Genomic DNA, 124,856 nt, shown 5'->3' with positions numbered 1-124,856 from the left:
GACTGATCTATGCCCCACACGTGGGAAGGCCAGTAGGAGTGGCTGGTCTGCATGCCCGGAAGGGGCTCCCAGGGCTGCCGCCGCTGGGGCCAAGGCAGTGTGCTGACCAGAGCCAACTACATATGCGCCTGGGAGCCGCATCCTGCCCACACAGAGCTGCCAGGCACAGGCCAGCCAGTGAGCATAGTGTGATGGAGACAGGTTGGGAAGCTTTCTGATAATGCTTCTTCCCTCTCTTGGAAGCATGGGAAGCAGTTCAAGGAAGCCTGGGATCACCTGGCCCTGAGCCAGGGCAGGAACAGACCAGCAGGTGCCCTTGTGTCTGGAACCATATGGACAGCAACCTGAAGCCCCTGTATATCACTCACTCATCCCTGGCAGTGCTCCCAGGCTCAGGCCGGCCCAGAGGTGGGAGACTCGAGTTGACCTGACCACTCCCCAGGGTTCTTGGAGCTGCCCACTACCAAGGTTGTGGCCTGTTAGCTTTGCTGGAAGCCTCTACAGCTATCTGATATCTAACTGCAACAAAGCTCAGTGGAAGGTCCACTGGCACCCAACAGTGGGCTCAAGGACCCCAGTCATGGGCCCACTGGCCACAGGCTGAGTCCAGCCTTCTGGGATAACCAAATTCTGTACACAGAGGCAGCCTCTAGAGGCCACGGGGACTCAGGGCATCTGCAGCCCAAACCTCCTGTCCCTCCAGCTGTTCCCGCAGCTTCCCTCAGTCCTGTGAGGAACAGGGTGGCCATATAGAGGCTGAGGCTACCACTGGTGGCCTTATGGGCCCCAGCCTGCTGCGCAACAGAGAGGATCAAAATGAGGCCCTCCAGTCAGGACCCACCAGTGAGGTCCGTGCCCCAGATGCCCCATGTCCTGGAATCAGACTGTTGGAGGTGGTCTGGAGTGGACCTCAGTCATCACAGGCGATGGGCTGAAGAGAGGGAGAAGTCCCTTGTCCTCTTTGCCTCCATCACCCCTCTCCAGAAGAGTAGAAGACATGCCCCTCAGCCCCTGGCCAGCTCTGAGCTGAGTAATGGTATTATTTCTTACAACTCTGATACAACTACTTCTATTGTCCTGTTTTACAGATGGTGCAACTGAGGCCCAGGCAGCTCAACCATCTCGAATCCAATGACCAACAGCAGAGCCCAAGTTTAGTCCTACCTCTCCTAGTCCACACCCCACAGAACAGCAAGGTAGGTAAGAGCTAGATTCAAATCCCAGTTCTGCTACTCACTGCACACGTCCCTCCTCTCTGGGCCTCAGTTTCCCTGAATTGTAAAACAAGAACATGTAACAGTATTACAGCCCACCAGGTTATTTTGAGGATTAAATTACTGTAGTACCCACCCCCTGATCTGTGACATCACCCCCCGCCCCCACGCCTGGCAGTCCTCCTCTCCTTGGCAGTGGCAGGTCCGTCCTCGCAAGTACTCAGGCCCCATACCTGGGAGCCACTCTTAGCTCCTCTTGGCTCTGCCTTCACGCCACACCACTTCACCAGCACGTCTTGTTGGCTCTTCCCTCAAAATACAGCCAGAATCTGATGCCCCCTTACCACCTCGCTGACACTACCTGGTTGCCTCCCAGGACCCAGCTGCGCCCCTGCCCCCCACAGCAGCCACAGGGAATCTGTTAGCACCTAAGTCAGGTCATGCTCCTCCCCTCCTTTGCATCCCTCCTTGGTTCCCATGTTCCTCAAAGGAGGCATGGCCCTCAGGGCCCTGCTTGATCCGCCCCATCTCTCTACCCTTCATCCTTCCTTTCTTACCCCCTCCACTCCAGCCTCACCAGCCTCCTCACTCCTCACATGCCAGGCACACTTACACCTTAGGGCCTTTGCACTGGCCATTCCCTTCGCCTGACCATCCTTGCCCCAGATAGCCACATAGCTCCCTCCCTCACTCCTTCCCTGATCACTGATTTAAAATTGCAGCACCCACCAACCCCCACACTCCTGCTCTCTCTCACCTGGCTCCATCTCTCTCTTCCCCCAGCACCTCAGCGCTGTTTCAGCCCTGATAGTTGGGTCTGTTTGGTTCAGCACCTAGCAGAGACTCGGCACACAGTAGGTGCCATGTGTCAGCCATTACTATTACTAGTCACCTGCCTCCATCCCTCTGCAGTCTTGAGTCCTGAGAGGTGGAAGGACAGGGCACTTTGGGGCCTACACCCACCTCCACCCCCTACCCTTGTGTCCAGGGCATTGTGATGAGAATGGTACCACATCTGAAAGGTCCTAAGGACTCTGTAAAATGATGTGTGTGAGCAGCTTGGCACCAGGGAGTCTGGCACACAGTAGGTGCTCAATTAACATCCCTCACATAAGAGTCAGGGGCTTGGGCTCTAGAGCCGGCCTGCCCAGCATCCGCGTCCCACCAAGCTGCCCTCCTCACCAGCCAGATGGGGCATGATGAGATGTGTTCCTCAGTTGGCTCAATGAGTCCTTCCTGTGAAGGGCTGGGAAACACAGGCCTGACACACATTAGGAGCTTTAAGCTTTGAGTGCTGGCTATTGTTGGCGGAGCTTCCCCTGGCTGGCCCCACCCGGGCAGCGTGGCTGCCGCCCAGCCGGGCCAGGCCTCCCCGCCCAGCCGGCGGCAGCAGGGGGCAGGATTTCCCGGTGATTCGGCCAGTCCCTCCTCTGCAGTTTGAAAAGAAACCAGCGGAGCTTAACCCTCCAGCGCCGGGCCGTCCCAGGCAGCCGACTCCTGTTCCCGTGCTCCACCAGCCTGTGCCTACTCCAGGACAGCCGGAGGTGACCGCGGACTGGCCTCTCGCCCGCCCCGGGCTTCAGCGTCAACCTTGGCCACGGCCTGCCCCTCAGAGCCTCAGTGTCTTCATCCGTAAAACGGGCTCCCCGCCCTCAGGGTTAAAAATGAGCGTTCATTGAGCATTCAGCCAGGAGCCAGATACTGAGCGGGTGTCAGTAACTAGTGGCCATCCTCCTCCTCCCTGTGGGCCGGCACAGCGGGGAGGGAAGCTCCTAGTCCCTGGGCGCCGATGGCCTCGGTTATCTGGCCTGGGGAGGTCCGCCCCGGCCGGAGATGACTTTGCAGCCCCCGGCCCCTATCGCTTCCTGAGTTCATCTTGGGAACAGGCTGTGCTGCCTGCTCGGGGAGGCCACTGCTAGGGGACAGGGTGTAATGAAAAAGGACCAGTCCTCCTCCCCCAGTAGACCAAGGACGGTGGGGGGGCCCTGGTGATTGGCCTGGGCTGGGGGCGGCGTGCCTGAGCCGGTCGGAGCTCGGGGTCGGGGCTGCAGGAACTGGAGAAGGGGTCTCCTGGGGGCCGTGGTCCAGCCCCCGCCCTGGGATGCGGACTGCTGGGTGCCCTCTGCGCAGACTACGCGCTAAGACCCGGGTTCCCGGCCCGCCCCCCGTCGAGAGATTCCAGCTCCTCCCCCAGTCCGCCCTGCCCGCCCGGGAACGGTGCGTCCCCTTTAAGAGCGCGCGGCCCCGCCCGCCCCCTCCGGGCCGGATCCGAATTCCAGGGAGGCGGGGCGGAGATCGCGGGCGTGGAGGCCGCGGGAGCGGCGCTGGCGGCCGGACCCGGATCCGCTGTGGCTCGGGCGGCGCCTCCCCGCGGCGGCCCCGGGACGAACCGGCCCCTGCCGGGGCGATGCTCCCCGGGGCCGCGGGATGAGCCAGGTGAGCGCGGAGTCCCCCAGCAGCCCACATGCTGGAGCGCACGATGGGCGACCGGCGGCTGCGGCCTCGGTTTCCCGAGGCTGTGTGACCTTGGGTGGCCCCGCACCCTCTCTGGGCCGGGGACTGGTGGGGCCGGGCGGAGGCCTCCTGGCCCTGCACGCGCCGGACAAGGGCTCTGGGAAGGCTTCTTGGAGGAGCGGGGCCTGGCCCCGGATGGACGAGCTGCGGGATCGCGCCCCGAGATCAGCAACGCGGCGCGCCGACTGCTCTACGACCTTGAGCCGGCTCTTTCCCTCTTTGCGCCTCAGTTTCCTCGTTTGTAAAATGGAGATAATATCACCTGAGCCTGAGTCGATGGTGCGGGGAGGGCTCGGGGAAGCCCCGAGTGTGCGCACTTCGCGCTCAACCCTGGCCCCCTTCATGGCTGCTACTGTTTTTGCTGTTATGTCGTTATTATAATGGCACAGTCCTTGGGGAAGGGAGGCTGAGAGAGCAGCTGGGATGGCCCCAGCCCCTTACCCCTGAGCGGTGAAGATAACTCCTCCCAGGGGCGGGTCCAGGCCCGGCGGTGGGGGTGGTGAGGTGGTGAGATTCAGGCCAGGGCTTTGACTCTCTGGGGCTCAGTTCTTCACCTGTAAAATGGGGGCAGTGACGGTGGGCATCTCCCTGCGTGGGAGGGAGGCCTCAACTAACCCCTCATCCCCCCCCAAAAGAGCCATACAGCCAGTCCTTATGGAGTGCTTGTTCTGTGCGCTTTGTGGACACTAAGTTGTTTATATGATCCCGTCGAGTTCTATGAGGCAGGTAATATTACTGTCACCATTGCACAAATTAGGAAACTGAGGCACAGAGAGTCTGAGACTCATTCAGCCTGACTGTGCACAGGTGGTCAGTGGCTTAGTATGTAGTGGGTATCACTGGGCCCTCTCAGCAATCCTGACCTGTGTCTCTGCCCACAGTGACTCGGCTGGCCCGGGCATGGCGGACCCAGTCGCAGGCATCGCCAGCTCTGCAGCCAAGAGCGTGCGGCCATTCCGCTCAAGTGAGGCCTATGTGGAGGCTATGAAGGAGGACCTGGCTGAGTGGCTCAACGCTTTATACAGCCTGGGGCTGCCTAGCGGTGGTGATGGCTTCCTGGCTGGGCTGGCCACAGGCACTGCCCTGTGCCAACATGCCAACGCTGTCACTGAGGCCGCGCGGGCCTTGGCCGCCTCCAGGCCAGCTCGCGGTGTGGCCTTCCAGGCACACAGCGTGGCGCCTGGCTCCTTCGTGGCCCGAGACAATGTGGCCACCTTCATTGGCTGGTGCCGTGCGGAGCTGGGGGTGCCTGAAGTGCTCATGTTTGAGACTGAGGACTTGGTGCTGCGTAAGAACGAAAAGAGCGTGGTGCTGTGCCTGCTGGAGGTGGCGCGGCGAGGGGCTCGCCTAGGCCTGCTTGCCCCCCGCCTGGTGCAGTTTGAGCAGGAGATCGAGCGCGAGCTGCGTGCCACACCCCCAGCTCCCAACAACCCTGCCATTGGGGAGGACCCCACTGAGGCTGCCCCTGCAACGGGGGCTTCTACCCGTGGGCCCCGCATGACGCCCAGCGACCTGCGCAACCTCGATGAACTGGTGAGTCCCCCTATGGGCGTGTGTGCTCGGCAGCACCTGCATATGCTTGCTTTTTGAACACTGTGTATCGGGCAACAGAGAGCAGAGCTGGTGCCTGCAACTGGCCCCTGAACCTCTCCAAACATGCCTGCACTGGGCCACACTGGTGTCTGCAGGACAGTCTGCCCCATGGTGTGTATGTTGAGCAACAAGTATATACTTGGCTTAAGGCGGTGGTTAGGCCCAGAGAGGAGGAGGTGCCAGGTGAGGTCACCCAGCCCAGCTGGGCCAGCACCATCACATGCTCCCACTTCCCTAAGTACTGTGCATTAGTTCACCCAGGAAGGCTGTATGATTTGAACACCTCCTGTATGCGCCCTGCACTTGGGTGCTAGACATCCACACCCTCACAGAGCTCAAGATATGGTCTGGGTGCCTGACACTTGGCTGAGATGAGGCATGAAGCCTGGGCAAGATGCCTGGCATACAGTAGGCACTCGGAGAGTACCCGGTGAGCCCCCAGGGGCTCCTACTCCCCAGGGCTCTGCACATATCTGGTAAGCCAGCCCTGAGTTGCTGCCAGTGGGAGCAGTGGTCCATTCCGGAGCCGTAGGATTAGTTCTACTCTAAGCGTAGGAGGGCCATGTCCCCTTGCTCCCAGGAGCAAGGTGTCCCCTCCACCCCCCGGTCTAGGCCAAGAGTTTCCTTATCAGGAGTCAGGGCTATGATGTGCCCGTCCTGGAGGCGGATGGCTGGATGGCAGCGGGCAGAGGCTTTGTCCCACACCCGGCCTGGGCCAGTTCAGCTGAGGCTCCACCTGCTCATTTCCTCCGGCGCCGCCGCTTTGGGTAGGGACGTGGGTGGGGCCGCCCACACAGCCAGCCTGGCAACCCCAGCCCCAGGGAGCGTTGTGCTCATCCAGACCTGTGTGTGCATGTTGGGATGTGCCTGTGCCCATGTGTCCCTGGCCTGCCAGGGGCGTGGGGCCCCCTGCACTCGTGACCTGGCTTCTGCATGTGTCTCAGCCTCCTTGTCTGGGAAGTAGGGAAAGGGAGAGTGAGGATGGGCTCCAGAGCCCCCCCACCCCGGCTCGGGTTCCTGGGGCGCTGTCCAGACAGACCTGGCCTGACTGCAGCCCCTCCTCTCCTGGGCAGCTCCCTGACCCCTGAAAGCCAGAAAGGTTTGCTGGTGAAAGGTCAAGTGCAGAGGCTGCACTCAAGTGTGGGACAACACAGAGTCCATGCCCCTCTCCCGGAGAACTCACTTCCTCTTGACCCTGGAGCAGCTGACCTCAAGTCTAGGGGGAGAGCCTTGACCCCTGACCCCCAGCCTCTGCTCTCTGGCCTCAGGTGAGGGAGATCCTGGGCCGATGCACCTGCCCAGACCAGTTCCCCATGATCAAGGTCTCGGAGGGGAAGTATCGTGTGGGGGATTCCAGCCTGCTCATCTTTGTGCGGGTAAGAGTCCAGGTGCTGGCCCTGCAGGTGGCAGCTAGGGGTGATGGGCTACCAAGCCCAGGGGATACGACTGTGACCTGCCCACACCGGGTCCCACAGGTGCTGAGGAGCCACGTGATGGTGCGTGTGGGTGGCGGCTGGGACACGCTAGAGCACTACCTGGACAAACACGACCCATGCCGCTGCTCCTCCACTGGTCAGTGCCTGGGTGGGCAGGTGGGCACCCGGGGCTGGCTCTGCACTGCTCTGTCCCTCATGGCTGTCTGTTCTCTCTCCCTGCAGCCCATCGCCCACCCCAGCCCAGGGCTCAAACTTTCACTCCCCAGAGGGTGTCACCCACCCCAAGCCCCCGAGCTGGTAGCCCGGCCCCTGGGGGTGAACGCCGGGGCTCCCGGCCTGAGGTGACCCCCACTAGCCTACGCAGCTCCAAGGAGGGGCCTGAGACCCCACTCAGGTGAGCCGCAGGAGGATGTGGGCTTGAGGGGTCTGGAGGGTGGGGGTGGGGGCATCTCGCTGGCCTTGATGACGCAGAGCCTGTCGCTCCAGAGTGACTCACGCTCTGGGAAAAGTTCCTGTGGGTGGGGGTGGGGCCCGGCTTCCCGTCTCCATGACAACCCAACCAAACGAACAACACAGCTGGGGCAGGCCCTGGTGGGCGGGCAGCCAGTCCAACCCCAGCTTCCTCCTGGCCCGCCCCAGGGAGACAGGAGGCCTGAGGCAGGGAGCTCAGGGACCCGAGGCCATGTTTCCTCTGCTGGCTTTGGGGCCTCAAGCGGCCACAGGAAGCTGCTGCTATGTGTCTTACTTCTCCCTGGAAGTCCCCAGGGCAGACAGATGCCCTTGAAAGTTCCCTGCCACCACTGCTGGCCACAGGTCCCCCATCTGGCCACACATCTGCTCACTCCTCTTCCTGTCCTTTCTGTGATGTTCCCATCTCCCTTGTTCCCCCACCCCAGGCCCCGCGATCAGCTGCCTCCCCAGCCCCGCTCTCGCCGCTACTCGGGGGACAGTGACTCCTCAGCCTCCTCAGCCCAGAGTGGCCCCCTTGGCGCCCGCAGCGACGACACAGGCACTGGCCCCCAGAGGGAGCGGCCCAGCCGACGGCTGACCACAGGCCCCCCAGCCTCCCCAAGGCGGCCCCCTACCCCACGCAGCCAGTCCCGAGACCGGCTGGACTGGGGTCGGCCCCGAGGGGCCCCAGGGGGCAGGGGGGCCCAGCTGGTGGCCCCCAGCCCTACCCGCCGGGCGAGGAGCCAGAGCCGTGAGGAGCAGGCTGTGCTCCTTGTGCGCAGGGACCGAGATGGGCAGCACTCGTGGGTGCCACGGGGCAGGGGCGGCAGGGACTCAGGCAGGAGCAGCCCCCAGACGCCCCGGGCCCGCAGCCCCTCATCACGCCGACCTGCCCGGGTTCCTAGCCCTGGTCCAGAGTTGGGCGGCACACCAGCCAGCGTCTTCCGCACGCCCTTGCAGCTGGACCCACAGCAGGAGCAGCAGCTGTTCCGATGTCTGGAAGAGGAGTTCTTGGCTAACGCCCGGGCCCTCAAGGCTGCTGGTGGGAACCCCACTGGCCCTGCCCCTGACCCAGCTCGAGCCCCGGACCCTCCAGCCCCCGACTCAGCCTACTGTTCCTCCAGCTCCTCCTCCTCCTCTCTCAGCGTCCTGGGCGGCAAGTGTGGCCCCCCCGGGGACCCTGCCCAGACAGCCAATGGGCAGTCCAGGCCCCGAGGCCCAGCCCTATCCAGCTCTTCCGATGAGGGCAGCCCCTGCCCTGGTGTTGGGGGGCCACCTGATGCACCTGGGACCCCCCTTACCGGCCCGGAGCCCTTGAGAACCTGGGCCCGAGGCCGGATGGACACACAGCCAAATCGGAAGCCCTCCCGCATCCCCACGCCGAGTGGCCCCCGCCGCCCGTCTGGACCCACAGAGCCTGGAGCCTGGCGTGCCCTGCACTCGGTCAGCACAAGTGCTGAGCCGGATTCCTGGATGTGATGGACCAGCCCAGCAGCCCCCAGGCCCAGTTCCTTCTCCCTTTCCTTTGTGGCCTTAACCCCTCTGCATCAGGGAGCTCCCTCTGCCTCTTGGGTTCCAGACCTCATGGGACCAGCCCTCTCGGGACCACATGGCACAATAGGACCTGTTGTACATTCCGGGTAGCGGGTGAGCGTTGCTATTTAATTACTAATATTATTGAATGAATGCCTTAGAGGAGGCCGGGCTGGCTTAGTGCCCTGTAGTAGGCCTGTGGCCCTGCAGAGCCTGACAGTAAAGTTTTGCTCCAGCCGCTTCTGTCTCCTTCTTAGGGGTTCTGCTTTGGGGTTCCTTGTTACATGTTGGGATTCTAGACTTGCCCAGTGGTTCTGACCTCCAGGCTCAAGCCCAGCCCCCACACTCTGCCCATCCCAGAAATGCCAGATGCACCTGAATCAGTTGCCCCTTTATTGCCATGTGATGGGTGTGACAGAACAGTTTGTCCACTGAAGCTCCAGGAGCAGCCTGGGAGCTTCCAGTTAGATTCATAGCCAAGTCCTTCCATCCCGTGGGATCGGGGCTATCCGACCCAATAAGGTCCCAGAAAAATCCAGTGAGTTTGGGGCATGGTTGGGTCCGATGAGATTGAAAGGTCTATAGCCCCAGGATGCTGGGGTGGGAATTTTCCTCATCCAAGCAGGGCGGAGACTCGTCCTGTCCAATCGGAGGGAAATGAGGCAGTCGTCCAATCTGGGCCCCGGGGTGTGCCAGGATGCAACCTTGTCCAAGTCGGTCACATGAGGCTGCAACGCGCTGGGTGCAGCGCCCCCTGCAGGCGCAGGGCCGGGTGCGCAGGGCGAGCCCGCACCAGAGCGCAGCGCAGCAGCTCGCGGAAAAGACGCAGCACGTGCCAGTTGTACTTGGCGGAGCACTCGAGGTAGCCGCAGCGCCAGCCCCTGCGCACCAGGGCGGCGAGCGCTCGCCGCGGGCCGAAGCGCAGCCGCTGCCGGTCCCGCTTGTTGCCTACCACGAGAATGGGAGCCTCGGGTGCACCTGCCGGCCTAGAGGCCGGGTGGGAGTCAGACGCAGTGCCGAGGACCCCACAGCTGGAGCAATGTCCCCAGTGGGTATACACATAGCAGGAGCATCCTCTCCTGCAGCCAGAGACCCCCGGCAAACACCAGGGCCGTGTGGGCCAAAGACTGCATATGGCCAGAGACCATTGGCAGACAAAGGCCTTGCCTGGACAACTCGAAACCCGGGCCAGGACGGCAGGAGACCCCTCCCATCCAACACGGGAAGAGATGGGGTCCGACCAGCAAAAGCCCCCTTCCCCCATCCCGCCGGCCGCACCCCACCTGGTCTCAGCGATGCGCTGCCGCAGCACCTTCACATAGTCAAAGCTGTCAGGGCTGCAGATGTCATAGACGAGCACGAAGGCGTCCGTGTCCTGCAAGCTCCAGCCCTTAGGGTCTGGCCCCTCCTGGGGACAGGATACCGGGGTTTGCAGTGACCTTCATGCTAAGCCCACAGCTTGTCCTCAGCCCGAGGCCTCCCAGATCCCTGCATCCCACATCTCTGCGGCCGCCCCCCCACCCCATACACGGCCAAGCTCTTAGGCCTAGGGCCCTCATGGTAAAAATTTCCAAACAGTGCCTGGAACCTGGCAGCCACCAGCCCTGTCCTTCCCCTCTGTCTCCTCTCTACCTCCTACTGGAGGCTGTGTTATCTGTCCACCCCCATTTTCCCCTACCTCCTTTCAGCTTTCCACAGACTCAACCTGGATCAGGCCACTGCCCCCCTCAAATGCCCTCCCTGCCTCCAAGACCAATTCCAAAGCCCTTACCTAAGCCCGTGTCCCCACTGGCCTTCCACCTACTGATGGTCATGCAGCCCTATGCATTTAGGCCTCCCCACCTAAGCATGTGATGTACTATCTGGAAGGTTCTTGCCACCTCTTTTTTTTTTTTAATTAATTTTTATTAAGCTTCAAGTGAACATTTACCATTCCAATCAGTCTGTCACATGTAGGTTTGCATACATCATACTCCCTTCTCCCACTTGCTCTCCCCCTATTGAGTCAGCCCTTTCAGTCTCTCGTTTCGTGCCAATTTTGCCATCTTCCCTCTCTCTCTATCTTCCCATCTTGCCACCTCTTTTAATCAAAATTTCACTCATCCATCCCAGCTGGACCCAAATGTCACCCTCTCCAAGAAGCCCGGCCTAATCCTGTCTCCTCTTTCTTCCTCACCTCTGAGAGGAGGAGGACTGAGCTCCAAGGACTCAAGGTTTGTTCTGGACTTGGCACAAATTACTAAACAAGTCTTTGCTCCAGGTCACAGGAATAAGAAAGCAGGGTGAGAATGACCCCTCCCCCCCACACACACACACTAGAAAGTTCATCCCTGTGTCTGGCCCCAATCCCTCCCACTGCAGCTCTGCTCAGCACCCCAAACACAACTCTCAGGGGGCACTGCCACCCATCCAGATCTACCAGTGGACCCAAGCAAACACAAAGGCACCCCCTAGAATAAGAAAAAATCACTTTGCAACATCTCCGGGACTCAGGCCTGGGCCTGAGGAGCCCCTTGACAGGTGGGGAGAATTACTTTCACTAGGAAGAAACCCCTGCACCCATCCATCCTTCGATCCCTGAACGCGGCTGGACGCCCAGGGGCGGTCCACTCGGACAGGCATGCGTGCAGGGAGTACACACACCCCCATGCTGTTACACGCCCCAGTCCTCCCCTTGAGCCGCTACCTCAGGGCCGTTTGAGCTTGGATCCGAGCCAGCGCCGTCGCCGTCGCGGATGCTCAGGTCGTAAACAGCGCCGTCGAGCAGCACCGCGGGCCGGTATAGGTGCGGCCCGTCCGTGGGCCGGTGGCGCTCGGGATAGTCGCCGAACAGGAACTGGCGGATGATGGCCGTCTTGCCCACGCCCGGGGCGCCCAGCACGGCCACCCGCAGGCTGCCCCCCATGGCCCGCCCGAGCTGCTGCGCCCGGCGCCCAGGAGCTTCATGGGCCGGCGCAACGCTGTGCGCCCACGGTCCTGAGTCCCGAGCGCCCTACCCGTGCGCCCCGGCCTCGCCGCGCTCCTTGTCGACCCCCGGAGCACCGGGATCAGGGAGAGGCCAGGCCCGAGGTCGGAGCCGGCGGCCGGAGGGCAGACAGACCGCGGAGCCGGCCGACGGCGGACGCACAAGCAGCTCCGGCGGGTGCTGAAGCCCGGGAGGGCGCAGGACGGCGCCGCGCGCAGACACCGCCTACGCCCCGCGGCGCGAAAGAAGGTGCCGCCGGCAGTGCGGGGCACCGGGGTCAGACCTCCTCGTGGCTCGGGTCCCGCAGGGGAGCGGAGCCTTAGTCCCTCTGTCCTCCCCTCGCTCCAGCGCCCCGAGTCACCGCCGCAGCCGGCGGCGCGAGCGAGCGGAGCCTCTGGGAGGCGGCGATGAGGTAACCGCTCGCCCGCCCCTCCTACCTGCTCCCCCGCCCCAGGACTTCCCTCCCGGGAAGGGTCGCGGGAAGGTGACCGGGGGCGGGCATCCCAGGGAAGACCCCCTTCCCCCTCGGTGCACCGCACTCCTCTCACCTGGTCCAAAATAGAAGTCTTTGCCCGCCCACGGCTGCTCTCCAAACACCGCTCCTCCCAGCTGGCTCCTGACAAACCCGGCCGGCAACAGTCAGGCTGCCCGCGGTCGGGTCCCATCCCAGCGGTGTGACCTTGGGCGAGTCTGCGCTGTGTCTCCGCCCTATGTCCTGAGAATCTACTACTGGCAGACCTTTACTGAGCTAATACCTACGTGATGCTAGAATCTACGCCGGCAACCTGGGGTCTCAGTTTAAGAGATGAGGAAACTGAGGCCGGAAAGAGGTATGTCCGACGCTAGAAGGGCAGTGGGTGCCCCACCCACTTTATGACCTCCTCTGAGGCCCATCCACCTTCCTCCTGCTCGGCTACCAAACAATATTCCAAATGGCTGTCATGGCAGCGAGGGGGGACAGAGAAGGCTGAGCCCGGCAGGCCCGGTCAAAGCAGCTCAGCCCCAAATCCCTGTCCCAGCAAGGCTGGAGGTGAACAAATACAGAAAAATCTGGAAATCAGCACCACCCCAGACCAAACCCAACCAAACCCAAACCCAAACCATTGCTGTTGAGTCCGACTCATAGGGACCCTATAGGACAGAGTAGAACTGCCCCAATAGTGTTTTCACTGAGCAGGTGGTGGATTGGCACTGCCGATCTTTTAGTTAGCAGCTGTAACTCTTAACCACTGCACCGCCAGGGCTTCCAGCACCACCCGGGACACTGCTGAGACCAGTGTTTTTCACACGCCTCCACCTGTAGCTTTCTCAAAGCTATGCAGCCCCCAGATCAGACTCCCAAAGCCCACACTCCCCTGTCTGGAGCCTGTTGGGAAGCTCCTTCCTATCACAGTTTGGAAAGTCTGGGTTTGCCCAGCACCCCATTCTCAGCTGGCTGTCCCCCTGACAGTGGGAGGCTCCCACATCCCTGACCTTTACATGGCGCTGCCTGGGTGCCCTGTGAAATGCACAGACATCTCCGTATGTCTGCACCAGCCAAGGGTTTCATTTATTCATCTCTTCAACAAACATTCCCAATCTTACTGCTTGCCAGGATGCTGAGATGGGTAAAAAAAAATTCTGGCCTCGGGAGGAAAGATTCTAGAACACATGGGATTCAGAAACTGTAAAGGCACAGGCAGCATGCCCACCCCAGCCTGAGGGAAGCAAAGGAGAGGGTGTGGGAGGAAGAGCTAAACCATGGGAGGGGGATGCATCCTCCAGGGAGCAGCTGACAAACCGGAAGGTGCTTCTCCTGAGTAGGGGAGTGTTTTCATTCCCCAATGCTGGGTCGGCACTTGATTGGCTTTCACTCTTCTCCTCAGGCCACTAGGGAGCTCAGAGTCAGATTGTGGCCACCTCAGGTGCTCCAGGTCTTCAGGCCCAGAGCATGGGGCCCCCTGGCTTCATCTACCTGTCCTGCCCTGATTCCCTTTCACCTGGTTTGCCCTCTCTTGTTTTAACTTAGCCTCTGGGTTCTGTGAGCTGCCTCAATTCCTTCCAGAAATGAAGTCCCTTCCCTCTTGGCATTCTGCAGGGTGTGGTGCTGAGTTGAGGGTGGTCTTCTGCAGGGCCACTTGGTGGAGCCTACTCCCGGGCCTGGAGCACCGTCTCATCCCACTGCCAGGGGAGCTCTGCTCACCCTTAGGAGTCAGCTCTGGGAGCTCTCTGTCTGGAAACGCTTACCTGCTTTGTGCTCAGGCAGAGTCAACTGGCTCCCTGTCCCTCCTCTTGGGCTATGCTTTGGATTCCCAAACAGGACTGTGTGAGAGGCATCCCTGGGCCCCAGTGTGAGCTCTTGGTGTGTGTTTGTGGTATGACGGAGGTCACGGTAGACAGAGGGTGTCCTATGGCCCCTACAAAGCCTTGCAGACTCCACAGGGTAACACATACCCTAGGAAGTCCTTGCACCACCATCATCAGCTGCTGTTCCCATTTACCGAAGACCAGGGTATGCCAAGCCCTGACCTGGAGGTGCACATTCACTGAGCCTCCAGGCCCCTCCAGTGTAGGTGCAAGGGCTGTGCCTCTTTTATGGGTGAGGCCATTGAGGCTCAGAGGGAGGCAATGATTTGCCTGATTGTCCAGCAGGAAAGCCGCAGCTAGGGAACTGGAACCCAGGACCATAGGGGCTCTTCAGCCTGACCCTTCTGAGAAGTTCAACTTTATCTGGGCCCAGAAGCCCAGGAGGGCTTCAGGAGGTGGCAAGCAGGAGCCTAAGGCCCTGTGGAAAAGGGCTTGGGGAGGACCTTGTCACCCATGGAGCTGAGCTGAGCTGTGTTCAGGACCTCAAAGCCAATCTATGGCAGGAGCGGGGATCCCTGAGGCCAGGCGTCCCAAAGACTAGTAAGCTGGGGGATTTGGGCTGCCTGTTTGCCTGGGGTGAGGATTTTGAAGTTTCTCTCACTGTTCTCCTTACTCTTTCCCCAAGGTGGGGCTGCTGGGCTGCTGTCTGCTGTACCACCCTGAACCCCAGGACCCCCTGGCCCTCCTCACCTGAAGCACTGGACAGGTGCATTCAAGTGTTTACACATCTGCTCCTTCAGCAGATGGGACAGGGGACCAAACCAGACACTGCTGCCCTCCGTGTCCCATGAGGGAGACAGACATGCAGCCAGACACAGAGACAGAAGCGCCGGGCTAGTTCAGGCCTGGGGCACTGAGGAGACTCAGGAGAGGCACTCTGTGGCCCAGAAGAGGGTGGGGGCTTAGGAGGGGAGCTCAGAAAGGGCCTGATGACACCCCTAAACAGACCCCCGAGGATTAAGTCACAGAGAGTGGGGTGGGCTGGGAGCCCTTGAGAAGGCCTGGGGCCAGTGGAGAATTCTGCTCCCCCTAGTTCACTGCACCCCTCCCCAAGCCAGCCAGCTGGGCATTCTCCCCACCATGCGGCCTTTGTCCACATGGCTTTTTCCCTACTGGTCTGACTCTAGTGTTTCCCAGGGGTCAAGTGCCCTGGACTGCATCCAGCTCCGGGGAGTCGGGGGGAGGAGGGTGTCTCGGGTTCAGGCCACCTCTGGCCCAGTGGTCTCAGGCTTTAGTAATTATAATAACTCCTCCCCTTGCTTGTGGCTGGTCAGCCTCCTGCGGACTGGGCTGGGTTTTACAATCATCAGGACACAAGGAGGCAGCACAGGGCAGGGCTTCCCTGTGGGGCAAGGCTTCTGAAGTGAGACGTCTTGGTTTGAAACCTGCTGCTGCAGCTTCCTCCCAGGGTTGTGCCATCTGTGCCACTTACTTCAACTCTCTGAGCCTTAGTTTCCTTCTCTGACCCTTACTAGGTTAGACTTCATGGAGTCGTTATGGGATAAAACGAGACGATACAAATCAAGACAATTTAGTAGGGTTGGAAGGATAAAATTGGTATCTATAAAACAATTCCCTATTTATATATATATAGTTTTTTAGCTACCAGTTACAAGATACAATGGAGGATACGTGGGTATGGAGTCTCTGGGTAGTGCAAACGGGTAAGTGTCCATCTTGGAAGAAAGGTCTGGAAGTCTTCCAAAAGGTCACAGCCATTGAAAATCCTATGAAGTGTAGCTCTGCTCTGAAACACACAGGGTTGCCATGAATCAGAATCAACTCAATGGCAACTAATTTATGTATGTATATGTGGGTCAGTATGGGGCTCTGTCCACTGAGAGGGCCTAGAAGAAATGGCACCCCAGTAGTAACAAGCACACCCAGCCCCCAGATTTTGGTTTCTAATACCACTCTCCAATCAAAGCAACCAGGGCTCCTTAGAGAAATGGCTGGTTGTAGGTTTGGGGCCAGAAAATACCAGATAAGCCTGGAGCATGTGACAGTGCCAGAAAATAATGAAGTGCTCAAAAAATAAAAGGATAGGGGTATGTCAAAGGGACACACAGCCAACCTGAAAGAGCTCCCAGTGGCAAAAGCTGGAACAATTTGAGCAACAAAATGAATAACACAGTATTGGATTAAACTCAAAGTATAAAATAAATACCCTTGAGTCCATGCTGATATAAATGACTGAATAAATAAATAGATGTGGGAGAAGAAACAAATCTTCCTTACAGAAGAGTTCCAAATAATTTATGTAAATACTTCCCCCTACCCTTTCCCTTGTGCAGGCTTTACTTGGTGACTTGCTTCTAAAGACTAGAGTATGGAAAGGTGGAAAATGTCACTTCACGGTAGAGAAGCCTGGAAACACTACCCTGGCCAGGTGATCCAGGCTAACGTCATCAGCAATAAGTCACGTTGGTAGGATGTGACCCTGGTCTGATGTGATGAGATGGGCCCATCTGTGGTCCCCTGGGGTATTCTTCCCCCACATAACTCCAGGCTAACCATGAGAAAAACATCAGACAACCCAAACTGAAGGACATTATACAAAATACCTGACCAGTACTCCTCAAAACCGTCAAGGTCATGAAAAACAAGGAAGGTCTGAGAAACTGTCACAACGAAGAGGAGGCTAAGGAGACATAACTACATGTAATGGGGTGTCCTGGAGAGACAGCAAGGCCATTAATGGGAAAACTAGTGAAACCTAATAAAGTCTGGAGTTTCGTTTTTTTAAAAATCACATATTACAATGCGTGCAAGCAACACTCAGTGGCAGATGATGGAAACTGACACAATTTGTGCTTGCTATAGCAAGAAAATCTAACCTATTCTGGAGTTCTCTACTCGGTGAGACAAGCTGTTATATAGACTTAAATAGTGTAAAAATTATATATTATATAACATTCATTTTATAAAATTTGGAGCATATGGAAAAGATACCATTTACAAAAGGAACTAAAAGATGGAAAATACCCAAGAATACATGTGGGAATAAATGTGCGTGCCAAAACTTTTAAATGAAGAAAATTTAAAATATTACAAACAGATGTAAAAAAAGGCATGAATCAGTGGGACGGCATCTACTCCCGTGCTTGGATATAAAGATCAATATTATAAATGTTTGATGTGATCCAAATAAAAATAGCATCCATTTTTTCTAAAACAAACTAGTTCTGAAGTTAAAACTGGAAGAAGAGGGGAGTAAGGGGGTACTTATAAATTATCTCCTCAAGGTAGAGTCAACCTTAATGATGTGCATAGAGCCAAGCTTTCGGGACCTTCATCTGCTGATGCAGCACGACTTAAAATCAGAACAGCTGCAAACATCCATTAATAATAGTAATGTGAAACGTAGGAAGTATGAATCTAGGGAAATTGGAAATTTTCAAAAATGAAATGGAACCCATAAACATAAACTTCGGTATCCTAGACATTAGCGGTTGAAATAGACTGGTATTGGCCATTTTGAATCAGGCAATCATATGGTCTACTATGCTGGGAATGACAAATTGAAGAGAAATGGTATCGCATTCATCATCAGAAAGAACATTTCAAGATCTGTCCAGAAGTACAACGCCGTCAGTGATGGGATAATATCCATATGCCTACAAGGAAGACCAGTTAATACAACTATTATTCAAATTTACATGCCAATCATTAAGGCCAAACACGAAGAAACTGAAGATTTTTTACCAACTTCTTCAGTCTGAAATTGATCAAACATGCAATCAAGATGCATTGATGATTTCTGGAGATTGGAATGCAAAAGTTGAAAACAAAGAAGAAGGTTAAGTGGTTGGAAAATACGGCTTTGGTGATAGAAACGACCCCAGAGATCACATGATGGAATTTTGCAAGATCAATGGCTTCTTCATTGCAAATACATTTTTTCAACAACATAAATGGCAACTATACCAAAAAAAAAAAAAAATTTTTTTTTTTTAATACACGTGTACCTCACCTGATGGAATACACAGGAATCAAATTGACTACATCTGTGGAAACAGATGATGGAAAAGCTCGATATTATCAGTCAGAACAAGGCCAGGGGCCAACTGCAGAACAGACCATCAACTGCTGATATGCAAATTCAAGTTGAAGTTGAAGAAAATTAGAGCAAGTCCACAAGACCCAAAGTATGACCTTGAGTATAAAACCAAAAAAAAAAAAAGCCCAGTGCTGTCCAGTCAATTCCAGCTCAAACAGACCCTATAGGACAGAGTAGAACTGCCTCATAGAGTTTCCAAGGAGCACCTGGTGGATTTGAACTGCCAACCCTTTGGTTAGCAGCCATAGCACTTAACCACTACACCACCAGGGTTTCTGACCTTGAGTATATCCCACCTAAATTTAGAGATCAACTCAAGAATAGATTTGATGCATTGAACACTAATGACCAAAGACCAGATGAGTTGTGGAATGACATCAAGGATATCAAACAAGAAGAAAGCAAGAGTTCATTAAAAAGGCAAGAAAGAAGAAAAGACCAAAATGAAGATCAGAAAAGACTCCGAAAGTTGCTCTTGAACATAGTGTATCTAAAGCGAATGGAAGAAATGATGAAGTAAAAGAGCTGAACAGAAGATTTCAAAGGGCAGCTCAAGAAGACAACGTAAAGTATTATAATGACATGTGCAAAGACCTGGAGAGAGAAAACCAAAAGGGAAGAACACGTTCGGCATTTCTTAAGCTGAAAGAACTGAAGAAAAAAATCCAAGCCTCAAATTGAAATGTTGAAGGATTCTACGAGGAAAATATTAAACGATGCAGGAAGCATCAAAAGAAGATGGAAGGAACACACAGACAGTCACTACCAAAAAGAATTGGTCAACGTTCAACCACTTCAGGAGGTAGTATATGATCAAGAACCGATGGTACTGAAGAGGTCCAAGCTTTGTGGAAGGCACTAGAGAAAAACAAGCCTCCAGGAATTGAAGGAATACCAATTGAGATGTTTCAAGAAGCAACACTGGAAGTGCTCACTTGTCTAGCAGGAAATTTGGAAGACGGCTCCCTGGCCAGCTGACTGGAAGAGATCCGTATTTGTCCCCATTCCAAAGAAGGTGATCCAACAGAAGGCAGAAATTATTGAACAATATCACGAATATCACACACAAGTAAAATTTTGCTGAAGATCATTCAAAAGCAGTTGTAGCAGTACACTGACAGGGAACCTTCAGAAATTCAAGCTGGTTTCAGAAAAAAAAAAAAAGGGATATCGTTGCTGATGTCAGATGGATCTTGTCTGAAATGAGAGGATACCAGAAAGGTGTCTGCCTGTGTTTTACTGACTATGCAAAGGCATTTGACTGTGTGGATTATAACAAATTATGAATAACATTGTGAAGAATAGGAATTCCAGAACACTTAATTGTGCTCATGAAGAACCTATGTATAGACCAAGAGGCAGTTGTTTAGAACAGAACAAGGGGATACTACATGGTTTAAAGTCAAGAAAGGTGTGCATCAGGGTTGTATCCTTTCACCATACTTATTTGATCTGTATGCTGAGCAAATAATCTGAGAAGCTGGACTTATATGAAGAAGAATGGGGCATCAGGATTGGAGGAAGACTCATTAACAACCTGCAATACGCAGGTGACACAACCTTGCCTGCTAAAACGTAAGAGGACTCGAAGCACTTACTGATGAAGATCAAAGACTACAGCCTTCAGTATGGATCACACTTCAACACAAAGAAAACAAAAATTCTTACATTGGACCAATAAGCAACAGCATGATAAATGGAGAAAATATTGAAGTTGTCAAGAATTTCATTTTACTTGGGTCCACAATCAATGCCCATGGAAACAACAGTTAAGTTAGCAAGTAATGCATTGCATTGGGCAAATCTGCTGCAAAAGATCTCTTTAAAATGTTAAAAACAAAGATGTCACTTTAAGGGCTAAGGTGCACCTGACCCCAAGCCAAGGTATTTTCAATCCCCTAATATGCATGTGAAAGCTGGACAATGAATAAGGAAGACAAAAGAATTGACGTCTTTAAATTATGGTGTTGGCAAAGAATATTGAATATACCATGGACTGCCAGAAGAACAAACAAATCTCTCTTGGAAGAAGTACAGCCAGAATACTCCTTAGAAACAAGAATGGAGAGACTTCATCTCACATTATCAGGAGGCACCAGTTCCTGGGGGACATCATGCTTGGTAGAGGGTCAGCAAAGAGGAAGACCCTCAATGAGATGGACTGACACAATGCGTGCAACAATGGGCTCAAGCATATCAACGATTGAGAGGATGGTGCAGGACCGGGCAGTGTTTCACTGTTGTACACAGGGTCGATATGAGTCAGAAATGACTCGACAGCACCTAACAACAACATAAACCAAAATTACCACTTAAATTACCAAAACTATAAAATATCAAAAGGTACAATACTTTAAAAAAAAAAGTTGTGGTCAATGAATAGGCAAATTCTCTCTGTACAGAACAGAGTCCAAATTTACACCTAAATATATGATTAAAGTGGCATTTCAAATTTGTGGGGGCAAAGATGAATTATTCAATAAATTGTGCTTAAGCGACTGGGTAACCATCTGGAGAAAAGAGAATGTTGGACTCCTACCTCATTCCTAACACTAAAACAAAGCCCAGATGGATCCGGATTGCAACGTAAAAAAAAAAAACAGGATACAAGTACTAGAAAGAAAAGATGAAAACAAAGCTATATACAAAACAATTGCAGCATGAAAGAGTAAAAAGCAGTAACAAAATGGGGAAGACCAATATCCAATAGAAAAATTGGCAAAGAATACGAAGACAGCTCACAGAAAATGACATGCAAACGCTCAAAAACATGAGAAGAGGAAAAGAGTTTCGTTCCTCAACAAGTTAAACACGGAATTACCATATGACTCAGCAATTCTGCTCTTAGGTATACAACCAATAGGCTTGAAGGCAGGGACTCAAACAGGTACACCAATGTTCACTGCAGGTTTATTCACAACAGGCAAAAGTTAACAACAAACCAAGGATCCACCCACAACTGAATGGATGAACAAAATTTGCTATAGCTATAAAATGGAATCTTATTCAACCATAAAGAGAAATAAAGTCCTGATGCATTCTATGAGGAAACCCTGGTGGCATAGTGGTTAAGTGCTACGAGGCTAACCAAAGGGTCGGCAGTTCAAATCCGCCAGGCTCTCCTTGGAAACTCTATGGGGCAGTTCTCCTCTGTCCTGTAGGGTCGCTATGAGTCAGAATCGACTCTATGGCACTGGGTTTGGTTTTGTTTTACATTCTATGACATAGATGAGCCTTGAAAACATTATGCTGAGTGAAATAAGTCAGACACAAAAGGACAAATACTGTATGAGCCTTTTTATATGAAATATCTAGACTAAGCAAATGCATAGAGACCAGAGTAGATCAGTGGTTACCAGGGGCTGGAGGGAGGGAGAAACGGGGATTACTGTTCAAGAAGTACTGCGTCTGTTTGGGGTGTGGGTGTTAAAAAGCTTTTAGAAATAGATAATGGTGATGGTCACACAACGTGGTGAATGTAATGTCACAGAATTTTCCACTTAAAAATGGTTAAAACGACAAAACTTTTTGGTGATATATATTTTATCACAATAAAAGAAAACATACGAAGAAACTCACATTTAAAAGCACAATATCATTCTTCACTCATTAGTTTGGCAAACATCAAGAAGTCTGATAATATGCTGAGTTTGGAAGGGTGATTCGCTGCAAGTTGGAATCGACTCCATGGCAATGGGGTTTTGGGGTAAACAAGAGTCTCATTCATTGCTTGTGAAGAGTGTAAATTGGAGGACATTTTAACAAAGGCTATCAAAACGACAAACGCACCTACCTTTGACCCAGCAGTTTAGTCTCAGGAATTTACCTATGTGTGAAAGTGATAAACAAGGACATCCTCTGCGGTAACACCTGTGCTAGTAAAACCTTAGAAGCAACCGAATGTTCATTGCTGGGGACGCATTAATGATGGTATTTCCATTAAGTGGAATACTACACAGCTGTCAAAAAAACAGCGTGAGGACGCTCTCTAGAATGGACAGATAACGAACAACACCCCGAGCTGTAAGTATGGTGCAGAACCACGCGTATTTCAAGCATCCACTTGTGTGCAAATAGGGGAGAAAACCCTATCAGATATAATTGAGTCTTTTTGCATAGTTATATTGGTTCCCTTCAGGGAGATGAAGGAGAGAAAAAGTAGATATTTTCCACTTCTACCATTTTTTGCCTTTTGGGTTTTGAACGATGTGCATGTCTTACTTTCCAAAAATTAGACATAAAATCTAAAATCTAAAATGCTTATACCCTTGGACCCAGCAATTCTGGGACTAGATCCTCCAGCTCTTTGTGCCCATAAGCAAGGACGGATACAGGACGATGCTCAGTGCAGCGTGGCTTGCATCTGCTGGTAGCAGGACCCATATGTATCGCTAGAGAAAGACTGCCAGAAATGACTGGTGGCTAAGAGAAGTAAAGTGCTAGGTGTATGCCCCAAAGAATTGAAAACAGGGCCACAGATACTTGTACACTAACGTTCATCGTAGCACTATTCACGATAGGCAGGTGGAAACAACCTAAATGTCCACCAACAGGTGAATGAAAATGGAACATTATTCAGCTGTAACGAGAACTAAAGTCCTGATACAACGCATGCTATGGTGTGGATGAATCTTGACAACGTTATGCCAAGTGAAAGATGCTGGACACAAAGGACAAATACTGTATGATCCCACTTATGTGAAAGATCTAGGATAGGCAAATGTAGAGAGACCCAAGTTTATTAACGGGAACCAGTGTAGGGAGGGAGGAGGAAAGGAGGAGTTATTGCTTTAAGAGAACTGGGGTTGTTAAGGGTGATGGAAAAATTTGGAAATGGATAGAGATGATGGTTGTACAACATGGTAAACCTAATTAGGGCCACCGAATTGCACATGTAAAAAATGTTGAAATGGCCAATGTTTCATTATATATATTTTTAACACAACTAAAAAACAAACAAACAATAAGGGTGGGGCAGCTGCCCGAGCTGCAGTGGCATCCCCGAGAGGTAGGACACCTGTGCCCATGAGGACAATGGCCTGCCTTGGGGAGGGTGGGAGGTGACACTAGTGGGCCCTCAAAGACACTGAGGGAGGGACAGGGAATCTGAAGGCACAGAAGAGGAGTTAAGATGCTGGTATGATATCCCTGAAAGCACTTCTCCTGAAGGCTTGGGCTCCAGATGGCTCCAGGAGTGTGTTTCTCACTTCAGTATGCCAAGGCATTGGGCACCACACCTGCAGTGCCCCAGGCTCGGGGAACTGGGAGTGTGAAGGCCCTCTGCCTGCCTCAGTTTTTCTGTCAGCTGGGCTTCTGCTGCGTATGCTGAATCCCACGCCAGGTGCTGTGTGGAGGCAAGGCCCCACCCACCATCTGCTGTGTGGAGGCAAGGCCCCACCTACAATCGCCTGAGGCATCAGCTTGAGTGAGGAAGAAAACCCAAGGAGGCCCCCCCAAGGATGGTCCAAGGCCCTCCTTCCTAAAGGGCCAGCCTACCTTTTCTCCCAGCTCCTTCCCCCACTCCAAGTGTTTTGTCCTGGGCCTCAATATTCCCATCATCACTCAAGTGGGGCAACTGTCCTCCACTACAACTCTCCCGCCCTTGGCAGCGGGGGGGAGGGGGTGGGGGGTGGGTGGGCACTGGTTCTGTGGGACCCCTGGGTGACTGAGCTGACAGGCTGTGGGATGGTGCCCCTGGCAGCTGCTCCCTAGGCAGTGCACTCACAAGGGGTCAGAAGCAGCGACAGGGCAGGCCAGGGTGGGTGAGTCCCTCATCCAGGGTTCAAACCCCTGCTCCTCCAGTTCTACGGCTGGCCAGGCGGGCCCTCCAACTGTGGGCAATGAGCCTTTCGAGCCTGGGGACTTTCAGGTGAGGTGAGAACCAAGGCTGTGCCCTCAAGGTTGGCTCTAGATTCGGTGGTCCCCAGGCAGCATGGTGACACCCCCTAGGTCAGCGCCCCTGCCACTGCCCAGCTTCTGTGGGAGGGCAGCAGTGTCTGGAGGGGCCCAGGACACCAAGTGCAGACAAAGCACAAGGGCATGGCTGGGGCAGAAACAGGGTATGGTGGTACCCGGGCTGCACCTTTCTCAGAAGCAGGCTGAAGGACCCTCGGACCAGAGGTCAATCCAGGTCGAAGGAGGTATTGAGCCATGAGCAGCTCTGCCACATAGCCCTATCCCAGGTCTGGCTAGCCTCTCCTGGTAACCTGGCCAGCACCAGGTCTGGGACCAGAGGGGGTGTCCTTGGTGGTGGCCGTCAGCTTAGCACCTGCAGACAGTGGCTGTTGCCAGGTGGGGAAGAGCCTGCCCTGCCAGGCCTGGCACTCAGTCACTGGGAGAAGGGCTGGCACGGCCTGTTCACTGCTCCTTCCCTTCTTCCTTACCTGTCCCTGATCACAGCGCCTCCCAGGCTCCAAGCCTCCAAAGGGCAGGGAGCTGGGGAAGCCAAAATGGGAACTTGGGTCCCCCCAGCCAACATCACAAGATAAGATGGCATCGGTTGGGGTGGGAAGAGTTGGGATTGGTGGCAGAAGAGGTGCCAAGGAGCCCAGTAGTCTCAGGAGTCAGTTTCCAAGGACAGGATGGAGGGTGTGCTCTCCTCAGAATGCTGGGGAGGAGCTGGCGCTCCAGGCCTTGATCCAGAGGAGCCTCAGGACCTGACACGCTGGCCAGGGACACATTTGTTATCATCCTTTTTATTTGCTTTCTCTTTTTGAAAATAAGAGTAAACATACAATATACAGTCTCTGTTTATATATGTTAGATCTAGTGACTGCAGCGGTCAGAAACCATCCCAACCACTCAGAGGCAATCCCACTCAGTTTTCTAATCCTGACACTGGGCGGATGGGAAAAAAGTGTCCGTGATTGCCAAAAGCAGAATCTTTATTATTAAACAGCAGTAACAGGAAAACCTAATGCTCTGTCAGACACAACTGAAACGGGAAGGCCAGGAAAAGGGGAGCAGACACTAAAGAGAAACCCCCAAAAAACCCCAAACAGGAAGCACACCTTCTTGCCCCAGTCCCTCCAGCCCTGTCTCAGCTCCACGAGCCCTGGACTCTGCTGAGGGGACAGCGAGGAATGTATGGTAGGCAGTGACCGCCCTCAGGGGCAGGGGCTGGACAGTGCAGCTACCTAGGGAGGAGAAGTCCTGGGTCAGGGGCTCTGGGAGCTTCTGCTGAGTCATGGCCACGCTGGGCCAGGATTTTGGGGGGCTGTGCCAATGGGCAGAACCGCAGGCCACCAGCCTGGGCAGAAGTGGGCAGGGTAAGGGGTGTAGCCCTGTCCCTATTGGCACCTACACCCTGGAGCCCGACCCTCGACACAGCAGCTCTCCTGGTACCAAGGGGACCCTTCACGCACACCCAAGGACAGGCTGGCAGGGCTCAGCCCACGAGGGGTGGCAGTGAGAGGGCCTCTAACACCCACCCAAGAGGGATTGAAGGGCTCCCGGGGCTGGTGCCTGAGGAGACAACCCTGTGCATGCCATCCAGGCACAAGGAAGGGCAGAGAAGGATCCTGGGGTTTCCCTGGGCTGGTCTCTGCTGCCACTCTGGCTCTGATTCTTTGGTCCCCTCCTCACCTGACCCTAAACGTCAGCAGCAATTTAAGTGGGGTCATGGAGCATGGAAGTGCACTGAGATTCAGTCCAGGAGGAGGGGTGGGCTGCCCGGCTGGCAGCAGCCGCCGGGCAGGCCTCAGTTCTTGAGGATGGTCTCGTAGGCCTGGTACACGTGCTGGGACACCTCTGGCGCTCGACACTTTAGGGATAGCTGCAATGGGGAGAAGGGGGGTCATCTCAGGGGTTCTGGCCTAGGCAATCAGGAACCAGGCAGGAAGGAACATGCAGGGAGGAAAGAGACGGCGAGAGCCAGATGGAAAAGCGTGGCGGGCGTGCACAGGGCTTGGAGGCGGTGCAGCTACGGCTATGGCAGATGTGTGGTAAAGCAGAGGGGTACCCATCGCAGCAGCTGGGTGTGGACCAAATATACTTGCAGCCCACACACCTGCTGTCAGCTTAGCCGCCAGATCCCTGCTGGCCAGAAGCGTGACTCATGAGCTGGGCTGCCAGGCGTGCCAGCCCCACCCTGCACCCACAGAGCCCACCACATCCCCAGAGCTCTGGGTCCTTGGGCCCAGAGCTGGACAGCAAATCCTGAGGAGGAAGTGGGGTAGGGGGTCTGGAAGGGACACGTCCCTGCCCAGGGTGATGACAAGTGGCTGCTGGTTGTTCCTTGGTTTCCTGCATAGGAAGCAGGTATGTTTGAGACTCGTACTCAGCTCTAATTGAGGTACGAGCCTTGAGATCACAGGCACAGAAGTACCACTCACCCTTCCACTTAAAATCACTGGTGTTGAAGGGTGCAATTAGGAAGGAGGGGGAGGGGCGAGCAGAGCTCCAGAAGTGAGCAGTGGGGGCCCTCTGGAGGGTCCCCTATGTGCTGTGAAGTGGGGGTGCTAGCTCCTCTTATCGGGGCAACTGGTGGGAAAGCATCTGGGGTCTCAGGAGATGGGACGGCCTGCCTCCCAGTCTGCAGCCAGCACACGTCTGCCCCGCCCTGGGGAGCAGCAGGGTGAGGCCAGGAGGGCTGGGGGTACCCCAGAACCAAGTCATGAGATGGGTGTGCACAATGAGGCTGGGAGGAGGGAAGAGGAGGAGAGAAAAGCAATCTGCTAACCTCCAAGTCCTGCACCGCGGGGCCCCCAGCAGGGATGGTGGGCATGCAGCGACCAAACACAGGGAGACGGAGATTACCACCACCGAAGCCACCGCCGCAGCCCCAACGCACCATAGTGTGACTGTTGCAGTGGGGCAGGGAGGTGAGCCTGCCAGGGGACACCAGGGGTATGGGGGACCCAAAGCCAGGGGCTCTCAGAGGCCTGAAAGGGCAGCACAGACCCCAGGACAACCATGCGTTCCAAGGACACTGCCTCCTGACGGGCTCAGACTCCGAGCCAGGCAGGATAGCTTGCTGGGAACCGCGTCCTTCCCCTAGGCCCACAGCAGGCAGAAGCAGGAGGAGGCCAGGGCTGACCAGAAAGACCTCAGGCCAAATGTGCCATCTCACAGGATCCAATTCCACAGAATCTTCTAGTCCAACTTCTGAGGCCTGATTTAGTGTCATGTCTTGGTAACTTGATGAGGCCGAGTTGGAAGCTTTCTAAGATCCCTTCCAGGGATAGGATTCTGATTCTTGTTCACGCCAGGCTTGAAGGACCCTTGGCACAATGTCTCCCAGCATAGCCGGGCTAGAGCGTCCCCACCCGAGCCCACCCACAGCCCAGGAGTCAGGGAGAGGCAGGAGGGGTTGTCCTGGTCAGGATGGTAGGGTCTCACCGTGAGGCTGGGGTTGCCTGGCTGGATCCGCAGCTCGGCCAGCACCCAGATGCCATTGGTCAGCTTCAGGGATTGGTACAGCATGTCCTGGCCCTCCACGTTCCTCTTGGCGATGGTGAAGACGTTGCTGCCCTGCAGCTTGCTGCTCACGGCCTCTGCAGGGTCAGATGACCAAAGGGAGGCCCTGCAGTCAGGGACGGGGGCCTGGGTCCAAAGAGCCGCGTGGACCAGGCTGGGGTGAGGGCTCAGCCTCCTCACCTGCACTGAGGGGGCAGTCTCTGATCTGGAACTGGGCTTCATTCTCATTGGGGATGTCCTTCCACGTGGCCAGGAACATCTGCCTGTCTGGAAGGTGAGGGGGTGGGGTAAGAGAGGGGCCCTGATGACCTATGGCCCCGCTCAACACCACACTGAGCAGGAAATGGGTCTGGCGTGGGGTGCCACCTTGAAGCAAAGGACAGGCAGGCCTGTCCTGACCAGCCATGCCAGCACCTCCTATAACAGCACCTCACCACATGGGCTTTCCTGCCTCTGGGCTTTGATCTCTCCTTCCCATCAACCACACAAGCCCTTCCTCCTCCCCTACCAGCTCTGGGAGCCTGGAAGGGCAGCTGGGCTGCCTGCAGGATGAGTCTCTGGATAGTGTGTAGAATGTATCTCACCCCTTCCTCCCCTACTGGACTGGAAGGCCCTTGTGGGTGAGGCGCGGGCCTCCGGAGTCTCTGTGTTGAGAGTGAGAGCTCTGAACAGCTCTGACTTGCATTGCCCTTGGCCAGTCACCTCACCTCTCTAATCTGACTGCTTCTTTGTGAAATGAGATGCATACCACCTGCAGCCCAGGGCACCTGTGGTGACTGACTGAGGGGACACAAAGAAAGTGCTCCATGTGGCGCTGGGCAGGGCTGAGCCCACAGGGGCTCCAGCCAGGGCCCTCGCTCAGAGAAGATGGGCAATGGGTGTGTGGCAGAACCTGGGCTCCCTGCCCTGGGGAGCCTGTGGACATACAGCCCCAAGGGACGCTGTCTAGAGGCTGCTGGCAAGGCTAGGGGGAGGGGCAGGGGAACGCATGAGTGATGGCACTGAGGGCACGGCTTCTGCAGGCACAGCCCACCAGCCAGACCTGAGATGACCAGCCAAGGACCTGAGGCAGCCCCCACGGACGTCTGACCCTTGCCCCAGCCTCCGTCGTGGGCTGAGGCAATCTCTTCCCTGGGAAGGCATCACCTTGGGCCACAGCCTCAGTCCGGGGCCCCAGGGCACCCTTACCACTCACCCATCTTCCCATCCTCCACAAAGAGGATGTGCAGGGGGTACAGGGTGCTGAAGTAGAAGACATCAATGTTGTTCTTCACGGCCACCTGGGGACAACAAGGGGTTCCCTGGTTGGTCCCTGGGGCTTGGTGCCCTGGTTCTTCTGCTGACAGCTCCTCTGAGGCCCCAGGAAGGGCTGGCTCCCGAGCAGGTTCTCTCGCACGCCCTCCCTGGTCACCATGCCCCTTAGCCTCTTTGATCTGGGGTCAAAAGCACAACTCGATGGATGCAGCCATTGACCAACACCGGCCGCCCCCCACCCCCGGGACTCGTGGCAGACGGGACTGGGTGCTTGGCTGTACATGGCATGCAACACACCTGGAGGTTGTTCAGAGGCTCCATCTTCATGACCGAGCCCACCGTGTTGAGAGGTAAGGAGATCTCCACACTCTGGTTGGGGCTGAGCGGTGCATGGACCTGGAGAGGGGCGGCGGGGGCCAGGCCAAAGCTAGGGAGAGAAGCCCCCGCAGGGATAGCGGGAAAGCAGATGCTGAAACGGGTGAGCGGGCTCCTCGGGCTCCTGGGAGCCTCTCCACCAAGCCAGCCTCACCCAGCTCCAGGTGGCAGGTCAGAAGGATGAGCTCCTGACTGCAGACCCCAAGCTGATCTCTGCCCTCACTCTCCCCTGGGCTAGGTACTGTGCAGGGCCTGGTGAGTGCAGCCTGGGCCTGCCCTTGAGCAGCTCTGCCTAGTACAGCCCAGACTTTACCAGGGGCCAGGACTGTGAGCAGCTTCTAACGTGGAAATTCTGTGATACCCAAGTCTCTGCTGCCAATTACCACCTCCCAGGAGGGCTCTGACCACCCCAATCGAAATGCGTGAATAGGCCAGTTGCACGATGGCCAGAGAGATTCAGGAGGCCCCATTTCACTGGGAAGTATGTCGGCCAATTAGGATGATCACCATGAGCGTGAGAGACACCCCAGCAGTAGGTTCTTGGAAGATGTGTCACGTGAGGATTACCTGGGACCACAAACCAAGCACTCATTTATGTGCAGGCTGGGCCTTTGATGGTCAGTGATTCCTGTCCTTGTAAAAACGGCAACAAGTACATACCACCCACCTTCCAGACGACACGGAGACCCAGGGAGAGGCAGGCATGTGCTGGACCCGTGGGGTAAGTGGCACTGCAGAGATGCAGAGCTTGATACCTGGGTCTCGAGTGGCTCAGGCCTCCAGGCCTTCCTGGGAGCCCCACCACGGCCTATAGGTGGCTCTGGGCAATGTGCCTGCCCTCTCTGAGCCCAGGTGTCCTCATCTACTAAAAGGGGGTAATAGCATCAATGTCACCGGGTTGTCAAATGCCTCAAGTGAGACAACATTTGTTAAGCCCTGGGTATAGGGCCTAGCACTCAGGAATTGCTAACACACAGCAGGTTTGTTATAAGCAATGATCATGGCAACCACACCTTGGAGTCTGGGGCTTTCCTGTGGCCTCCAGGCTCATCTGAGGGTAAGTGGTAGAGCTGCCTCATCCTCCCTGGACTGACCCAAAGTGGGGACCCACTGGTCCACAGGCTCTCACTGGGGAAGCAGCCCCTTCAGTCAACTTCTTAGAGGCTCAGTTTGCTCATCACTAGAGCTGCTCAGGAAGAAGGATCATCAGGAGAGGCTGCCTGGGTTCCCCGGAGAGCTGTGGCCTTGGCCCTTGGCCCAGATGGCCTGGCCCCAAAAGACCCGATGAGGCCCAGACAGGTGCCCTTCTCTGTTGACACACAGTGTAGTGGGCTCGGCGGGGTGAGGAGCCTGGTGCGGCCACCACTCTGAGGCCTGTCTGATGGCCTGCCTCAGGGCAGCGGCTGGGAGACAGGCCCAGCCCTCACCAGCCTGGAAATATCCGTTCTACTCTGAGGGTTCCAGTGTGACATGCGGGGGCGATTCAGGCCTGGGAGAGGCAGCTGTGTGCTTCCCACCACGCGGGACGGGCGCCCTCCTCTTGGTAGGTGAGGTGTTTGCCAAAGGCTGGAATTGGGTTGTGTCAGTAAAACCCTACTTTGGGCACTAGAGGAAGCCAAAAAAGAGAGATAAAGAAAACATTCCCTTCTCCATCCGGTACTTTGGAGACTACATAAAGAGGCCACTGGGGGAAAAAGTCACTGTGTTTGAGAGCTCTGACCTGCGGGCAGTGGTGAGGAACATCCACCTTCACCAGCCCTGCGCGGCCCTCCAGCCCCTGCCTGCACAGTCAGTAGTGGACTTCCCTCGGCCAAGCCCTGGGGGCAGCTGGGAGCTCACCTGTTGCGGTTGAACTGGATGGCAAAGTCAGTCATGACCTGCAGGGCCTTGTTAGTTAGCTGGAGGTCCATGGAGATGGAGCCCACCTGGCGGGTGAAAGTGCCCGAGATCTCCAGACCCTTGGCCTTCATGGCTGGGAGCCAGACCTGCAGGGAAGAGGTGGAGGGGGGAGCTGTGGTTCATGTCTTTTTCTGAACAAGGTGCAAACAGCTCTTATGAAGGTTCTTTTGCTCCCTTCCACAAGACTGCTACACCTGCTTTTACACAGGGGGATCATCAAGCGTATCTTGGGGTGCTAAGACCCAGTGTGGCCCACACAGGGTCGTGCCATGGTGTGGCTGCACATCAGAGCAGCTCAGCAGGGAGACATGCTGGGTGTGCTCAGGTGTTGACCCAAGTCTTCAAAGTCAAAGGAGACGCTTAGGAAAATAGAGCTGAGGAAGGCACCCAGACAGTGGTTCCCTGCCAGCTCCTGACAAGCCAAGAACAGAGCCAAGCGCCCAACAGCATCCTGGGCCTCCGCCAGAGCCTAAGCCTGCCCTGGCTGTCACAGCCTGTCCCTTCCTCACAGAAGGCAGGGATGGTCTATCCAAGGACAGTACCTAACAAGATCCCTCGCCCAGCAGGGCCTCTGCCACTTGGGTGCCTTGTCATTTGAGTCTCAGCTCAAGTGCCACCTCTTCCGGGAAGCCTACCCAAGGATCCTGTCCCATGTTCATACTACAGTGACAGTGCGAAGTGTGCCCATGTGGCAGGCCCTCCACCCAGCGAGCAGAGGGGAGGCTCTGGTTCTCCATCTTTGCATCCTTGGCTCAGAGCCTGGTGTGAGCTAGGCTAACAGGATGAACTAAAGCCCTGCCCATGAAAGATGTCTGGTGATGCCACCCCACTCAGACCTTTATTCTCACCAGGACGGCTCGCAGGCCCCTAGGTCAAAAGGCTCGGCCCCAACTGACAGACCCCCAAGTGCACCCCAGCAAATGCCAAAGCCAGGCTTTTCAGAGTCATCTGGGTGCCAGCCCTTGCCCACCTGACTCGCATACCACAGCACAGTCATGCAGCCAAGTCCTGTCAGCTCCACCTCCCAGACCCGCCTCAGAGCCTCTGCCCCCTGCTGAGCCCCAGCAGAGCTCAGCAGACAATGAGCCCAGCCCCCTAGTTCCTCTCACCCCATTTCATAGCAGCTGAAGTCTTTTAAAATGCAAATCTGAACCTGGCACTCTTCAAAACCCCTTTGAACCTCAATGGCTCCCACCAACCATGACCAGGACCTGGACAAGGCCCCAGCAGCCCGTTGCCCACCTGCCCCAGGCTCCATCCGTACTGCTCCCCTGGACCTCGCATGCGCCCCATCCCCACCCACCTTGGCTAACTCCCCAACTTCTCTTGCATCCCCTGGGGAGATCTGTGAGGGCAGAAACCACAGGGCTTGTGTTCCCAGCTGAGACTTGGCATGAAGAAAGCACTCAGAAGGCGGGTGACTCTCACCTCCTTCTGGGAAGCCATCCCTGGGCCCCACCCCAACCAAGCTTCCTTTCAAGTGTCCTTGCAGGAGACCCTGTACCACTGAGGTGATCAGCAATGACAAGAGTCGTCTGATTGACATTTGCTGGGGGCTGGGATCTCATCTCTCTTGGCCACTGTGGCATCATGCAGTCTAGCACAGGCCCCAGCACAGAACTCATTCTCAATATTCACCACACAACACAGAACCACCACTGCTGCTGGTCTAAGGTGCTGAGGACCTCGGGTTTCTTTTACACAGAAGTCCTCGTCCCCCTCGACTAGGGCGGGTCAAAGAGTGTATTTATCCCCACCTGAGGGTCGAAGGAAAGGCACACAAGACAAACAATTCTAGCTAGTCCTGGTGCTGTTAGGAATTTTTTCTACCTACTGCTTCTGATTTGGAGAGAGCACACACGTTTGTGAGGGCTCCTCTGTGAGGGCTGGGAGACAGAGCTGACCCTCATGCTGGAACCCTTCTGTGGCTAAGGCAGTGAAGAAAGTCCTGTGCATGCTGCAAGGACTCCTCCTCCAGGCAGCCTGCCATGGCTACTCCTGGCTTGGTGGTTCCCTTCTACCTCTCATATCCAGCACTCACTGTTGGTACATGCACCTGGCCCTCAACCTCAACAAAGCAGTGATGATGTCTATTAAAATGTCCACACAAGCAGAGGGAAACCCTTTGGAGGGCAAAGAGCAGGCTTTATATTGCTGGTAGCTCTACAGTGCCTACAAGGGCTGCCACCAAGACTTTCAGGAGTCTTTTGATACTAGTCCTACTGGATGCTTGCTCTACTGGGCTTTCAAGGTGTACGGTGCGGCCTCATGTATTAGGCAGTTAGCCAATGGCAACTTTCTACATCACACCACATATCCAGACCGCTGACTGACACTCCACACTGAGGCAGGCATACAGGAGAACATCGGGTACTCTGAGGCATGATGTGGGGTCTGGTGCCAGGCCCTGTCACTTACCAGCTATGACCTTAGGCAACAGCACTCGGATTTCTCAACCATCAAGTGGGGACCACAGCAGCATGAGGCTGCTAGGAGGAGTCAGTGGGATGAGCGACGTGGCGTGCTCGCGCGGCACCGGCACACGAGTGCTCAGCTGCTAGCACTGCATCTGCTGTGGAACTGGGCCTCTTGGGGCCCAGGTCCTGCCAAGGAGGCCTGACAGGGGTGGCTGGCACACAGCAGGTGAGGCCAGGTCAGGGAAGGGCAGGTGCTGGGCCCGTGGCTCCCCAGCCATGACGCAGATGTCACTGTATCCCTGAAGTCCAGCTGTATCCTGCTCTGGGGAGGGGACTTCAGAAGAAAGAGGCTCTGGTGGGAATGAAGTGGCAGACACAGCTGGCAGCTTCCTTGACACTGAGGACATGGCCCACACCGTGCTTTCTGTATTCTCCTCCCCTCATCCTTGCCCTCCCCTCATGTCCCCATCTCAGCAAGTGGCACCTTCCCTCGTCTGTTGCTCAAGCCAGAATGCTTCCGCTTCCTCCCCATCAGCCCCATTTCTGGCTCCCTGGGAGCTCTCAAGTTCAGCCTCACATCTCCATCCCAGGCTGTCCCCATCACTCATCTGATTCCTGCCACGGTCTCCTCCGCAGGCTCCTGGCTTTTGTTCTTACCCCTTCCAGTCTCTCCTCCATGCTGCAGTCAGAGCAACTTTTCTAAAGTACAAACCTCATCACTTTATCATTCTGCTTGAAACCTTCCGGTGGCTCCCACCGCACCGAGATTGAGTGCAAACACTCCCAGCCAGGCCCTGTCCACCTTGCCTGCCTCCTGCCACTCTAACCTAGTCCAGCCCATGGTCTCAGGGGTGGCACTGCCCTGAGGTAGCACTGTGAGCATCTGAGTGGCATCTTCTGTGGCACAATGGAGGTCACTACCTTTTGTGAGCTGGGGTCAGGGATGCTGGATGTTCTGCCATGGGGGACATCAGTCCTCACAATGAGCAACTATCCTGCATCCCTCAAATGTTTTCTGCATTGTTTCAATATACCTTGAAATTTCAACTCAGGGTTCTTTACACAGAGGAATGTTAACAACCATGAAAATCAAGGCAAGACTGTTCTTTGTTTTGTTCAGAATTTCACTGAGAGTTGGTCACCATTCCAGAAGCTAACAGCACTGCTGGCAACAGCACTCACGATACCCAAGCTACAAAGTACTTCATTGGTAGCTGTTACAGTCACGGTGACTGTATGCGTTGCTGCAAACAGCTGACAATTTCTCCCTGGCCTCTAGGGCCGGCACGCCCAGGTGTTTACAACACTGCAATACGAAATTTTAAGTCCTTCCTTTACGTGCCCTTTATATCGTTAGAGCATCTTACTGATCTCTTTTGAAATTAAATGAGTAGGCAGGTTACATAGTCCAAAAACACCATTTAAGGAGAGAAAGGGGCATTATAAAGTGTTGATTATGCATGAGGGGCACTTGGTCTGAGAGCACCGAGAACCACTGCTCTAACCAGACAGGACTCCTGCCAGTTCCCTGAGAGGTGCCAGCTCTCTCACACTGCCAGGCCTTTCCACAGGCTGTTCTCTCTGCCTGGGACCCTCTCCCTGCTTTTGCTTCGCTAATTCTCACTTCTGATTCATGGTGACCTTATAGAACAGAGAACTGCCCCATAAGGTTCCCAAGGCTGTGGGTCTCTATGAAAGCAGACTGCCACATCTTTCTCTTGCAGAGCCGCTGGTGGTTTTGAACAACTAATCTTTCGGCTAGCAGCCGAGCACTTTAACCACTGTGCCACCTATTAGTCAGAATCAACTTGATGGCAGTGGGTTTGGTTTTTGGTTTTAATTCTGAGTTGTTCCACAGGTGTGTTTTGGGAAGCCTGACGTAGGCTCCCTTCCTCGGTGCTCCCACAGCCCCTGGCAAACTGCTGCTCCTGGAGACTGTCCCTGCCGGCCTGAGCCAGGGTCCACGGAACCAGCCACTTAAGGAGCCCACACGTCAGTCTCTGAGCTTCTCTCCGCTCCCGCCATGAGAGAAGGCATGTTACTTACTGCTTTGGGGGCCACGTATGATCCTGACAGGTTGCCCACACCACTGGTCAGGTCAAAGAGGTCACTCAGGCCGCTGCCAATGGGTGCTCCTAGGCTGGCTGGTACTGCTGCTGCTGGGGGGGACGTGAAATTGGTGCCCCCGATCTGGAAAGGAAGGGAAAGGGGTCAGAGGCAGGCATCAGAGGCAGGGGCATCAGGGCCCAGGGAAAGGAATAGAGGCCCCTGGCTCTTTAGAAACAGTGGGGTGGGGACAGGAGGGGGACTGTGGGCTGCCATCCACCTCACCTTTAAGTCACAGAAAGACAGAGCGAGGTGGGTTAGAAGAGAGGTTGAGCCCTTCCCATGCCCTGGGCAAGAGCTGCGGACACCCCCAAACTAGCACTCAGCTCATGGATCAAAGGAGACCTGAGGCCCACTGCTGGAAGGGGGCTGGGCTGAGCAGGTAGGAGCTTGGCCTTGAAAGTGCAGAGGGGCTGTGGAAACTGGAGGGACCAGCGACCTCAGGAGGACAAGTATCTTGTCCTGAGGTGAGGACATAGGGGCTCTTGGCAGCTGGATGTCAGGCAGTGAAGTGGAGGTCACCAGGACACTGAGGACAGGAGGCTGGGCTCAGCAGGGAGGGGCTTCTGGGCCATCATCCGTCTCTTTCAAGCCTAGGCCAGTGCCCCCCAGGAAGAGCAGGGACAAGGCTTGGTGACATAAAAGGGCTGAACCGTACCCCTTCTGACTCATCCCCCATCTCCAAGCAGAAGCAGGCAGGGTGAAGAGAACAGGCAGCCACATGCAGAGAGAAAAGGCAGGAAAGAAACAGAGAGAGAAAGGGAAAGAGGGAGATTAGTCAGCTGCTGCTCCATCCAAGACGAACTTATTCAGGGGCTTGGAAGAGACCCAGACACTGTCCCCATGAGGGGCACCCCATGGCTGCATCCTGCCCCGTCACATCCTTTCTCCAGTGGCACTGGTCGCCAGACTCCTCCCTGTGCCGCAGTCCTGGGAACCTGAGCCAGGCATGGCTGAGAGGACAGGCGTCAGCTCGCCTCCACCTGGCTCACCAGCTGCCTGAGGAACTCCGGGGAGACACTAGGCCAGGCTCACCCACCTCCTTTCCTATACAGGGAGGGACTCTCTGTCCCTGACCTCCCGTGGCTTCTCTCAACAAACAGGCTCAAATCAGCCTGGTGCAGAGGGTGAGAGTGAAGGACCACAAGCCTGACTCTCAAAGACCAGGAAAGTCTCAGGCCTTGCAGGGTAGGATTGAGGAAAGGGCCAAGATTGGCCCTGCACTGCCTTAGGTCTCTTGGTACTCAGTGGTTGGACAAGGGGTCTGAATCCTGTCTCGGTCACTTACCATGGAGGGCAGGGCGCCTGACCTCTCTAAGCGTAGGCTTTCTCATCTCTAAGTAGGGCCCCACACATTCACCTTCACAGGTAGATAGTAAGGACTAACTTCAATGTACCTGAGGTGCTTGGCTGGTGCCTGGCACAGAAGGCGTTCATGATTAGCAACATCACCCAGACAGGGGGACCCAGGACGTACCAGGCTGTCGAGGCCTCCACCAAGAAGATCCACTGCTCCCATCTGTGCTGAGGAGGCGGCCAGGGGAGGGCCGCTTACCGGGGGGCCGAGGTCCAGGTTGAGGAGGTCTCCCAGCAGGTCACCCTGAGGGGGGATGACATCTGGCTGCTCAACAGGGGGGGCTCCAGTGGGGGCTGCCTCGGGGCTCTCTGCGCTCTCGTTCCTGCCGGGGACACGGGTGTGAGAGGATCAGTTGTGGGCGATACTCTACCAGGACAGGCACCCTCACTGTCCCAAGAGGGGGCTGTCTACACAGCTCCCTCCCTCCCTGCTCATCACATTTGATCCATCTTTTAGGTACTCCTTGAGATCCAGTTCATGGGGGTAAGTGAAGGGAGAGGGCCTGTGTCCTCACCACTTGGCCCATCCCAAAAAGAACTGGATGCTAGTCCCTGAAGAACTGTGTGACCAGGCTGCACCAGCCACTTGAAGCGGCTGAGAAGAAAGGCAATTAGACAGAGTTGGGTCTGAGCCCTAGCTCTGCCCCCGACTAGCCGTGGGATCCCAGGCCAGCCACTCAAGTTCTCTATCCCTGTTGTCCTCGTCTGTTAAGTGGGAATATTTCTCTCAGAGCTGTTGTAAGGATTGAATGAGGTCACAGTAAATGCCTAGAGTGTAGCAGCCTTCCATAAAATGTCTCCTAGACTCATAATTTTCCTCAGACTCAGGCCTTGTCAGGGGCCATCACACCAGGCCTGAGTGCTGTTGCTACGGCAGAACCAGGCTGGGTGGCTCAGCTGACGTCACTCACGAGGCAGTACGGGGTGGCAGGCTCTTGTGCACGACGCCCCGGCCGCCCTCCACAAAGGCGCTGGGTGGCTTGTGGTAGACGGAGGCCAGTGTGCCAATGTAGCAGATGAGCTCGTCCAGCAGCGTGGGCTCGATGAGGTCTGTCTCTTCAGAGATGAGCGGCTTCTCAGCCAGCACCACCTCCTTGGCAGCCACGGGGTCGGTGGATAATAAGCGCCAGTAGATGTAGCCGCGGTCCCGCAGGTCCGGGTTATCCGAGTCCTTGTGGGGTGATGAGAAGTCCATGAAACTCAACCAGAGAACCCAAGGCATGACCACCGGGCTGGTCAATGGCAGCAATGCCTGAGCACTCCCATGAGCCTGTCTCTAAACCACTTAAACGGACATGTCCCCAGCCCCTGGACTCATCCCACTGTGGTTCTTCACGCTAGTCCCCACCTCAGGCAGGCCATGCCACTCCTGTCTCCACCTGCCGGGCTCTCCTCTATGGTCTGTCCTCCCTGGCCGCCATCCAAACCCTCTGTATTCTCTGCAGACCTGCCCCTCCCCATGCATCCCTCCTTGACTGCTGGACCTCACTCTCCTCTCTCGTTTACATTGTTGCAACTTCACCACTTGACCCACTCCATTGTGATTTGTCTGTCAGTTCCCAGCTAGACTCTGAGCTCTGTGAACTGGATTACTCTGGAGCCAAACTCCCAGAGGTGCCAGTCTTGGGCGGCACACTGAGGTCTGATTCCTCAGACCAAAGCTCCCCCTGCTGGAGGCTGGGCACCCACCTGAGTGGCCAGACTGAGGACTTGCTGCACCAGCTCCTGGGTCTCCGTAGGCTTCTTCAGAAAGAGTTTCACAATGGCTGTCAGCAGCTGCAGCTGGACCTTAGAGGAGACAGAGGGCAAGAGGAGGAAGAAGTGTGGGCTTTATGTGGGGACAGAAGGAAACCAAATGAGGGTCTTGAGGAGGAAAAGGGGCCTGCAAAGTTCTTGAAGCAAAGAGCAGCTTTCCTAGGTATCGGGGTTGGCCAGGGGCACAGGCTAATCCAGCAGGGGCTGTTGGCAGAGCTGAGCAGCCCAGACCTCTGCCTTACCTGCAAAGGGAGAAGCTTAGACTGCCCAGCCCTGGGGTCCCACAAACCTGTCAAGGGGGCTGCTCAGAACTCTGGGCCCCACAGCGTCTTAAGAAGCTCACAGTTTGGTATACCTCTTAAAGGGGCTATCCACCAAAGCAGGGGGATGGAGCCAGAGAGGCGCCAGAGGGTTGGGACCATTCCTACACGGCCCTCTCTCAGCCTTGCCGCTCACCCAGCTGCTGCCTCCACCTGAACATTCCTTCTGCTGCCCTCAGCCAGGTCCACATTTTGTCTCCCAGGGGATCTCACAACGACCCCAGCTCTACCATGCGTCTCCTATCTCTTCGCCCCTTCCATTCCCTTTTTCCCCTTCCATGGGAGCAGCCCCCTTGTACTGGGAAAGCTTCCTAGCCCTGGGTTTTCCCGTGGCGATGAGCTCCTTAAGGGCAGGAATGGTGTCTGTCTTGCTCACGGCTGTACCCCTAGTTTTTCCTCAGTCTCGTGCCTGGTGCATAGGAGTGCCTAAATAAATACCTGCTGGCTAAAAACACATCTATGGAATAAGAATTCTCTGCATATAGTCCTTAGCCACAGTCTTACTTTTGCCAGCCCTGCGGCAAGACGGCAGCCTGAGAGTCCTGACCAGGACAGTGCCATGAAGCCCTGGGCTGCGACAGGGACAGGCGGGTCGGCGGCAGGAAGGCAGGAGGTGGTGTGGGATGCTCAGCAGCAACAGTGCCAGTGGCATCTCCTTGGGCCTGTCCAGCAGAAGGGCACTTACTGAAATCAACGGCTTAATTACCCTGGTATGCAGGTAGGCTAAGGGCAGGAGGCAGAATGGAGGTGTGGTCTGCTTCTGGGATTAAGTGGTCCAGCATCCTTGGGCCAATAGCAGAGGAACAGTGGGCTAACTGTTTGCAGCCCAGGAGCTGCGTGTAGACCTGGCTCCAGCCCCTGACTGGGGGCCTATGAGCAGCTGTTTACCCTTGTCTGGAGGGAGAGGTGTGGCCTACTTCAAGGGGTTCTTGTGAGCTTTGAGAATGGCAATTCACAGCAGCTTACATGGAGCTAGAGTCAGCTCACACTTCAATTTAACTCTGGTTCGGCCACTTCTGAGCCGAGTGGCCCTGGGTAAGTCATTTAATTTCTCTGAGTCTCAGTTTCCTCATCTGTAAAATGGTATTACAACAGTACCTCACAGCGTTTATGGGAAGTGTCAATGAGGCAACAAATATAAAGAACCTAGGGGGTATTTTGTTCAATACACAGCAGCTCTCATCACCGCTGTACTCATCATCACCACTGCTGCCACCATCACACAGGCACTCTTTACCAAGTTCTCCTCAGCCCAGGTTTGCTGGCTGCCTGGGATCATTCAAATTGTCAAGGCTGCTGTGCCTTGTGGCCTGTCACACGCAAGTCTCTGCTGCCAGAGGGTGCTCTGGTCATGAGCCCAGGGCCTGGCCTGGCTCCCCATTCAGATTTCCCCACCTGACATGCCACTGCCCCATAAGCCTGCATGCTCAGGGGCAGCCCTCCTGCAATGATGCACTGTCCTCGCCATCCAGACAGGATGGGACAGTAGGACAGCGAGGAAAGGCAAGCTGGGCTGATGCACCACCTGGCCAAGCCCTTGGGAGTCCTCCGTCTACTGCTAAAGAGGTTGAGAAGCCTAGGAGGAGGAGTTCCAAAGAGAGAATCTATAGTAAATCCCCAAACTTGAAGTACTAGCCAAGCATTCTTAAAAGAGGTCTGAGATGTTCTGTGAACCGCAGAGTCAAAGGAAACAAGCCACTTAACTGAAACAACACCCCCTAACATCATCCAGTAATCTTGGCAATAACCCTGGTGGCGTAGTGGTCAAGTGCTACAGCTGCTAACCAAGAGGTCGGCAGTTCAAATCCACCAGTCGCTCCTTGGAAACTCTATGGTGCAGTTGTGCTCTGTCCTATGGGGTCACTGTGAGTCAGAATCAACTCGATGGCACTGGGTTTAGAAGACGGGGAAATAGCTTGGTGAGTTTAGGTAATATGTTCCAGGCCACCCAACCAGAGGAAGAGCCTGGATTCAAAACTGCAGAAGCCCTGTTTCTTTCACTACACCAGCTTCCTTCTCAGCTTCCCTTACCTATCTTCTCTAACCCTGGCTCGTTAGCAGGCTTAGCTGAGGGGAAAGGCCGCAGAAGATTCACTCTCATGTAGGCAGAAATACCCGCCTCCTGACCATCCTCTGCGTAACCCCAGGCAGGACCCAACCAGGGGCAGAGGCCATCGTGGGCCAGGCTCTGCTTCTCAGAGACAAGAGAGGAGGCTGCTGATGACAGTGCAGTCAGCACGGAGGCAGGCTCGCAGCTGGACCTGGCAGGTGGCAGTGGGAGGGAGTGCTAGTGGAACTGAATACTATTATTTTTAATGGGCATCTTTTGTTTTTGCCCAGCTAGCATCTATTCTGTCTTCTGGGAACAGAAATGCTGGCCTTCCTTCAGCAGCTCGCCCTTTTCTCTGACCCTTCAATCCATGGAGATGGGAATCTGAGCCATAGTGGTTGGCTTGGGGGTCATGTGGACAGGCCCTGGAATGTCTGCTGGAACTGACTGAGAGAAAAGCTCTTTCCACAGGAGTTTCTAAGTTGTGAGGACACAGTCTGGAACTGCTGTCTCCCCATGGCACTCACTTCTGGGAGTCTGCCTGAGACAGAAGCGACCCCAGGGATACAGAGACAGACCTGAAGCCACCACTCATGTACCCTCACTCAGGAGTGCTGAAAGGCAGGTGCTCCCTGGTGTTACCACTTACAGGAACCAGTTAGTCCTCTTCTGGGTCTGCATCAGTTTGCTTTAGAACCAGTTATGGCCAACACCAGTATTACCATTAATGAGCGCTCTTTGTGGGCTGGGCAAGTGCTAAGGACAGTACAGAAAGCACCCCATTTAACTTTCACAACAACAGGATGAGGGTCTGTTCCACCTTGTTTTACATAAGAGGAAACTGAGGCTAAGAGAGGTACAGAGATTAGCTTAAAGCCACATAGCCAGGAAGTGGCAGAAGAGGGGTTTGAACTCTGGGACCTCAGATTCCAAGGCCCATGTTCTGACCCACTAGGTTACGCTGCCCCTGTTGGCAGCTAAGAAACTGTCTTTACAAACAGACTTTTTAAAGGCCCACGTTCTCCAACAGATAGTTCCCAGTTCAAAGAAAAGCAAATACAAATGAAAAGATGCTCAACTTCACTCATAACAGAAATGAAACTACAAAAATAAAAAGCTCTTTGATGTACTAGAATGGTGAGCAATAAGGACACGGGTGATCGCACACACCTGGGATGGACAGGGACTGGTACAACTTGCTGCTGTTGTTGCCAATGAGTCGATGCTGACTTACGGTGACCCCATACGTGCAGAGTAGAACTGTTCCAAAAGGTTTTCAAGGCTGTGACCTTTCCAAAGCAGATCGTTAGGCCCGTCTTCTGAGGTGCCTCTGGGTGGGTTCTAACCGCCGACCTTTCGGCTAGTCCAGCGCTTAACTGTTTGCACCACCCAGGTACGATCTCTGCACCAAGGGAAACCTGACCACAGCTATCCCAACCTCCAGTGCGCATGCCCTTTTACCCAAGGATTCTATGCCTGCACATGTGCAGTACACAAGGTTAGTCACTGCAACACTGTTCGAAAGAGCAGAAGACGGGACCCCTAAATATCCATCAAGGGGGGCTGGTTAAATGCAGCCGGGGACCTCTGCTCAAAAGAACCCTACGTAGTCATCAAATAGCAAGAAGGGTTCTCATAACAAAATAACTTAATAATGGGATGATTTTTGGATATATCTTTCAGTGAAAATGGCAAGGTGTGGGACAATTGAAATTTGTATGGTATGTGCTATTAGTAATATTTAAAAATAAATGAAAGGAAATACATACGTATGTGTATACATACACACACACACACAGATAGATGTGGGTGCGTGTGTCTGCTGGTGTATTTCTAAACTATCTCTGGAAGTATCCCCAAGAAACCAATAACAATCTCGGGGGTGGGGGAGGACTGGGTGGCTGCGGAAATTGGTGAGGGATTATTCATTATATGTATCTTCTCTGGTGGCGTAGTGCTTAAGTGCTACGGCTGCTAACCAAAGGGTTGGCAGTTCAAATCCGTCAGGCGCTCCTTGGAAACTCTATGGGGCAGTTCTACTCTGTCCTATAGGGTTGCTATAAGTTGGAATCGACTCGACGGCACTGGGTTTTATATCTTCCTGAATCTTTAAAACTGCAAATCAAGTCAATGTATTACCTACCCAAAGATAAATAGAAAATTAAAACAAGACCAGAAACTTCTGCCTGCCTTGATGTGTATTCGTACGATCTCTAGTTGTTGGTGTTAGCCGCCTTCAAGTCGACTCACGGCGACCCTATGTGTGCAGAGTAGAACTGCTCCACAGGGTTTTCAAGGCTGAGACCTTTCAGAAGTAGATCGCCAGGCCTGTCTTCTGCACACCACTGCAGACGATCCTCCCAGGACCCCCTTACGTACCACAGTGTAGAAGGAAAAGTGGCCGTGCCTGTCACTTCTCTGTCCACTCGGTCTGTGCAGCATTGGGAGGGCAGGGCTCTGAGGCCCTCTGGCTGAGGGGAGGGTTTCAGGCAGGACAGTTCCAGCGGTGCTGAGCTGCGGGACAGACCCATGCTCTGGCCTAAGTGGGCCCCACCCGACAGCTCACCTGCGTGCTCTCGTCGTGGAAGCCCTCGAGGAAGCTTTCCAGTAGCTCATCGGCATTGTCGATGCGCTCAGCATACTCGCCCACGATCCAGATCATGGCAGCCCGGGCCTCGGGCTCGTCCAGGGAGTCCAGGTTCTCACACAGTGTGGCGATCACACTCTCGTACCTGGGAGACAAGGGCACAGCTGGCCAGGAGCAGTGTGGGAGCCAGGGCAACACCAGGAAGGCCCAGTAGGAGCCCAGAGAGGCAGGCAGCTCCCTTGAGACCTCCAGAGGGTGGTGAGTTAAAGGTATGGGAGTTTCAGATGTTACATTTTAGTTCTTATTTTGGCCTAGGGAGCAGAGAAACAGCTCAGGGGAAATTAAAAATAAAAAATGTTTTTTTTTTTGAAATACTGTCTGTGGCAGAGAAGAAAGAAAGAAATTCCTCTTTCCTTTTCCTGTCCCCAAGCAGAGGCAGATTTCCCACTCATGGAAGGGGTGGGGCACGCACTTGTTGGGGTACTTGCGGAAGATGTCCTTGATGACCACGATGGCTTCCTGGACGACATAGTTGACCTTGGTCTGGATGAGATCGAGCAGCGTGCTCACACAACGCTCTGCTGATTGCTGAGTAGAAACAGAAGGGAAGGAGACGGGTAAGGCCTCTGTCTCCTGTTTCCAATGGGACTTCTGATGAGTATGTCTTGGTCAAGGGCTCAAAGTTACTCCTGGCCCACCTTTCTTATCACAGCAGGAGAACATGCTCCTCAGATAACAGGTGGGAGAACGAGTACAAAATGCCGGCCCTGGGTCCCAAGGAGAGAGGGAGGTAGAACTAGACTGAGGAGAAGGCCAGGGGAAGAGCTTCAGAGAGAGGGGAAAGTCTTTGCGGCTTCTCCAGGCCAAGCCTTTCCAGCTGTCCTCTGGAATGACTACACTCCAGCCTGACCCCCTTCACTTTTACCTGTTTCATGAAAGAGGCTCCTGTGACCAAAAACACATCTCTCCTTGGGGCTAGCCCTTCTCTCCCTCATTCTAACATACTGCACTAATGTCCTGGTGGGAGAGACTCCCATCACAGGCACCAAGGGCAAATGCCTCAGGGGACTCGGGGTGACCAACTATCCCAGGGCCCTCTAGTCACTAGTGGACTGGTATAAGGAGAGTCCAGCTCAGGGGTCAAGGAACCACCCCAGAGGCAGGGAATGGGAAGAGATGAAATGCTAGAATATAGGACTGGAGCGGCCCCAGGGAACCTGAATGAAAGGGGCACATGGTCAGTTGACTTATGCATGACACACACCAGAATGTTCACCAGGCACAGCGCTTGCCAGAAAGCTCCATGAAGTGAAAACTAAGTCTACTAGGACCACCACCTACTTGTGGTTGCCCCATGTCTCAGCTAATGCTGCAGGAAAGCCCACGATAATGATGGGTTAATTTAATCTACAGCAACTGGAAGGCCTAAAGGAGATTACAGAGCAAACCTGCACAATGGGTGCCTGGGGGGCTCTGGGGGTGACCCTCGGGCCTTCCTGGACACAGGCACTAGCAGATTTTGCTAGAATCTGATGGTCTTCTGGTTTCAGCTCCCTCCCTCCCTCCTCTGGCTGAGGCAGTCCCAGGGCCTCACCTCCACCTTGATGGCACAGCGGCCGATGGCTCGCACAGCTTTCCGTACAAAGTCCACATCCACCTCTGTTGCGTACTCTTTCAGCTCCGCCAACACCTGGGGCCCAAACACAGAAGCGGGGGGCTGGGGGGAGCGCTGGGGTTCTGCCTTCTGATTGAGGTGGAAGGCCCAAGCAAGGGGAGGAAGACAGCTGTCAGGTACCGAGAGTGGGACGCAGGGAAGGACAAGTTAGTTGGTAGGGCTGGAACGACCTTTGTTTAGTTGATCTAGCTGACACATCAACCTAACTACCACTTTTCAAAAGGATGGAAGATAGGTAATAATAGGGAGGAAAAATTCTTTAGTAACAAAAACATCAGTTAACATCTGTTGAGTGCTTACAGGCTCCGTGCCCTGTGCTACGCCCCCTTCATGGGGAGGGACCATTATCAGTGAGACAGACAGCTGCCCAGAGACCACAGCTCGCTGCTGGTGAGCCTGGTTGACACCAAACCCACGGCCCCAACCACCACACTGCTGACCTGGGCGATGTTGGCTTGGGACGCTAGGCGGATCATGATGTCTAGCTTCTCCAGCTTCACGTAGATAGGGTCATTGTACTTCACAAAGAAGACCTTCATCTCGTGCTTCAGGATCTCAGGCCTGGTGGTGGGGCAGGGTCGCCCAGAGAGCAAGGAGCAAGGCATCAGCCTGTGGGAAAACGCCTCCACATTTGCTGGGACACTTTTCCTGGGGCCTGAGGCGGGGCCTGACATTGTGAAGGCAGGGCCCTAGCCAGAGCGGCACACTCCTAAGGGCCCCCTGGCCTGCCTGAGCAAGGTTCCGAGCGGCCACTGCGTGTCCAGCCACATCACAGGCAGGGGACAGGGAGTGCACACAAGAGGCAGTTTACATCCGGGAGGCAGCAGGCCCCACGGGCACGGGCTTGGGAATCAGACAGGCCTTGGTTCTAACCCCGGCTGGGACCTTAGGCCTCTGTTTCTACGCCCATGAAATGGGAATGACACCATCCTTAGAAAGGCCTGGATTTTGGGAGTGTTCCCACTGTTCCCTACCTGATAAGGATAGGTAACTGTGCCTAGACTGTCTGTACAATCAACATGGTTCATGCTGAACACCTGCTTTCCTGGTGGGAGTCTTGAATCTCAGAACGTGCCAGGCAGAGAATGCCCATGTGACCAATACCCCCCAAACCCTTGGGCACTGAGTCTCAAATGGGCTTCCCTGAGCAGAAACATGGCACATGTGTTGTTGCACTTCACTGCTGGGGGAGGAGAGCACTCTGTGACCTCTACGGGAGGGGAAAGCCCTGGATGCTGGCATACGGATTCTTCTAGACTCTGCCTATGTCTTTTCCTTCATAATCCGCCTGTGTATCTTTACTATGTTACTATAACAGGACTTAGTCATGAGTACAGCTATATGCTGGATCTGTGAGTCCCTGTAGCAAATTTCTGAAGGTAGGGTGGTCTTGGGGGCCCCTAACACAGATCCCCACATAACAGGGCTATTGTGAGGGTTAGACGTGAAGCATTCAGCATGATGCCTGGCTCAGAGAAGGCGCTCCCTACACAGGTGCTACCACTGCAGAGCTCTTTCATGTGTGCCATTGCTCCTGTCCTCAAAGCTACAACTGCCACCACCTGCCTCTTTTCCTTGGATGAGACAACATCAGAGAGGTTGAGAGGGTTGCATAAGGTCACACAGCTGATGCTAATAAGTGGGCAAGACGAGTCACCAGCTCCTATGCCCTTTTCAGAAAAGAGAGGAGGAAGGAGAAGGAATGAGGACAGATGGCAGAAAAGGGAGAAGTCACAGTATAGAGGAAGGAGGTACCCTGGGCACTCAGTGCTACTGTGCTGGTGGCTGGGCGGTCCTGGCAAAGCCAGGAGTCGCTGGTGTGCCCTGGGCGGGGAGGCAGGAACCTGAGCCATGGAGCAGGAAGATGGGATTTCTGCAATCAGGACTTGGCAAAAGCTGCCCAGACACATGTCAGGACTGGACCAGGCAGTGCCTCGGTGACGTGGACAACTTCTGATAAGATTTACTGTGCCAAATACAGCACAGGATGCCCTTTCACCCCGATCTGGACCTTTAGGTCACTACAGCTTATTAAGTCCAGTGACCAAGGCACGGGTGTGTAAAGGCCCACACTGCAACTCTGAGTCCCTAGCCTGATCCTGTCGCTTAGGCATTCAGAAAGCTTTCCTGTATTTACCCCCCAAATGTCCCTATTCACCTGGCGTCTCTAGGCCCCCAAGAGTGTACTACAACGGCAAGAAGCATGTGCTCTCCCAAGAGAGAATGGCTGGAAGAGGCTGCTGTTCTTGCGTACCCCTGCTCCCAGCAACAGGGCCTGCTATAAGGTATGGATGCTCAGTAGTTACTTGCTGAATGAGTCATCTGACTGTACAGGCTGGGGCAGAACTCAGGAGTCCAGTCCCACTCCACAGAGCTGCACGGCTCCCTCACCACCACAGAGCAAAGGAGGTGACCATTCCAATGAAGCTGTCCTGCTCTGGGCCCCTCAGAACCAGTGCTGGTCCACTCTTTCCTGCCTGTATTCTCCCCCTCCCCCGAATCAGGCTCTTCCCACAGGAACGGTGGATGACCATTGCAGTCCTTCCCATGGAGGGGAGAGGAGGGGATGCACAGTGCCCTGGATCAATACCCCTCCCCCATGCCCGAGGTTGATGCAAAGTCCAAGGGTTCTTAAGCATCTCGGAGTCCTCCAGCCTCAGGCAATTGGACTGGAGCTATGGACTCTGTTCCCAGAAAACAGGTACACACAAACAGAATTTTACACACCACTTCTGAAGGGCTCGGTGGACTTGGAAGCCATTCGCTCTCCATGGTTAAGAACCTCGACTCCAGCCTTTACCTAGCCTGCTACCTGGTTAGGTTAAGCCAGGGTTTCCCAACCTCAGCATTATTGACATTTTGGGCCAAAGAATTCTTTGCGGTGGGGGCTGTCCCGTGCATAATAGGAATGTTGAGCAGCATCCCTAGAATCCCTAGATGCCAGCAGTCTCTCCTCCCCTTAAGGTGTCGCAACCAAAAGTATCTCTAGACATTGCCAAATGTTCCTGGGGGGACAAAAGTGCCCCAGCTGAAAACCAATGGATTAAGCTATTCTTCAAGACGTCCAGCATGGTGACAGGTCAGTTTCCCTTCGGCAGTCATTGTTCCCATCAAAGAGACTCCCTCTGGAGTGCACACTGCTGGTGTGTGGGAGGCCCGTTACCTTTTCTGCACGATGAGGTTGATGTTGCGCAGGGCCACGTACTGCAGCTCAGGCTCGGCAGACAGCAGTGTGACCAGGGGTGGGGCCAGCTTCTTCAGCAGTGTGCCGTAGTAGTCCAGGTCCTTGGACAACATCTCCATGAACTTCATCAGCACCTTCACAGCAGACAGCACCACAGCAGAGTTGGCGTGGGACAGTCTGGGGGTGACGCGCTCGCAGATGCTTGGGTCCATTCCAAAGGGGCAAAAAGGAGAGACAGACAAGGGAAAACACCCTGCTTTTAGTTCTCAAAATATCATGTCTTCTGCAGGAGGAAGTCTAGATCCTGGTTCTGCTGTCTGCTAACTGAGCCCAAGCAAGTTACAACTTGTCTGAGCCTCAGTACCCTCATCTGTAAAATGGGGAAGATACTGCCTGCTTCACAGGGTTGCTGAAGGTTTAAATGAGATAATGTGTGCAAAGTACCCAGCACAAAGTGGCCACCCAAGGAAGGACAATTAGTCTGTACATGCCTGGAGCAACAGAGGAAGAAGGAAAGCCAGGAATAGGAGGATATGGAATGTGTGACTAACTGCCTCTATGAACGAAAACTTCCTTTGCCATGAGACTAGAGGAACTGGATGGTGCCCGACTACCACTACTGAACATTTTGATCAAAGATTCTATAGAAGAATCCTGATCAAAAGGGGGAAAATGCAGAACAGAATTTCAAATTCTCAAGGACTCCAGACTTTCTGGAGCCAAGGGAGCTGAATGAACCCCTGAAAACTACTGCCCTCATATAATCTTTAAAACTTAAACTATCCCCTGAAGTCTTCTTAAAACCAAACAGTAGTTTAGCTTAACTAGTAAAACATGCCTGCTTTGAGTATTACACTCTTTTAAGAACTATCTATATGTGATCAAAGTGACAACGGCAATTTGAAAGGTTAGACAAGAACCTTAGGGGGCAGTGAGTTTACGTTAACATGGGTGGAACAACTCAGAAAAGAAGGGTGAGAATGGTTGTAGAACTTGAAAAGTGTAATCAATGTCACTGAATTGTACATGTAGAAACGGATGAATTGGTGTATGTTTTGCTGTGTATATTCTCAAAAACAAAAAAATAAAATTAAAAGAAAACCTATAGAGCAGTTCTACTCAGTAACCCATGGGTTGCCATGAAAAAAAAAAAAAACAAAACAAAGCACCCAGCACAGTGCCTGGCATGTAGTGAGTACACTATAAATGTCAACTCCTCCCTCCTACTGCGAGGGTGTTCAAAAGGGGCAGGTTAACAGGTTGGTTAAGATGAACAGTCAGTTGAGTCCCAGCTGGTAACCCTGCACAACTCCCTCTACCTCTCTAAGTGGGAATATCCTTCTCTGTAAAATAAGGAATGATGATGGGACCTCCTTCACAGAGTGGCTTTAGGGGTCATCTAATGCACAGAAGATACCCAGCAGAGCCTCAGGTTGACTTTTCAGTGAAAAGTCAATAAATGGTTGCTGTGATGCTACCAATCTTTAGCCAGTCTGGGGTGACTGGGGTCTCTTTCAGCTCCAGAAGCCCTGGCTTCTATAAGTGCCCACAGCGAGCAGTAAGCTGACTGCCTCAAACAATACGCATGCTGCTGACGGTATGGCTCTGGAGAGCCGAGAATCTACAGGCCTCTCTTGAGATGTGTATGAGGATGGTTTGTGCAGAAAGGCCTGGAAAGGACCCACTAGAGGCCTGAGGCCCAGCCCGTTGTTGGAGCCTCCTGAGGACGAGGCCATGCTGGGCTGGTGAGCCAGGGACAGCCTGCTCACCTCTGGGCCTCGCGGTCGTCCTTGGGCGTGTAGTTGGCCAGGCAGTCCAGGATGAAGATCTGGCCCCACTCGGTGCACTCGTTTAGGGCGGTCAGCAGCTTGTTAATGGATTGTGGGTTCAGGTCGAGCAAGTTGCTGCTGGGGTGAGACTCGGCAATCTCTGAGAGGGCAGCCACTGCGTTTGCCACCACCTGGGTTAGAAGGTGGAAGGGGTAGGGGCTAGGGCACTGCTCATAGGCCAGGGGCAGTAGGGCTAATGCTCCCCGACACCCCATGCTGGCCGGCCAGAAGGAGCATATCTTGAAGGGAACATATCGATGCGCAGGGTCTGGAGCATCCCCGACACCCACCCACTCTTGGCACTCATGCTATCGACTCCTCTGTAAATTAGGGCTAAAATAACCGCACCTACCATTTAAGAAAAAGAAGCAAAACAAAAACAAGCAAGAACGAGCTCCAAGTGCCAGCAACAGAAAGCATTCCCAACTACCAAACACAGTAGACTTCATCCAGCTACAACAGCCCATTTCAGGGTTTGTCAAAGTGTGCTTCTCAGAAGTAGACAATTTCTGTGAGCCCCTTAGAGCTGCTGGCAGTGGATGGGCACTGGAGGGCAGAGGGGCTTGCCAGGTGAAGCTCTGGGCTCTCAATCCAGTTTCACTAGAGTGGCAATTTTTACTTGTGTTCTGCATTGTTTCCACTTTTCCCTATGACGAAATGCTACAACGCCCATCCCTGTCCCTGCCATTCGCGCCTACGTGGGATCCGCGTGTCTGTAGGTTACAGAGTGGGAACGACCAGGTTGAAGGGCTTGTGCATTTCATTTTTAACAAGCTCTGCCAAACTGCCTTCCAAAATGCTGCCAGCGCTGTGTGTGAGTATACTGGTACGCCTACCCAGCCACATGCTGGGGCCTTATCTTCCAGGCTATACTACTTCAAGCTGATCCTTTATAACCCTGCAAGACATGAGCAAAGGGAAAGCGCCTTCCATTCAGGGATGATGGTCTTGGTGAGAAGACAGTGATAATGACCGTGACTGGAAGGGGAAAGAGGAGGGCGTAAGTTTTGACTGCACACCCACTGAGGACCAGGCCATGCCGGCCCCTTTACCTTCACAGCTCTAAGCCTCACGGCAATCCTGCCAGTCATGCAGAATGGGACCCATCTTACTGAGGAAGAAAAGAGGGCCCTGAAAGGTCAAGCAGCTAGCCCAAAGTCACACAGTGAGTTAGAGATGGTACAGAGAAGGAAATTCAGGTCTAGCTCATTCCACTTCAAGGTACAAGCACAATGAACCCACCCAGCAGGGCTCTGACTTCTAGGAACTGGAGAATTGCCTGGCAGAGGGTGAAGCCGAAGTCTCCCAAAGCGACCCAGGAGGTGATAGAGGAGGCACAATGGATGTGGCAGGGGCTTACCATGGGGTTAGAGTCAGAGATGAGGTCTTTCAGGGTGTCCAGGAAGCCCTGGTCCTCCACCAACTGGGCGTTAATATCATGAAGCTTAGCCACACACACGGCCGCTGTCTTGCGCACGTAGGGATCCTCGTCTTTCAGGCACTTCCGGAGGGGCTCGCACAGGTACTCTGTGATCTTGTCAACGCGGATGCAGCCCATGGTCCGCACAGCCAGGGCTCGGATCAGGGGGTTGGGGTCCTCACAGTCCTGGGGAACCAACCATTGGTCAGGGGCAGGGTGAGCCACATGTGGCTTCAGATTCCACCTGGCCTGCTCACATTAGGAGCTCTGAGCCCAGGTGGACTGAGCAACATCAGATGGCTGCTGTGGAAGCCCCCACCAACTGGAGGAACAGTATGAACAGTAAATGCCATGTGATGGTTCCCCTGCATTTATCAGACACTGTGCCAGGGGCTTCGCCCATTCTCTCCTTTAACCCTCATGGTAGATACACAATACTGGCCCTGTTGTACTCATGAGGAAGCTGAGGCTCTAGGAAGGTTGGGGTCTTGTCCAAATTCACAAAGCAGAGCTATTACTCAAACCCACATCCATCCAGCATCACAACCCGCAATTTTCCCACTGGACCACAGAAGCCCTTGCTTTCCCAACTCTGTGTATCAGCAGGGCTGATGGAGCTAGGGTTCTAAAGGTGCATAGAGCTAATGACTCACAACCCTCCCTCCTCTGTCTGGGGGACAGAAAACGTAGAAAGGAGCAAAGTCTAGAAGGGGGACACAAAGGATGCAGGGCAAGGGTCCATACCCAGAGGCGTGAGGAGATTCAACAGGCTTGGTGCGACCTCACATGGAATGAGTTAAGTACCTGATTTTCTGGAAAGAGTGGGGCACACTGCTGGAGAAGAGGCCCTGGGCTGAGCAGGGGGAGGCGGTCTAAGGGCCCGGAAGGGAGCCTGAGTGCTTCCACCAAGGGCCACAGCTGCCTCACCCCCCAGGAGATAAGGGGAAGGCAGAGCAGTGAGCACCCTGTGCCTCCTTCTACCAAACCCTCCCTTACCTTCACAAAGGTGTTGACGGCCATAATGGCCATGTCAGGCTGACTCTTGGCATAGTTCATCAAGTATAGGTACACCAACTTCTTCAGCTCCAGGTTGTCTGTCTGCATACAGTTCACCACGTCAGGGAAGAGGGCACTGAAATGTCAAAGTGGTGTCAGCATGGGGCAGGCTGAAGAAATGGAGAGATTTTTCAGGCAGCTAATTTTGTGGGAGTGGGGAACAGTGGATAAGAGGGAGGGAGAAAGATAAACAGAAATTCCTAGTGAAAAGGAAGGCAACAGCTACGTTGTTACCACAAACGCCTATTGATAGAAATGAAATTCCAAAGAGGTGACTCTAAAAACAAACAAATTCCTTTCCTCTTTTCACAGAGTTCAGATATGAGCTCTGGAGCCTGTCAGACCTAGCTCCAGCCCCAGCTCTACCTCTTGCTATCTATATGATGTTGGGAAAATTCCTTTGTCCTAAGTCTCCCTTTCCTCATTTGTAAGAAGGGTGTCACAAAAACCCACTTCACAGGATCCTGTGATAATTAAATGAGACAACTTAAGCTCATGTCTGAGAGGTGCTGAGCAAATGAAAACTATTCTTTTCTCCTCCCTGGTACTTCACGTGGCCCCCTTTTATGTTGGGCTGCTGGCTCCAGAGGGTGCATAGAGAAGCAGGGATGGGTCTGTGCTGCTTTCATTACAAGGGCCAGCTCTGGTACCCACTCAGAGGCAGCACCAGCATGTGTGGAGGAGCTCCCACTATAGGCCAGGTTTCGTGCAAAGGACTGTACATACTTGATTAGGCCAGGGGACTAGCGCCATGTTACACAAGAGAACTCTGAGGGTCACAAACATCAAATAACCTGCCTGAGGAGCCAGGTCTGACTCCAAAGCCCACGCTCGTGACTGTTACACTGACTGGAACCCTTCCCAACATGGTACCCAATGGTGTCAGAGTCACAGGCCCTGTTGAGATGTGAAATATAGTTAGAGATCTACTTTCTATCTCTGGAAGCATCACCTCTCAATTTTTGGGCTTTTACGGGCATGGACATAGTCATATAGACTTAAGAGGTCAAGGTGAATTTCCTGAGCAGGGAGAGGGCCACTGTGGCCAAGTTCCAACAGGCAAGAGTGCAGCTGGAGCTGAAATTGATGCATCACCTTGAAAGATGGTGCACCAAGAAGAAAGGGGAGTGAAGAGGAAAGGAGGAAGACCTGCTGAGGGGCCTGACTTGCTCTTTTGTGCCCGTCACATCAGCAAAACAAGCTCACTGGAGATGGAAGAACAAAGATATTTCCTCTGTGAGGAGGTGACACCCGTGTTCTAGTTAAAGGAGTGTGGCTTTGTCCTAGGACTAATCTGATTTGGACAGAGGCCCAGTTTTCCAGCAAAGGCCCGAGCCCTTCAGTGCTCTGTCTGCAGCAGAGATCTTTGCACAGCTTTCCCTCCTCTGCTCACCTGGGGGTCTCTTGCTGAGGGTGGCAATGGGATACAGAAATCCATGGAGAATGGGGTGGGATCAGTGTAACTGTGCTCCAGGACCCAAATGGGGGACTGCTCCATGTCAGCACCCAAACCATGAGCACAGGGCTGGATGCCATGAGGGCACAGAGGGGAGGGGATAGGCACCTTGGACCTGGATTTCAGAAGTGCTGGGCTTGAGTCCTCGTTTTGCCATTAACCACATGACCTTTGGGGTAATCGTTTTACTCCTTTTTTAGCTTGTTTCTTTGGTAGTAAAAATATCACTACCTACAATATGGGAATCATAAAGAATTAACTGAGAAAACATATCTGAAAGTTCTGCAGACTCTTTAACACTGCAAATGTATGTCGTCATAAAATCCAGTCCCTGCCTTTGAGGGCTTTCTGATCTGGTGGGTGGGTAAACACAAGTACTATACATGAGAAGATACAGCAAAACCTGCCAAAGCCAGAACTTGTGTATGGCGGAAACCTGTCAGAGAAGGAAAACTCAAATATTTTCCACTAACAGGAGCAACAGAAAAGTGCTAAGACTGTACCCTGCTAAAGGTGGAAAATTTGTGAGACCTGGAAAGACAAGGGCAGTCCTGCTGAGTTCCGGCTCTCACAGGTTTCACTGTACTTCCTCATACAGTACAGTCTAGAATTAAAGCCGGGTGACAGAGACAAGGGCTGCAAGGCCAGAGCAGTAAGAGGTACATGTGGGTGGGGTGACAAGGGAAGGCAACAGAAGAAAGTGGACCGTGAATGGGTTTTAAAAGACAGGGAAACGAGCTGGGTAAACGTCAAAGGGGAAATGGGGTTCTAGGCAGTGGAAAGCTTGGGCAAAGGTGTAGCAGCAACTCTACATAGGATCTGCTCCAGCAAACAGATGCAAACCAGAGGTTGCAGACTGGCAAGGAATTCAACAAATCCAATCTGCGTGTGTTTCACCTGGACCTCACGGTGTTTGTTTGTGTGTGTAATGGCTGGCATTTTAAAATAGAGATTAAAAATGTTAAAATGCAGAGTTCCAGTTCTTTTTAAAAACCAGAAGACCTGGCCGCACTGGGTTCATTTTCCCAGCAGGTAGCAATCCTGTGGGGTTTGACGGGTTCATGCCACAGTCTCTTTATCATCTATTGCCTTTGCAACCTGGTCCACTTCTCCTGCTACCATGACTGCCTGGCCCCATCAGCATTTGAGCTTGTGAGCCCTGTGTAAACAAAACCTCTGTTTGGAAAGGAGGCTGGGAAAGAGAGCTATACGAGGGGAGATGTGGGTCCCCGGAGGCACTCTAAAGGAGAGGAGATGTGTACTGAACCCATGTTATCAGCCATCCCTGTCAGCGGGCCTCTGGCCGCCACCCAGCCCACTCCTGCACACCTGACGTCTTTGCCCACGGTCATTGATGCAATCACTTTTTTCACCGCCTCCTTCTTCTTCTCCTTCTTGTCACTGTTGAGCTCTGCTTTCAGCTCGAAGATTTCCCCTAAGAAAAGGGGGCAAGTCATGAGCGATCCATCCCCACGCTGCCCGGAGATAATCCCCCTCCCCAACTTCTGAAGGAACTGGAGGGAGGCAAGTAAAACACCCTGTGCTGCCAGCTGAGGGCAGCTCTACGCCCCTGGCCTCAGGTGGGACAGAGCAGTGTAGGACCAGAATGCTGCTGAGAGAGGAATCGTCAAGATGCAAGCTTGGAGACCACGTCGGTGGCCACATTGGATCTGGGAGAGAGGAACCATAAGAGCTACAAAGGTTTTGGAGGAGACAAAAAGTGTGGAGGCAGGTCCTGCTCAGCTGGACTGCTAAAAATGCTGAGAGGAAACGCAAGTTCTTCTCAGCTACTCGCTGCCGAACGCCTCCGAGGCTGAGTGTGATAAAATCTGGGAACTTAAGTTTGAGGGGTGAGGGTGGATTTGGTTGATTCCCACACAAAGGCTCTTCCTGTTTTCCTAGAACATCCAGTTAAAACCGCTTGCTCGGGGTTTCACTTCCTGAGCCACAGTGGTTGCTCAGACTCTGAAGATGGGAATTCAGCTGCCTCACGAGGGCTCTAGCACGTAATAAATTGTTTCGAGAACTTGGTGACCTGCAAAAAGCTAATGCGGAAGTAGGGTTGTTCAGGGGCCTACCATGGAGAGGTAGTCAGGACCCCCCACAAGGGGTAAGAGGGCAGATTCTGGAGTCAGGCAGGCCTCCCAGCCTCAAAACAACCGCAGCAGATTATCCTGAGCCCTTCTTGAAGCCAGCACCACACTAACTTCTTCCCATGCTTTTCTGATTTCATCCTCACAACGCTGTGCTCCCCCCATTATACAGATGAGCAGATGGGGCTTTACAAGATTCAATAACTTGCTGATGATACTGTACAGTGAGGAGATGGAGGGCCAGGATCAAAACCAGCTCAGCCACCTCCAAAGCCAGTGCTCTAAATCACTGTGCTCTTGCCTGCCCAGGACAACTCACCTTGCTTCTCTGCACCTGTTTTCTTGTCTGTACTCTCTGCCTTTACTGGGTGTTGAATTAGCTCATTTGATCCTCACATGTGAAACCCTCACCTCAGTGCCTGACGCTCAGTGGGCACTGATGGTGGCTACTATTATGATTCATTCATCATGTCCTCTGCCTCAGGTCCCTCTTTTGCAGCATGAGTGCCCTGGGCTTCCCTTTTGAGTTACTCAGGGTGGGGGTGGTACAGTAACTATCATGGGGGAAGTGCTAGGTGAATTTACAATGAAAAAAGGAAAACACATAGGTTTTTATCATGACTGAGTGGAACAATGTGGGGTTCAGCAAAGAACTTGAGACAGACACAGCAAACAAGGTTAACTGAGATCAATCACTCAGCACAACCAGAGGCAAGGCCACACTGTGGGTATTGCTCAACAAAGCCAGCAGGAGTCTGCAGACCTCGCAGCTCAAATTCATGGCCCTGCAGGGCTGAAGGGACACACACCCTTCTTTCCCAAGACACTGAGGGGCCATGTCTCTCTGCTCTGGGATCCAACAAACCATGACGATCTTGACCCTGGACTCCACTGCAAGGCTGTCTGCTCTACTCTGCTCAAAGCATTTGGTCAGACAAAGACCCATTAGCTGAAGAGTCTAGGCCTGAGTCACCTTAGCTCCAAGGAAGCTGGTGGGTGAACTTAGGGTCTGCCTGCTTCTGAAATATCTCCTTCCTCTAATGGTCCCCAAATCCAGTCTGTCACCAATCCTACCTTCCAAATCACTCTCAGGACATCCGATTCTCTCTACCCCCAGTGCTGCCCCTGGTTCAGGCACCATTATCTCCCATCTGAGCTGCGGAATTGGTCTCCTTACCTCTCTCCAGTTTTACTTCCCCAACCATCATTAGAGTCTGTCTCGGACCTTCCCTCACTGAAAACCATCACAGATGTCAGATTTAAGATAAGAACTTGGACATCTCTCACCTGACACCTCCACTCCAAAAAAAAAAAAAAAAAAAACCAAATCCATTGCTATTGATTCCAACTCATGATGACCTTATAGGGACAGAGTAGAACTGCCACACAGGGTTTAATCTTCATGGAAGATTAAACTATAATCTCCATGGAAGCAGACTGCCATATCTTCATTCTCCCATGAAGTGGCTGGTGGGTTCAAACCACTGACCTTTTGGTTACTAGCCAAGTGCTTAACCGCTATGCCACCAGGGCTCCTTCCCCTCAAAACAAACGAAAACCAAACCCACTGCCATCGAGTTGATTTCAACTCATAGTGACCTTATAGGACAGGGTAAAACTGCCCCACAGGGTTTCCAAGGCTGTAAATCTTTATGGAAGCTGGTTGTCACATCTTTCTCCCATGGAGTAGCTGGTGGATTCGAACCACCTACCTTCTGGTTAGCAGCCAAGTGATTTAACCACTGTGCCACCAGGGCTCCTTGCCCCTAAAATAGACCCCACAAAAACCTACCACTGACACCCCCAAAACACTCAGCACTCAGTTCACCCCTCCGGCCTGGCTCACCAGGCCATACCTGACCTAGTTTCTGCAAACCTCTGCAACCTCCTCTTTCATTCCTCTCCTCATTCACTCCTGCTCAACGACTTTCCTTTCCTTGAATATGTCATGGGCAGAGCACTCACTCCCCTCTCCTTACCCACACCACCTTTATGTGGCCAGCTCCCTCAGCCCTCTCACAGCTCCCTGCATTTCCCTCATCACAGTGCCCAACGCCTAGGTCAGAGACTGTCTTCTCCACTGCATGTGGCAGGTGCTCAATAACAACTTGCTGGACAAACACAGGAAATGCCTGATGAAGGGCAGGCATCAGGTCCTGGCTCAGCAGATCTAACAACAGACTCTTGACTTGGTCAGCAGGCACGTGTCAATCTCACTTGGAAGGAAGGAGAGAGGAAGGAAGGGCTGGTCAGAAAGATGCTTACAGGGTTAAAGCACATTGGTCAGCTACTACAATATCTTCCATTGCCCTAAAAGTGGAAAAGCCCAAAATACCTAACAACATAACACAAGCGTAGCAAATTTCAGTTTAGTAACCCAACAGACTAAATGTAAGTCGCTAGGACTGTGGGAAAATGTTTGTGATAATGGCAAACGAAAAACAGGATGTAAATGTTGACCGCAATCCATCAAACATATGCTCATGGATAACGACTAAACACACACCCCCTCCACAACCACCGTGGGGCTGCTGACAGGATTATGTGTGCTTTCTTTCCCTCCAGAAAACACACACGTCACGTTTAACAACTGTAAGCCATGGGGAAAATGGGAGGGGGGCTTTTTTTCCATACTTGGAGCTAATGCTCTTTCCTTCTTGAGTTCTAATAAGAGTGGTCAATTTCTTAGACCACCAATAGCTAATTTTTTTCTCATCTACAAGGTGAAGAAGCTCTGGGGCATTCCCACCGCCCGCTTTCATGCCATGCCTCTTACCACCCTCCCCCGCCCACAACCCCAAAACCTCCCATAGGCGATAGGCAGAAGGAACAGGCAGGGAAAGAGTAGGCCAAGGTCCCACAAAGAAACAAATAGTACCTTTCTTGGTGGTGGTGAAATATTTTGAGTCAGTCATTTTGGTCCCTTATTGGTGGCCAGACTCTGCAAGACAGAAAAGAAAGGGATGACTTTCAGTTATGTTCCATTCCATTTTCAGTTACAGTGCAGAGAGGGAAGAGGAGAGAAGGATCCAGCACACATGGGGTGTGGGAAGATAGTTATCTCTGCTGGACAATCATCTGTTAGATAATGGCTGGTCAGATTTTGGAGGGTAATTCTGACAGGTCTGCCCAATTTTTGACTCCGCATCTCCCTTGACTCACCAATTCTACTTCTAAGAATCTCTCTCACAGAAGTATCTGCACAAGGACATTTGTATAAGGATTTACTGCAGTTCTGTCCCCAACAATGTCTAACTGGAAATACCTTAAATGTCCATCAGTAGAGGAATGGGTAAACGCTCTGGAAGAGTCCACAGACATGAAAAGGCACTTAACAAATGTAATTACAGCAGCCCCCTCGTGGAACTCACTCTGTGCCAGGCACTGTTCTAAGTGCTTCACACACGTTAATGCATTAAAGCCTCATCACAGCCACATGGAGGGGCTATTAAAATCAAACCAAACCCACTGCCATAAGTCGATTCTGACTCATAGCGACCCTATAGGACAGAGTAGAACTGCCCTGTAGGGTTTCCAATGCTGTAATCTTTATGGAAGCAGACTGCCACATCTTTCTCCTGCAGAGCAGCTGGTGGGTTCGAACCACTGACCTTTCAGTTTGTAGCTGAGTGCTTAACCACTGTGCCACCAGGGCTCCCTATATAGTCAAATGAGTTTGGAAAATGGTGAGTTTAAAATGCTAGGTAGCAACAGAACAACCAGAATGGACAAAATGAGAAATGTTCATGTATTGTGAAGAATGTAACCAATGTCACTGAACAACGTGTGTAGAAATTGTTGAATGGGAACCTAAATTGCTGTGTAAACCTTCACTAAAAAAACACAATAAAATATAAAAAAAAAAAAAAAGCCATGTAGGTTTCTTTTCTCCACTACTTTCTGAGTTTCTAATAAACTGACGTTCACTGTTCATCTCTTGAGAGGACTAGAATGTATACCTGGCAGACTCTAAAGTGTTTCCCAAACCCATCTGAGCAGCTTTATCACAGCGTCCCTCAGGGCATCCTCCGGTGCAGAGCTCACCGTGTGAAGCGCTGTACTAAGGCAACAGGACACAGAGCGTACAAAGGCTCGCTTGTTCGTCGAATGGACATTTATTTATTGAGCATCTGCTGTGTATCTCAACAGGTCCCTAGGTGGCGCAGTTTGCATTGGACTGATAACCTAAAGGTTGGTGGTTTGAAGCCACCCAGCAGTACTGCAGAAGAAAGGCCTGGCAACCTGCTTCTGTAAAGATTACAGCCAAGAAAATCCAATGGAGCATAGTTTTACTCGGTAACATATGGGTTGCCATGAGTCAGAATCAACTCAACGGCAACAGGTTTCTTTTTGGGTGTGCTGCAATAGTTCCTCCTAGTCAACACCACCCAAACCCATTGCCGTCAAGTTGATTCTGACTCATAGAGACTCCATAGGACAGAGTAGAACTGCCCCATAGAGTTTCCATGGAGCACCTGGTGAATTCGAACTGCAGACCTTTTTGGTGTGCAGCAGTAGCACTTAACCACTATGTCACCAGGGTCTCCCCTGGTCAACAGATGGTCAATAAAAGATGCCACATGGGAGCCAAGTACCCTGGACACATGGCAGAGGCTCCAGAGACTGTTCTAACAGTTATTAAGGTGCTATCATTTTAAGTGTCCCTATTAAAGCCAGGGAATTTATAGACATTATCTCATTTAATCCATAATCTTTAATCCTACGAATGAGACAACTGCTTTCAACTCCATTTTACAGATGAGGCAACTGAGGTTCAGGGATGTTAAGTAACTTCCCAAGGTCACAACGCTTATGGTGGCTGGGCTACCATCTCGGGTCTATCTGAGCTCAGAGCCTTTGCTCTGTGGATGAAGAAATCCTGCTTCCACCACCTGACAGGGGAGGACAGAGCTCTGACAGTGGCTAAGAACCTGTTGCCGTCGAGTCACAACCTTCCAGAAGTTTCAGATGATACAGAAAACCATACAATCCCAAAACGAGAAATCTGAATGAAGAAAACCCATTCCACTTTGTCCCTTCTGTTGCCTCTATGGAAGGGACTCAAACAGAACCCATCAGCATGTTCTTTCAATTCCTTACTGCGTGGTGGTGACATGAGGTTACTGGTGCGATGGATGGGAGGGCTCATTTCAAAAGTCTCTGGAAATGAAGCCGACAAGGCTTCTCTCCAGCCCAACTGTATTTTTCCAGCTTAAGCTTGCAGTTACAGCAGGATGGCACTGGGACGGTCCCAAGGTGAGAAATGTCCACGGATTTTGTTTTAGTAATCAATGGAAAACGAGACTCTGAGTTGCCTTAAATCCTCTGTAGATCTAGTTGGAATAAAGGACTCACTGACAAAACAGTAAAAAGAAAGACACAATTCTACTTTCCTTTTTCTTTGCGAAGTTGAAAAGGGACAATGGCACTTTTCTATGGGAGCTTCGAGAAAGAGCAGACGAGAAGCTGCATCTGATGACTGAGCCCTCAGATGGGGATTCTGCCTTGACTGGCCTCACGGTGTGAGCCAGGGCTGTATCCACAAAGAGAAGGTCTGCGTTGGCCTGCTTCACGGTGCCACTCCCTGTCCCCCTTCAACCTAGCCTAGGGCTTGGTATATGGTAAGTGTTCACTGAATAGTTACTGAAAGAAATTTAAAAAGGCCACTGAAAATCCAGGGAGCCTCCACCTGACTTTACACAGCTCTGTTATGTAACTATTTAGCATTGTTTCCAACAGAATCTACTTAAAATAAAGAAAAAAATTTTTTAATGACACACAAAGCCATCTTCTCAGTGAAACCTCATTAACTTAAGAGTTTCTTTTTGGAGCTCGAAGAATGAGCAGGTAAGACCATGGGGATTTCTGCCATACAATAAGGGGCACATGGTTTCGGATGGCACAGACATGGGAGCATAACAGGTAGGAGTACTCAAAATATAAAAGTATTCTCTTTCTCAAATTTAAGAGTCTAGTCTCAATAGAGAGATAATTGGAGGTAAAGGTGGCTAAAAAACCACAGGCCTCAAAGAATTACAGAAATTAACATATAAGCCCCTCCAATGTTAAATCTAGTAGGAAGTAAAAATAAAACAATAACTTAGATGTCTAACTTCAGAGCTGCCCAGAAATTCTTTTCATAAGCGAGGCCCAGACACAACTAAGCCACAGCCTTCCACAGCGGAAGCCACTGTCCAGGGGCTTTTTCCTTATCTCCAGGCACACAACACAACCAGTGGGAGCCCTCAATTCCCAGGCCACACCTGCAGGTGACAGATCTGTGTTGTATACAGCTGATCAGGAGGAGAAGGGAGGGGAGCTTCCTTTCGGAGGGGCTTTAAAAAGCAACGGAGCTGCAGGATGGGCTGCTGATATTCTTACAGCACTGAACTTCTGAAGACACTTCTCCTTTCACAGGTGCAAAGGAGCAATTGAGTCACACACCTAAATGGCCACCCAGCGTGCTGACACTGGCTGCTGCTTTTTTCTGCAGTATCTATTTTGCATATCCCTCTGCAGAGGGCCTGGGGGAGACTGATGATGCAGAAATCGTATTCGGCCAAATTTTCATATACAGAAAACTAAAACAGAGGAGGAAGGGGAATTTGGGAGAAATAAATCGTTTTGGAAAGTTGTCATCACAGAGCACAGATTGAAAACAAACTCATGTGTGGGGCTTGCTCCTTTACCGGGAAAGACCACCTACACCTTGCTGATCTACCGAGGGTGCTACCTCCTTGTGGCCTTTCTCTGTTCTGAGTTTCCGCATGCTGGTACGAGGTCTTACAGTGGCCTCTTGGATGTCGATGCAAGAGAGCTGTTTCGTTCTCTCTGCAGGAATGGAAAAAAGCCCTACAGTTCAGCCTGAGAGGAGTATAGACTTACAGATACCACAGGAAAGACAGGTGCCTTTCCTGGAACTGCTAAGCTGTCCCCACACGCTGCATCCCCACCCCATGGAGCCCAGAGGGATTAAGACCCTGTTCTCTGACTAATCTGGTCAAGGACATGAGCCACATCTGAAAGCAGGCAGACAATTTATGCCAGAAAAAGCTTAGGGCTTGGGTTTCATCTTTGGAAGTGTCAGCATGCATAAAAAGCAGTAATTAGAGGGAATTTTGCTGCAAAAGGCTAGAGTAGGGCTTGGAAACTGCTCTGGCTAGTGTGATGAACCACCTAAGGAGACAACAATACGGGCTGGGATCCTGCCCAGTTTCAGCATTTACAGACCAAGGAGTGCCTCAGGGGATGGCACAGCCAAAATATTAAAGGGACGGCACACCTGGAACTAATGGCTTTGCCTTTAGGAGCCAGTGCTGCTGAACCTCCTCGTACCCACACCTGGAAGATTATGACTGATGCCACAATCCAAGGAGCCACCTTTCGGTTGACAAGCCTGCTTCCTCCTGCCGCTGCGCATAAAGAAAAGGAACTAAGTAACAAAGCCTAAAATAGGATGATTGTCTCTTACGTTTTCTAGAATTATAAAAAGTCCTTGGTGAGAATCACTGATAGACCTGTCAGGGACAAAGGTGTAATGTGATCTAAGAGTAGGAAAATGAAGTCCCAGGCGAAAAAACTCATTAAAAATATTCCCCTCTACAGACTGGATTTCAGGGTGAGCACTGGAGTTTTAGGGTTAGGTTTTAGGGGGAAAAAAAAAAAGTACTCAACTTTTCAAATTTTTTGGGTCTTCACATTTCTAAATTTAATTTCATGAACAAGAGACACAGAATATCTTTGTTTTGAGTTAATAAAATTAACTTAAATCTATCGAAATACATTAAGAAAATATGTATTACATATATTTCAGCTTTTCTCTGAGGTCTCCACATTGACGATAACAATAATACAGTGAAACTTGTGAGAGCCGGAACTCGAGGGGACTGCCTTGTTTTTCCAGGTCTCCCAAGTTTTCCACCTTTGACCAGGTGCAGTCTTAACCACTTTTCTCTTTCTCTTAGTGGAAAATATTTTAGTTTTCCTTCTCTCACAGGTTTCCACCTTACACAGGTTCTGGCTTTCACGGGTTTTACAGTAATAATAACTACAGCTCTTTTAGAAAAGAGTGCTAAAAGGGGGTTACAATTTACTTCATCTCTATAACTCAATTTTCCCTCTTTAAAATGAGGACAAAACTCTTCAGACAGGGATTGAACTGGACAATGGGATAGAAAATGATACTGGTGAAGAATGAGCTTCTTGGATCAAGCAGACACATGAGACTGTGTGGGCAGCTCCTGTCTAGAGGGGAGATGAGACGGCAGAGGGGGGCAGAAGCTGGCCGAATGGGCACTTAAAGAGAGAGTGGACGGAAGGAGTGTGCTGTCTCAGTAGGGGGAGAGCAATTAAGACTATATAGCAAGGTGTATATAAATTTTTGTATGAGAGACTGACTTGATTTGTAAACTTTCACATAAAGCACAAAAAGAAAAAAAAAAAAAGGGAGGGCCAGCACAACTCGCTGCTCTAACTCGCTTCACGTATTTCTTCCAAGGTAGATGGTGGTAATGCGAGAGTGAGAAAGTACACTCCTTGTATAAATGTAAACAGCTTAAATACCATGGGATTCCACTTAAGTGACGTTCTAGAATGAATACAAGAGGCAAAGCTAATGTATGGTGACAGAAGACTGATGAGTGACGGCTACTGGGCGGGGAGAATGGCCTGGAAGGGGCCGAGAGAACTCTAGGGGTTGATCTGTATATCTTGATGCAGACGCTGACCAACTGTACACTTAAGAGCTGAGCATTTTACTTGATGCAAATTATACAAACATAAAGCATTTTTAAAAACAAAGAAATAAAGCCCAGTGCTAAAGGTGAAAAGTAGGAGAATGGAACATTTTATAATCTAAAGGAAACAACGTCTTTCTGAGTGTGACATAAAATCTAGAAGTCTTAAATGATTCATGAATTCAATTACATAAAAGTCAGATTTTCCTGTGTGGCCAAAAATGTAATAAAACTCTAATGACATACAATACCTGTTGCCATTGAGTCAATTCCTACTCATAGCAACCCTAGAGGAGAGAGTAGAGCTGCCGCATAGTTTCCAAGGAGCACCTGGTGGATTCGAACTGCCTACCTTTTGGTTAGCGCTTAACCACTTTGCCACCAGGGTTTCCATGACATATGATAAGCACAAAAACTTTTACATCACATCACTGACAAAAGTTTATTTTCCTTAATACATAAAAGCGCCTACTAATAGAAAATGGTAACGGATGCAAACGCTTCATAGAAAAAGAAATGCGATGGCTCTTAAACATACCAAAAACTTACTCATAATAGGAGATACACAAATCAAAACTATAATGAAGTATCATTTATCACCTACTATACTGGTGGCATAGTCATTAAGAGTTCAGCTGCTAACCAAAAGGTCGGCAGTTTGAATCTACCAGGTGCTCCTTGGAAACCCTATGGGACAGTTCTACTCTGTCCTATAGGGTGGCGATGAGTCAGAATCGACTTGACGGCAATGTTTTTTTGTTTTTTTTTAAATACTGGTAATGGCCCCTGGGACAGAATTCTCTTCAGCCTTCAACTCATATCTTGGACTTCTCCACGGCCCTCCTCCCACCTCCAATTTGGGATCTGCCTGCTAATGCTGTAAACCCCATTGACTGGCACTGTGTCTGGCACATTCCAGGAGCTCACCAAATGCTTCCTGGCAAAATGGATGAAAAGACTGGTTCCCAGAAAAGCTACAAAACCAAGGAGCCATAACATATCAAGACAAGAGGACTCCCTGACGAGCACCACAGACATTAATGACTGGGCAGACCAGGAACAACATAAGGCTTTGTGGTTAATTTCAACAAATATGGCAAGGCTGATCCAATGCTAGGATGGCTGCCAGGAAAACTGGCTTTGCCACTAACAACTGTGTGATCCCATGCAAATCACCCCTCATCTCTGGACTTTACTGTCTCCAATTGTCAAACAAGAGAATTTAACCTGATCAGAGGTTTTTCAAGCTCCCCTCCTTCCCTTTTAAACTGTTTAGAACAGATAAAAGTGGAAGTGTTCTGGGGGAAGTAAGGGTGGGGGGCCTAGTGGGGCGGGGTGGGGGCGCTCATTCCATTATGCCAGTCTTCCCAATCCATCAGACAACCCATGGTTCCATGAAACAAAATGAAAACCAGTCTAAATGACAGATCAAGTCCTTCCCATATCTCACTCTCTCTGATTCTGAGCTAGAGAAGGAGCCTATTTCCCCACCCATGGGTGTTGTCCCCCGGGTGTCAGACAAGAAAAGGTGAAGCAGATATTCTAATGCACGGTATAAATGTTTCCAAGTGGACAAAAGAGAGAACAAATTCAGAATGCAGCTAGGTTCAACAAGCCTTATTAGGTCTTCAGTAGGAAGGGAAACAATTCCAAGCCAAGCAGGAGAGTGTTTCAATCCCCCAAATGGCCAGCCAATGCCCCAGGGGAGGCCAAGGAAGTGATTCATGGCAGGGCAGTCCACGCTCTGCAATCAGATGGGGAGAGCGAGGCCGGCAGCACTAGCACAGCGTATTGCGCACCATGGGTACTCAGTAAGTCAACATAAGTAGACAAGGTCGCGAGCTTAGCCAAAGAAGCAGCTTTGGGAAAGGAAAAAAGTTCTCGTAGGTTAAGTACTAAAGTTCACCTTATAGACATGGAAAAAGGTAAGGCTAACTTGAAGATCAAAACATGAGTCAGCAATAGAGAAACCAGATTTCAGACTTTTCTCTGAAACGATGTGGTCACCAGTCTCAGACACAGGCTCTTTCAAGTCACTTCAATAAATATGAGAAAATGAGCTGTGTTTGTCTTCAGACTTAGCATGAAATTCGGAACAAGGTGATGGTAGCGGTAGTAATGGCAAACTGATATGCGCTAAGGACCTGGGACGATGTAAACCAAAAAGCAGTTGCTGTTGAGCTGACTCCAAATCATGGTGACTCCACGTGTAGAACTGTGTTACGTGGGGTTTTCAATGGCTGAGTTTTTGGAAGTAGATTGCCAGGCCTTTCTCCAGACTATGTAAAGGGCTTTAAATTCAATTCTCACAATAATCTATGAAGGGTATTAATAAAATCAAAAGTTTACAGTTGAGGAAACTGAAGCCCAGGGAGGTTGTGGTATTTGTCTGGAGTCACACAGCTAGAAAATGGTAGCACTGACACTCTTCACCCCTAACCCATGATAATGCCGTGCATGTCCCACTCTGTCCAGCATGGCAACTCCTCATCTCTGAGGTAAGTCCTTGTAGAAACACACACACTCTTTGCTAAAAGGTATGTGAAACGGGTTGCCACATAACCCGGCAGAGTCCCTCAGATGTTGAATTACAGGTTATTTTAGTGCCAGCCCTTCTAGTTTAGCCAACAGGAACGTCAAGTTTGGTAAGGTGCCTAGTGGAAGTGTATCTGGATCAGAGTGTTGAATTATGGGCCTCCTGGGATTTGGATGAACACTGATTAGTCCAAATTAATCTGAGGCCCACTAGCAGTTAAAGGCCTCAAAATGAAAAGGAACTAAAGGCAGACAAATGCCACATGTGAATGTTCTGATATCAGCACTGAGTCTCTAGAAGCTATTTCTAGAATCACACGGCGGCTCCCAACTAATCTACAAGCGGTATTATGTGGAAAGATCTGCTGCCAAGAGAAAGAAATGTTCCTCTGGACTTGAAAACAAAAATGATTACGGGCTGCTTCTGAGCAATACCTAATCAAGAGGAGAAAGAGGCCAAAGGCCACAGAACAAGGATTCTATTCACCAAGAATCTTCTTCAGATTCTACAATGGAAAGCTAGTTATTAGTCAAAATGTTATTGTATGCCACTGAGTCGATTTCGACTCATAGCGACCCTATGCGAGAGTAGAACTGCCCCTTGGGTTTCCTAGGCTGTAATCTTTATGGGGGAGCACTGGTGGTGCAGTGATTATGACCGACGGCTGCTAAACAAAATATCAGCAGTTCAAATCCACCAGCCACTCCTTGGAAACCCTACGGGGCAGTTCTACTCTGTCCTTTAGGGTCACTATGAGTTGGAATAGTCTTGATGGCAATCTTTATGGGAGCAGATCACCAGGTCTTTTCTCCCATGGAGGAGCTGGTGGGTTCGAATTGCCAACCTTTTGGTTAGCAGCAAAACAAGTGCTTAACCACTGTACTACCAGGGGTCCTTGCATTAGTCAAATGCAAGAACTAATACCTGTCTGAAAAAGAATGGAGTATGCGTCGCATCCCAATACCGACGACTGGTTTGTAATGCCTCAGAGCCTTGAGAGAGTTTCTGAATACAGACTTTTGCTACCACTCATGGCCAAGTCATGCCCCTCATGATCTCGGTTTTCCCACCTATACAACGGGAACACTTCCGAAGATCTATCAAGTTTTGTAGCATACATTCAGCACGTATAATGATGTGGGGCACCATCTGTTCATGCCTGGGACTGTGCCCACATGGGGGCAGGCACAGAGTAAACAAAGGACAATCTTCTCCTGCTGGGGTCTTATAGATTCTGAAGCTTGGTAAAGGACTGCAGGGGGACAGCAGAGTGATCACAGTCTCCAGATAATTGTCACCAAAGTTCAGATGAGGAGTGTTCTGAGACAGGTGGAGCATCCAGGGAAGGCCTCCTGGAGGAAGGGGGGCTTGGCGGGACATGAAATGATGGGTCAGATTTAGAAGTGGGGGCAGAGGATGAGGCAGAGAAGACCCACACGATGCCAGTATAAGCAAGGGAGCAAATGGAGAACAATTAAACCACTACCCCTGCTGAAGAAGGCTGGCTGGGGAATAGGCTCAGGGCTAAGTGATTTATAGCCCCTGTCTCACCAAATTCTTAAGGTAACCCATCAAAAAATGAAGAATTAGATGCTGAGAGAGAAGTGACTTATTCAAGGGTAAAACAAGCTCAAGTGTACAAGAGTCCATGAGACCATCTGTCTGGCTGAAGGCAAGGGCTTGGAAGGGAAAGAAGCAGATGAGGGTGGGGAAGGAAGGATGAGATTCAAGGATGGCCCTGGTGCCAGGGGATGTTAGAGCCCTCCTGATCACTGACAAGATGCAGTGATCGTGTTAAACGACAACTATCGTGCTGACAATGCTGATCACTCCCTCCTCCTTGAAACACTTTCTTTACTTGGTCCAGAATGCCCCGCTCTTCTGGTTCCCCTCAGACCCCACTGTCCGCCTCTTGCATCTCCTTTCCTGGTTCCTCCTCTCCCTCTCCTCTCCACACTGGTGGGGAGGCCTGGTGCCTCTTTTCTCCACTGCACTCGTACCTTTGGTAATCTCATCCAGTGCCATGGTGTTATGTATTATCTGCATGCTGACAACTCACAACCCTGCATCCCTAGACCCAGCCTCTTCCCTGGACTCCCAGCTCACACATCCACACTACCAAATCCACATCTCCACTTGAATGTCTGTAAGTCTAACATACAGCACAAAGGTAACATGATAAAAACTGTCCTCCTACTCCCCGCCCTCCCTCACCCTCTGGCTTGTCACGTAGTTACAGCCAACACTGTCCTTCCAGGTTCTCAGGCCAAAACCTCAGAGTCAACCTTGACAACACACTCTCTCTCATAGCTCACACCAAGTCTATCAGCAAATCCTACCGGGCCTACCTTCAAAATAAATCCGGAATCCATGAAGCAGTTTCTCACCAGCCCCATCATTACCAGCTGGTCTAGGCCACTATCACCTCTTGTTGAGATTCCTACAACAGCTTCCCCTTCTTCCATGCTGCTCCAGACAACCCATTCTCAGCAACAGCCAGAGTGACAGTATTACAGTCTAGGTGGGGCAGTGTCACTCTTCTGCTCAAAATTCTCCAGTTTCCCATTTCACTCAGAATAAAAGCCAAAGTCCTTACCTTATGAGATGCATGTTCCCTTCTTAGACACACGCCCCCGTACTGTGCCACCTACCGTTCCCCCCATCACTCCCTCAGCTCTAGCCACATGGGCCTCTTTGCTGTTCCTGGAACACAACAGGCATGTTTCCACCTCAGGGCCTTTGCACGCGCTGTTCACTTTGCTAGGAAGATTCTTTCTCTAGATAGCCTCATAGCTCAGTACCTCATCCCTTCTAAGTCTTAACTCAAATGTCACCTCATTGAGGCATTTCCCAACCACTTTATTTAAAATTGTACACACCCCTAACCAATCCCACCACTTCCTACCTCTCCGCTCTTCTTTTCTTCAAAGTATTTATCCCCTGTTGTTATTGTTGTGTGCCTTCACATCAATTTCAACTCATACCGAACCTATAGGACAGAGTAGAACTGCCCCATAAGGTTTTCTAGGTTGAAATCTACAGGTGCAGATTGCCGTCACTCCTCCTGTGGAGCCACTGGTGGGTTTGAACTGCTGACCTTCGGTTAGCAGCCACCAGGGCTATTTAGTACTTACATGCTAAAATTTACTTAAATCATCAATTGTCTTCTTCCTCTTTAATGTAAACTCCACATGGGGAAGGATTTTGTCCATTTTGTTCACTCCTATATTCTTAGCTTTTAGACTAATACCTGGTAAACAATAAAACCAAAAAACCCTTTGCCATTGAGTCGATTCCAACTTGTAGCAATCCTATAGGACAGAGTAGAAAAACCCCATAGAGTTTCCAAGGAGCACCTGGTGGATTCAAACTGCTAACCTTTCGGTCTTCAGCTGTAGCTCTCAACCACTACGCCACCAGGGTTTCCTGGTAAATAATAGGTGCTTATTTAATGACTAGTGCTCAACTCTCCTCTTGAGGAAATTCTGTTTTGTTAACCGATGTCAGCCAGAGAGTACCTCTGTTCCATTTGCTGGGGTTGCCAGAATCAGTGACACATCTGCTTGGATCGTCAAGCTATTTGGACTATATTGAAATTGAAAATGCCAGACAACCCCCCAAGCACATTTAAAGCCAATAAATGGAAGGTAAGTAAACAAATGATGAGAGAGACAGAAGAAAAAGCCAAGGATAAAAGATCAGGTAGCCACATCTCCAACGGGGGAAATGTTCAGGCTACTTCTTTCAGTGGGGCCAGATCAGCTCAGGGAGTGAATCCGGGCCAGAGCTGTCAGAATAGTCAGCTGCGGGGACGGGGTGCAATTGTGTGTGCGTGGGGGGCTTCTGACACAGGTTGTGACGTGAGCACAGCTAGACCCTTCCCTCTGCTTATAAACCTCCAGGCTCACAGGCCGCCTCTGTGTTTCTCTAATTGCCAAGTTCTTTACTGCCCTTGCACTTGCCAATCCTTCTGCCAGGATTATCCTCTCTGGCTTCTAGCATGGCTGCTCCAATTTATCCTTCAGAGCTCCGCTTACATGACATCACTTCAAAGAGGCCTTCCCTGTACACACTGTCTTAAGTCGGTATTTCTCCATCCCCACTCCCTGGTATTTTTATTCATGCATTTACTAAACACCTCCCCCCACATGCCAAAAAACGGTTCTACACGTTGGGGATGCAGCAGCGAACAAAACAGACAAATATCCTTCCCCTCATAGAGCTTACATCCTACTGGGGGACAGGGATCATAAACAAGTACATAGTATCTTAGTTTTGCTATGGAGAAACGCAGCAGAAGAGGAGAGGGGGCCTGTCTGTATTGGGGGGGGTATTGCAATTTCAGCTAGGGTGGCCACAGAAGGCCCTCCTGAGAAGGTGACAGGTGACATGGAGGAAGAGCCTTCCTGGCATAGGAAATAGTATGTCCAAAGGTCAGAGTGTGTCTGGCATGTTTGAAGCACAGCAAGGAGGTGAATATAGCTCGAGCTGAGGGAGCAATGAGGAGAGTAGTAGGTTACGGGAACAGAGAATGGTGGGCCTTACAGGTCACGGTGAGGACTGTGGCCTTTTACTGAGGGAGCTGGGAGCCACTGGAGGGTTCTGAGCACAGGCTTCCCAAAATCTGACCTAGGTTTTAGCTCTGGCTGCTATGCCTGTTTGTTTCCTTCGAAGCTTATCACTTTTTATAATCTTTTTTTTTTTTTTAATCTTTCTCCCCTGCTAAAACATAGTAAGTTCCCTAAGGGCATAAACTATGTTTCGCTTGTTTACCTATCATCACACTTATGGCTCAATAAATAATGAAATGAAAGTTTCTATCCTAAGTGTCTTGACACCCAGCCACCCAGACCTCAGAGGTCAGAGAATGAACACTGCAGAAGCTGACCCAACAGCTGGTATAACAAAATGTCTTCATTCCACTCTCAATAGACTTAAGATTTTAAAAGCAATTAGGGCGTTGTGAAATTCATCTGCCACCCAGGCCTATATCTCTACAGAACTTAGCTGTTTAGGAGGCTGGAAACAAACACTGAAGGGTTGGTTTTAAAACTTTTGAGACCCACCATCTTCCAGCTCAGGGTCCACAAGGGAGATGGTACCTGGAGAATTCAGTGACTAACACATCTGGGCTGATGAACTGGGCAGCCTGGAGTCAATCAGTCATTCTCTTACCTTAACTAGAAGGGGGCTCCAGATTTCAGTGAGACCCTCTTGATAGAGGTCAGAGGTCAAGGGTAAAGACCCAAAGATCATGAGGCTTGGGGGCCCAACCTCCTCATCTTCATTAAATAACAGGAGATAATCCAAGAACAAAGGATCAGGAAGGGAGTAGTCACAGCAGGGACAATACGGGCTCTCTCAGGGTCTACACAATGTAACAGGCAGAACCAGACCACAACTATAAAATGAGGATTATAATGGTAAAATGTTGTTTGAATTATAATGGTCCATTGCAATACGCAGATGATACAACCTTGCTTGCTGAAAGTGAAGAGGACTTGAAGCACTTACTGATGAAGACCAAAGACTACAGCCTTCAGTATGGATTGCACCTCAACATAAAGGAAACAAAAGTCCTCATAACTGGACCAACACACAACACCACAATAAATGGAGAAAAGATTGAAGTTGTCAAGGATTTCATTTTGCTTGGATCCACAATCAATGCCCATGGAAGCAGCAGTCAAGAAATCAAAAGATGCATTGCATTGAGCAAATCTGCTGCAAAAGACCTCTTTAAAGTGTTCAAAAATAAAGATATCACTTTGAGGACTAACATCTGCCTAACCCAAGCCATGGTTATTTTCAGTTGCCTCATATGCATGTGAAAGCTGGATAATGAATAAGGAAGGCCAAAGAAGAATTGATGCCTTTGAATTATAGTGCTGGCAAATAATATCGAATATATGGACCACTAGAAAAATGAACAAATCTGTCTTGGAAGAAGTACAGCCGGAATGATCCTTAGAAGCAAGGATAGTGAGACTTCATCCCACATACTATGGACATGTTATCAGGAGGGATCAGTCTCTGGGGAAAGACATCATGTTTGATAAAGTAAAGAGTCAGCGAATAAGAAGAAGACCCTCAATGAGATGGTCTGACACAGTGGCTGCAACTAAGGTCTCAAACATAGCAATGATTGTAAGGATGGTGCAGGACTGGGCACTCTTTTGTTCTGTTGTAAATAGGGTTGCTATGAGTTGGAACTGACTTGGAGGCATCTAACAATGTCATAATGGTACATACCTCAGAGATTTGTGAAGCTAAAACAAGTCAATGTATACAAACCTTCAGCAGTGCCCAGCGCGTACCAAGTGTTCCATCGATGCCACTATGATTACTACAAACGGAGAGTTTACCACAGCACCTCCTTAACACCACTCAAGTCTCTACAGACCCTGAAGCACTCTGGTGGCTGGGTAATAGTAATAGAAGTTCTTGAGTAGTTAATCAGCCACTAGTCAGGTTCCTCCCTATTCCCCTGTGGTGACACGAGCATGTGCAAAGTGCTTTGAATTCCCTAGGAACCGGGGAATTCTAACGATTAAATGCAATATTCATTTGTTTACTCACCAAATATTTACTGAGCACCTACTACGGGCCCGATCTTTCACCAGGTGCTAGAGACACAGACAGGTCTTCATCAAGGATTAAGGAATTAGAGCTGTTTACTCGGAAGATAGCCAAGTAAACAATCATATCCGCTATGATCAGAGCCACAGGACATTAAGGAGGGCCATCTAGCTCAGGCCTGCAAGGTGGGGTGATAATCAGATGGGAAGCTCCAACAGTGGTCCAGTAAAGAAGGGCGGGAGGTGGGCAGGAAAGAGTGTTCAGGCAGAGGGAACAGCACAAAGACAGAGAGGCGTAAAGCTGGGACTTGCAGAAGAAGCAAGCAGCTGAGTTTGACTTGGGAGGATGTGGAAATGTGGGATAGGAGAGCCAAGAAGGGTCAGTTCCCGAAAGGCCTGAATGCCATGCTAAGGAGCCTGAGTTTTAGCCTGAGGGCAATGAGGAGCCACTGATGGATTTTCAAGCAGGATTTTTTTTTTAAGGATTCTCCAACTGCTTGAGTGATATTTTCTCTCAGGAGTATTTGTTGCTCTCTGTGTGAAGACAGAGAAAACAGAAAGATCATTTCTGGGCTGTGAGCATTTATCAACCACCTTTCTTAGGCAAAAGACCTGTTCGGAAAAGGAAACATCTTCAAAGAACAGATGCCCCCTCAGATTTAAGAAATATATTACAGTGCAAAACCCATACCCAAGTTGTGCTTGCTCACTGGTAGCATATCAAGGCTTTTGTGCCAGATGTGGGTTTTGAATGGGAAGTGAGCAGTCAAGATGTACAAGATGATGACTACAAAAAGATTAAAGTCCAAGCCCAGAGCCAGCAGGACTGACGGACTGAGCCTGTCCTGAAGTACTTTGAGGAAGTGAAACAAGAAGGGTCCGAGAAGTCCTCTGAACATAAAGGTCTCTGTTTGCAGAAGGAAGTAACGCCCCATAAACCACAGCTGGCAGCCTTCCTTGGGCAAAAGCCCCCTGAGGATCAACAGGCCTGAAGTCAAGACACCCACCACGATAATAACATTTTGCTCTACACTAGGCGCATTGCACAAATGTCCTCACTTAACCCCCACAACCACCTGTGTCGGGGGGCCGGGTGGGGACTCAGTATTATTTTTGAGTTGAGGTAAAAGAGGCCCAGCCTAAGTAAGTTGTCCAGATCACGCTACCATTAAGCTGCTGAACTGAGGTCAGAATCCAGGGCTGACTACTGGAAAGTCGGGGTGTGCTCTTTCTCTTGTACCTTTGAGCCCCTTCAAACCACTCAGGCTTGCTCAAGTCTCACAAACTATGAGGGATCTGATTCTTTGACAACTTGTCAAGCTGCTCTTCATGACAGTTTCTAAACGGCTCAACTCAGGGCAGGGAACCAGATGCTTGGTGCTCTGCTCATGTTCCTACCAACTGTGACAAGTCACTTCATTCAAATCCTCCCTTGGAAGAATGGGATAAGATGACAATATTAAGTTTCTGTGGATTCGGTAATTAGGAGAACAGATCATGGAGGCTAAAAAAAACAAACAAAAAAGGCACTACAGTAATATTTACCTCACAGCTTTCTTCAGAAGCATGTGGAAACCTTAGCAGATTCACTAAGGCTTGTAACACCCACGAAGGGGTAAGGAGGCAGCAGGTCTTTCTCATGCTGCTGTCAGGGAAACTGAGGCAGAATGAGAGGGGGTGGATGTTGCAAAGGAATAAAGGCTCAGACTCACAGAGCCTAGTTCTCCGGCCACCAAACCACCTCACCATCTCCCAGGCAAGAAGAATGGGGCTTCCACATTTTTCAAAGAGGCACAGACCTTCCCCTTGAATACATCCTTCTAGAATCTAGGGCCAAAAGATCCTGTAGGGGTCATGTGGTTCCTCTCTTTATTCCAAAAGGAATGCAGCTCAACCACCTGCAAGAGAGGTTCCTGATATTCTGAAATTAGTTTCCCAGATAAGGTGTTTTATGTCTCACAGTGCCTAAAAGTCAGGAAAGACTGCCACTCTTGCCCTGAAAGGTGTATAGCGACAGTCTGCGGGACTGTTTCATTCTAAAGAAAAATGAATCAAAGGCAGGGGCATAAATGAAGATCAGATGAGAAGCAATAAAGCTACATCTTTACACGTTGTTACCGTTGTAACATAGATTCAAACAGATACAGTGGCAGCTGAGTATTAAGCAGCCCCTACGCCCCAGCCCTGCTCCAGCCTGCCTCTGCACTTCGCAGGCCCCTGAAAGCCTGCATAGGAATTTTGGCTCTGTCTACACTATCTGATCCGTCTACCTGGGTGATTTAACCTCTCTGTACCTCAGTTTCCTCATCCGTAAACAGGGAATAGCAACAGTAGCTATCTCACGAGTGTTGAATGGAGGTTTAAACGTGGTATTTTAGCACAGATCCTGGCACACAGTAGGGGTCGATAACCAATAATGATCATTTTAGCATTGTTATACGTGTCTTCAGTCAACTTGTCACGGAGGCGCCAAGGGACAGACCGAGCTCAGATACTCCCCGGGTGCCGGCGGCAGAGGGTCGTTTCTTTTCCAACCTTGACATGGAGAAAAAGGCCCTTAACGAAGAGGCCTCAGGCTGGCCTTGAGGGTCAGTGTGAACGGGAAAACCAAAGCCCAAAGACGAGTTTACCTTTCAGCCAGGCGTGGGCTCCTCGGGCCTGAGTCTGGGGGCGTCTCCCGGGCGGCGGGGCTGCAGGCCTGGGGCAGCTGGGATGCGGGTCGGAGGCCAAGGGGGCGCGAATGAATGAGCCTGCAGTCCCTCCGCCTCCTCCGAGCCAGGGAGGCCGCTCGCGTACCCACTGTCGCCCTGTCCTCTCAGTGACCTCTGACCCCGCCAACCCCTCAGCTCAGACCCCCGGCTCCCCGTCCCACTTCTTCTCCTGCCGCATCCGGCACTCCGCTTCCTCACCCGCAAGACCGAGCGGCTCCCGGCGCCACGGCTCGGCTCGGTTCGGATCGGCACGGCAGCAAAATGTCCGCGGCCTCCTCCTCCTACCGCTCTCCCGGCGTGTCCGCACCGCGGGCCGCTCTCAGCCCCGCGGCTGTCACCTGCCGGGCGGAAGTGAGCTGCCCGCGCGCTCACACTTCCGGTGGACGCACGGCCTGGGGGCGGGGCCAAGAGTGCTCCCCGGGCCAGGGGTGGCGCCCGAGGGGCGGGGCAAAGGAGGGGGTGGAGCCGACCGCCGCTAGGGCCTTGCTCAGCTGCCGGCTCCCGTACAGCGCTGGAGAAGTGAGACAGCTGAGTGTGAAGTCGTGCTGGTGTGACGGAGACGGGAAAGATCCTAGAGACTTTGAGGTCTCTCTCCTTCTTCTGGTTCCAGACGGGAAAACTGAGGTCCAGAGAGGTCACTCAGCTTTTGCATTGAAGAATCAAAACTAGAACTGTAAATCTAGTCCAGCATTCTCTGCCTTTCATGGCAGTCCTTAGGGAATCCGCGTTCTAGGGGAAAGATCAGACCCTCCAAGACACTCTTATCCAAGGAGAACTTCATAAAGTCCCATTTCCCCTTTCGTTGGGTCAGGACCTCACGAGGCATGGCATGTAATATAAAAATATTCTACTTGTTTCCTGTCTGCTTCAAAAAAGGATTTGAAAATTGAATGAGGTCTGTAGTCTAGTTAACAGTATTGTACCCAGTTTCCATTTCCTGGGTTTGACTTTGAGGGGTATATAAGATGTAACCATTGGGGGAAGCAAGGTGTAGGGTATAGGGGACTCTACTATTTTTGCAGTTTAAGTTTATAAATCATTTCAAAATTAAAAGTTAAAAGAATGAATTTGAGGCTGACTAAAGGTGTAAAATGATGTTACGGATTGAATTGTGTCCCCCCAAAATACGTGTTATAAATCCTAACCCTTATACTTGTGGATATGGAAACCCTGGTGATGTAATGGTTAAAAGCACCGGCTAATAACCAAAAGGTTGGCAGTTCAGATCCACCAGGTGCTCCCTGGAAACCCTGTGGAGAAGTTCTACTCTGTCCTATAGGGTCGCAATGAGTCAGAATCGACTCCACGGCAATGGGTTTGGTTTTGGGTATACTCGTGGATATAATCCCATTTGGGAATAGAGTTTTCTTTATTATGTTAATGAGACCATATCAGTGTAGGGTGTCTTAAGCGAATCACCTCTGAGATATTAAACAAACAGATTAGGCACAGAGAAGCATGCAGAGATGGGGGAAGATAGATGCCACACCACATGAAGATTGTCAAGGTACGGAGGAAGAGAAGCTGAAAAGAGACAAGGACCTTCCCCCAGAGCCAACAGAGAAGGCCTTCCCTTAGAGCCAGTGCCCTGAATTTGAACTTCTAGCCTCCTAAGCTGTGAGAAAATAAATTTGTTTGTTAAAGCCACCCACTTATGATATGTCTGTTACAGCTCCAGGAAACATATTCTCCTCATAAGTCTCATTCGCCTAAATTATATTTGTCACTCCTACCTGAGCCATCCAGACTGGGATACAACAGGGAGCAAGATGTAGCACAATGCCTCCTTGGGGCTCACTGTTGAGTGCGGGATAAAGACAAATAAAGGGGCCACTATAACATTGAGTGATCAGCGAAAGGACTAGGATACACAGGAAACTTGGACACCAAACTCAGCTTGAGAAATTCAGGGAAGGCTTCCTGGAGGAGGTGATATCCAGGCTGAACCATGAACGATGTGGATACGACTACTATCGACAGTTACCGCCAAGCAGGCAATGTGCTAGGCTCTTCCACATACTAACTCACTGAATTTTCCCAACAATTTGAAGTTCCATGACTGACCCCAGAGAAAGATGAGAAAACTTAGGCCAAGGGGCCCTTGGCTCTGGGCAGAGCAATTTCTCCCCCATTTCCCCATGGGCCTGGGCCTCCGTTGCCCCAACTCAGCCTGGTAAACCCCAAAAGCAAACCCAGTGCCGTTGAGTCGATTCCAACTCATAGCGACCCTACAGGACAGAGTAGAACTGCCCCATAGAATTTCCAAGGAAAGCCTGGCGGATTTGAACTGCTGACCCTTTGGTTAGCAGCTGTCACACTTAACCACTATGCCACCAGGGTTTCTGCTCAGCCTGGTAAAAAAAGAGGGTGCACAGCTCAGTGCCAAAGGCTGGATAATTACAGCTTGCAGATGTGGGGAATGGAAATCCAGATGAAGGGACTCCCTCCCTGCCCTCACCCCCCAAACCCAGGTGGCAACACTGAGTCACACACTCAACGGTGAAACTCTTGATAGCTGCAGCCAAAAGAGCCACACCTGGGGCACACTTGGGCTGCCCTGCCTCTTCATCTCAGGCAGTGGCTCCAGCATGGGTAGAGTAGAGCCAGTGGTCACAAAGCCCATCCGGAGGAGTGAGCTAATTTCTCCCCACAAAAACACCATTACTAACAATAGCATTGCCTTCTGGATGGAGGACAGGGCCTTTTTTTTTTTTTTTTAAATTGTGTGAATATATATGTAACAAAACATTTGCCATTTCATCATTCTTCACATGTACGATTCAGTGGACATCAATTGTGTTTATCAAGTTGTACGACCATCACCACAATCCGTTTCCAGAATTTTCTATCACCCTTAACAGAAGCCCTGTGTCCTCTAAGCAAATGAGTTTCCCTTTCCCTCTCCCTCCCATCTACCCCTGGTAACCATAAATAGATTTTGGTAGCTATACATTTGCCGATTCTAGTTTTTTTTTTTTTTTAATACATTTGCCGATTCTAGATATTTCCATAAGTGGAATCATACAATATTTGTTCTTTTGTGGCTGACTTATTTCACTCAGCACGATGTTTTCAAGACTCATCCATGTTGTAGAATGTATCAGGGCCTTATTTCTCTCTATGGCTGAGTCATTCCATTGTAAGTATGTACCACATTTTGTTTATCTATTTGGAGGAAGGCATTTTTAAACATTTCTCCAAGCCCTACTCATTCTCCACCCTGCCCTCATAAGCTGGCTGACACTGCACAGGGCTGTCCATCCACCCCTTTGGGCCTCAGTTTCTCCTCCTGAGAACTCTGTACCCACTATCGGCCAAACTCCACCATGTGCCCTCACTGCCTCATGAGGTGGGCACTATGATAACCCCCATTTTACGGAGGTCCTGAGAATTTAAGGGGCTGTCCAAACTTCACATGGCAGCAATGGGCAGAGCTGGGAGTCAAACCAGGGCTGATAATTCCAAGGTCCATGCTTCTCCCCTCCCCTGCTTCTTAAGGTTTCGTCCAGTCCCAATAAGTTTGGGAGTTCTTGTGGTGCTGTGAGATGATCCAGAACCTGACGCTGGCACTGGGTGACCATCAGTAAAATCTCAGAGCAGCACATCCTTCCCACCCGCCTCCGCACGGGGTGCCTGATAAATATCGGTCGGACAAATTGTTATTTCCCCCTATGCCCACTAGAGGGCGCGCAGGTAAAATTAATCGCCTCCACCTCAAACTCGAAACCCTGGTGGTGCAGTGGTTAAGAGCTACAGCTGCTAACCAAAAAGTCAGCAGTTGGAATCCACCAGGCGCTCCTTGGAAACTCTATGAGGTAGTTCTACTCTGTCCTTTAGGGTCCGTATGAGTCGGAATCGGCTCGAGGGCAGTTTTTTTTTTTTTTTTTTTTTTACCCCAAACTTGGAAACCCTGATGGCATAGTGGTTAAGAGCTAAGGCTGCTAACCAAAAGGTTGGCAGTTCAGATCCACCAGGTGCTCCTTGGAAACTCTACGGGACAGTTCTACACTGTCCTATAGGGTCGCTCTGAGTCAGACTCGACGGGAACGGGTTTTTTACCCCAAACTCATTGCATAGGCCCCAGTGCATATATTTCAGCATCCCAGACAATTTCTATATTTTTTTTCCTGTGTGGTTATTATTCCTCTACTTCAGTTTCTCTGTTTGTTTGCTGTTTTTTAATCCTATAATGTTCTAAAAGTTCCCTGAATTCATTGTTGTGGGACATCAACAGAATTTCACATTGATTGTTGAAACAACTAAGTTCACTAACTCATTTTCTTGTAGAATATATGTAATTTTTTTTTTTTAGAAAATGTGGTATATAGTAAAAATCTTTGTACCCTGCATCCACTAAAAATTTTATAATCCAGTTCATCTTATTCCACTAAAATGACATGTACCACTTTTGCATTCAATTACTGATATTACAGCCACATTTAAAAAGTTAGACCATGGATAGCTAAGACACACAAACACACACACATATATATGCATATATATGTATGTATGTATCTAACTAACTCATAGATCCTATTTTAATGCTTGAGTAAGCAGAGGAGGGAGCACCACAGATTATCGGTGTTTAGGGCCCCCACATACCTTGCTCGGCTACTACTACTGACTGTTCTAATCAGCGCCACAATAGATGGGCCCTGGTAGAATGGGAGAAAAATGTGGAACAGAACCTCAAATTCCTAAAAACAAAAATAAAGACAGACCTCCTGGACTGGTAGAGACTGAGGACTCCCCAAGAGTATTGCCCTTAGATACTCTTTAAACCCTAAACTAAAACTAATCCCTGAGGTCATCTGGTAGCTAAATAACAGATGGGCTCACAGGATAATGAATATCATTTGTAAGTACTGTGCTCCTTTAAAAAATCACCTATACGAGACCAAACGGTCAGCAATTACTTTAAAACAAAGATGAGAAAGTAAGGGCACAGGGAAACTATATTAATGGAAACGGGACAACCAGGATAGAAATAATGAGAATGTTCATGCATTGTGAAGAGTATGACCAGTGTCACTGAATGAGGGTCTGGTGGATTTGAACTGCTAACCTTTTGGTTAGCAGCTGAGCTCTTAACCAGGGCTCCTATTAGAGGCCATAAATTAAGGCACAAAGAAAATGTCAATAAACTCCAATATAGGCGAAATTGTTCATATAACATTCTTTGATCAAAATCTAAACTAGGAATCAGCAGTAAAACCAGAAAACTGACCCTATATCTGGCAGATAAAACACTCCCTCTTAAATAACTCTTGAAACTTCCAGGAAAGGTGGTGAAATCATTCATTTAGCTCCCCTCCCTTCTGAAATCCCACCAAAACAACGAAGGCATCAATCCACAAGGACAATGAGAATAAGAAAGGAGATAATAGTGAAACTACTCTAGAAGCTGGAAAGCCGATGGATAAGAGGTTATTGACCTATCTGAATTCTAAGCCAATCAGTGACAATTCCTTAGTCTTTCCTTGTCTTTCACGGCCTTGACCCTTTTGAAGAGTGTTGTTAGTTGCCATCTAGTCATCTCCAACTCATGAAGACCTTTTGCATAACAGAATGAACTTTATGATCTATATTATGCCAATTGACTAAGATGTCCCATGAGACTATGGTCCTAATCCTTCTAACCCAGAAAACCAATCCCTTGAGATGTTTGGTTATGTCTAACAAGTATCCATAACTGTGTCATGGTTTATTGTATATGTGAATATATGATCATTTGATTTCTTGATTGTTGTTTCCATGGACATTGATGGCTGATCCAAGTAGAGTGAAATCATTGACAACTTCAATTTCTTCTACATTTATCATGATGTTTATTTTCCAGTTGTGAGGATTTTTGTTTTCTTCATGTTTAGGTGTAATCCATACTCAAGGCTGTATTCTTTGACCTTCATTAGTAAGTGGTTCAAGTCATCTTCATTTCTGGCAAGCAATGTTGTGTCATCTGCATATCTCAAGTTGTTACTGAGTCGTCCTCATCCCAAGGCCATGTTCTTCTTCATATAGTGTAGCTCTTGAATTATTTGCTTAGCATATAGATTGAATAAGTAAGGTAAAAGGATGCAACCCTACTGTACACCTTTTCTAGTTTTGAACCACACAGTATCCTCTTGTTCTTTTTGAAGACTGCCTCTTGATCCATGAGCAAAATTAAGTGCTCTGAAATTCCCATTCTTTCAACATTTTCCTGATAAACCAAAAAACCCACTGCTGTTGAGCCGATTCTGACTCATAGTGACCCTGTAAAACAGAGTGGAACAGCCCCATAGGATTTCCAAGGCTACATCCTTCACCCTCAGAGTGGCTCGTGGATTCAAACTGCTGACCTTTCGGTTAGCAGGTGAGCGCTTAACCACTGTACCACCAGGGCTCCTTATGTAAACACTAATGATCTGCGAAATGGATAGGGTTGCATTAGATCAGTTCTTAACTTTTTATGGGTCACAGAGAAGCCCCTTTGAGAATCTAACAGAAACTATGGACTCTTTCCACAGGAAATCACAGAGTTCACATGCTCTTGCAGACCAGGTCAGGAAACTGTGCTCTAGAAAATCTCTATGGATCCTTCCAGAATGCTAAGGTTCACTGAGAACATTGGCTGACTCTATTAACCAGCACATCTGTATAACTAAACAGCACATCTATATAACTAAACAGCCTATGCATGGCAGGCGGGGATAGAGTTTACTGTACGTATGTGCATCTACATGGATATGTAAGTATCAATTACCCAGGGATTATAATTCTATTGAATGCAGATTCAATTTACTAATTGTGCTTTCTTTCCATTAATCTTAATTAGACAACCTGAGCACACCATCCTGGGCACTTTATATGTATTATCCATTTTTTTTTTTTTTTGTGGTGAAAATATACACATCGAAGCATTTGCCAGCACAACTTCCACATTTACAATTTTAATGACATCGATTACATTTTTCATGTTGTGCCATCATTATCACTATCCTTTTCCAAAGTAGTCCACCGCCATTAAGATAAACTCAATGCCCTCCAAAAAAAAAAAAACTTCCCGTTCCCACCTCCCTCCTTCCTCTGGTAGCCATTAACATCTTCTGTTTCTGTATATTTGCTTATTTCATATAAATGAGATCACACAGCATTTGTCCTTTTGCAACCGACTTATTTTGCTCAGTAATGTTTTCAAGGTTCATCCATGCCATGGCAGGCATCAGTATTTCATTTCCCTTTATGGCTGCTCACTATTCCATTGTATCTACGTACTACCTTTGTAACGTTTCAACTTGGCTAGACCGAATGACATTTTCCAGAGTCCCCTCTCCTGGGTGGGCCACAAGAGAAATTCCTGTGCGAGACCTGGGGGCCGGAAGTGAAACTGCAGCCATTTTGTAGCTCACACACATTGAAGTGGATTTGCTGGCTGACTACATTGGTCTGAGGCAGCGGCCAGGCCTGCAACTGCTCCACCTTCCCCTGGGTTGTCCTTCAACTTCTTTGACTCCTGGGTCATATGTGTGTGTTTAGTTCCATGACTGAGGGCCCTGGCTTCTTCAAGATACCCACACACACCTTCAAGGTCAGAGGCAACAGGAACTGATACAGGTTTCAGTCCATCCTCAGAGGCTGCAGCATGTTCCTGCTCTCCCTACTTTACATCCCTCTTTCCTTCCTGACCACCTGCTCTGTGGACCTGGAGCTCCAGCATCAGACTCAGGGACCACGGCCTCACAGAGACAGCTTAACCAACCCGCACAGTCACATAAGGCCAAACACCTGTGACAAATCCTGAATCTCTATCTCCTGGTGGCACTGCTTCTCTGTTAGAGACCTGACTGAGTTAGAGGAGGTAGAGATCCTTCCTGTGGAGGCCACGGAGCCCTGTAGGCAGCTGGAGTCCACTCTAACCTCACCAGGAGAGTCCTTAGAGCGCAGGGCCTCCCAAGCCACCAGCACTAGTCCTCTTGGTGGGCCTGCAGAGTCAGGCTTTCTTAATTGTTCTTCAGCTGGTAGTGGCTGGAGGAGGACAGACTTTTCTCAAGCTGTTGCCAAAGACAAAAGCCCACCACCCACAGTGCAGTTACCTGCTCACTCACGGGCCCAATATAACAAAAATGAAAAAAAAACAAAAAGGAAACCGAAATTCTATATGAAAAAACGGACCCTCCACATCACAGAGGTGACTTGGTAGTAGGCATTCCCAAACTGTGGCACTCTGGGAATAACACTGGGGATGGAACTTTGTGAATGGGTGTCAACACTGCCCCCATATCCAGGATGGGGACATATGCTCCCTGGGAGCAGAGCTTGGGTCTTAGCACCCAGGTTGGGACCTGCAGAGCATCTACTTGGTGCCTCAGCCTCTGCTGGGTAAAGAGGCACAAAGGGGTTCCGGAGCTGGACTTTCTATGAGTGCAGACTCTCCAGCCAGCCTCTAGTCAGCCACCCTGGGGCTCCAAGGTCATGTCCAGGAAAGTAATAATGTCCTTCGGGGGTGTCAGTGTGGCTGGGAGGTAGGAAGAATCTGAGGTGGAGGAATGGGAGAGCCAGCAACCTGGGCAAGGCAGCCAGTTGCAATGCAGAAACTCAGTGCTGAAGCTCCATCTGCTCCACCTTGGGTGTCTGGGGAGACAGAGCTGGTTAGCCCCACCTGGGACCCCCCAGTGGGGCTATATGCATGGGGGCCTGAGGGTATCATCATACCAGGTGGGGAGGATGGAATTGGCAGGCTGAGGCCTGGAATCCTGTCACTTCTTCACTGCTCACCAACTGTGTGACCCATCAACACCTGTCAGCCTCAGTTTCTCCAACTGTACAATGAGGGAACTGGATTGGCTGATCATTCAGGTGACTTCCAGATTACTAGTGATAATGATGGTGATGGTGATGCCATTTGCCAAGAAATCACCGTGTGCCGGGTTCCATGCAAAAATCACTTACTTGGACTGTCTCCCTTCATCTACCCAGTATCCCCACGGGGCATGCAGTTTTCATGCCCATTTTACAGATGAGAGCCCTGAGCCCCAGAGAGGGCATACAGGCTCATATGGCTGGAGAGGAGCAGAGCTGAGAGGGAGCTAGCACAGCTGGGGATGAAGAGCCCAGCCCAGAGTCCCATGGGTCTGGGACTGGGTTTCTAACTTGTCACCCTAAGCAAATGATTTGCCTGCATCTCCTCTGGTGTCCACCCCTCAGGGCTGCTGTGAGGATCAAATGAGGCAATCATCACACCTGGAGCACAGAGAGTACTCAGTCATTGTTCTGTTATTAAATGCATTATTATTTGTGGCTGGGATTTGAGCTGCCCTCCCCTCCACCCATGACTCCACAGCCCAGGCTGGGTGAGTCCTCATGGCATCAAGAAGTGGAAATGGTACCTGGGTTGCATGCTCTGATTTTGGGACAGGCCCAGCTCAGGCCAGGTTAGGCTGCTCTGGGGGACAGGGGATTCCCAGGCATCCTCACCTTATCTGGCCAGCAGCCTTGGCCACCCATCCTGCAGGCCCACAGCTGGCCCCTGCCCCAGGAGCTTCCTATTTGCTCCTCACCAAACTCTCTCAACTCTGACACGATGTTGCTTGCTGAAAGTGAAGAGGACTTGAAGCACTTACTGATGAAGATCAAAAACCACAGCCTTCAGTATAGATTACTTCTCAACATAAAGAAAACAAAAATCCTCACAAATGGACCAATAAGCAACATCATGATAAATGGAGAAAAGATTAAAGTTGTCAAGGATTTCATTTTACTTGGATCCACAATCCCCATGGAAGCAGCAATCAAGAAATCAAAAGATGCATTGCATTGGGCAAATCTGCTGCAAAAGACCTCTTTGAAGAGTGAAAAAAAAAGATGTCACCTTGAAGACTAAGGAGTGCCTGACCCAAGCCATGGGGTTTTCAATCACCTCCTATACATGTGAAAGCTGGACAATGAACACGGAAGGCCGCAGAAGAATTGACGCCTTTAAATTGTGTTGGCGAAGACTGAATATACCATGGACTGCCAAAAGAATGAACGAATCTGTCTTGGAGGAAGTACAACCAGAATGCTCCTTAGAAGCAAGGATGGTGAGACTATGTCATGTTATCAGGAGCAATCAGTCCCTGGAGAAGGACATCATGCTTGGTAAAGTACAGGGTCAGCAAAAAAGAGGAAGACCCTCAATGAGATGGATCGACACAGTGGCTGCAACAATGGGCTCTAGCATAGCAATGATTGTGAGGATGACGCAGGACCGGGCAGTTTTTCCTTCATTGTACATTGGGTCACCATGAGTCGGAGCCAACTCGATGGCACCTAACAACAGCACAAACTCCCTCGGCCCCCTTTCTAAGGCCCAGCTCGAACCCCACTTCTCCACCAGGTATCTGTTGTGAGGTTGCTATGAGATAATAAATGTGATTCTTCTCATTTAAGGAAGGGCCCCCCACAGAAGGCCCTGTGCAGGTCAGGCACACAGCAGGCTGATGCTGTTTTGAACTTTTACAGCTGATAGTATTACTACTGTGATCATCACTGTTAAAGGTATCACCATTATCATCATTAAGGAGTGGGTCAGTGGGAACATTCTTACATCCTGAGTCTAAGCTCTGCCCACAACCCCGGCCCAGGACAGCTCCACACCATTTGGCCCACCTTCCTCTTAAGCTCTTTGCAGATGCATTGTCATCTCAGCTGCTCAGCCATTTGGTCATGGGCCTGGACAACGTCAACCATCTGCAAGGTGAGATAGTGAAACCCCAGCAATGCAGACTGCAGCCCCCCACAGCTCCAAGGCCCCCTGGGCAGCACTCAGGACCACTGGGAAGAGCTCTGGACTTTGGGGTCAAGAGAGCGTTGATTATGAAGGGATAAGCAAAATGTTTATATCTCTTCTGTGGAATACTATTTACCCATAAAAAGAATGAAATACTGTACATGCTACAGCATGGATGAACCTTGAAAACATTATTCTGAGTGAAAGAAGACAGACACAAAAGGCCCACATATTGTATGATTCCATTTATATGAAACGTAAGGTATAGGCAAACCCATAGAGACAGAAAGTAGATTAGTGGTTACCAAGGGCTGGGGGGAGATGGGGAGTGACTGCTAATGGGTATTGGGTTCTTTTTGGGGTGAGGAAAATGTTCTGGAATTAGATAGTGGTGATGGTTGCACAGTCCTTGGATAGTGCAAACAGGTAAAGCCCTCGGCTGCTGATTGAAAGGTTAGAGGTTCAAGGACACCCGAGGCACCTTGGAAGAAAGTCCTGGCAACCCACTTCCAAAAAAATCAGCCACTGCAAACCGTATGGGCACAGTTCTACTCCAGCACACATGGGGCTGCTATGAGCTGGAATCGACTCAAAGGCAACTGGTGGTGGTGGGTGGTGGCACAACAGTGTGAATATACTAAAAACTACTGAATTGCATACTTTAAAATACAGCCTGTGAATTATGTCTCGATTTAAAAAAAGAAAAAGAGGACTCGGGTTGCAGCGCTCATTCTAGCTCTGTGATTTCAGGCAAGTTCCTTAACATGCTGGTGGTGCCTCCTTTCTCTCTGTAAAATGGGGATAATAATCTCCCTCTTTGGTAATTACCCTGAGGTTTTAACATGTTAACAAATGTGGACCACCTGGCAGAGTACCTGGCCCATGGCAGGTCCCAGTGATGATCATGGCCAGTATGGTGGTGGTAAAGCCCCACAGGATAAAGTCCACCTCAGCCCCAGACGAGCCAGTGGGAGTGGTGGTGGTGGGGGCGGGAGGTGAGCAGAATGTCATTTTCCTGGGCAGGATTTCAGAAGTCAGCCGACCTGCCCTGAATGTGTGATTTGGGATAAGCCACTTTCCTTCTCTGACCCTCCATTTCCTCACCTGTCCCCTTCCCACCTGTGGAGCTAGAAGAAATGAACAAAAACCCAAGTGTGAAAATGTCAAGTGATACACAGATACCTAAGCTGAAAATAGCTGTGGTCATGACCTTGAACTCTGAGAGGGGAAGCATTGGCTCCTGGTCTACCCTGGCTGGCCATGCTTGTCAACCTCCCTTCCTGTCCACCGTATGCTCACGTATTCCTTTAGCTGACCCATTTCGGCCTCTGTCTTCTCCACCTACAGGGGCTGGTTCTGCTGGCAGAGCTCAGGCAGTGGCTTCTCCAGCCTCTTTCAGTCCAGGCCTCACAGGACTGGGGGCTGTGGCCTAGACGGAGGATGGCGGGTGAGGGGGCTGGGTGCCCAGCAGGGAGGACACACTACAGATGCTCCAGGGTCCTGGAGAGCAGGGCAGGGATTGTGACTCGAACTTTGGCCAGGCTGGGAACACCCACTGCACCACTCACTCTTTTGTTGGGCGACCATAGAGAAGGCACTTACCTGCTCCAGCCTCAGTTTCCTGATCCCTAAAATGAAGATCACGATGCCTTCCTTGTAGGGTTGATGTGAGTACTGGAGAGAATAATTACAAAATACAGTGCCGTGCCCGCAGTAGCATTCTATAACCAAACCAAAAAGCAAACCCAGTGCCGTTGAATCGATTCCGACTCATAGTGACACTACAGGACAGAGTAGAACTGCCCCCCATAGAGTTTCCAAGGAGCGCCTGGAGGATTCGAACTACCGACCCTTTGGTTAGCAGCCGTAGCACTTAACCACTATACCACCACTGTTGTTACTCTACTTGCTGCTATTGTCGCTGTTGTCGTTATTTCCAGATTCCCCTTCATCTTCTCTGCAGCTAGTCTGTGTGGAGAGGAAAGGAAAGAGATAGGCTCTGGAATCAGCCGCACTGGAACTGAACCCATCTCTGCCTCATTCCTGTGTGACCCTGTGCAAGTCCCTAAACCTCTCTGAGCCTGTTGCCATCTTTCCCTCTGTTTCTCAGTAACACTTACTGAATGCAGCAATTGCCTACGCTCCATGGGCCACTGCCTCACTTTGGTGGTTTTTCAATATTCCCAAATTCTTTGGCAACCCTCCCTTCTAGAGGTGAGGCCTAATTCCCCTCCTTTTGAGCATGGGCTGGAACTAGTAATTCACTTCTAACAAAGTGAAGAAAGCAGAAGTGAGGGTTGCAAGGATTTGCTCCCACCCAATTCCTCAGAAACAGAGGGGCTGTTTCCTCAATTACTTAATTTTGTGTTAGCAAGTATTGTTGAGAGAGACGCACTAAACTGAAATGATTTCAGGCAGTGAGAATTTTAGATGCTACAGAAGTTACCTTGTGTCTTAGGCTGGGTTTTCTAGAGAAGCAAAGCCAGTGAAGTCTCTCTTTCTATATACCCAACCCAGTGCCGTCGAGTCTATATATACATATGCATATATTTGGGTTATATGTGTGTGTATAAATATATGTATATATACACAGAGAGAGAGAGAGAAAGATATATATCAAGGAAATGGCTCACGCTGTTATAGACGCTGTAAAGCTCCAAATTCACTGGAGGCTTTTCCAGACTCACACAGCTGCAAGGGCTGGAGAGCCCGAGATCTAGACCACGAGGCTGACCAAACCTAAGATGGGCAGGCAAGCTGCTAGCTCAAGTCCGAAGAACTGGAGGTCAGATGAACGGGAGCCAGCTGCCGGATTCAGAGTGAGCAAAAGCCAGTGAGCTTTGCCAGAAAGTCCACCTATATTGGATGCAGGCTACTCTCCCAAAGAAACTCCTTTTTAACTGACTGGCTGCTCACAACAGATCTCATCATGGATGTAATCGTCTTCACAATCAGATCTCATTATGGAGATGACTACATCATTAAAAAGCTGGCAAATTACATCATAACTGCCAAACCACTGAGGATCATGGCCCAGCCACGTTGACACACAATTTTAACTATCACACCTTGTGAGATAGGTCTAAAAGGAAACAAATCATTCAACACAAATTTAGTCTCACAGAAGCCAGTGTTGGATGTCAGGGTAAATGAGGTTTTTAAAGATCATACCTCTAAAATTTAAACACTTATGCTCATCAAAAGACATCACCAAAATAGTGAAAAGAGAACCTACAGAATAGGAAAAAACTGTTGGCTATGACACATCTGGCAAAGGTCTAACCTCCAAAATCTATAAAATACTTCAACACCTCAACAACAGAAAGACAATCCAATTAAAAAATGGGCAAAGGATATGAACAGACATTTCTCAAAGAACACATTCAGGCAGCTAACAGACACATGAGGAAATGATTGAAATCATTAACCATTAGAGAAACACAAATCAAAACTACATTGAAATATCATCTCACTCTGACATTACTGGAAGAATTAAAAAAACAGAAAAATAATAAATGTTGGAGAGGTTGTGGGGAGATTGGAACTCTTATGCATTGCAGGTGGGAATATAAAATGGTACAACCACTATGGAAAACAATATGGTACCTCCTTAAAAATCTAGAAATAGAAATTCCATACAATCCAGCAATCCCACTCCTAGGAATATACCCTAGAGAAATAAGAGGCATCACACAAATAGACATACGCACACCTATGTTCATTGCAGCACTATTCACAATATCAAAAAGATGGAAACAACCTAATTGCCCATCAACAGATGAACGAATAAACAAATTTTGGTACGTACACACAACGGAATACTACACAATGATAAAGAACAACGATGAATCCGTGAAACATCTTACAACAAGGATGAATTTGGAGGACGTTATGCTAAGTGAGATAAGTCAATCACAAAAGGACAAATATTGCATGAGACCACTATTATAAAAACTGAAGAAAATGTTTACACACAGAAAAAAAACTTTCTTTGATGGTTATGAGGGTGGGGAGATACGGGCAGGGGAAATCACTAACTAGATAGTAGATAAGTGTCAACTTTGGTGAAGGGAAAGACCACACACAATATTGAGGAAATTAGCACAACTCGACCAAGGAAAATCATAAAAGTTTCCTAGACACATTCAAACACTTTGAGGGACCAAGTTGCTGGGGTTGAAGGCTGGGGACCATAGTTTTGGGGAAATCTAGCTCAAGTGGCATAATATAGTTCATAAAGAAAATGTTCTACTTCATATTTTGGTGAGCAGTGTCTGGGGTCTTAAAAACTTGTGAGTGGCCACCTAAGATACATCTATTGGTCCCTTCCTGTTCACAGCAAAGGAGAAGGAAGAAAACCAAAGATACAAGGAAAATATTATCCCAACAGGCTAAAGGGCCACATGAACCACAGCCTCCACCAGCCTGAGCCCAGAGGAACTAGATGGTGCATGGCTACCACCGCTGACCTCTCTGACAAGGATCACAGCAGACAGTCCTGGACAGAGCAGGCGAAAAATGTAGAACAAAATTCAAATTCAGAAAAAAAGACCAGACTTACCGGTCTGACAGAGACTGAAGGAACCCCTGAAACTGTGGCTCCCAGACAGTCTGCTGACTCAGAACTGAAACCACTCCCAAAGTCCACTTTTCAGACAAAGATTAGACAGGGCTATAAAACAAGAAATAACACATGTGATGAATATGCTTCCTAGTTCAATCAAATATATGAGGCCAAATGGGCAACTCCTGCCCAAAAGCAAGATGAGAAGGCAGGAAGGGGTAGGAACTGGACGAATGGTCACAGGGAACCTGGGGTGAAAAGGAGGAGAGTGCTGTCACATAGTGGGAATTGCAACCAATGTCACAAAACAATATGTATATAAATTTTTGAATAGGAAATTAACTTGAGCTATAAACTTTCACCTAAAGGACAATAAAATTAAAAAATAAATAAAGAAAAAACATGCCTAACTGAAAGGTTGGCAGTTGGAACCCACTCGGTGGCTCAAAGATAGACCAGGTGATCTGCTTCTGTAAAGATTATAGACTAGAAAACCCTGTGGGGCAGTTCTACTCTGTTACATTGGATCACTATGACTCAAAATAAACTCAACAGCACCTAACAACAACAACAAAAGATTATGCTAAAAGGTAATACAGTAAAGGGTTACGCATGGAACTTGCTATATATATAACCAAAAACCCAAACTCATTGCTGTCGTTTCCAACCCATAGCAATCTTATAGGACAGAGTAGAACTGCCCCATAGGGTTTCCACGGAGCGGCTGGTGGATTCGGACTGCTGACGTAGCAGTCGTAGCTCTTAACCACTGCACCACTAGAGCTTCATGTATATATGTAGAATACATATGTATATAAACCAATAACCAAACCCACTGCCGTCGAGTAGATTCTGACTCATAGCGACCCTATGGGACAGAGTAGAACTGCCCCATAGAGTTTCCAAGGAGCTCCTGGTGGATTTGAACTGCTGACCTTTTGGTTAGCAGCTATAGCTCCAAACCACTATGCCGCCAGGGTTTCCATATGTATATATATGAATAGCCAGTGGGTACTTGCGGCTTGAGCTAAAATTTTCAACAACAGGACCACACACAGATGAAGTCTCAAAAGACTTTAACATCATCATCTTCACTATCACCATCATCATAGCAAGCACTTACCAAGCATTCAGGAGCCCTGGTAGCACAGTGGTTAAAGTGCTTGGCTGCTAACCGAAAGGTCTCTGGTTTGAACCTACCAGCTACTCCACAGGAGAAAGATGTGGCTGTCTACTTCTGTAAAGATTTACAGCTTTGGAAATCTTATGGGGCAGTTCTACTCTGTCCGATAGGGTCACTATGAGTTGGAATCAACTCGATGGCAGTGGGTTTTTGGCATTTACCAAACACTTATGAGGTACGAGGCCCTGTTCTAAGCACTTTACATCTTTTAACCTCTCATAACATTTCTGTGAGCTAGCAAAATACAATTATTTTTCCCTTTTACAGATAAGGAAACTGAGGCACAAAAGGATAAGCCACCTTCCCAAGGTTGCACAGTCACAGAGGGATGTGTACCCAGGGAATTAAGCCCATCAATGGATGAATGGATAAATAAAATATGGTATATTTGTACCCATAAGCCCATTGCCTTCGAGTCAATTTCAACTCATAGAGACCCTCTGGGACAGAGTAGAACTGCCCCATAGGGTTTCCAAGGCTGTAATCTTTATGCAAACAGACTGCCACATCTTTCTCCTGTGGAATGGCTGGTGGGTTCAAATCGCTGACCTCTCAGTTAGCAGCCAAAAACTTAACTACTTGCCACCAAGGCTCCTGTATATTCATACAATGGAATATTATTCAGCCATGAAAAGGAATAAAGTTCAATACATGCTATGATGTGAGTGAACCTCAAAAATATCATGCTACATGAAGGAAGCCAGTCACACACACAAAAATCACAGTTTATGATTCCATTAATAAGAAACATTCACAATATGTAAATTCATAGAGACAGCAGACTAGTGGTTGCCAGAGATTGGGGGAGGGGAGGGTGGGGAATGGCTTCTTAAAGTATATGGAGTTTCCTTTTGGGATGATTAGAATGTTTTGGACCTAGATAGTGGTGACGGTGGCACAACACTGGGAATGCACTAAATGCTACTGAATTGTACACTTTAAAAGGTTAATTTGTGTTATGTAAATTTTACCTTAATTTTAAAAAACAAATAAAATATGTACAGTGGAATTCCAGTTCTATAAACACACACACACATGTACACACACAGGAAAAAAGACCCAAATGACAGGAGTGGGATTATGGATAACTTTTATGTTTTTTCAATTTTGCTTATATACCTACTGCTATTAACCGTTACGATCAAGTCAATTCCAACTCATAGCGACCCTATAGAACAGAGTAGAACTGTCTCACGGTTTCCATGGCTGTAATCTTTATGGTCGGTTTGTTGTACTGTGGTAGCTTGTGTGTTACCATGATGCTGGAAGCTATGCAACGGGTGTTTCAAATATCAGCAGGGTCACCCATGGTGAATAGGTTTCATCTGAGCTTCCAGACTAAGACAGACTAGGAAGACGGACCTGGCCATCTTCTTCTGAAAAAATTGGCCAACTAGAATCTTGTGAATAGCAGCAGGGCATTGTCTGATATAGTGCCAGAAGATGAGCCCCTCTGGTTGTAAGCCACTCAGAATATGACTAGAAGAGCTGCCTCCTCAAAGCAGAGTTGACCTTAATAACGTGGATGGAGTCAAGCTTTCGGCACCTTCATTTGCTGATGTGGTATGACTCAAAATGAGAAGAAATAGCTACAAACATCCGCTAATAATCAGAACATAGAATGTACAAAGTATGAATCGAGGAAAATTGGAAGTTATCAAAAATGGTATGGAATGCATAAAGATTGATATCCTAGGCACTAATAAGCTGAAATGGACTGGTTTTGGCCATTTTGAATCAGGCAATCATATGATCTACTACACCAGGAATCACAACTTGAAGAGGAATGGTGTCGCATGCATTGTCAAAAGGAACACTTCAAGATCTATCCTGAAGTACAACACTGTCAGTGATAGAATAATATCCATGTGCCTACAAGGAAGACCAGTTAATACGACTATTATTCTAATTTATGTGCCAATCATTAAGGCCAAAGATGAACAAGCAAAATATTTTTACCAACTTCTGCAGTCTGAAATTGATCAAACAAGCAATCAAGATGCATTGATAATTACTGGTGATTGGAACGCAAAAGTTGGAAACAAGGAAGAATCAGTAGTTGGAAAATATGGCATTGGTGATAGAAATGATGCTGGAGACCACATGAAAGAAATTTGCAAGATCAACGACTTATTCATTGCAAACACCTTTTTTCAACAACATAAACGGTGACTATACATGTGGACTTCACCAGATGGAATACACAGGAATCAAATTTACTACATCTGTGGAAGGAGATGATGGAGAAGCTCAATATCACCAGTCAGAACAAGGCCAGGGGCTGACTGTGGAACAGACCATCAATTGCTCATATGCAAGTTCAAGTTGAACCTGGAGAAAATTAGAGTAAGTCCACAAGAGCCAAAGAACAACCTTGAGTATATCCTACCTGAATTTAGAGACCATCTCATGAATACATTTGACACATTGAACACTAATGACCTAAGACCAGACGAGTTGAGGAATGACATCAAAGACATCATACACGAAGAAAGCAAGAGGCCATTAAAAAGACAGAAAAGAAAGAAAAGACCAAAATGGATGTCAGAAGAGACTCTGAAACTTGCTAGTGAATGTCGAGTAGCTAAAGCAAAGGGAAGAAAGGATGAAGTAAAAGAGCTGAATTGAAGATTTCAAAGGATGGCTTGAGAATACTAATTATTATAATGAAATGTGCAAAACCTGACGTTAGAAAACCAAAAGGGAAGAACACACTTGGCATTTCTCAAGCTGAAAGAACTGAAGAAAAAATTCACGCCTTGAGTTGCAATAGGGAAGGATTCTATGGACAAAATACTGAATGACGCAGGAATCATCAAAAGAAGGTGGAAAGAATACACAGAGTCACTGTATGAAAAAGAATTGGTCAGTGTTGAACCATTTCAGGAGGCAGCACATGGTCAAGAACCAATGGTACTAAAGGAAGAGGTCCAAGCTGCATTGAAGACATTTGCAAAAAACATGGCTCCAGGAATTGACGTAAAGCCAAATGAGATGTTTCAACAAACGGATGCTGCACTGGAGGCCCTTGTCTATGCCTAGAAATTTGGAAGAGAGCTACCTGGCCAACTGACTGGAAGAGATCAATATTTGTGCCCATTCCAAAGAAAGATGATGCAAAAGAATGCGGAAATTATTGAACAATATCACACACAGGTAAAATTTTGCTGAAGATCATTCAAAAGCAGTTGCAGCAGTACATTGACATGGAACTGCCAAAAATTCAAGTGTGATTCAGAAGAGGACGTAGAATTAGGGATATTGCTGATGCCCGATGGATGTTGGCTGAAATCAGAGAAAGCCGGAAAGAGATTTACCTGTATTTTATTGACTATACAAAGGCATTCGACTTTGTGGATCGTAAGAAATTAGGGGTAACTTTGCAAAGAATGGGAATTCCAGAACACTTAATTGTGCTCATGAGGAACCTGTACATAGACCAAGAGGTAGTTGTTAGACTAGAATAAGGGGATTCTGCATGATCTAAAATCAGAAAAGGTGTGCGTCAGGATTGTATCCTTTCACCATACTAATTCAATCTGTATGCTGAGCAAATAATCTGAGAAGCCGAACTATATGAAGAATACAGAATCAGGACTGGCTTATTAACAACCTGCCATATGCAGATGACACAACCTCGCTTGCTGAAAGTGAAGAGGACTTGCAGCACTTACTGCTACAGCTTTCAGTATGGATTGCACCTCAAAATAAAGAAAACAAAAATCCTCACAAGTGGACCAATAGGCAACATTATGACAAATGGAGAAAATATTGACGATGTCAAGGATTTCATTTTACTTGGGTTCACAATCAGTGCCCATGGAAGCAGCAGTCAAGAAATCAAATGCCGTGTTGCATTGGGCAAATCTGCTGCAAAAGATCTCTTTAAAGTGCTCAAAAGCAAAGATGTCACTTTGAGGACTAAGGTGCGCCTGACCCAAGCCATGGTATTTTGAATCGCCTCATATGCATGCAAAAGCTGAACTATGAATAAGGAAGAAAGAGAAGAATTGATGCCTTTGAATTGTGGTGTTGGCGAAAAATATTAGATACACCATGGATTGCCAGAAGAATGAACAAATCTGTCTTGGAAGAAGTACAGCTAGAATGCTCCTTAGAAGTAAGGATGGCGAGACTACGTCTCACACACTTTGGGCACGTTATCAGGAGGGACCAGTCCCTGGAGAAGGGTATCATGTTTGGTAAAGTAGAGGGTCAATGAAAAAGAGGAAGATCCTCAACAAGATGGATTGACACACTGGCTGCAATAATGGGCTCAAACATAGCAACGATTGTGAGGATGACGCAAGACTGGGCAGTATTTCCTTCTGTTGTGTGTGGGGTCGTTACGAGCAAGAACTAACTGAACGGAACCTAACAACAACAACAATTCAATGCTGTGCATACCATTCGTGTGTGTGTGTGTGTGTGTGTGTGTGTGTGTCGGGGGGATGAGGGGGTGGGGGGTGTATGCACTTATACACTAATCTCAATGGCTGGGAATAGTAACTGAAAAATGTTTTGTTGTGGTGGTGGTAAAATACAGCATAAAGTTTATCATTAGTGACAGTGCCTTTACTATCTTGGCCAACATCACAACTACCTAGTTCCAGAACTTTATTATCACTCTAAAGGAAAACCTCTTAAACATTAAGCAGCATTTCTCATTGTCTTCTCCCAGCCCCTTGCGATCATTAACCTTCTTTTCGCCTCTGTGAATTTGCCCTCATGGCACAGAGGCTAAGAGCTTGGCTGCTAATCCAAAGGTCAGCAGTTTGAATACACCAGCCGCTCCTTGGAAACCCCAGGAGGCAGTTCTACTCTGCCCAGTAGGGTTGCTGTGAGTCAGAATTGACTTGACAGCAACGGCTTTGGTATTTCTTTGGATCGGGTATTTCATAGGAGCCTTGGAGGCACAGTAGTTAAGCCCTTGGCTGCTAACCGAAAGGTTGGCAGTTTGATCCCATGAGCTATTTCTCGGGAGAACGATATGGCAGTCTGCTTTTCTATAAGGATTTACAGCCTTGGAAGCCCTATGGGGCAGTTCTACTCTGTCATAAAGCGTGGCTGTGAGTCGGAATTGACTCGACAGCAGTAGGTTTCATTTTGGGGTTTGGGTATTTTATATTAGAGGAATCATGCAGTATGTGACCTTTTGTGTCTGGCTTCTTTTGGGGAATAGTCATTTTGTCTATCCTGCAGATTGTAATACCAGGAACAAGGAGACATGTGGGAAGCAAGGTGTTTTGTTGCTTCTATGCTTATTGCTGTGCCCTGGAGATTCTTAACAGGCTTATATGACTGTCAGCCTTATATAGGGCATTCACAATTATAAAAATAATTTTTTGTAATAATCTGTTTTTCTTGCCATCCCAAATATAAGTTCACTCATTAAATTTGTCGTTGTGTTGTTAGGCGCCATCGAGTCACTTCCAACTCATAATGACCCTATGTACGACAGAACGAAAGGCTGCCTGGTCTGGGTTTAGTGATGACCCCTTGTCACACTGTGAGAGCCCCCCACTTCTGGATCATGCTTCCAAGATCCCTTGATCCAGAGGGCACTTCAAGATCATGTGGCTAGAAGTTGTGGGCCAGCTCAACCATGGCCTGCTTGTACTTCATCAGGAGCTGACAGCCCAGCTGCTTCTTCTAGGAGACATCCCTCTCTGAGGTGCTGAGGCTGTAGGTCATGTCCACCAGGCTCACGTGGTACTCCTTGCACAGGTGGCAGAGTATTTTGTTTGGGAGTCCCCTCAGGGTGTCTGCTATGGAGCTTAGCTTCCTGTGGAGGTTCTTATCTTGGGGGTGGATGGCCTTCTGAAACTTCACGATTTTGTCCATGATGTGGTACAGCTCCACGAGCTTTTCCCTCTCTGTGCCATTCACATGGAAGGGTGGGAAGTTCATTAAGCTGTGGCTGCACAGCTTGCCCACATTGCTGGGGAACGGCTCACCCTTGGCCACGTACTGAGGATCAGAGGGCAGATGGGAGGTGAGCAAGGACGCAGGGATCGGTGTTCCAGTCCTGCCATCCACACTTGCAGCAAGCTATTGGGCCTCAATTTCCCCGCCTATGGCATGGAGACCCAACTCCATGGGTGTGAACACACTTGGTAAAGAATCAAGTCCTCTACCATGCAAGGATTATTATCATTACTTAGTATTAGGAGTCCCTGGGTGGCAGAAATAGTTAATGCCCTCGGCTGCTATTTGAAAGGTTGGAAGTTTGAGTCCACCTGGAGGAGCCTTGAAAGAAACGTTTGGTGATCTAACGTGCAAAAAATCAGCACTTGCAAAACCTATGGGGTACAGTTCCACTCTGACACACGTGGAGTTGCCATGAGTCAGAATCAACTAGTGGCAACTGGTTTTGATTTATTTTTAATTATCATGATCATATGGGGAAAGAAAGAAAACCGGGGTGCCTCACCTTCAGGGGTGTGTGACTCACATTGCCCTTTCACCCATCTGGGTATCTCTCTCACCCAGACCCACCACCCACCCTCTTTCAACAGCACCTCTCTGACCACCTGCCTGCCTTTTCCCTCCTTCGTACATCTCCATCTGCCTCTTGCCCCACTGTGATGGGGGAACCCCCAAACCTGAAGCACCTGGCCCTTTACATTCTCACCAGAACTCTACTCTGACCTAACCCTGGGAAAGTCGATTCCTGTCTGGGCTAGGGGTAGGATGTGGGGAAAGCTGGGTGTGGCCACCTCCCCTTCTTTCCTTCCAGCTACAAAAGGTCTCCTCCCTGGCCAGCATGCCCAGCTCAGGTCAGTGCAGCCTCTATGATACCTGCAGGGATTCTGCCTGCTTCTCCCACCTCAGGCCCACACCCTCCTTCCTTGGTCCCCGGGGGTGGGAAGGGGTAACTTACATAGGCAATAAAGGGGTCCTTAGCACTACTGTTGAGCTACACCAGTTGGTTCTTGATCTGGGTCATGAGGTTGCTGGAACATGGGTGGTGTGGTGCAGGTGTCATTGTCAGGGAAGGGGGCTCCCTGCCCCACGCTTCCAGTGCAGAAAAAGCAGCAATGACAGGATTCTTGGGAATTGGCCAAAAGGTGCCATGATCAGGACAGCGTGGATGGCAGCTCGAGGTTCAGGTCACACCGAATGCACTGTATTTCTACCTACAGCTCTATTGCCACCATCTCTGTCTCCCTCTGTCTCTCTCCCGTTATCCCTGATTCTCTCACCTGCTCATATCTCCCTGCAGGACACCGATTAGAACCTGGTGCTAGGGTGACACCCAACCATCCAATCTTTTCCCTCAATAAGGCAAAAAGGCTCTTGGCCTCTTGGCTTTCTGATTTGAAGATACCACTCCCCTATCTCTCTATCTCCCGAGATGGCTTAGATCCCTAAGTACTGCTTTATATGTACCTGCCCTGGAGGGCAGGGCCATTGTGTGGATGGTCTCAGAGAACACAGGATTATTTTCAAGCTTTAAGAGCTAATGTAATGTGTTCAGCTGACTTGCTTGGTGCCCGTTATGCCTTCTTTCCCTCCAATTTCTCCCATTTGTAATGGAAATGTGTACCTTGTGCCTGTTCTGCCACTGTACCTTTGGAAGCAGATAACTTGTATTCTAGATTTCACAGAAGAAGAGGAATTTTTGGATTTTTAGACTTAGAGTCAATTTAAGACTTTTGCTATGATATGATGTGGTGAATGTGTCTTATATGGAGCAAGGACATGAATTTTGGGGGCCAATGGGTGGCGCGTCATGGATTGAATTGTTTCCCTACAAAATATGTGTCAACTTGGTTAGACCATGATCCCCAGTATTGTGTGGTTGTCTTCCATTTTGTGATTTTCATATGTGTTATAAATCATAACCTCTGCCTGTGGTTAAAGAGGGTTAGGGTGGGATGTAACACCCTTGCTCAGGTCACAGCCCTGATCCAATGTAAAGGGAGTTCCCCTGGGGTGTGGCCTGCACCACCTTTTATCTTACAAGAAATAAAAGGAAAGGGAAACAGGTGGAGAGTGGGACCCTCAAACCACCAAGAAAGCAGCACCAGGAGCAGAGCCTGTCCTTTGGACCCAGGGTACCTGTGCAGAGAAGCTCCGAGACCAAGGGAAGATTGATGGCAAGGCTCTTCCTCCAGAGCCGACAGAGAAAGCCTTCCCCTGAAGCTGACACCCTGAATTTGGGCTTGTAGCCTACCAGACTGTGAGAGAATAAATTTTTGTTTGTTAAAGCCATCCGCTTGTAGTGTTTCTGTTACAGCAGCACTAGATGACTAAGACAGTGACCCATGTGTATCAGAGTAGAATTGTGCTCATAGGCTTTGCAATGACTGATTTTTCAGTAGTGGATCACCAGGATCAGTGGATCAAAGAGCTTCTTGGTGGGCTCAAACCTCCAATCTTTTGATTAGCAGCTGAGCCCATTAACCATTTGCACCACCCAGGATCTTCCATTCTGCATAGTATTTGAATTTAGGGCACAAGTGACATGGAAGGTTCTCTTTCTTCTACCATGAACCCTGAGCTCCTTGGGCACAAAGCCTGGCATATGGGAGGTTCTTACCAGGTTTGACCAGGTGAGTGGACGAATGATGGAAAGAACATGAAGATGACTGAACATGAGAAATGTCTCTCAAGAGCTGAGTGATATCAGGAAGGTCCCTTAGCCTCCCAGGGCCTCAGTTTTCTCATCTTAAATGAAGACAGTAACCCAACCCCACCCTCACAGAGTGGTTGGGAGGAGCTAAGGATGGGTGAGAAAACACCTAGTGAACTGTAAAGTGCAGGGCCCACACAGACTGTAGGCTCGTGTATCGAGTAGGGTAGCTGTTGGTGTTGGGAGTCCCCCTGTCCTGTTGAGCCCTCCTGAGAGGCTGGGTGGGAGAAGGCCCAGCTGGAGACCTGGGCTGCTCTGCTGCCTCCACTGCACGGACAAGAGGCCTCTCTGTCAGGTCTCCTCCCAGCCTGGGATCAGGACACCTGAGGCAGAGGAGGGGGAATCAGCTGGGAGGCTGGTCCTTCCTGTTCGCCTTCGCCATCAGCCTGGCCTGTGGCCTTGGATCAGGGCTGTCAGAATCCTGCATGGACAGGGAGAGAGTGGTCCCTTCCCCTGCAACAGGGTGCGGGTGCCTGAGATTCACTTGACTTTGTCCATCTCCCCCATGGTGGGCAGGCTGGGTCCCGCTCCTGGGAGCATTCCTGTCTCACGGGATCCTTTCTGCAATCTTGTGTGAGGAGATAGACTAGCATTCATTGTCATTACTCTTGAAATTTCACAGATAAGAGAGCTGAGCCCACCCGAGAGGGTCAGCTACTTATGGTCACAGGATGGGACAAGGCAGAGCCAGGGCGAGGACCAGAGCATCCGAGCAGCGTCCCTTCTCCTGCTGAATGAGCGTTCTTGGTTCCTGTTTAGAGGGTGACCCAGCCACTTACTCCCAGTCCTTTGTTCTCTCTAGCCCAAGAGAGGGCAGACAACAGAACTCCTGCCCTCTCCTTGAACCAGAGAATTCCTTAGACAAGGGCAAGGCCAAGAACCCAGGGCAGAGTGCTGGGCAGCCCTTCTGCCCTGCAGGCTGGCATTTGGGTCTGTTATTTTCCTCCCTTCTGGCCTAGGGGTTTGTTTTGTTGTCTCTACTTTCCTGCTGTTGTTCTGTGCCGTCAAATCAGTTCCGGTTCATTGTGACCCTATGTATTACAGAACAAAACACTGCTTGGTCCTGCACCATGCTCACAATCCTTGTTATGCTTGAGCCCATTGTTGCAGCCACTGTGTCAATCCATCTCGTTGAGGGTCTTTCTCTTCTTCACTGACCCTGTACTTTACTAGGCATAATGTCCTTCTCCTTGGACTGGTCCCCCCTGACAGCATGCCAAACTGTGTGAGATGTAGTAAAGGGTTTTTTTTGCAAAACTTCAACTTTGTCTCAGATGAATGAAGGGGACGTCGAGGATGACTGAGTGTGGCTGGTCGTGTGGTAGGCAAATAAGCATGGCAGATATGGCTGGTGCCCTGGGTGATGGTTGGTTGGGGGAGGGGGCAACAAGCAGTTCTATGGGCCATGGCCGTTTCTATTGCCAGCTGTGAAAAATCATGCAGTAATTTAAAACTAATTGCCAGAGATGCCTTTTTTTCCACCGATAAGATGCTGGCTGGGGTTTAGCCCACCAGGCGGGGAGGAGCCGAGACACAGGAACTGAGCTTAAGGAGGAGTCAGAAGCAGCTGAGGGTAGGGCTCCAGTCCCCACCCAGCGGCCTCTCCCTTCCCAAGCACCTGCCTGTGCTGCCCTGTGGTGATTTGCATTTGGGGAAAGTCCTAGACTCCTGAGCAGTGGGAAATGGAGGGCTGCAGGGTAGCGTTTCTCAGACTTCAGTGTGCGCAGGGATCCCTGGGACCTTACTGACTGACTGACTCCCAATCAGCAGGTCTGGGGGTGGGGCTGAATCTCTGGGGGTATAAAAGGTTAAAGTGCTTGGCCGTGAAAGGATAGGTTGGAGGTTTGTGTCCACCCAGAGTTAACTTCAAAAGAAAAGCCTGGTGATCTACTTCTGGGAAAAAATCAGCCACTGAAAACCCTGTGGAGCACAGTTCTACTCTGACACACATGAAGTCTCCATTGGTCGGAGTTGACTAGATGGAAACCGGTTTTATGTAATAAATGAATTATTACACTAAAAAACCCATTTTCTGAAATAAATGTTAATGTTATAATGGAAACAAGATCAAGGTCATATAAGGCTCTTACAACAGAATGCACACAATAAAAAATACTGGTAGATAAAGGGAATCCGGGTCAGAGAAAGTATAAGCAAACTGATAAAACCAAAACCACAGGAATAAAGAAAATAAATGTTTCAGCTCACAAAAGGCCACGTAATTACTGTGGCCAAGCTTCAAATTTGGCTCTGAGACTCCTGGCAGCAAAAGGAAAAAGGGGAATATGATCTATTATTTGACTCTTATGATCAAAAAGGAGGAGGCTTTCCCAAAAAATCAGGGGAAGCAGAGCCCACCCTGAGCCTGGGCTCTAAAGGAAATTTCTTTTGAGACCCCTGGGTGGGGGAGTGTGAGGAGTGAGACGTCTTGATGTCCCACCCAAGGTGACATCCTCCATTAGGATTCCAGACTGGCCCTGCTGTGGTCTTTGCAAAAGCTGGTGCCCAATGTCAAAGGCAGCTCAAAGAAGGAATTCTATAAGAGGCTACGGTGACCCGGCACAAACTAGGGCTTTAGCCCAATTCAAGAGAAAATGTTGAATCCTAGCTTGTAGCGGGGGCTGAATAAGCTCCAGAAGTTTCTCCCTGCCCCCGGGGTTATATTTTTTGCTTAAAAAAAAAAAATTGTGTTAAAAGTATATATAACAAAACTTTTGCCATTTCAACATTTTTTACCTGCACAATTCAGTGACATTAATTATCATGTTGTGCAACCACTGCAGCTGTCCATTTGCAAATTTTTCCATCACCCTTAAACTCTGTGCCCCCTAAACAATGACTCCCCCTTTCCTTCTCTGTCCCACTCCTAGCAACCACTAATAAGTTTTGGTGGTTATTTGCCAATTCTAGATATTTCATATAAGTGTACTCATACAATATTTGTCCTTTTATGACTGACTTTTTCACTCAGCGTAATGTTTTCAATGCTCATACATGTTGCAGCATTTATCAGAACTTATTATTGTTGTTAGGTGCCATCGAGTCAGTTCCAACTCTTAGTGACACTATGTACAACAGAACGAAACACTGCCCGGTCCTGTGCCATCTTCACAATCATTGCTGATGAGGTGGGCAGCTGCTGGATGGCAGATGGGAGGAGCTAAGCTGCCACTTTCCCTCCATCATGGCACTGGTGTGACTGCGCCAACCCGATGACATTGGCATCATATCAGGAGCTGTCCATCAATCCTGATGGACCACGCCCCTGAACACGCTCTGAAGAAGAGCCCACCCCTACTCTGTTTCCTCCTCATATGTAAGACCCTGTGCTTGTGGATTGAGGAGCAATCTTGGTGACACAGGTCCTGGTGTGCTCCTTTGCTTGGCCAACCAAATAAGGTTTTCTTTTTTCTCTTTCACTCAACTCATGTCTCAGTGTTGCACTGAGTGAGGTCTGGAGGACCAGTAACATATTTTGGTGAGCCAGCCTGGAGCTCCACTCAGTGTTCAGGGTGCGCTGGTCCTGACCACACGAGGACTTCAGCAATCAGCAATGGAACCCCTTGTTTGGCCTGGGCCCCTCTTCGGACTTGGGAGAATGTGCTCCGCACTCAATAGCGACTCCAGAAAGCCAGGGAAGAAATTTGCAATAATCAGGTAAGCACTATATCTGGTGGTTTTAAATCCTGTCAGGCCCATAAGGTGGTCCGTGGTAGGTAGAATAGACCCCTGCCGTCTGGTGGACGCCCCTCTAGGCTGAGGGGATGTCTTTCTGTCTGAGTGCATCTGGAACCAGTGTTCTTTGTCTGTCTGCCTGTCTTTGTGTGATTGTGTAGAAGTAAGAACATGGGTAATACTAAAAGGATTCCTGAGTGTCACCCTTCGGGTGTATTTTAAAGAATTGGCATAAATTGGGCTACAATCCTATGAAAAAGAAGAAATTAATTTCCTTATGTAATACGGCTTGGCCCCAGTATTATCTAGGGGACCAAGGAAGGTGGTCTGTAAACGGACCACTGAACAGAAACAGCACCCTTCAGCTAGATTTATATTGCACAAGGAATGGTAAGTGGGATGAAAAACATATGTGGAGGCTTTCATGTCATTATATAATGATGAAACTAAGAAGGCTTGTAAAATCTGTGTACAAAAGGAAAAGAAGACGTCTACCGTGCAGCCACCAGTGCTAGTGGCAGATGACACTTCTGACCCCCTGGGGCTGCAACAGCCTCCTCCACCTTATCTCCCCTTCTCCTGCTCCTGCCCCAGCTGCTGTGGCATCCTCCAGCAGTGTGCACAGCTCTCCCCCTGGACCTGTACTGGGCAGGGGAGGGCGGCCACGGGAGGGGAAGGTGGGCTGGTGGAAAGGGGCAGCGAGTGCTCCTGTTCCCCTCTCAGTGACTGTCCTTTCCTGGAGCCTAGGAGGGATTTTTTTTTTTTTTTTTTTAGGAGGGAGGATGGAGAGCCAAACAGAAAAGCAGGGCCATCCAAATGTCCTGGAGATCTTCCCTTGTTGCCACCACATACAAGGGGAGGGGATACCCTATCAAGGGACAAATATTACCTGCTTGGAAATTTTTCTTGGTCTTAGATTTAAGGGCTGATTTCTTCTGTGTGCCCTTGGATCCCAGTAGCCAAGAGATTTTTGCCTTTGAATGGAAAGACCTATACACTAGACAAAAACAACAATATTGCCAGTAGGTTCTGTCTCAGGGCTTTAAAAACAGCCCCGCTCTGTTTGGAACCACCCTGGCCCAAGAGCTCCAAATGCCGACACTGACTGACTGATGGCACCCTGTTACAGTATATGGGTGACTTACTGATTGCTCTGATGAATTCAGCTGTACAGAGAACACCGTGACTGTGTTCAACTCTTTGGTAGAGACCGGGTATAGGGCGTCGAAAGAAAAGGACCAAAAGGTCCAGCGGAAGGTCACTTATTTGGGGTTTATCATCAGTGAGGGAAAGAGGGAACTCCATCCAGACAGGAAAGAAACTGTATGTAGACTAGTGCCCCAAAGAACCAGAAAAAGCTCCGAGGCTTCCTGGGGATGGCAGCCTTCTGCAAGATATGGATCCCTAATTTTGGGCTACTTACCAAGCCCCTCTATGCCCTCCTAGAGGGAAAAGAGACAGACTCATTTCTTTGGACCAAACAAGAACAGACAGGACTCAAACGGGTTAAAAAGGCCCTACTAGAGGCCCCAGCGTTAGGACTCCTGGACTTGCATAAACCTTTTGATCTTTTTGTCGATGAGCATCAGGGCATAGCTGCAGGGGTCCTCACCCAAAATCTGGGCTCCTGGAGGCAACTGGTAGCTTACTTCTCCAAGACTATGGACCCAGTCACCCATAGGTGGCCAGCGTGCCTTAAAGTGGTAGCAGACACTGTACAGATCCTGAAGGCAGCCAAAAAGCTAACCTTGCGCCAAACTATTCGAGTTCATGCCCCTCATTCAGTACTCACTATCCTGGAACAAAGGGGGAGTTACTGGCTATCCTAGAGTCAAATAACTCAATACCAGGCCTCTCTGGTTGATAATCCGTATTGGTCCAATCTGCTGTCACTCTAAATTTGGCCACCTTTCTCCCCACTCTGCCCCTTGGAGACCCCATCCACCATGACTGTGTCCAGACAGTGGACCTGGTCTATGCCAGCAGCCCAGACCTACAAGATCAACCTCTAGTGGATGCTGACTTAGAGATCTTCACAGACAGAAGTAGCTTCATAGAGGGTGGCCATTGGAGGGTGGACTATGCGATTCTCAACCACATTGAGGTCCTTGAAGGGAAAGCCCTCCCCAACGGAACCTTGACGCAAAAGGCTGAGCTGGTTGCAATGATCCAGGCTTTGCAACTGGCCAAGTCCAAGCAAGTGACAATTTAGTACAGACTCGAAGTATGTATTTTCAGTTTTACATGTGCACGGGGCTTTTTGGAAGCGGGGGGCGGGGGTGATTTTGAATTCAGCTGGTAAGGAAATCAAACATGGCCGACAGATTTTACAACTCCTTGAGGTGGTATTACCCCCCATTGCTCTGGCCATGGTACGCTACAAGGGACATCAGCAGGGAGATACAGCTGTGGCCCAGGGGAAAGGAAGGGCCAACTTAGAAGCCAAGCAGGTGGCAAGAACAATGACCCCAGTGGTAGTTGCGCCCTTTTTCCACACACTAGCTTTCCACAAGCCACAGAAGACTCTGGCTCCAGTGAAAAAGACCTTTATGTAGCTGATCAGTGGCAGCTCCAGAAAAAGGATAAGTGGTTTGGCACAAGGGAAGAGAGGCTATTCATTCTACAACACAGGATCCCTGGCACCCTAAAGCACCTACAAGAGACCGCCCACTATGGGCAGGAAGCAATGTATGATTGGGTAAAGAGACACTTCGTCGGCCAGAATTTGCAGGCTATTATCAGAGATGTTACTAGACATTGTATCACCTGTCAGAAAAATGACCCCAAGACCTTCTAGGCTGTGCCAGAGGGGAACCAGTACCAAGGATATATTCCAGGAGAAGGTTGGCAGATAGACTTCAATGAGTTGACCCGGGCTCCAGGTAATTACAGGTATCTGCCAGTATTTTTATTCCAGTTAGGTTGAGACATTCCCCTGCAGGACTGAAAAGGCCACAGAAATTGCCAAAAAGACTGCTGGAAGACATCATCTCCAGGTTTGGCCTTCCCCAAATCATCAGAAGTGACAACGGAACATACTTTACTGCCTCGGTCACACAACTTGTAGCCTGACAGCTGGGGATGAAGTGGCATCTTCACAGTGCATGGAGACCCTAATCCAGTGGAAAAGTAGAAAGAATGAACCAGACTATTAAAACCCATTTGCCCAAACTTTGCCAGGAGACTAAAATTTACCTGGATTAAGGCCCTTCCCTTGGCTCTGCTCAGGATTAGAGTTGCACCTCTAACCAAGCTTAAGGTAAGCCCCTTCGAGCTTATCTATGGGCATCCCCTCCTCCATAACTTTTGGGGGGAACTTAAGTACTTTGGATCCTGGAAACACTCTGGAGGCTGAAAAAAATCCACAAGCAAGGCCAGCTTGTTAAACAATATTTGTATTCTGTGGTGGGGATGCTTGACTGTCTTCACAGGTATGCGACACGACAGATTTTTCCACAACCTGAAGTCCCTCTCCAAGTTTCCACCTTTCAAAGCCCAGTAGCTGGATATATGTCAAGACCTGGAACACAGCAGACCTGACAGGAAAATGGAGGGGACCAGTTGAGGTGTTGATGTCAACTCCCCCTGCAGTCAAGATTGCCAGAAGGGGAGCATGGATCCACCAGTCTAGCATCAAACTGGCTCCCACTCCCGGTATTGACCAACAAACTCTACAAAACATTTGTGTCTTCCAGGGTCCAGAAGTTCTACCTGTGGATGACGTTACAATGGGGATATTGCCCCATCTCCCTTGAACCCGTTGCAGCCAGAGTCCAGTTTAAGCCAGCACCCCTAGCCAGCATGAAGTAGTTACAGAAGAATGACCTCCATCCAGTCCATGTCCCCATCTGGCCCAGGATTTGGACCTTATACAGCATCCTAATTCTGAAAAGAAAACAGAAGAGCGAGACAGGCAGCCACTGGATGGCAGATGGGAGGAGCTAAGCTGCCATTTTCCCTCTTTCACAGCCCCTGTGGGACTGCGCCAACCTGATGACATTGGCATCATCACAGGAGCTGTCCATCAATCCTGATGGATCATGCCCCTGAACACACCCTGAAGAAGAGCCCACTTCTACTTTGCTTCTTCCCCATACATAAACCCTGTCCCTGCTGATCGAGGAGCCATTTTGGCAACACAGGTCCCGCTGTGCTCCTTTGCTTGGCCAACCAAATTCTTTCACTTTCAACAGACTCCTGTTTCAGTGTCATGCTGAGTGAGACCTGGAGGACCAGTAAACATTATGCTTGAGCCCATTGTTGCAGCCACTGTGTCAATCCATCTCCGTGAGGGTCTTCCACTTTCTTGCTGACCCTCTACTTTACCAATCATGATGTCCTTCTCCAGAGACTGATCCCTTCTGATAACATTTCCACAATATGTGAGACCAAGTCTCGCCTTCCTTGCTTCCAAGGAGCATTCTTGCTGTATTTCTTCCAAGACAGATTTGTTCGTTCTTTTGGCAGTCTGTGGTATATTCAATATTCTTTTCCAAAACCATAATTCAAAGGCATCGATTCTTTTTCAATCTTCCTTATTCATTGTCCAGCTTTCACGTGCATATGAGGTGAGTGAAAACACCATGGCTTGGGTCAGGAACACCTTATTCTTCAAGGTGGCGTGTTTGCTTTTTAGCACTGTAAAGAGATCGTTTGGAGCTGATTTGCCCATTGCAATGCGTCTTTTGGTTAGTAGTTGAGCACAAACTGTTTTTGACACAATCATGGCACTAATAGCTGCTCTCTTGTCAGGAGGATGGTACTGAAGGAAGAAGTCTAAGCTGCAGTAAAGGCATTTGTGAAAAACAAGGCTGCAGGAATTGACAGGCTACCAACTGAGATGTTTTAACAAACAGATGCAATGCTGGAAGCACTTGTTTGTCTATGCCAAGAAATTTGGAAGACAGCTATCTAACAACTGACTGGAAGAGATCCATATTTGTGCCCACTCCAAAGAAAGATGATCCAACAGAATGCAGAAATTATTGAACAATATCATTACTATCACACTCAAATAAAATTATACTGAGATAATTCAAATAGTTGCAGCAGACATCAACAGGCAACTGCCAGGAATTCAAGCCGTATTCAGAAGAGGACATGCCTGTTGGGAGCAGGCAGCAGGGTTGAGTGAGATGCAGACTGACATTGCCCTTCAAACAGAGTGACCATGATGATGATGATAACAAGGAGGGTGCCTGACTACACTCCCTTCCCACCTCAGGGCCTATTTTGGTTAAACATACACACGACTAATTCCAGGCAGTCCCTGGGGTCACGAAAATCTGATTTACAGACAACTTTTTTTTTTATACTTGCCCTTTAATGTCATGTAAATTTGCCATCCCTTTGAAAGGACTGAGCCAACCGCTACTCTCAACAAATTCTTCATACAATCACCTTCACTTGCTGTACTTGCAGCTTTTAAATTATTAAAAAGACTTTGAGCCTTTCCTTGCACCAAACCCACAAAAACCAAACCCGTTGCTGTTGAGTCGATTCCAGCACATAGAGACCCTACAGGATGGAGTAGATCTGTCCCATAGAGTTTCCATGGAGCACCTGCTGGATTTGAACTGCTGACTTTTTGGTTAGCAGCTGTAACACTGAACCACTACACCACCAGGGTTTCCCTTGCACTAAAGTAAGGCTCAATAAGAACCATATGTACCTGTTGCAACTTACCTACAAATTTGACTTAAAGACATAGTTAGGAATGGATCTTGTTCATAGCCCCAGGGGCCTGCCTATAATGGTAGCTGGGCACCATCCAGTTCTTCTGGTCCCATGGCAAAGGAGGCAGTTATCTGTGGAGACAATTAGCCACACGTTCCATTTCCTCCTATTCTTAACTCTCCTTCCTCTGATGCTCCAGGGAAATAGAGACCAATTGTTTGTGTTTTGAATGGCTGCTTCATTCTCTCTTTTGCTAATAACTGCATCTTTTGTTTCCATTTGGGAAACCACACCTCCACACTCTCAGACCATGTAATAGGCTGAAAATGGCCCCTAAAGATGTCCATGTCCTAATCTGGAAGCTGAGAATGTCCCTATATGTAGCAAAAGGAGTTTTGCAGGTGGGATTAGGTTAAGAATTTTGTGATGGGGAGATTATCTGGATTATCCGGGTGAGCCCAATGAAATCCCAAGGGTCTTTATAAAAGGGAGTAGGAAGAGTCAGAGGAAAAGATGTTGTGAAGATGGAAGCAGAGATTGGGGTGATAAGCTTTGAAGATGGAGGAAGGGGCCACAAGCCAAGGAATACAGGCAACCTCTAGAAGTTGGAAAAAGCAAGGAAACAGATTCTCCACTAGATCCTCCAGAAAAAAACAGCCCTGGTGTCAGCTTGACTTTATCCAGTAAAAATGATTTTGGACTCTGGCCTCCAGAATTGTAAGGGAATAAATTTTTGTTCTTTTAAATCACCTTATTTGTGGCAATTTGTTAAAATGGTCATAGGAAAATAATATAGGCCATGCTGTTGCATGACCCCACACACCAAATCCCCAGCATGCACACATGTTCAGGCATTGCGGCTCATACGCTGTCCTCTGCCACCGTGATTAGTTCAGAGATGTATGTGTGATGAGAACCAATTCCCATACTACTGTGGGAACTATTGGTGCAGAGAAGCTCTGTTGAAGGCCACCCTGTGAACAAAGAACAGCAGAGAAGAAAGCAGCTTGGAAGTTGAGTCCTGATGAAACTGTTCAAATACCTGAATCAAGCTGTGCCTGAAGTCATCTACCACTGGACTTCTTCATTACCTGGGTCAATAAACACTACTTTTTGCTTAAAAAAAGAAAAAAACTCCACTATACTGAGATATAATTTCTAATTATCATATTAGCAAAAATCTAAAAGTTTGATGATATGTTGGTGAGGATGTGGAGGATCAGATACTCTCATATTGCTAGAGGGGGTGTAAACTGACATAACCCTTATAAAGGAGAATTTGGAAGCATCCACAAGAATTACAAGTATATATGCCCTCTACCCCAGTATTTCTACTTTTGGAAATTTGGCCTACAGATGTATTAGCCAAAAACAAACAAACAAAAACTCATTGTCATCAAGTCGATTCCAACTCATAGCAACCATATAGGATAAAGCAGAAATTCCCCATTGGGTTTCCAAGGAATGGCTGGTGGATTTGAACTACTGACCTTTTGGTTAGCAGCTGAGCTCTTAACCACTGCACCACCAGGGCCCGATGTATTAGCAAATGTGTGAAATGGCCCTGTAGACTAATACAAAGATTTGTAAGAGCTGTGAAAGCAAAAAATAATATTAAGCCAATAATACGAATTGATCGAAGTTTACTTAATATACTATTTGCAAGTCCAGGAAACATTTCTGACTAGAGAGTCATAAATGTTCCAAATAAGAAAAATCTTCCACAGATTCTTATACTCTAGTTTACCACTAGAAATTATATGTTGCCGTGGAAACAGAGCCAGAATAGTGTTTACATAATAACTTGTGGACATGCAATATTTTCCTGAAGAACAATTCAAATAATTACTGATTGACCTTAAAAATAGCTTCTAGTCTGACCTTTGGAATTGCTGTTTGTCAAAACTGATTGTACACAGATAATTCTATAAAAAAGCACAATGCTCGAGGTAAACGTTCCTTATTAATTAAGTAAAACTATTGTTTACTTGAAGATGACTTTCGGGACGCCAGTTTTGACTCAACATTTAAGGTTCAAAGATTAGTTTGGCAATAATTTGGGTGGGTCATTTTCAACTTTCATGGATCCAGAAAACTTGGATTCCACAAGAATTAAAAATTCCATTCCTTATGGCCCAAATATTCATTAATAAGGCATATCCAAACAATAGACTACTATGAAGTTGTAAAAAGGCACGAGGAAGGTCTCTATGCACTGATATGAAAAGGTGTCCAAGATGTGAAAAAACCAAGGTGCAGAACAGTATAGATAATATGCTATTTGTGTGAAAAAAAATGGAAAAATTACCTTTATTTGTACGTTTGTTTTCTTAAAAAAATCTGAAAGGATACAAAAGAAACTAAGAAATGTGGTTACCCATTTGGGAAGGAGATGGAAACTAGACAGGTGGGGGATAAGATTGGCAGCGAAATCCCTTGCTCCTGACAGGGTGTGACCAGTGGAGTATCTTAGATGGCCACTCATAAGCTTTTAAGACCCCAGATGCTACTCACCAAAGTAGAAAGTAGAACATTTTTTTTTATCAACTATGTTATGTCAATTGAGCTAGACGTTCCCTGAGACCATGGTCCCCACAGCTCTCAGCCCAGCAGTTCAGTCCCTCATGGAGTTTGGATGTATCTATGGAGCTTCCATGACCTTGCCTTGTACAAGTTGTGCTGGCTTCCCCAGTATTGTGTACTGCCTTACCCTTCACCAAAGTTACCACTTATCTTTTGTCTATTTAGTGTTTTTCCATCCCCACCCCTCCCCTCCCTTGTAATCATCAAAAATTCTTTTTATGTCTAAACCTTTTCAGTAGTGGTCTCATACAATATTTGTCCTTTCGTGATTGATTTATTTCACTCAGCATAATGCCCTCCAGATTCATCCATGTTATGAGATGCTTCACAGATTCTCATTGTTCTTTATCATTGCATAATACTCCATTGTCTGTATGTACCGCAGTTTGTTTATCCATTCGTCTGTTGATGGGCACCTAGGTTGTTTCCATCTTTTTGCTATTGTGAACAATGCTGCAATGAACACGGGTGTGCATAATATGTCTACTCATGTGACAGCTAGAGAAATAACACCCATTAGGCATTTCAAAGTAGTTGCCCACCAAAACCACTCAACATTTTTACTCAAGCTGTTTTTACATTGCAACACTTAGGTGAACAGTAGGTTTTTAGATCCTTCATGAGGAATTTACATTTCAACTTGTGAGACCGGGTCCATGTTTGAAATATTTTGGAGATGCCATCCATTCACTCATTCCACAAATGCATCCTGAGGGTCCCAGTGGAGATGCTGGGTTTAAAGATGAGCAAGGCAGGGCTTTCCTTCCCCCACTTAGGTCACCTGGAGGCAGGGTGAGAAAGCCAAGTTAGTGATCTTGGTCAAGATGTGGCAGGAGCCCAGCAAGTCACAGTGGCACTCTGGCGGGGACCAGGACACAGGCCCACAGACACCAGGGAACAGGTGTGGGCTGAGCTGTGGGTGACCCAGGGTGAACAAGGGTTAATGAAAGCTTGGCTCCACCTGAGGGCAGAACACAGCTTAGTGACTGACTAGTGGACATGGCTACTGGAAAGGAGGGTCTGGGCCAGAGAAAACCAGACTTCGAGGGAACCCTGCAGCAGGGCCAGGAGGATTAGGCAGGAAAGGCATTCCTAACCCAAGAGGCCTCTCTCCAGGCTCAAACCTGGAGGGCAGGTACAAGAACCACTCCCCTTTGCTGAGCAGTACTAAATGCTGAGCACTGTGCTGAGAGCTGGCACTTTTTCCTCACAACCACCTGTGAGGAAGTGTCCACTGTTACCCCATGTGCAGACGAAGACACTGAGGTTTAGGGGGAGTCAAGCTACTTGCCCAGCGTCATGCAGTTTCTTGGCGGTAGAACAAGGACCCAAATGGGTGAGTCTGATACCAAAGCTATATAACTCTTGACCACCATGTTACTCTTAGGGTACTGGTGTTGAAATGTGTTGAGCAAGTAACACCTGTTACCACTTCCAGCAGGGAAATGCCATCACACAGAGGATGTAACTCGCTTCAGAGTTTGCAGGTTGTTGGTGTCACCAAGAAAAACATGATTCAGACACAAGCTGGATGGAACAATGCTCTACTTACATAGAGAAGAGACAGAGCAATATCAGCTGCAATTGTGGCCCTTGGTTCCCCATGGCTTGCAGCCAACACAGGGAGATGGTCTGCATGCGCCCTTCTTGTACTGCAGAAGGACCTCACTCTCCATTCTTGTGAAAAGGAAAAGTCCCGGAGGCAGACAGACCCAGGCTTGAGCCCTGAGTGGGTAGCTGAAGAAACACGTGAGCACGGATAAGTCCTTTAACCCCTCTGAGCCTTGGTTTCTTCATTTATAAAAGAAGTCCCTTTGGAGTCCTATTAGATTCGAATAGGACAATCAGTGTCTGACCTAAAATAGATGCTAAATAGATGGTAACACCTGTTCTCATCTAGAGGCCTCTGAACACCTGAGAAAGAACAGTTGGAGGACACAGGCAGGGACAAATTCCTCCAGGAGTCAGGCAGCTCTTCTCTTTCCCATTGATAGGTTTTTTTCTTAGCCTTGTTTCCCCAGAGTGATCAGCAGGAACACCCTTAAAAGGAAAGGGTCCTTTTTATTTGCAAAGAAAACAATTAGGAGAGGGTTTTTAAGCAGGGGAGAAAATAAGGGACAGACTACAAAAAGATACTAAGAAATCAAGGATATGGATGGCAGCTTTAAAAAGACAAGGAAGGGGGCGCTGAGACCCAGGTGCTGGGAGGCATGCAGGGAGGGGCTGCAGTCTGGGATGTGCCCTGGGGTCTAACCTGCAAGAAGGCCAAGGTCACCCCCAAATGAAGAGGACATTTTAAGGCCCTCCCAAATCAGGCCCCTCCCCCAATCTGCCCACCCTAGGCACAAACGGCTCAGTTCGGTAGCCAAAAGGGACCAGTTCAGTAGCCTAAAGAGACGGGATTGTAACGGGCTTTTTTAATTATTTTTTTTAACCCTTTTCTCTAAGGCCAGGAGGGTTTTTCTGTTTAGAGGGGATCCTTGTGTAGGGTAATGCTCTTCAGCTATATGCATCCCCTCCCTAATAGAATCAGCTTCGTTCTTCCCCGAAGCATGGTGGGGATGAATTTGGTGTGGACTTGGGCTAAGGTACACGGTGGGAAGGGGCATGACTGGGCCAGTGGCCAAGGCCAAAGAATGCCTTACCAACAAGAAGGAAAACATCCGGGCCTGGACGTGAAGTCCCTGGGAACACTGACTGCCCAGGAGAAAATGATGAGCCTTGGGCCTGGCTGGAATGGTATATAAGTCTGGGTCCCTTGCTAGGTGGTTGCAGAAAATATTCCAGCCCGCTGCCCCTGGAGAGTAGCTGCTTGCCTGTGTCAGTAAGCTTCCCTGAACTTATGAATCTGGAAAGGGCTATGTGTCAGTTCTTCGGATTATTTGCCAGGACGCACAGTGAGGGTGTTTCCTTGCTGGGACTGTCCCCTGACACCTTGGAAGAAGGAAGATCTCTTCGGAGGATTACAGGCTCTGACATCCCCTGCTAAGAAGCAGAGCCTCCAGCCAGCCCTCACAAACCCTCCTTGCAACCTTGTCCCAGCTTCTGGAGATGAGTTTTTGTGCTGAGTCAGTTTGGCTGCCTTTCAGCCAAGTATAGACTCAGAAGCTGCAGTGCAGAGTCATGAAGGGAGCTATTTTTAGGCCCCATTTCGATCTTATTCAGCACAGGCAGTGAGATGAAAGGCCTGAAGGTGGCCAGACCCAGGGGTGCCAGCAGGGACAAAGTCCCAGGCAAACAGGTCAGGGAAAAGGCAAGATCTCCTTATGTGGAGACAGAAGCCCCCAGACTCTGCTTCTGCATTAGGTACAGCAGACGTGATGAAGGGGCACTGCAGGCAGAGAATCTGGCTCCTGCAGTGTCTGAGGAGTTACTGAGAAAAATGAGCCGAGAGGGAAGACAGTGCCTTCCAATTGTAGGACAAGCTGCACTTGGGGAGCTTGTTAAAACTATATCCTCGGTCCATCCCAGGTCAACTGAGAATCCTGGGAGTGGGGCTTGGGAACCTGTTTCTAATCACCTCCTAAGGTGGGTGACTCTCCCACTCAGCGAAGTCTGAGAACTTCTGGGCTGGACTGTATCTGCCTCTGGAATTCAAAAGGATGGTGTAGCTGGAGGGAAGGAGAGGCGCCGGCAGTGACGTCATCTAACAGCGACTGGAGAAGTCCTGGCCGGTCTAAGAGTCTCCCTTATTACCGGGAAGTGTTTTTTATCCCCGAGGTCCACGTTACTCCAGGATAATCAGCACGAGAAAACTCCACATAAGGTGAATACTCTTATAGTGGGGACCAAAGCTTCCAGGTATATCGGGGGTAAAAAATTAGTTTGGAGCTATCTTGAAAAATAAAAATTTATTTTCTCTTGTATTCAGGAGCTTTACATTATAATTGCAACTATGTAAATAACTCTTAAATCTTTTTATATCTTTATTCTTAAAATGGGAGCCCTCCTGGCCAGTGGTTACGAGCTGGGCTACTAACCAAAAAGAAGGCAGTTTGAATCCACCAGCTGCTCCTTGGAAACCCTATGGGGTGGTTCTACTCTATCCTGTAGGGTCGCTGTGAGTCGGAATTAACTCGATGGCAGTGGGCTTGGACTTCTGGCATTCTTAAGATGAGGAGTCTCCGGGTGGCGCAAATGGTTAAGCGCTTGACTACCAGCAGAAGGGTTCGCAGTTTGAATCCACCCAAGGGAACTCAGAAGAAAGCCTGGCAATATTACTCCGAAAGATCACAATCATTGAAAACACTATGGAGCAAGTTCTACTTTGTCACTTGGGGTCCTCAATAGCAACTAACGACAACATTCTTAAGGTGTATATCTTCATATCTTAATTCTTAAAATGAACAAAGAATTGAGTACTAATTTTTTGGGAGAGTGGGGAAGACACAGTATAACTTTTCTGACAAAATTGCCCACGACCACTCTATGCCATCCTTCATTTTGTTTGACTTTTGCAGGAGGATCATCAAGGAGGTAACTGTGTAAAGATTTTAGATGGTGTCACCTATTTTCCCTAGGGCTTAAGCGAGGGAAGGCTGATCAAGGATTAATTTAATATGTGGAGAGTTCACTAGTGAGTATTTTTGTGCTAGGTTGACTTTGGCTTTGCTTGCAGCCTCTTAACAGCAGGGACTAGGGTACTAAATGCCTAGGTAATGAGGTCCCCAAAGCAGAAACAAATATGGTGTGTGGACAAGAGGACAGCACCCCGCTGCAGAGTCAGAGTCTTCATGCACTTGGCTTTCCCAGCCACCTAGAGAAAGCCCATCCACAAGTGCCTGTTCACACTGTGCTCTGGCTCCCACTTGCCGTTCTAGAGGGCAGAGCTGCCCCTCCTCACAAGGAGCCACAAGACAAAGGCCTTTTGGTCAGGTGACACTTTAATAGGCAGGAAACACAACACCTGTCTTCAGAGGCTATCAAGAGCCACATGTGGGCTAGAGCAGAACAGAGGTGCAGGCACTAGGGTGGGGCCTTGAGGGAACCATGGGGTCAGCGATGGCTGAAGAATCCTTGAGGATTCTTTTAAAGAGCTTCATCCTACTGGGACCGCTAGAGAAACAGGAGAAGGGAAAGCAGTTAACAGCCCTGTTGACTGATAAAATAACTCATGATTCATCCAGACAAGGGACTATTACATGGCGGTTAAAAAAAAAAGAGGTGGAGTTACATGACACAGAACATGGTAAGAAAAGCAGGCTGTGGAACAACATGTCAGGTGTGATACCATTTTTGTAAAAACGTATTTCTGTGCTTGTAAATGCATTAACGCACATCTGGAAGGGCACTTGCTGACAGTGGGCACTTCTGGGAACAGGGCATGGACACCTTCACTTTTTACATTATTCATGCTGCTTAAATGTTTAAACATTTCTTATTTTTTGTAATAAAAACAAATACTTTTTTTTTTTTGTAATAAAAAAAATAAAGCCCATTTTAGAAACTCTGTCCCCGCGCCCCTGTGTAAGGAGATTCTCACACACAGAGTCTGGAAGTGAAAAGAATCTGCCCTAGGGCCTACCAGGAGCTGTGTGCTGGGTCCTTCCTACCTCCCAGGAGCTAGCTGTATCATTTTCCAGGTCTTACAGACGAAGAAACAGGCTCAGGGAGGTCACCTGACTGTCCAACATTGTGCAGCCAGGAAGTGGCAGAGCCAAAATCCAAGACCAGGTATGACGCCAAAGCCTGTCAGCCACAGACAGTTGAGGCGGCAGGGCAAGACCTGTGTCCAAAGCCTCCCCCCTGCGAAGATAAGGTTGTAATCCTGGGCCCCCAAGCAGAACTCCACAGAGGGACCTCTTCCCACAACTCCACGATGAATCCATGTCCAGCTAGAAGGGCCCCTTCCCCCCACTTTTGTCTGCCTGTGATGGTTGACAGTCCATAGCCAGAGACAACTTCTTGGGTCTTGGTGCAAGGGGGTATGTGTGTGTGTGAGTGTGTTTCTGTGTATGTATGCATGTTTGTGTATGTGTGTATATGGTATGAGTGTGTATGTTTATGTGTATATGTATGCCTATCTGTGTAAGTGTATATGGTATGAGTATGTGTGTGTGTTTATGTGTATGTGTGCATGTGTGTGTATATGTGTACATGGTATGAGTGTGTATATGTGGTATGTGTGTGTATGCATGCATGTGTATTGTGTGTATGTTTATATGTGTATGTATGCACATGTATGTGTGTGGTATGAGTATGTGTTAGTGTGTTCACGTGCATGTGTGTGTATATATGTATATGGTATGAGTGTGTGTGGTGGGGAGTGTAAAGAGGGGAAAATGGCAGTTATTATTCTAGCATCAGTGGTTGAGGGCTTACTCCCATGTTCAATCTTATTTAATTTCATCCTCCCAACAACACTAGAGGCAGGTGCTGCCTTACAGGTGAGGAAACCAAAGCTCAGAGGCTCGATGTGAATAGACCCTAATTGCCAATGTAGGACATGGAGGAGCTGGAATTTGAACTCAGGTCTTTCTGGCCCCAAATCTCGTGAACATAACCAGGTGTCATATGCCTTCCAGCACCAAGAGGGCACAGAGTCATCTGCGCAAGTTAGGACTCCTGTGGAGGGAGAGACCAGAGCCCAGCAGTGACCACACAGGGGCAAAGCCAGGCAGGCCACGCTGCACCCAGCCCCTTGGCCTCACCCAGTGGTCAGCTGGACCCAAGGCTAAGAGCCTCACACCTTGCACCACGGAGTAACTGGCTCTGAGTTGCTAAAAGAGCACCTTTAGCTGGGTGACATACAAAGTACTTCAGGAAGTGGGTCATTCGGGAACCATTAGAGCGCCAAGAGCTCCCACCTGGAAATGTGCCACAGCAGGCTGGGAGGGTGGAAAGAGCTGAGGTCTCACCCAGACCCACTACAGAGAGTGAGCCCTAGAAGGGACCAGCATCCAGGCACAGCTCCACCTCCTAGCAGCCACATGGGGCCAGAGCTGGTTATTGTCTGACAATGCTATGAACCAGGCCAGGTGGAGGTGCCAGACAGAGGTGGGAGGATGCTGAGTCAGCTTCTAGGAGCCAGGAACAAGGCTAGGGGAAGATGAGGCATCTTTTGGACTGATAGGGAACAAAGGGGGTGCCCCATTAGAGACAAATTATAAAACTTCAGCCTCCATAAACACTGCTCCTCCCCAACCCCTCACCCAGAAGGGAGGGGAGTCTGAGCAATGGAGTCCTAGGTTTGTGAAACTGACTCTTTAAGATCAAGACTACAAGTTAGGGGATAAAAGGGAAAGAAAGGATCCAACACCAAAAAGAAAAGAAAACTTGCTAGAATGCTGTAAGCCCTGATGCTCCACACATCAAACAGTTAGGACCTGCTGGTACTTTCTGAACATCTGTCTTATGCCAGGAACCACCCCAGAAGCTTTAGAGGAATTCTCTCTAATTCCTTGTGGGGAAAAAAAAAAAAAGAGCTAGAAAGAATTACTTCCACTTCAGTTTTGAGGAAACAAGCATGGAGCTGAGGTGAATGGCTCTCCAAGGCCACAGGACTGGTAAACAGCATAACAGAGATCTGCTGTTGTGCCTGGCTCCCTTCCAAGCTGCTTCCTTCTGTAACTCCCCACTCGTTGCCTGCAGCTGCGATTTTCCCTAGGAAGGCCACAGCTGACTCACTGGGGACTGGTGGGGATGCACATGTCTAAAAAAGCTGGATAATAAAAAGCAAACAAAACCCTATTGTTTTCCACTGAAACTATAGAAAGTAAGGTTTGGCCGTTCTTCTTGGTTCATGGTCCAGAGCTGCTCACTTGCTGAGCCACCTTCAAGGGGTGGAGACCAGAAACACTGCCCTGAGCAGCTGATCCAGGTGGGGAGAAAGTGGGCTTCAGGGAAAGTTTCAGAAAGGAGGGAGCAAGCTCTCCTCAGGAAATCTGACAGCAGGATTTTAATTTCTACTACGAACAGACAAGTGCATCTGGAAACGTGAGTGTGTGTGTGGGGGGGGGGTGGCTCACCTCTGAGAGAGCGCATGTCTCCATGGTGGGCTCTGATCTCTAACCATGTTCCCGTGAGAGGCAGGACCAGAGGTCATCAGAGTTGATCTTAATGATGTGGATGGACTCAAGCTTTTGAGACCTTCACTGGCGATGTGGCATGACTCAAAATGAGGAGAAACAGCTACAAACATCCACTAATAATGAGAACATAGACTGTACAATGTATGAATCGAGGAAAATTGGAAGTCATCAAAATGAAATGGAATGCAGGAAGATCAATATCTTAGGCACTAGTGAGCAGAAATGGAGTGGTATTGGCCATTATGAATCAGACAATCATATGATCTACTGTGCCAGGAATGACAACTTGAAGAGGAACGGTGTTGCATGCATTGTCAAAAGGAACACTTAAGATCTATCCTGAAGTACAACACTGTCAGTGGTAGAATAATATTCCTATGCCCACAAGGAAGACCAGTTAATATGACTATTATTCACATTTATGCACCCATCATTAAGGTCAAAGATGAAGACTTTGAAGATTTTTACCAACTTCTGCGGTCTGAAGTTGATCAAACAAGCAATCGAGATGCACTGATAATTACTGGAGATTGGAATTCGAAAACTGGAAACAAAGAAGAAGGATCAGTAGTTGGAAAATATGGCCTTGGTGATAGAAACGATGCTGGAGATCACACGGTAGAATTTTGCAAGACCGATGACTTATTCATTGCAAATACCTTTTTCCAACAATATAAACAATTTTTTTTTTTATACATACACATGGACTTCACCAGATGGAATATGCAGGGATCAAATCGACTACATCTTTGGAAAGAGATGATGGAGAAGCTCAATACCATCAGTCAGAACAAGGCCAGGGGCCGACAGCAGAACAGACCATCAATTGCTCATATGCAAGTTCAAGTTGAAGCTGAAGAAAATTAGAGCAAGTCCACGAGAGCCGAAGTATGACCTTGAATATATCCCAGCTGAATTTAGAGACCATTTCATGAATAGATTTGACACATTGAACACTAACGACCGAAGACCAGTTGTGGAATGACATCAAGGACATCATATATGAAGAAAGCAAGAGGTCATTGAAAAGACAGGAAAGAAAGAAAAGACCAAAATGAATGTCAGAAGAGACTCTGAAATTTGCTAGCGAACATTGAGTAGCTAAAGTAAAGGGAAGAAATGATGAAGTGAAAGAGCCGAACAGAAGATTTCAAAGGGCAGCTTGAGAAGACTAATTATTATAATGAAACATGCAAAGAACTGGAGTTAGAAAACCAAAAGGGAAGAACACATTCGCATTTCTCAAGCTGAAAAAGCTGAAGAAAAAATTCAACCTTTGGGTTGCAATAGTGAAGGATTCTATGGGCAAAATACTGAACAACACAGGAAACATCAAAAGAAGATGGAAGGAATACACAGAGTCACTGTATCAGAAAGAATTGGCTGATGTTCAGCCATTTCAGGAGGTAGCATATGATCAAGAACCAACCTTCAGCTGCAATGAAGGCGTTTGTGAAAAACAAGGCTCCAGGATTTGATGGAATGCCAATAGAGATGTTTCAATAAACGGATGCAACACTGGAGGCCCTCACTTATCTATGCCAAGAAATTTGGAAGACAGCTACCTGGCCATTCAACTGGAAGAGACTCATACTCGTGCCCATTCCAAATAAAGGTGATCCAATTGAATGCAGAAATTATCCAACGATATCATTAATATCACATGCAAGTAAAATTTTCCTGAAGATCACCCAAAAGCGATTGCAGCAGTACATCTATAGGGAACTGCCAGAAATTCAAGCCGGATTCAGCAGAGGACGTGGAATGAGGGATATCATTGCTGATGTCCAATGGATGTTGGCTGCAATCAGAGAATACTAGAAGGAGGTTTACCTGTGTTTTACTGACTATACAAAAGCATTCAACTGTGTGGATCATAACAAATTAGAGGTAACATTGCAAAGAATGAGAATTCCAGAGCACTTAATTGTGCCCATGAGGAACCTGTACACAGACCAAGAGGCAGTTGTTAGACTAGAACAAGGGGATTCTGCATGATTTAAAATCAGGAAAGGTGTGCAATCTGAATGATCAGCAAATAATCTCAGAAGCTGAACTACATGAAGAATGCAGAATCAGGATCGGAGAAAGACTCATTAACAAACAACCTGCGATGTGCAGATGACACAACCTCGCTTGCTGAAAGTGAAGAGGACTTGGCAGCACTTAATGCTACAGCCCTCAGTATGGATTGCACCTCAACATAAAGAAAACAAAAATCCTTGCAACTGGGCCAACAAGCAACATCATGATAAATGGAGAAAACATTGAAGTTGTCAAGGATTTTGTTTTACTTGGGTCCACAATTAATGCCCATGGAAGCAGCAGTCAAGAAATCAAAGGCTGTGTTGCATTGGGCAAATCTGTCACAAAAGACCTCTTTAAAGTGTTCCAAAGCAAAGGTGTCACTTTGAAGACTAATAAGGTGCGCCTGACCCAAGCCATGGTATTTCGAGTCGCCTCATATGCATGCAAAAGCTGGACTATGAATAAGGAAGACAGAAGAAGAATTGATGCCTTTGAACTATGGTGTTGGCGAAGAATATTAAACATACCATGGACTGCCAGAAGAATCCCCAAAGCACAACCAGAATGCTCCTTAGAAGCAAGGATGGCAAGACTTCGTCTCACATATTTCGGACATGTTATCAGGAGGGACCAGTCCCTGGAGGACGGCATCATACTTGGTACGGCAGAGGCTCAGTGAAAAAGAGGAAGACCTCCAACGAGATGGATTGATACAGTGGCTGCAACAATGGGCTCAAGCATAACAGTGATTGTGAGGATGACACAGGTCCAGGCAGTGTTTCATTCTGTTGTCCATAGTGTCGCTATGA

General features: G+C 49.4%; 3 protein-coding genes, 2 non-coding genes and 1 pseudogene across 11 annotated transcripts; 2 read left to right on the top strand and 4 right to left on the bottom strand.

Moving 5' to 3' along the window:
* Positions 1–3,551: 3,551 nt before the first annotated feature.
* Positions 3,552–9,229, top strand: GAS2L1 (growth arrest specific 2 like 1). Of its 3 annotated transcripts, XM_064272499.1 has the most exons (6): positions 3,552–3,650; positions 4,610–5,261; positions 6,590–6,697; positions 6,797–6,893; positions 6,980–7,151; positions 7,654–9,229. In XM_064272499.1, the coding sequence occupies exons 2-6, from the start codon at positions 4,629–4,631 to the stop codon at positions 8,684–8,686; spliced, it is 2,043 nt and encodes a 680-aa protein (XP_064128569.1). In that variant the 5' UTR covers positions 3,552–3,650; positions 4,610–4,628; the 3' UTR covers positions 8,687–9,229. The 3 variants fall into 3 exon arrangements, with proteins under 3 accessions (XP_064128569.1, XP_064128571.1, XP_064128570.1); XM_064272501.1 differs by lacking the exon at positions 6,590–6,697; XM_064272500.1 differs by lacking the exon at positions 3,552–3,650 and having other exon boundaries at positions 3,701–5,261.
* Positions 8,971–11,645, bottom strand: RASL10A (RAS like family 10 member A). The gene is made up of 3 exons (XM_003419084.3): positions 11,427–11,645; positions 10,024–10,148; positions 8,971–9,726 (listed from the first exon to the last, which is right to left on the bottom strand). The coding sequence occupies exons 1-3, from the start codon at positions 11,643–11,645 to the stop codon at positions 9,459–9,461; spliced, it is 612 nt and encodes a 203-aa protein (XP_003419132.1). The 3' UTR covers positions 8,971–9,458.
* Positions 11,646–16,820: 5,175 nt separating this feature from the next.
* LOC111753121 (small nucleolar RNA SNORA28) lies at positions 16,821–16,942 on the top strand. The gene has a single exon (XR_002787976.1). It is a non-coding gene; the product is annotated as a small nucleolar RNA SNORA28 (small nucleolar RNA).
* A 7,848-nt stretch (positions 16,943–24,790) lies between these two features.
* On the bottom strand, positions 24,791–77,271 carry AP1B1 (adaptor related protein complex 1 subunit beta 1). 5 transcript variants are annotated; one of them, XM_064272497.1, is made up of 22 exons: positions 77,119–77,271; positions 76,840–76,916; positions 59,239–59,301; positions 55,597–55,702; positions 52,752–52,887; positions 51,696–51,941; positions 50,276–50,466; positions 48,486–48,707; positions 45,763–45,931; positions 45,242–45,337; positions 44,120–44,235; positions 43,627–43,792; positions 38,625–38,723; positions 37,847–38,106; positions 37,057–37,258; positions 35,520–35,663; positions 30,997–31,142; positions 29,080–29,209; positions 28,724–28,808; positions 27,709–27,795; positions 27,451–27,605; positions 24,791–25,885 (listed from the first exon to the last, which is right to left on the bottom strand). In XM_064272497.1, the coding sequence occupies exons 3-22, from the start codon at positions 59,273–59,275 to the stop codon at positions 25,811–25,813; spliced, it is 2,868 nt and encodes a 955-aa protein (XP_064128567.1). In that variant the 5' UTR covers positions 59,276–59,301; positions 76,840–76,916; positions 77,119–77,271; the 3' UTR covers positions 24,791–25,810. The 5 variants fall into 5 exon arrangements, with proteins under 5 accessions (XP_064128567.1, XP_064128568.1, XP_064128566.1 ...); XM_064272498.1 differs by lacking the exon at positions 77,119–77,271 and adding an exon at positions 76,692–76,744 and having other exon boundaries at positions 76,840–77,050; XM_064272496.1 differs by lacking the exon at positions 76,840–76,916.
* Positions 30,288–30,384, bottom strand: LOC111753118 (small nucleolar RNA SNORD125). The gene has a single exon (XR_002787973.1). It is a non-coding gene; the product is annotated as a small nucleolar RNA SNORD125 (small nucleolar RNA).
* Positions 77,272–98,997: 21,726 nt separating the features above from the next.
* Positions 98,998–100,747, bottom strand: LOC111753111 (leukemia inhibitory factor-like; annotated as a pseudogene).
* Positions 100,748–124,856: the final 24,109 nt, after the last annotated feature.

The sequence above is a fragment of the Loxodonta africana genome, chromosome 19 (assembly GCF_030014295.1).
Source record: "Loxodonta africana isolate mLoxAfr1 chromosome 19, mLoxAfr1.hap2, whole genome shotgun sequence".
In the NCBI taxonomy this organism is placed as follows: domain Eukaryota; kingdom Metazoa; phylum Chordata; class Mammalia; order Proboscidea; family Elephantidae; genus Loxodonta; species Loxodonta africana.
Note: the sequence above shows the minus strand (reverse complement) of the source record. Positions and strands in the feature narration are given on the sequence as shown.

Bases quoted from the DNA above. Each gene is read 5' to 3' on its own strand.
- GAS2L1 (XM_064272499.1), top strand. From the start codon at position 4,629: ATGGCGGACCCAGTCGCAGGCATCGCCAGCTCTGCAGCCAAGAGCGTG. The intron at 5,262-6,589 runs GTGAGTCCCCCT...CTCTGGCCTCAG, and splicing joins TGCGCAACCTCGATGAACTG to GTGAGGGAGATCCTGGGCCG. The intron at 6,894-6,979 runs GTCAGTGCCTGG...CTCTCCCTGCAG, and splicing joins ATGCCGCTGCTCCTCCACTG to CCCATCGCCCACCCCAGCCC.
- AP1B1 (XM_064272497.1), bottom strand. From the start codon at position 59,275: ATGACTGACTCAAAATATTTCACCACCACCAAGAAAG. The intron at 43,793-44,119 runs GTGCGTGCCCCA...CTTGTCTCCCAG, and splicing joins TTCCGCAAGTACCCCAACAA to GTACGAGAGTGTGATCGCCA. The intron at 27,606-27,708 runs GTGAGGAGGCTG...CTGACCCTGCAG, and splicing joins AGACTGCCCCCTCAGTGCAG to AGGCCGTGAGCAGCAAGCTG.
- RASL10A (XM_003419084.3), bottom strand. From the start codon at position 11,645: ATGGGGGGCAGCCTGCGGGTGGCCGTGCTGGGCGCCCCGGGCGTGGGC. The intron at 10,149-11,426 runs GTAGCGGCTCAA...TCCTGTCCCCAG, and splicing joins CAAGCTCAAACGGCCCTGAG to GAGGGGCCAGACCCTAAGGG. The intron at 9,727-10,023 runs GTGGGGTGCGGC...CCCGGCCTCTAG, and splicing joins CAGCGCATCGCTGAGACCAG to GCCGGCAGGTGCACCCGAGG.